Source organism: Sminthopsis crassicaudata, chromosome 4, assembly GCF_048593235.1.
Source record: "Sminthopsis crassicaudata isolate SCR6 chromosome 4, ASM4859323v1, whole genome shotgun sequence".
Taxonomy (NCBI): Eukaryota; Metazoa; Chordata; class Mammalia; order Dasyuromorphia; family Dasyuridae; genus Sminthopsis; species Sminthopsis crassicaudata.
The window spans coordinates 220,166,936-220,311,114 of record NC_133620.1 but is presented as its reverse complement, the minus strand read 5'-3'; the positions used below and the strand labels follow the sequence as shown (position 1 = coordinate 220,311,114).

At 34.0% G+C, this 144,179-nt stretch overlaps 1 protein-coding gene across 5 annotated transcripts; it reads right to left on the bottom strand.

Annotated features, from left to right (window-relative positions):
- Positions 1 to 29,725: 29,725 nt before the first annotated feature.
- Positions 29,726 to 105,325, bottom strand: MAP3K7 (mitogen-activated protein kinase kinase kinase 7). Of its 5 annotated transcripts, none has more exons than XM_074310283.1 (17): positions 105,016 to 105,325; positions 81,520 to 81,630; positions 80,542 to 80,607; positions 79,052 to 79,097; positions 77,882 to 78,020; positions 73,171 to 73,295; positions 72,251 to 72,379; positions 69,639 to 69,769; positions 68,080 to 68,161; positions 64,799 to 64,929; positions 63,970 to 64,099; positions 62,110 to 62,190; positions 52,421 to 52,488; positions 43,580 to 43,685; positions 36,354 to 36,415; positions 35,539 to 35,654; positions 29,726 to 33,132 (listed from the first exon to the last, which is right to left on the bottom strand). In XM_074310283.1, exons 1-17 carry the CDS (start codon positions 105,133 to 105,135, stop codon positions 32,952 to 32,954), a joined length of 1,824 nt encoding a protein of 607 aa, XP_074166384.1. In that variant the 5' UTR covers positions 105,136 to 105,325; the 3' UTR covers positions 29,726 to 32,951. The 5 variants fall into 5 exon arrangements, with proteins under 5 accessions (XP_074166384.1, XP_074166385.1, XP_074166386.1 ...); XM_074310284.1 differs by having other exon boundaries at positions 52,421 to 52,485; positions 105,016 to 105,312; XM_074310285.1 differs by lacking the exon at positions 62,110 to 62,190 and having other exon boundaries at positions 105,016 to 105,312.
- Between the last annotated feature and the right edge of the window lie 38,854 nt (positions 105,326 to 144,179).

Below are 144,179 nucleotides of genomic sequence, written 5' to 3'. Positions count from 1 at the left end.
TAATGAATGAATAATAAATTAACTTAATAAAAGAATAAAGCAGAATCTATATGAACCTTATCTTAGTGTATTTCTCCTCCTTTGCCTCTCAGTTTGAACATCAACATTAACACTTCTCCATCGTGGCAGAATTCTTCCTCTTTCTTCTCCTCTTCTTCTTTCTTCTCCTCCTCCTCCTCCTCCTCTCTATCTGGAGTTGGATAGCATGTTTCATTATGAGTTTCATTTAAAGGTCTCATTGTTTCATTTAAAAGGCATTGCTGGAGCAATGTTTTGAAGGAAATAGAATTCTAAGAGATGGAGACAGGGAGAAAAAGAATTCCAGCATGATGGATGGCAAAGGGTTAGGAATACGAGAGAATGTTGTATGTCAAGATTAGCAAGAAGTCCTATTAAGCAAGACTGTAGAGTTGGGAAAATGGGTTAATATAAAATAACACTGGAAAGGTAGGTTGGGATCAGATTATGAATGGCTTTTAAAGCTAGACAGCAGAACTTGCATTTGACTCCACAGATAACAGAGAGCCTTTAGAATTTAATGAACAGGGAAGTGCTATAGTCACTCATTTGTCATATTACAGAGATTTCATTTAAATTCTATGTTCTTAAATCAGGAGCTGGAATTTTTCAGCTCAAAATTTATTCTACTATTATATTCTACTGGATTCTTGGAGATGATAGTCTCATTCAGCCCTGGGACCAAACCATGGATCTTTTTGGCACTTTCTAATCTCTATCTTGTCTCAGTTTCTCCGGCATTACACTCTCTGTTATCACCCTTCCTATATCCCATTCCTCTCCTATTTCCCTGCAGGATGAGATAGATTTCTATATCTATATTTGTGTGTATATTATTTCCTCTTTGAGCCAATTCTGATGAGAGTAAGGTTCATTTATTTATCTTCTTTTCCTCTTCCCTTCTATGGAGAAGCTTTTTCACCTCAGAATCTGTTGCCAGAGAATTTTTCTTCTGGCCTTCTGAGTCCTCTTTGGTGTCTCTGGACTAAGAGATCTGGAAGTTACCTGATTTCAGAGGACTTGCTTTACTGAAGCTGACATCCAAATGGGGCTGGGGCTGTGCTGAGATGACCAGCACTGGGATAGCATGCTGTGCTCCCACCCTGGTTCCACAGAGCTTTTTTGCTGATCTTCTAAGTTGTTTTTGGCTGGCAAATGTTTTACTCTTTCTTTTTGGATGTTTGGATGCTTTATAATTTGTTTAAAGTCACTATTTAAGGGAATTTAGAGGGGTTTGGGGGAGAGGATGGGCAAGTTCTTGACTTTACTCTGCCATCTTGGCACCACCTCTATTCACTTACTTTAAAAAAAAGTATTTTTGTTATTTAGAGAATGTGTAAGTCAATCTGTTCTTATATGTTTTCAAAGGGTACTTCAAATGCCTCTCTTTTCTTGAATATCTATCATTTTTCATGTATGACTTATTTTATGCATGCCACTTTGGATTGCATCTTGAGTTTGTTTTTTAGAATGTATTATTCCATTCCTTACTATGTTTTCTTGCAACTGTTGAACTGTTTTGTAATATTCAAATTTCCTTTCTTTTGCAGATGAAGATATTTTCATGGTGAACTGCAGAATTTGTTTCTTGTCATTGTAAAACTTAAATTCTTGGAGTTTGAAGCATAAGTTTTTGTTTTCAGGGGATCTGTGTACTTTTAATTGGTGCTTTAACTTCTATATTCTCAACTTTTGAATATTTTCCTACATTAGTATGTTTAGGATTACTTTTATATTCTTCTGGAAGGCCTATGATCCTTACATTGTTTTTATAGATCTTGTTTTCAATATCAATTTATTTTGCTTGCAGAGATACATTAAACTCTTTAAATCTTTTAAAACTAATTTTTAGTTCTACTTTTTCTCCCTCCTTTCACTCTTTTTCCTTATTCCTTGAGAAGGCAAGAAATATGATACCCATTATATATATGAAGTTATATAAAACATATAAGCTATTTTAATTATTTCTCCTCTAACAGATTGCCTTTTGCTCCAGTATTTGTATTCCTATATTCTCTTCCCACTGATTCAAGTTTTTCTATTCTGTTATTTATTTCTGCTATTCAGACCATACATTTTGTTATTCTGTTAGTTCTTTTAATTTGTCTTTTTTCCCTGAGGCAACTGAGGTTAAATGACTTGCCAAGGGTCACCCAGCTAGGAAGTGTTAAGTGTCTGAAGTCAAATTTGAACTCAAGTCCTTCTGACTTTAGGAGTAGTGCTCTATCCACTGTGTCACCTAGCTGCCCCTTCTTTTAATGTCTTTCAAAATTCTACTTTCTTGTTGAATTATTATGGAATATACTATTATCTTGGAAATTCAAAGGGTTCTTTGATCAGTCAGGTATTAGTCATTTTTTTTTTGTCTTGTAAAATTTAGAGGCTTTTGTAATCTTCTAAATGCCTTGGTACTCATTGTTGCTTCTGTTTCAGCCTGTACCTTGTTAATTTTTTTTCTTGCCCTCTAAGTTTTTTTTTTAGAATTTTTTTTCCACAGTATATATGCATGAGTAATTTTTTTATAATATTATCCCTTGTATTCATTTTTCCAAATTATCCCCCCTTCCCTCTACTCCCTCCCCCCCCATGACAGGCAATCCCATACATTTTACATGTGTTACAATATAACCTAGATACAATATATGTGTGTAAATACCATTTTCTTGTTACACATTAAGTATTAGATTCTGATGGTATAAGGAACCTGGGTAGATAGAGAGTAGTGCTAACAATTTACATTCACTTCCCAGTGTTCCTTCTGTGGGTGTAGTTGTTTCTGTCCATCATTGATCAACTGGAAGTGAGTTGGATCTTCTTTATGTTGCAGATATCCACTTCCATCAGAATACATCTTCATACAGCATTGAAGTGTACAGAGATCTTCTGGTTCTATTCATTTCACTCAGCAACAGTTGATGTAAGTCTCTCCAAGCCTCTCTGTATTCCTCCTGCTGGTCATTTCTTACAGAGCAATAATATTCCATAACCTTCATATACCATAATTTACCCAACCATTCTCCAATTGATGGGCATCCATTCAACTTCCAGTTTCTAGCTACAGCAAAAAGAGCTGCCACAAACATTTTGGCACATACAGGTCCCTTTCTGCTCTTTAGTATTTCTTTGGGATATAATCCCAATAACAGCAATGCTGGGTCAAAAGGTAATGCACAGTTTGACAACTTTTTGGGCATAGTTCCAAATTGCTCTCCAGAATGGCTGGATTCTTTCACAACTCCACCAACAATGTATCAGTGTCCCAGTTTTCCCACATCCCCTCCAACATTCATCATTATTTGTTCCTGTCATCTTAGCCAATCTGACAGGTGTGTAGTGGTATCTCAGAGTTGTCTTAATTTGCATTTCTCTGATCAGTAGTGATTTGGAACACTCTTTCATATGAGTGGATATAGTTTCAATTTCATCATCTGAGAATTGTCTGTTCATATCCTTTGACCATTTATCAATTGGAGAATGGTTTTATTTCTTATAAATTGCCCTCTAAGTTTTTAAATGTTTTCTTTTTCCTGAGATTTTTGATGATTTTAGTCTTTTTTCCTTATAATTTTATCTGTCACTAACTTTCTGATTCCTTTTCCTTAAATAATGGGTTTATCCTGGGCTGAACTTGAAAGCTGTTTTATCCTCTCATTTTGGGGAATTTACTTTTGACTGAACTTAGTAAAGACACTTTCTATGTACAGGAAGTTTAAAAAAAATCTTATTTTGATTCTGCTACAAATGTATGCTATCTAATCTCAACTGTGACTTCACTGACACAAGGATATCTTTTCACTTTTACTCAATATTAAGCAGTTTCTCAGCAGTACAGAGCTTCCTCCAGCTACATTGTGGCACTCTTTTTTTAAAGCTTTAGTATGATCCTGTATTCTGGCCCTTGGTCCCAATTTCTTTCATTCTATAGTTGTCTGACCAGGCCAAGTTATTTTTTGTAGTTTGGGAAAAGGGTGAAGTGGGTATTTTGTGCAAAATTTCAACTGCCAACTGCCTTTGGGATTCCTATCCTAGAAGTACAGGCTCCCGGTTCCCAAACTCCTTTTTTCTGGGTAGAGTTGCTATCTGCTTCTTATTGTAATAGGATAATTAGGGAAAAGACAAGTAGAGAAACCTGGAAGAAAATGAAAGGAGAAATTCCCAAATCACAAGTCAGTGGGTTGGGCACCCTGGTAAGAGAAAGGCTGCTGAATGAGTTTAAGAGCATTTTCTAGCATCAATTCTTAAGATTGCTAATTTCTTAGGCCTTTTGTCTTCATGGCCTGTGGAAAAAGCTAGAATTTCTCTAGTCTGGTGAATAAGTCCTCTTTGGTAATGATGAAGAGTTTTAAGAATTTGTAAAGGCTGGAGAAAATGCCTTGTCTTTTATCTTGTTAGTCAAATTACCAAGAAATGACAGATTAATTGAATAAACTAATAAAGTAATAAAGATTGTTTAACCCAGAGAAGAGAAGACCTTAGAGATAGTGCATATAAATGGTGCTCTATTATTTAAAGGATTGTTACATGGAAGGGGAATTAGACTTGTTTTATTTGACCCCAAAAGGCAGACCAGAAGGATGCAGTAGTCACAAAATGACACATTTATAGTCGATATCAGCAGAAATTGTCCAACAATTAAAGCTACTTAAAAGTGGAAAATTGGTTACTTTAGGGAAGTTGTGCTCCTCTTCAATGGAGACTGAATGGGACCAGGTGAAGATTTCTCAGAGGCCTAAGTTTCAGGAAGTCAATCTTTATTCTCAGAGGGCTGTAGGGCAGAAAAGGTCAAACTTGGTCTAAGCTTCAGGAAGTCACATGGAAATAGGCAGCATTGCTGACCACTGGTCAATGGTTACTTCCTTTTCAATCCATCCAATAAATTTAAAAATCAAATTGAAGGGAGAGTATACTCCAGTCTTTTCTGCTATATAATCCATTTTCTCTTTCTGCCATGTGCTACTCTATTCAGGCCCGCCCAAATAATATGTTGGCCCACTTCTTGCAAGAACTGAATGAAAACTTTCTGTTTTTATCTGGAGATGCCTCTGAGTAGTCTTGGTAGATATGTTATTGTTGGAATTGCTTTCCTATATGGGTTATCAACATCCCTTTGGACTCAACTTTTATGATTCTTTGTAATGGAGAATTTTAGAAAAGGAGTGGAAGAGGAGAATTAAGGGAGTTTATAGTGGGTGGCTTTAATGTAGTCAGTAAATTCGATCATAAGGTTGTTTTCTATGAAATAAGGGAAAGGGTTGAAATTAAGACTTGAGGGGTGAAGAGAAAGTTTAAAAGTGCTATTGTCGACAGTGATAGTCATTTAATGAACAAAAGAATTGCCATATACTAGGAAGAGGATATTTAAGATTAGATAGCATTAATTTTCATTGAACTAGCAAGGTTTTATTATTTCTCCTAGGAGAGGTTGAATGTCTAAGAGGAGGAGTGGAGGAAAGTTAAAATCAAGGGGGAAGATTGGTTCACAACAGGAACGATGGAAAGCCAGGTGTGTTGGGGGGGTATATCTCTCATCCCAGCGTGGACTGAAGTAGGCAGATCTCTTGGAGTTGAGTTCTGATACTTTAGAATATGCAAACCAAGTATTTGAATAAACTATAGAAGCAATATGGTTAGCTGCTAGGAAATGAGGGACCACCAAGTTGTCTAGGGAGGAGCAAAGTGGACTAACTTGGAATGAAACTTCAGTACAGATCAATAATGGGATTGGACCCAGGAATAGTCCCTGTACTTCCAGCCTGGGAGTGATGGGGAAACTCAAATTTCTTGTAAAAAAAAATCAAGGGAAAAAGATTCAAGGGTGGAGGGGAAACCATTATTGAAATAACTGACTCAACAACACTGGGTAGAGAAATGTGAGGCACCTGCAATACTGAAAGCTAAGTGGGTCAGATTGTTGCTGGACTTAACGAGGTTTAGTCCCTCAGATGAGAGGTTGTTTCTCTTCTCCAATAACTTGTAGTTTGGCCACCATGGGCCCAGCTGTAGAATTACAACCCTTAATGAGCTGACCTAGCAGGTGAAATCTGAGGATCCATGTCAGCATTTCAGGGCTCCTGTGTCCGGTTAAACAGAGCCAAGTACTGAGGAGTTTTAATTAAGCCCCAATTGGGAGTGAAGAAGGAGGAGGGCTTAGGGAAAGAGAAGAAAAACTCATTTCTTATTACCGCATGTGTTACTGCTTACATAGCACAGATCAGGCCTCCTCAGCTGCCACCAGGGAAATTACCATATGTAAATACCAGCCACTGGATCACAAAAGGTCCTCCAACGCTCCAAGTGATTAGTGTTCAACTTAATCTTCAGGGATTAGTATTTATGCCAAGTTAATAACTGAAAGGATATTCAGTAAATGACTCATTTAGCCATAGTGTACATTTATGGTTTTACACAAATAATCACCACAATTTATGGTGATTACAATATTATGTTCCATTTCCACTTGTATTTGGAGGCAGCTGTTTCTCCCTGCTTTTCCTCAGGTTGAATATAATAAGATCCATATCGGGTCATGTGCTGGGTTTGGGACTGGGACTGCTTTTAGAGAAAGACCTTCTTTATTTTGCTGATTGAACAAACATGCCCCTCTCCCCTCAACCCCCAAATGCTGCTCCACTGGCCCAATTTCAGATTATAACTATTCTCCTAGAAGTCATTCATTGGAACTGAAATGACGCATAACTTTCTGTAAATTTGATCAGTGGGAATTTATTATTCCTAAATCAAAGTAAAGTTTTCAAAAGGGTCACAAAATAGTCTGTTTCTCCTTGTGATTTCATCAGTGGAAGGAACCTTACCAAGAAGACTAAAAATCTCTACAACTTTGAGTCTTATTCAGTGCCTGAGACCCAGAGAGTAAGTGATTGCATAGGTCAGAGATGCGACTTGAACTCTGGTCTTCTTAACTCTGGGTCCATTGTTCTATCAATTGTGCAATACTGCCTTTCTTATAGGTATATTTTGAAAAATTTAAGGCAGGAAATAGAGCCTTCTATTGAACTGACATTATAAATTATATTCAATTCCATTTTTATCAGCTATCTTTTAAAATGAATGCTTTCCTGGTCTAGAATTCCAGAAGCACTGGGTTATATAAACTTAATTCTTCTCTTTCTAATTTTACAATCTCTACCAAGTCTGGCAAGAAAAGAATCTTGAGGTGGATCATTGCTTATGCCATAGTTTTATTCTGGATACTTATATAATACATCTATGTCTGTAACATCCTATCCCCTCATAAAGATACAATAACAATAGATAGGTCTATGGGAGAGGTTATTCAATCTACAATTAAACCTACATACTCTTTTTCTTATAGAGATTTCATTTTGGGGTGCAGCCTATAGTTGGCAGGGGCATACATTTGGGCTTATGGTTGTCAGAGAGAGAGTAAAGGATAAAGTTAATATTTAGGAATCATAGCATATTAGAGCTAAGTATCATTCAGCTTATTTCCAAGACCTTTACTTTTCAGAGAAGAAAACTGAGGTTATATGACTTTTTCATTTCACTTTAGTTATACACAGGTATTATTATATTCTTAATTTTAACCTCATGTATAAATGTTCTGCTTTTATATAAAGAAATTTGAAATTCTTTTATCTGGTAAAATGTTTCATCTTTCTATCCTGTACTTATGCCTTAGGACCACTGGCCCTATTTTTGTCCTCACTCTGACCTCCAATTCCTCTTTCTTTCAGTAATTTACAATACTTCTTCCCAGTCTTGAACATTTGGTGAAACAGGTTAAAAACTATGCTGACTTTTTAATCCCTTATTTGCCGGTCCTTTAACTAATCATGTCTTATTATACCTCTGTTTTGGATCATTTCCACCATCTACCTCTTTCAGTTCTACTTATTTATTAATATTTTCTCCAGTGGAAATGGAAGAAGTCACAAAATCCCCATGACAGGGTCCAATATACATTTATTTATTTTTAAATTTTTAAATTAACTGTAGTTTGGCAATTCTAAGAAAAACTGTATTCACCACAGAGGATATTCTAAACCTCTTCTCTTCTCAAGCTTGCCATAATTCTTTCTCCCTTTTCACTCTTTTTTTTGGGGGGGGGTAATTAACAACCAATTTATTAATTAGACAAGCTAATAATCAATAAACTATCATCATTGGTCTCTCTTGATAACCAAAGACCAAACCATGAAGATTCCTGTATGCTTAAATACCTTTAGAAAAGGCACCTTTAGTGCCTCTGACAGATAAAAATCAATCTCTATTTGTAAGCAATTGATAAAGGGGTTAACTTTCTTTTTTTTTTTTTAGAATTTCTTTTTCACAGTATATATGCATGAGTAATTTTCTTTATAATATTATCCCTTGTATTCATTTTTCCAAATTATACCCCTCTCCCTCCACACCCTCCCCCCGATGACAGGCAATCCCATACATTTTACATATGTTACAATATAACCTAGATACAATATATGTGTGTAAATACCATTTTCTTGTTGCACATTAAGTATTAGATTCCGATGGTATAAGTAACCTAGGTAGATAGACAGTAGTGCTAACAATATACATTCACTTCCCAGTGTTCCTTCTCTGGGTGTAGTTATTTCTGTCCATCATTGATCAACTGGAAGTGAGTTGGATCTTCTTTATGTTGAAGAATATATCTTTATACAGCATTGAAGTATACAGCGATCTTCTGGTTCTATTCATTTCACTCAGCATCAGTTGATGTAAGTCTCTCCAAGCCTCCCTGTATTCCTCCTCCTGGTCATTTCTTACAGAGCAATAATATTCCATAACCTTCATATACCATAATTTACCCAACCATTCTCCAATTGATGGGCATCCATTCAACTTCCAGTTTCTAGCTACAACAAAAAGAGCTGCCACAAACATTTTGGCACATACAGGTCCCTTTCCCCTCCTCAGTATTTCTTTGGGATATAATCCCAATAGCAGCAATGCTGGGTCAAAGGGTATGCACAGTTTGATAACTTTTTGGGCATAGTTCCAAATTGCTCTCCAGAATGACTGGATTATTTCACAACTCCACCAACAATGTATTAGTGTCCCAGTTTTCCCACATCCCCTCCAACATTCATCATTATTTGTTCCTGTCATCTTAGCCAATCTGACAGGTGTATAGTGGTATCTCAGAGTTGTCTTAATTTGCATTTCTCTGATCAGTAGTGATTTGGAACACTCTTTCATATGAGTGGATATAGTTTCAATTTCATCATCTGAGAATTGTCTGTTCATATCCTTTGTCCATTTATCAATTGGAGAATGGTTTGATTTCTTATAAATTAGGGTCAGTTCTCTATATATTTTGGAAATGAGACCTTTGTCAGAACCTTTAACTTTAAAAATATTTTCCCAATTTGTTACTTCCCTTCTAATCTTGTTTGCATTAGTATTGTTTGTACAGAAACTTTTTAGTTTGATGTAATGAAAATCTTCCATTTTGTAATCAATAATGATCTCTAGTTCTCCCTTGGACACAAACTCCTTCCTCCTCCACAGGTCTGAGAGGTAGACTATTCTCTGTTCCTCTAATCTATTTATGATGTCATTCTTTATGCCTAAATCATGGACCCAATTTGATCTTATCTTGGTATATGGTGTTAAGTGTGAATCCATATCTAATTTCTGCCATACTAATTTCCAGTTTTCCCAACAGTTTTTTTCAAATAATGAATTTTTATCCCTAATGTTGGTATCTTTGGGTTTATCAAAGATTAGATTGCTATAGATGTACCCTTTTTTGTCCTTTGTACCTAATCTGTTCCACTGATCGACTGGTCTATTTCTTAGCCAATACCAAATGGTTTTGGTGACTGCTGCTATATAATATAGCTTTAGATCAGGTACACCTAGACCACCTTCCTCTGACTTTTTTTTTCATTAGTTCCCTTGAAATTCTTGACCTTTTATTCTTCCATATGAACTTTGTTATTTTTTCTATGTCATTAAAATAGTTTCTTGGGAGTCTGATTGGTATAGCACTAAATAAACAGATTAGTTTGGGGAGTATTGTCATCTTTATTATATTCGCTTGGCCTATCCAAGAGCACTGAATGTCTTTCCAATTATTTAAATCTGACTTTATTTTTGTGGCAAGTGTTTTGTAATTTTTCTCATATAATTCCTGACTATTCTTTGGGAGATATATTCCCAAATACTTTATACTCTCAAGATTTGTTTGGAATGGAATTTGTCTTTATATCTCTTGCTGTTGCATTTTGTTGGTGATATATAAAAAATGCTGAGGATTTATGTGGATTTATTTTGTATCCTGCCACTTTGCTAAAATTCTGAATTATTTCTAATAGCTTTTTAGCAGAGTCTTTGGGGTTCTCTAAGTATACCATCATGTCATCTGCAAAGAGGGATAGTTTGATTTCCTCATTTCCTACTCTAATTCCTTGAATCTCTTTCTCGGCTCTTATTGCCGAGGCTAGCGTTTCTAGTACTATATTGAATAGTAATGGTGATAGTGGGCAACCTTGTTTCGCTCCTGATCTTACTGGGAAAGATTGCAGTTTATTTCTATTGCATATCATGCTTACTGACGGTCGTAAATATATGCTCCTGATTATTCTAAGGAATAGTCCATTTATTCCTATACTCTCAAGAGTTTTTAGTAAGAATGGATGCTTTTTCTGCATCTATTGAGATGATCATATGGTTTTTATTAATTTGATTATTAATATGGTCAATTATACTAATAGTTTTCCTAATATTTTTCCTGGTATAAACCCCACTTGATCATAGTGTATTATCCTGGGGATGATTTTCTGAAGTCTTTTTGCTAATATCTTATTTAAGATTTTAGCATCAATATTCATTAAGGAAATTGGTCTATAATTTTCTCAGTTTTTGATCGACCTGGTTTAGGTATCAGTACCATGTCTGTCATAAAAGGAGTTTGGTAGGACTCCTTCATCCCCTATTTTTTCAAGTAGTTTATATAGCATTGGGGCTAATTGTTCTTTAAATATTTGGTAGAATTCACATGTAAATCCATCTGGTCCTGGGGATTTTTTCCTGGGGAGTTGATTAATAGCTTGTTCTATTTCTTTTTCTGAAATGAGACTTTAAGCAATTTATCTCCTCCTCTGCTAATCTAGGAAGCCTATATTTTTGGAGGAAGTCATCCATTTCATTTGTTATAAAATTTATTGGCATAAAGTTGGGCAAACTAACTCCTTATTATTTCTCTAATTTCCTCTTCATTGGTGGAAAGATCCCCCTTTTCATTTGTAAGACTAACAATTTGATTTTCCTCTTTCTTTTTTCTGATCAGATTTACCAAAGGTTTATCTATTTTATTAGCTTTTTCATAAAACCAACTCTTGGTTTTATTTATTAATTCAATAGTTTTTTTACTTTCAATATTATTGTTTCTCCTTTTAATTTTTGTATTTCAAGTTTAATTTTTGGTTGGGGGGTTTTAATTTGGTCTTTTTCTAGCTTTTTAAGTTGCGGGCCCAATTCGTTAATCTTCTCTTTCTCTATTTTCTTCAAATAAGCCTCTAAAGATATAAAATTTCCCCTTATTACCGCTTTAGCTGCATCCCACAGATTTTGGTATGATGTATCATCATTGTCATTATCTTGGGTGAAATTATTAATTGTTTCTATAATTTGCTCTTTCACCCAGTCATTCTTTAAGATGAGATTATTCAGTTTCCAATTACTTTTTGGTCTATTTACCCCTAACTTCTTACTGAATGTAGCTTTTATTGCATTGTGATTTGAGAAGAAGGCATTTATTATTTCTGCCTTCCTACATTTAATTTTGAGATCTTTATGTCCTAATATATGGTCAATTTTTGTATAGGATCCATGAACTGCTGAGAAGAAAGTATATTCCTTTCTATTGCCATTCAGTTTTCTCCAAAGGTCTATCATACCTAGTTTTTCTAATGTTCTATTTACTTTTTAAATTTCTTTCTTACCGTGTTTCCCCGATAATAAGACCTATCCTGAAAATAAGACACCCACATACTCTTTAATATTCCGCTAAAATAAGCCCTCCCCCGAAAATAAGCCCTATCGAACTTACTATGAAAACAGTCATGATGGTGATCCCCTGCGCTATATGCTGCGTAGCGGTACCTTCAGTAAGCAGCGCCGCCCTCCCCTCCCGGGTGAAACGCACGTCGCGCTCCGAGCTGCATCCAATCAGAGCTGCAGCAGTGAGCGCGTCATCCTCTTCTTCCCTGGTGATTTGCTTGCTGGCGCTACTGAGAGCAGCGCCGCGGAGTAGAGCTGAGACAGGACCATCTAAAAACTCGGTAAGTTCAGTAAGCGATGGAGAATAAAATAAGCACTCAGGGGCATGATGAAGGCTAAAAGGGGCATGATGGAGGCTAAAATGGGCATGATGGAGGATAAAAGGGGCATGATGGAGGATAAAATAAGCCCTCCCCTGAAAATAAGCCCTCTGGTGTTTTTTAGTCCCAAAAAAATAATAAGACAGTGTCTTATTATCGGGGAAACACGGTATTTGTTTTGTGGTTTGATTTGTCTAAATCTGAGAGTGCAAGGTTGAGATCTCCCATTATTATAGTTTTACTGTCTATTTCTTCTTGCAATTCTCTTAACTTTTCCTTTAGAAAGTTAGATGCTATACCACTTGGTGCATATATGTTTAGTATTGATATGGCTTCATTACTTATGCTACCTTTCAGCAGGATGTAGTTTCCTTCCTTATCTCTTTTAACTAGATCAACTTCTGCTTTTGCTAGATCTGAGATAAGGATAGCTACCCCTGCTTTTTTGGCTTTACCTGAAGCATAATAAGTTCTGCTCCAACCTTTTACCTTTACTCTGTATGTATCTCCCTGCTTTATGTGTATTTCCTGTAAACAACATATTGTAGGGTTCTGATTTTTGATCCAGTCTGCTATCCGTCTCCGTTTGATGGGAGCGTTCATCCCATTCACATTTACAGTTAAAATTACTAATTCTGTATTTCCTGCCATCATATTATCCCCAGATTATGCTTTTTCCCTTGACTCCCCTGAACCCCTTCCCCGATATTTAATTTATAGACCCCACTTGTGATGCGCAGCCCTCCCTTTTTTTAAGTATCCCTCCCCCCTCCCTCCAAGTCCCTTCCCTTATTCTCCTTTTCCTTTTCCCTTTTCCTCTCCCCCCTTTTAATGAGGTGAGAGAGAATTCTCTGAAAAACAAATATGTCAATTATTTACTCTTTGAGCCTCTTCTGATGAGAGTAAGATTCACACAATGTTTCTCCCCCTCTCTAAATTCCCTCAGATATGGTGTATTTTCTATGTCTCTTCCTGGGATGTAGTTTCCCTCTTTTTATCACTCCTTCCCCTTTTTCTGATACGACCCCCTTCCCTTTACTACACCCCCCCTTTGTTTCTTTTATATCACTAAAATTGAATTATCCATGCGTACTTTCTATATACCCACAACAGAGATACAGTTCTCAAGGGTTCTGTGTACTTTTTTCTGTTTCTCTTCAGTCTTGTGGATGTAGATCAAAGTCTGGATTTTTTCTTAGAAACATATGAAATTCCTCTATTTCATTGAATGACCATCTTCTTCCATGGAAAAAGATGCTAAACTTAGCTGGGTAGTTTATTCTTGGTTGCAATCCTTGATCTTTTGCCTTATGGAATATCAGGTTCCAGGCCCTTCTATCTTTTAATGTGGAGGCAACCAGATCTTGTGTGACCCTTATTGTGGCACCTTGGTATTTAAATTGTTTTTTTTCTAGCTGCTTGCAAGATTTTCTCCTTTGTGTGGTAATTCTGCAGCTTAGCCACAATATTGCATGGTGTTATTTTTTTAGGGTCTATTTCAGAAGGAGTTCGATGAATTCTTTCAACATCTACTTTCCCTTCTGTTTCTATTATCTCTGGACAGTTCTCTTTGATAATTTCCTGTGAAATAGAGTCTAGGCTCTTTTTTTGGTCATAGTTTTCGGGAAGTCCAATGATCCGCAGATTATCTCTCCTAGATCTATTTTCCAGGTCTATAGATTTTCCCGGTAAGTATTTGATGTTATTCTCCAGCTTTTCATTTTTTTTTTTTTTGTTTGTTTGTTTTGTTTTGTTTGACTGATTCTTGGGTTTTCAATGAATCATTCATTTCTATTTGTTCCATCCTGAATTTTAAGGAGTTATTTTCTTCATTCAGTTTTTAGTTCTTTTTGTAAATGCCCAATTTCGTTTTTAAATGAATTATTTTGCTCTATTGAATTTTTTTCCAGTTCCCTAATTTTTTTTTGAGAATTATTTTCTTTTTCCAATTTAGAAATCTTATTTTCTTGAGACTTTTTTGTCTTTTCCAATTCAGAAATCCTACTTTCCTGTGATTTTTTAACCTTTTCTAATTCACAAATTTTGTTTCCCTTCATCTCCTGTAAATTCTTTATTTTTTCCAACTCCAATTTCATAGCTTCTCTTTCCTTTCCCCATTTTTCTTCAAACTCTCTTAATTTTTTAATAGTCTCTTCTAGGAGAGAGTTATGTGATAGGGGGCAAGTATCGTTCCCCTTTAGGCTGTTATCTGCTGACTCTCTGCTGTTAACTTCCTCGGGGTTGGATACCCGCTCTTTCTCTGTATAGAAGGAATCTATGGTTTTTCTAGCTTTTTTGCTCATACTTAAAAAATCTTTTGGGGGTCTGTCCCTGGGGTAGGAAATTATTTATTTCTTTACCAGCTTCCTCCCAGACTGGATGGATGCAGTGGCTCCTGCGCCTGAGCTAAGAGAGAGCTCTGGGAGAGAGTTCCCCACCCCCTCCCTGGAAGCGCTTCAGAGGTGATCAGCACTGCAGTGCTTTGAGGGTACTGTGTGTCCTAGCGACTTTCCTGAGGTTTAAGACTGAACAGTAAAGGCGATACAAAGCCCAGCCTATGCGTCCCGGTGGGCCGAGGATGTCAGCAGCAGCTGACGTGAAAAGCCACTGAGCTCAAACTGGAAGTGTCTGCCCTGAAACCATGGTCCCTATTTCAAAGGTTTCACTTCTCTGGGACTTCCGGGGCTGAGTTCCACAGCCTCCAGCCAAGCAAGGCACTATGTGCTACCTTGGGCTGTGTCTGCCCGCTTTTCAATCTCTTAACTATCCCCAGGTGAAAGCCCGGACAGCCTAAGTCGGCCACACCCACAGTGCCAAGATCTGCTGAGTCACCCTCAGGATCCCGGTGGATCTAGTATTGGGCTTTAAATTTTAAAGTGGCTTGATTTCTCTTCTGAACTGCTGTTTTATAAGCAGAGAAGAGCTAACAGCCTGTGCCAGATTCTTCTATCTCAGTGGCTTCTCTGATCCCAGAGCCCTCCCCAGCGCAATCGGTGCTGCGTGCAACCACCCAACCGTCTGTGCTGGCCTTTTTTTTTTTTCCTCCCCTGGGAACTAACCTTTTCTGTTGAAACTCCAGATTCTTTTCAGCTGGTAAGTCCTGCTTCCAGTCCTTGTGGTTTCTATCAGTCCAGCGCTATTTTTGAGGCTGATTTAACTAATTCATAGTGAGGGAAGAAGGGTGCTCACAGAGTCGCGTGTATCTTCTCCATCATCTTCCTCTTCACTCTTTCAAATGAGTCAAGAAGCCTCCCCTCCATTTTTCCTCTTCATTTCATGTTCTTCAGGTATCATCTCCCACTATCTCTTCCTTCTTTACAATCTTTAATTATGAAATTACTTTTCTCCTTCCAAAAGCCAACTCCTTTATATGTGCACATTTGATCCTTTTTACTCGTCTTTTCTAGTATTTTACTCCCATTATCAATCCATTCCTTAATCTTCAATCTCTCCCTATTTATATGTTCCTTCTCTGTTGTCTACAGACATACCCTTATTTTCCCTAACCTGAAAAAACCCAAAACAAAAACAACACTCACTTGAGCCTACCATCTCTATTAATTCTGGTACTATATCTCTACTCCCCTTTTGAGTTAATCTTTTTCCCCTCAATAGTATTTTGTTTTTTCCAAATACATGTAATTTTCTACATTCATTTTTATATGATTTTTTTGTTCCAAATACTCTGATATAGGTTAAACATGCATAGCATAAGCCTTTTAAACATATTTCCATGTCATGTTGTGCAAGAAAAATCAGACCAAAAGGGTGAAAAAAAGCAAATAAGAAAAAAAAGAGATAAAAATCTTGTGCTTTGATTTATATTCAGTACCTATAATTCTCTCTCTGGATGTGGATGGCTCTTTCCATCCCAAGTCTATTAGAATTGCCTTGGATCACTGAATTGCTGAGAAGAGCTGTCATAATTAATCATCACATAATGTTGCTGTTGGTATGTACAGTATTCTCTTGGTTCTACTCACTTCACTTAGCACCAGTTCATATAAGTCTTTCCAGACTTTTCTAAAATCAGTCTGCTCATCATTTCTTACAGAACAATAATATTCCATTATTTGCATATACTATAATTAATTCAGCCATTCCCCAACCGATGAGCATCCACTCAAATTCCAATTCCCTGACCTTGTATAAAAAAAGAGCTGCTACATTTTTTTCACATGTGGGTCCTTTTCCCTCTTTTAAGATCTCTTTGAGATATACAGACTCTGTGACACTGCTGGATCAAGGGGATGTACAGTTTGACAGCCCTTTGGGTATAGTTCCAAGTTGCTCTCCAGAATGGCTTGATTGGTTCACAACTTCACCAAACAATGTATTAATCTAAGACAGCCAGTATTATTCCTATGGACCACACTGTCTCATCATCAAATAGAATTTGCTTTCACAGACCCATGTTGCAACTCCCATAAACATTGTAGTATAAAGAAAATCACCAACTTGGTCAGGTCCTATTTGCAACTCAGGTGTCAATCAACATATATGAGCATGTGAGGATATAAAAGAAAAAAAAAAGGCTCCTACTTTCAAGGAGCTTACATTCTAATGGAAGGGATATATATGTGTGTGTAGGAACATACAAGATACATGCCTCAGAAGGGAAGATACTAGCATTGGGGGAGAGAGGGGTAAAGACTGGCAGGAAAAGTTTCCTATAAAATCTGAGTCTTGAAGGAAAAGCTTATTAGGGAGGGCATTACAGACATGGGGTTCAGCCTGTATTGGCTATCTAGTATTCATAATATGTCCTTCTCTTATCCTTCCAGTCCTTATACCTCCTCATTCCTATTTCTCCCTACTCTGTGATCAAGTGACATTGGCCTCTCTGCTGTTCCCTCAACAAAACTGTCCTGATTCTGTGCCTTTTCCTTAGCTGTATCCCATGCTTGGAAAACTGTCTTCTCATCTTCATATCCAGTGTCTTCCTTGTTTTCCTTCAAAGTCTAACTAAAACCCCACTTTTTCTAAAAAGCTTTTTCTGATTCCCTTCAATGCTAGTGGCGTCCTTCTGTAATTAGCTCCAATTTATCCTGTCTTTGCTTTTTTTTTTTTTTTTGCATATAGTTATTTCCATGTTGACTCCCCCATGGGATTGAATTTCTTGAGATCAAGGATTGCATTTTGCTTTTTGTTGTAGTCTTGGCACTTATTACAGTGCCTGGCATGTAGCAGGCACATATTAAGCTTTTTGATTCTGAAGTCACAATATGTTCAAATACCATCTCTGTTGGATATTACATTGGTACATCTTAGGGTAACTTCTCTGGACCTCAATTTTATGAGGATCAGGAATTTCCTGTTTAAACTGTCCTCCAAACTTAGATTGGCTGGTCTTTAGATAAGAGACGCACAATTTATTGCTGGTTCGGTTATCTGAAACTTTTCTGGTTTGGTAAAGCCTGGCAAAGGTATTCCAATGGCCACCACATTCTAGCAGGAAACTTTGGAAGTCAATTTGTTTCACAAACAAAAATAAGGTGGAAAATTTTTCCAGAAGGCTGATTATTTTTGCCAAATCAGTCTACATTTCAGTGTGGGGTTCAGAGCTCCTGTAGCTAATTGAGAAGAAAGTGGCACTTGATTATTCATAGAGCAGTTTACTAAAATAGCTCTTGTCCTAATTCTCATCATCAGGGACTAGATAGGCATTTGTCATTTTGAGGATAGGTTATTATTTACACTATCACGTTATTTGGTTGCTAAATCAAGTTCAAAGGTACAATTATAGCAGTAATATTAGAGCTCTGAAGACTAAAAAACCAGCACAAATACTACCCTATTTTTGAAAATAAGGGAAAAAAAGATTACCTTTTGATTTATGATGTGCCTTAAGTGCCCATAAATCTTGGTGTGAAAATCAAAAGCCTTTAATAAGAAGTGACTGAAATTAGGAAGAACCAATTTTAATTCTGGTTATTAGGAACCTTGACGTCAATCAATGATATGCTGTAGAGAAGATCACTCTTTTGGATTCATCCCAAGCAAAAACTAATTCAATTCACTTTACCTCCTAGTTATCCATTATGGAAGAGAGAGGTTTACCCAATATGTTGGAGAGTTTTTCCTAGTTGTCTTGACATTGCATGGATACAAATGAAGCATATGGTTTATCTATAGGTCATTGTTTGCTCTTACTTGACTAGTCCATTTTTTTCCTGGACATACATTTCTCTGATGATATTCTTTATACTGCTCTTGAAAAATTCCTTATTGTTAATATATTGGAACTAGTTGACAGCCAGCACAGGCTTTATCATTCATATAATCTCCAAATTCTTAAATTTGACTTAAACCCTTCTGCAATATTAAAATCTTTTATCATCTTAGAATGTGGAGTCAACATCCTTTGTGAGGTTGGAGATTTTCACATTCCTTTCCACGCTCATACACTCCCTCCAGGGAAGAATCCTTGTGGTTTGAGACCCAGTGAAATCTGGCAAATGGATGTGACCCACTATAAATCTTTTGGTCGTCTGTCTTTTATCCATGTTGTGGTAGACTCCTTTTCAGGATTCACTTTTGCAGTGCCAACAGCAAAAGAGACAGCCCAAGTGGTCATTGAATTCCTTATCCAAGCATTTGCAATTATGGGTGTGCCACAAGAAATAAAAACAGATAATGGATCTGCATATTCTTCTAAACATTTTGCACACTTTTGTGCGCAGTATAAGCTTTTACATACCACTCGCATAGCTTTTAATCTGCAAGATCAGGCAATAGTAGAAGAAACAGAGACATTAAGACACTCCTCCAAAAACAAAAGAAAGGGGGAGCCAGAGGTAGCCCTAGAGAACTTCTAAATTTAGTTCTCTCTACCATTAATTTTCTAATTTTTGACAAAGATGCACTGGCTCCAGCAGACAGGTTTTATAACCCACCAGAAGGGCAGTGTCCAGTGCGAGCAGCTCCACTGTCCTTAGATAATCACCAGGTGATGTGGAGAAAGCCAGAAAGTGGTGAATGGAAGGGACCAAATAGGTTAACTGCTTGGGGGAGAGGGTTTGCTTGTATTTCTTCAGATGGAGAAGGAATCAGATGGGTGCCAATGAGTCGTATTCACCTTATCCATCAGACAGAGACAGAAAAAGAGAAAGACCTCAAAACAAAGGAGAAAATCTAAGAAACATCTGACACTGAAAGAGCATGGCTAATAAGAAGACTGTTAAAGAACTTTAAAACCAGCAGGAATCATTGGATTTCATAACACAAGATGAGACTAATGGACAATGGACTTTTGGACATTTATAAATTCTCAATTTATGATTATTTAATCATGTTATTTGTTACATACTTCTACCATGTATTATGTTACTATGTGTCTATGTAATTTATGTAATTATGTGTAATACCTCCCATATTGATGGATTTATGTTTCAAGGTCATGACCACCCTATGTTCTAAATCAAAAGAAAGGGGGAGATGTTAGGTTCCTACTAAGTGCTAAGTCAGTACTCAACAATTCTCTAGTTCACACCTTTGGTTCCGGCCTTTAAGGGGAGTTTACCCCTTTGAACTTCTGAGAAGGAGTTTACATATGAAAAGTTTACATAACCTTTAAAAGGAGCAAGTTCATTGGTTGAAGTAATTTTCCCATAAGCCCTTGAGTTCTCACACGTCCCTTCTCTGGGAGGATAAAAGAGACAACATTGGGCCTGGAGAAGTGAGTTTACTCTAGGTCGGAGTTGGGATGGCTCTCTACAGGAAGAAGGGTCTGCATGGGAGATTGAGTTGAGACAGTAGAGCTCCTCTCAGAGAGTGATGAGCAGTTTCTGGAGACAACAGAATATTATACCTAGAAACTATTAATTTATCATTTTTCTCAGGAAAAAAAAATAAATCTTTACTCCTAGGGTATTGCTGTTCTTGCTTGCCTCATATACATGACCTATTATGATCTTATAAAAGGCAATGAAATTGACCTGGAACACTAGTTTTTCACAAATCTATTAATTATAACCTGGCAACCTGTCCTTTTCTAAATGATTATACCTGGATTGGTTGACCTTTCCCTTTTTTCTTCTATTATCTTTGTAAGGATTCAAAGTTTGCAATTACCATAATAACAATTATTTTCCCTGCTCTCCCTCCCTGTTGCCATCCCCTTTAAGGAAATATATTGCTGATGTCCTTAATGATGTCTCTAAAATAATGTCAAGTGCTCAGGTATCCTGGAATTTATAATAGTCTCTGCTTATTTAAATAGATTAGTTTACTTCTTTCCCTGAATGTAATTTTCTATCTTACCATTATTGGTTTTAGTTAAATGATCATAAGTGGGCTTTTTTTTTTGGGGGGGGGGGAATTAAAATAAACCAAAAATTAAAAAGAGGTGATAGCTGTCATCAGTTTTCCCTCCTTATTATATGAGCAAAATTACAAAACACTTGCCACAAAAATAAAGTCAGATTTAAATAATTGGAAAGACATTCAGTGCTCTTGGATAGGCCAAGCGAATATAATAAAGATGACAATACTCCCCAAACTAATCTATTTATTTAGTGCTATACCAATCAGACTCCCAAGAAACTATTTTAATGACCTAGAAAAAATAACAACAAAATTCATGTGGAAAAATAAAAGGTCGAGAATTTCAAGGGAACTAATGAAAAAAAAAGTCAGAGGAAGGTGGTCTAGGTGTACCTGATCTAAAGCTATATTATATAGCAGCAGTCACCAAAACCATTTGGTATTGGCTAAGAAATAGACCAGTCGATCAGTGGAACAGATTAGGTACAAAGGACAAAAAAGGGTACAACTATAGCAATCAAGTGTTTGATAAACCTAAAGATACCAACATTTGGGATAAAAATTCATTATTTGAAAAAAACTGTTGGGAGAACTGGAAATTAGTATGGCAGAAATTAGATATGGATCCACACTTAACACCATATACCAAGATAAGATCAAAATGGGTCCATGATTTAGGCATAAAGAATGAGATCATAAATAGATTAGAGGAACAGAGGATAGTCTACGGAATTTATGACCAAAGGAGAACTAGAGATCATTATTGATCACAAAATAGAAGATTTTGATTACATCAAACTAAAAAGTTTCTGTACAAACAATACTAATGCAAACAAGATTAGAAGGGAAGTAACAAATTGGGAAAATATTTTTTACAATCAAAGGTTCTGATAAAGGTCTCATTTCCAAAATATATAGAGAACTGACCCTAATTTATAAGAAATCAAACCATTCTCCAATTGATAAATGGACAAAGGATATGAACAGACAATTCTCAGATGATGAAATTGAAATTATATCCACTCATATGAAAGTGTTCCAAATCACTACTGATCAGAGAAATGCAAATTAAGACAACTCTGAGATACCACTACACACCTGTCAGATTGGCTAAGATGACAGGAACAAATAATGATGAATATTGGAGGGGATGTGGGAAAACTGGGACACTGATACATTGTTGGTGGAGTTGTGAAAGAATCCAGCCATTCTGGAGAGCAATCTGGAATTATGCCCAAAAAGTTATCAAACTGTGCATATCCTTTGATCCAGCATTGCTGCTACTGGGCTTATATCCCAAAGAAACACTGAGGAGGGGAAAGGGACTTGTATGTGCCAAAATGTTTGTGGCAGCTCTTTTTGTTGTAGCTAGAAACTGGAAGATGAATGGATATCCATCAATTGGAGAATGGTTGGGTAAATTATGGTATATGAAGGTTATGGAATATTATTGCTCTGTAAGAAATGACCAGCAGGAGGAATACAGAGAGGCTTGGAGAGACTTACATCAACTGATTCTGAGTGAAATGAATAGAACCAGAAGATCGCTATACACTTCAATGCTGTATGAAGAGGTATTCTGATGGAAGTGGATATCTTCAACATAAAGAAGATCCAACTCACTTCCAGTTGATCAATGATGAACAGAAACAACTACACCCAGAGAAGGAACACTGGGAAGTGAATGTAAATTGTTAGCACTACTGTCTATCTACCCAGGTTACTTATACCTTTGGAATCTAATACTTAATGTGCAACAAGAAAATTGGATTTACACACATATATTGTATCTAGGTTATATTGTAACACATGTAAAAAATGTATGGGATTGCCTGTCATCTAGGGGAGGGAGTGGAGGGAGGGGGGGGATAATTTGGAAAAATGAATACAAGGCATAATGTTATAAAAAAAATTACTCATGCATATATACTGTCAAAAAAAATTTATAATTATAAAATTAAAAAAAAAAAAGTTTTCCCTCCTTTCAGGCAGGCAGTATTTTCCTTGGTATTATGCAAAGGAAAAGTTAAAATGCTTTTTTCCTTTTTTTTTTTTTGGGGGGGGCGGGAGGCAATTGGATTTAAGTGACTTGCCCAGGGCCACACAGCTAGTATCTATGGTTGCATTTGAAACAAAGTCCTTCCGATTCCAGGATTAATGCACTATCCACTGCATTACTGTGCTGCCTTCTTTTTAGTTCTTCTTGAAAGCATATGTGTTATTTCTTTCCTGGTTTTAGTTTTAGATCTGATCCCTTTAAGACTCTACTATGTCAGTCAACAAGCATTTACTAAATGCCTACAATGTGCCAGAGGCTAGTTACTACTCTTTATTTGCCTGATCTTATTTATGTGGTTTTTCCAATTGGCATTCAGGATTTGGCCAATTTTTTGATTTCCCTGACTTTCCGAGGACTGTAGATTTGGAGTTGTGACATCAGAAGTCTCATCCAATTCTCTCATTTAACAAATGAAGAAATTAAGGCTCAGAAGAGGCTAAATGATTTGATGGAAGACACAAAGGTAACTTACGGTAGAAGCACGGATTCAAATTCAGATGTTCAGACTCCAAACAAATTAACGAATGAATAAAAACCAACACATTTAGTCCTGACTATGTGTAAAACTCTGTGTTAAGCACTGGGAATACCAATCAAGTAAGATAGTCCCTGCACTCAAAAAGCTTATGTCTAAGTTTCAGCTACCAGTCAGATGGAAAGGTCCCGTGATTCTCTGAGTGGACCAGCAAAGCAGATGATAATCTTTTTAATGTTTCTTCACTTAATAAAACCACATCAGCTTCAGATGTCTAACCACTTAACTTCAGTGTGAGAACCTTTCATGACATTATGGATTCTTTTTTGTGTGGCATGGGCTTCTCAAGATAAATGTTTTGTGACTAAGAACCTTTGTACTACACCATATTACCTCTATCATGGTTAATGAAAAAATTTATTGCATAACTGGTAATAAAAGCTGTTCTATCTCTTAAACTAAATTGCTATGTGGGTTTCTATATTGACAATTTTTTTCATCTCCAAAGCAAATTCCATTCAGTAGAGCTTGGTAGAACAAATACTGGTTTTGAAGTCAGAAGTTTATTTTAGACTCCCACCTCTGATGCTCACTTCTTTAACTCTGATTTTGGAGTAATTACAAGCCAGCATCTGCATTTTATTTCTTAGTGTGCCCATTCAATGACATTTCTCACATGAACATCCTGTTTACTAAAATGTCTTCCTGAAGTTCATTTTGCCTTGCCTTTGTCTGTCTTTTAAGAATTATGATGTCTTTATCTTGCGTTCCTTTTCATCAACGAATTTTCAAAAGAAAAGCTTTGTTTTAATTGTCACAATTTTACAGAACTCAACAAAAGTTTGGCAGCTAAAATGTCACTTTTGGCAAGCAGGAAGAGGCAGTAGATATAGCTGAGACTTGCCTTTGTAGACTTGGGTTCAACTCTTGCCTCTAAAAGTCCTCATTTTATAAGCATGTTGTTTCTTAACTTTTCAGTTCCCCAAGTGACTAAGAGCAGACCTATGACTTACTGATATTTACTGGTACAGAGCTTGTGAAATCACAAGTCTGAAGCCAATAAAGACAATAATTTCAATGTTTCAGATTTTATTTAATTTGCTTTCCTTTGGGGTTGGCCCAACTTTCAATTTCTAGAGTCATGGATCTTTATAATATACTCTTAAGTTTTCTCAGAGTGCATCAATTACATGACAAATTCAAGAAGGTGCTTCCCTTCCCCCCCCCCCTTTTCCTCTTCTTTTTGTAACAGACCTATAATTTCACTACTGTAGGGAGCTCTGAGTGAGAAAACTTCCTTTGCCACTATAAATACCTGGTCATTTGCTCTGCAAATTATAGTCTAGGCAGGGGTTCTTGATTTGGAGTCTATGAACTTTAAAACAATTTTTGATAACTATTTCAATATACTCTAATTGATTTCTTTTGTTTGACACATTTAAAAATACTATTTTCAGGCGTGGATAGAAAGATCTAGGAGTGTTGATTATAATGAAAAGATTGGCAAAGAATTTCCCCTTCAGATCCACATATCTTTAGACAATATAACCTAAGAACATTTGAGAAGTACAAAATAGTGATTTGACTACTGTCATGAGCGTCAATTGAAGGAATTTAGGATGTTTAGTCTGCAAAGGACTAGTGGAAGGATGGGGAGATAGAGACAGAGAGCTATTTTCAAGAATTTAAGGGTTTGTCATGTGAAGGAAGAATGGCATTTATTTGGTTTGGCCCCAGAAAACAGAACCAGATGCTATAGGTTGAAGTTGCAGAGGCAAATTTAGATTTGGCATTAGGAAGAAATCTTCTGACAATCAGAGCTGTTCTGTAGTGGGACAGCTAAAGAAGTGGTAGGTAGTTGGAAGACTTAAAGTAGAGGCTGGCTGACCACTTGAACCATATGTTGTAATGGGATTCCTTTTATGTATAGGTTGGACTAGATGGTTTTTGAGATGTTTTCCAATTCTCAAATTCTAATTCTTTATTATCAAGAACTGAATGACAAGCTACTAGATGGCAGGAACCATGTTTTTATTTAAACTAGATATTTATCTTTCCTAGTGCTCTAGACAAAGCAAATGATAATTGAGTCAGTAAGCATTTATTGAATACCTCTATGTCAGGCACAGTATTAAGTTAGGGAATAAAAAGAAAAACAAAAGTCTCTGACCTCAAAGAACTTAGATTCTACTGAAGGAAAACAACATGAAAACAGAATAATAAATACAAAATATACAAAATATACTGTGGGTGTAGGAGAGTATTGGGGATAGTACTAACAATTGGAGGAATCAGGAAAGGCTTCCTGTAGGAAGCGGAGCTTGAGCTTGGCCTTGAAGGAATGAGGGTAGTATGAGGGCAGATGTACAGAAGAATATTCTAGTCATGGTTGATTGTCAGTGTGATTTAATAAAGTGGGATATGAGATATCCTGTTCTAGTACAATCAAGCAAGTTTGGATGGAAAATAGACCAATATGAGCAGGGACTCATTTATTAATCAAGAAACATTTAAGTTCTTGGTACTTCTTAGGCACTGTCCTCAATAGTACTAAGATAAAGTAAAAAACAAAAAAGAAACAACCCTTGCCCTTAAGAAATTTGTTATTTTCAGATAAACGATACATACACATTAAGAAAACATAAAATGCAAAGTAAATATAAGATAATTTGGGGGGAGAGGCATAATTGGAGGAAACAGTAGTTGAGGAGTCAGGAAAAGCTTCACAGAGGAAATGGTGCTTGAAGTGGGCTCTGGAAAAGGCTAGGGATTTAAATAAAGAGGTTGAGGTGATGTGTGCATTAGAGGCAAAGCTTGTGCATAAAGCACAGATGATATAGGAGATGAGATGTAATGTATCAAGAGTAGCAAGAAGATCAGTTTGGCTGGATAATAGTGTGAAAGAAAACGCAATGAGTCTGAGAAGGAAGGCAGGCACTAGATTGTGAAGGGCTTTAAATGTCAAATGAAGATATTTGAATTTGGTGTAAGGGGCAATAGTGAAATGAGTGCATTATAATGATAATAGCTGACTTATTTAGTACTTGGTATGTACCAGACATAGCGCTAAGACTTTTATAATTTTATCATTTGATTCTCACTGTCCTGGGAGGAATATTATTACTGTCTTCATTTTATAGAAGTGGAAGCAGACACAAGTTAAGTGACTTGCCCAGAGTCTTAGTGAACTCAATTCTTCCTGACTCAAGACCCAGCACTTTATCCACTGAACCACATTGCTGAGTGGATTAGTGACTATACATTGGGAATATTACTTTGGCAACTGTGTGGAAGCTCAATTAAACATTTGCTTAATTGAAGTAGGCAAATCAATTAAGAGGCTTTTACAATAGGTGAGAAGCTCTGGAATAGGTTGGTAGTTGTGTGAGATATTGTGGAGATAGAATTGACAAGAGTCAACAACTGATGGGATACAGAGAATGAGGGAGAATAATAAGTTAAGGGATAACTGAAGACACAGAACTGAGTGGGAAAATTAGGAAAAAAAAGGTGAATTACTTGGGGCATGTTTAATAGGGTACACCTATGGAAATATGCAGTTGGAAATCTTTAAAACAGAATTGCTGATGTGAAAGTGAAGCTCAGGAAAAAAAAAGGGTTGGATCTATATCTTTATCTGGAAGTCATCTACATAAAGATAATTGAACCCATGAACACTATTGATTGAGATCACCAACAGAGAGGAATAGAGATAGGCCCAGAAAGAATCTTGAGATGTACTCTATTAGGAGAGTATTATCAATGAAAATAGCTACACAGTCCTGTATATTAAATAGATCATAGCTATTTCCTTCAGGTTTCACTTTCTCCTAATTTTAATCTGGTTCCAATTAAGTCAAGCATTAACTTAGTCATTATTTTAACAACAATGCCTCAGAAATCCACAACTGAGAAAAGCAATTATATCTTGTTAACTTCTTTTGATTTTTGGGAGACAAATGTATAGTACTTAACTTGGTGATTTCATGGTGCTTTCAAAGCAACTATTTTGTCAAAATATGCCATCACTATCATCAACCAAAATTATAGGATAAAGACATTTTATTTGCAAATTTTAAGATATTAGATTCAGTTGTTTAATGAGTTCTCATTTTGTAACATGCTTAAGTGAGAAGTGGCTTACAAAATATCTGAAAGTCCTATATGGCTGGCTGAGACCCAGATAGGCTTGACCTACTTTTACAAGTCTATAAGGTCAGCCTGGGTCTCAGCTCTTCAAGTCTGTAAAGGTCACAAGAAGAGGCTGGCCAGGCTAGAAGATGAGAATAAAAGGATCTGGAGTCCCTTTCTCTTGTGGATGAGCAAAATTGAGAAGCTCAAGAACTACTCCTCTAAATTAAATTACTGCTAGAAAGACATCAAATTTCAGATGTTGGTTTGTAGCATGGGTTGAGGGAGGTTGGAGTGGGGTGAAGAGCCAAATGAACAGATTCAGTCCTGATGCTACAGAATTGCCCTATAACAAATAAGTCCTTGAAAGCAGTAGCTCTCTTTGAACATAAAAATTCTGAATGATGTACCAGTTTTTTTATGCCTAGAATGAAGTGCCAATAGGACAGAATTAAAAAAACTGAAATGGACACTACTAAATTGCACATAAGAATCCTTACACACAATGACTTAGAAAGCCATATATTAACATTGTTTTGTTGTATTTTAATAAATGTTTTCCAATATTTTAATCTGGCTCAGGCTGTACTTGGGAGTGTTATGAGCTCTATATTCGACACATCTAGTTGTAATGATTAGCAAAAGCAATCAAAGTGAAAATCAGTTAATTCTTTCTATTCAACCAGAAGGAGGCCATGGTGTAGAAGTGCTGAATTCAGATTCAGAAAATATAGATTCAAATGAGCTGGTAACTACCATTCTAATCTGCTAGGTTACTCTTTTGGGTCTGCTTTCTTAATTGTGCAATGAAAATTCAAATATCCTTTCTAGCTCTAAGTTCTTATAAATTATTATTTAATACCCTCTATTAATCTTGATAATGCTTTGCCCAGGGGTTCTCAAACTATGGCCCTTGGGCCAGATGCGGCCCACTGGGTTATGGCAAATGGGCTGAGGGGAGACAGAGTGTGAGTTTTTGTTTTTACTATAGTCCAGCCCTCCAACAGTCTGAGGGACAATGAACTGGCCCCCTATTTAAAAAGTTTGAGGACCACTGGCTTTGCCACTCTCTAATAAATGTTAAACATCTATCTATATTTATGTGAATAATATTGCACATCATAATTGTTTTTGCCTACAAGACTGCAGGTTCCATGAGGTCAAGGTTTATCTTATTTGAACTCTGTATCCTTCATACCTAGCACAGGGACTCTGGATAGAATAGACAGGCACTTAGATGCTTGTTGAATTAATTTATTACTCTCTACCAGGAAACTTGCACTGTAGCACAAATTTTACATTTCTGTGGTCAAAAATATGACGTGTACTTACCTTAATATAAGATGGGGTTTAATTAACTTTTGTGTAGCACATCAAAATCAAAAAATATTAAGAACTTATACTTCATTGGGAGTCAGGACACCAGGGTTCTAGTTACAGGTTTGTCATTAACAAACTTACCTGCACAAAATCTCTTTGGACCTCAGTTTCCTCACCTGTAAAATGAAGGAATAAACAAAATGATTTCCAATAAGGAAATGCTCAAAAAATATCCTGTGATTCTATGCTTTACAGAATCAAGGACTAAATTATTTTAAATATCCTCAGATATTTATAAAATACCTAGTTTCCATATGAACTACTAGGTCTTATAAACATGCCTGTATCTTGTGGCAAAATGTCTTTTTTAAGAGACACTAATTATTTTTAAATTATTTTAAAAAATTTTAAATTACTAAAAAGGAAGAATTTCATTTTAAAATCCCTGCCTTTTTTTAAACACAGAATATTTAGAAACTTAAAAGGTGATGTCCCAGTATCTTCTAATTACAGCATTTCATCATCATTTAGTGCAAAAGCTTGTCATTCATAATCAATATATTAATTTAGTAGCAGATCTGCTGTGTGTGTTCACATATGCACACATTCTCATGTATGATACAGGGAGAAGTTTCACCTAAAAGAGTAAAAGTAACTTGAAGTGATTTCTGAAGGGTGCAGCTGTTCAACATTGAAGACCAAGATGTTGTTATCCCAAATAGCCAAGAGGCCACTCTGAAGGGATTTGCTAAAGATGGGAAGTATTGTAAGAATGTATGAGGTAGAGGAAGAAAAAGATACAGATAAAAATGTAAGAAGTGTAAATATATTACAAGGGAAGGACAGGTGAAGGAATTAGGAGAAAATGGGATGAGTGTTATAACTACATTTGTTGAAAAGTTTAGGAAAACATCTGATGACAGAGAAAAGCAGTTTTCCTATTAAGAACATGATCATAAGACAAAACAGTGAATCATTACTCATGATTCACAAAGGGTATTAAAAAGATATAATCCGTTGATTTAAAAGTGTTGAACTAGAACAGGCAATCTAAATAATAGTTTCAAGTCTCTACCCCCAAAAAGAATTTCTCTAAACAATAAATTAGTTAGCATAGGGGTATTACAAAGATACTGAAAATTTTCAGTTTTTATTAGATTTTATGTAAGGTAAATACACTGTTGCAGCAGGAAGCCACACAGCTCATTCCTATATCATATGAAATCAAATACCATTTTATATACAAGTTTTGAATTACAATCTTCAATTTTTCATTAAAAACAAAAATAAATCTAAAAAAAAGCATTTTGGGGAGGTTAGAATCACAAAGAATACAGAAGCATACTGGCATTACACAATATCTTACATAAACATTCTGAATGACAAATAGAATTCATTACCTTTTTAAGGCAAGGCAGAATACAAGAAGTGAAAGTCAGAATTTTAAAAAGGATGTGAGGAAGAGAAAAAAATAGATGCTTTACCTCTATGAATATATGAAGGGATAACTTTAATTAGGAACATAATGGTAACATGAAAAATAATCAGCACGCCAAAATATTTAAACAAAACAAAACAAAAAACAAGTACAACATTTGTAAACAACTGTATAACAAAAGCCTTCTGAACATGCTAATGTTGCTATAAGGAAAATACTGGTGGTTGATTTTTGTTTGACTCAAAAAAGTCATTGCTACTGCATAGATTTTAAAGGAACAAAATATTTTTCTTCACAGGTCTTTTTAAGGTAGGCAAATGTTATATAAATAGAACCAACTTTTAGTAATCAAGAGTTGATTAGTTGGTTACTTTCCTTCCTTTTCAACCCCACCCATCTATGATGGTCAAGGCAAGAAGGTAAAAAGTAGAATTAATTAAGTTTGGCTTCTTGATAAAACTCTGTTTGGGAGTTTGAAGTAAGAGTGTGTTGAAAAAGACTGGTTAACATGAACTTTGGAGACTACCTAGGGATTCAAATGATTCACGCCATCTATCCCTGTCCTCCATTAAGAAGGATAATTAGTCATTGTCTTTACTCCCTTGTTTAAAAAAAAAATAACGAAAAATAAACACACATAACTTTAGACTGGCATTACAAACTACTTAAGAACTAAACAAGTTGAATTTCACTCAATGTATAGGAGAACTACAGTACTTAAAAATGAGTTGACTGTAAACAAAGAAGCAACTGCTCTAAATGGCCATTTGAACTATGTACCATGTCCTCAAACTAGCATGACCTTCATATAAGCTAAAAACCTTCTATTTCCTCTTTATTATGTGGGTAGCACTGAGATACAGCAATAACCAATTGATATCCTGAGATATGATCTGACATGTGCAATTATTAAGGATGCAGGTGAAATCATGCCTTCACATCCATGCTGCTATGCATCATGCTCTGAAACATGTTATGAAAATCACTGATGATGGACTGAGTCCATTTCAGTAGATTGACAGATGCGTGAAAGCAGCAATGCTTTGGATAACTGTGCTATTCATAATTCTACAGTTATTTTCTCTGCCAATTACATTTTGCTATAAATATGTGTGCCCTTAAGTTGATCCCAATATCAGTTTCAGCTAGCTAATCAAATTATTTGAGAATGATAACCCTCCCTTTATTTAAAAAAATGAAAATTAGCTTCCAGAGATCTCCCAATAACAGATTTAAGCTGAAAATTAGTCTTTAATAACAAATCATCCTTCATCTTTATAATATCTATTCTCTCTCTTTCAAACACATACAAATAAATGCCTGTGCATATAAACACACATGTACACACACAAACACATATCATGAAGCTTAATGGAAAGAGAAAATGGAAGAAAAAATGTCCTTTTTATGACTCATTTTAATCAATAGTTCTGATATTCAGACTAAATGATCATCTGAAATACAGCCAAAGTATTAAACACTCCCAATAAAAGTTTCAATCATCTTTTTTGGCATTTTGATGAAACAGCAGCCTGTTCTTTAAAAAAATTTGTCAGAAAATATAAAAAGCTTTCAAAATTTTAGATTATCTTATCCACTGGGACTGATTTTAATGTCAGACAAAAAGACATTATTAGGCTACTGAAATTCTAAGTGCTCCATGATCTTTTATTACTACTTTAAAGTTATTTCTATCCACATGATTGTGGGCAGTCAATGATACACACATTCACACTCACACAATTATTTCATTTGTAGCTGATGAAGTATGGCTGCTCTTCTCTTTAGGCAGGAAGGCGGTGGGCTGGCATTCATTCTAGAAAAGGCTTGCTTGGAGCAAGCCTCACTCATCAGTGGAATATAGAGTGCTTAATGACTTGATGCTGCTTTACTTCCTATCTTGACTCTCTTGATTTTTGAACTTTTATTTCTCATTTAGTGGATTCCTTTTCTCTATCAAGTCCAGATCTTTCAAGTCAGAACAACTCATTGAATCTCTGAGGAATACTGCTTCTTTTTCCACTGTTTTTAAAACATGTAGTATAAAACCAGATAAATATTATGGAAGGAATGATCATTTAAGATCATTTTCTTTAGCTTTTTATAGTTTCACTTAAGAGATATGAGAGGCACAAAAGTTCTACAGTTTCAACCCATACATACACACTATCATACTTAATTAAAAACATTTTAAAAAGAGAGAGACGTCATGCTTACTATATTGCCATCAAATCATAGTTCAGTAAGGCAACGCCAAATTGCTCCTTTGCTAAAATGAAGCAATAGTTGCTTACTTACCTCCAAAAATCTTATGGAAGAAAATCACTAAGGCAAGGGTGTTGGCATCAGATTGCCTTCCCATTTTACAACATGCCTATGGGTCAAATGTCTCTGCAAGGTATCGCCAATTATTTGAAGACAGCACTTTGTCTTTAAACTTGGGACAATGCATCTTTTCATCTAAAAGTGACATTTTAAATTTGCTTGAGATGAAATACAAGAACAAAACTATTCTCTAAAGTTATTGTTTTGTTCATACTGAGGTAACAACCTAATATGAAAATCAAGAAGATCTTGCATATAGCAGCCATTTTAACCCATGTCCTCTTTCTGTCAGGCTAGCCTTGACACAATAAGCATGCATGCACTGTAATGGTTCACTGTATCTGCCTTAATGCTGAGTTCTGCTGCTTATTCAAGTTACAGATGTCCCACGTTGTTCAACAGGACTGTTGAACTGCATGTCCACCAGAAGAATAAGAAAATAAATGATGTAACAAATGCAGCAAATATAGGGAATAGGCATTCAGAACATATCAAGAAGCTAACACTCATGAATTATAAGTATTAATGTTCTCCCTCCCCCACAAAAAATAAAGTCTTTCTGGGCAAGGCTTTCAAATCCAAGATCCCAGGGAATCATGAAGTGCCTTGCCGCTTTTGTTGTTGACTTCTGATGACTTCTAGTTGTTTTTTGCATTGCTGGTAGTATGTAGAAAGACTTTTGTTTTCATCTAAAAGCTTTTTATGTTCTTGTACCAGACGAGATGTATTTTGCTGGTCTTTTTCATCCTGGTCCAATTCTGCTACTAGTTCTTGCCTAAAAATGATACCACATAATAATATAATGTTAATTATGATAGAAGAATTTATATAGTTTTTGCTGCTAACAGGTAGTTCAAGCAATTAAAACTTTAATTTTGGCCTACCATCATGTATGCCAAGAACACTGTTCAATTAATATAACCATAATGTACTGGAATAAAAAGTATCTTCTATATATTTTACCATTTCATAATCCTAAAATAACTACATAAATAACATAATCCTTTTTAAAATAACTTTTTTCCTACAATTAGAGGATTTAGAGATGGTAAAAATGAGCCACAACGGTAAAACATAAACAAAAATAAGAATATTATGTATGATCAATTCTCTTTTTTTTCCAGTCAGGGAAAAACTGGCCAGGGAAAGGTTATTTCTTGAAGCACTGGAGGGGAAAAGGATAAGATGCTTGGTTTTATCATTCAAATTCTACTTTAACATTCATGCTATGATATCACCATCATATTTAACTATATGCAGCTCATCCAAAGATGTAGATAAGACAGTTCCAGCTATTTAATTGAAATAGATACTAACATACTTTCCTGAATTAGAATATACTACTTTGCTGTAAACACTGGGCATGCTCTGGATTATTACATGTAAGCCCTTTATAATAACACATTTGGATTATATTACTTAATTCTGTATATTTTCAGAAAAGACCTAATCATAGACCTTAGCAGAGCTCTACTTAGAGAACTAGTTTTTCAGTTTTTTTTTAAATTGAGAAATTTTAGTGTTAACTTATAAAATGAATATTTCAGAACTGTGTTTTGGCAGAGAGGAGAATAATTATAATAAAATTCTCATGCAAAATAATTTTTTAAAAAAAGAATGAAAAATGAAAACATTAAGTATTTAAGAACTGGTGAAATATTTTGCCTTCCTTGTTTAGAATGTTTTTCAATTTGTTTTCCCTTGAATGCAAAATTTACTTATTTTAGTAACTTAAAAAGTATCAACAAAAATATAAACACTAGCAGTTTCATTATCTTGAATTAAAGTTTCTAGAATGGTTCATCTCATATCTAATCCCACTTTCAACTGGAAATACTTCCTTTAAATATTTTTTCTTATAACAATTCTACCAGTCTAATATGCCACAGGTAATAAATATTTATTATATAATAATAATTTATTAAAATTCAGAGGCCCAAACCTCAAATCAACAAGTTACAAGTAACTAATAACAAATTACTTCATTTCACTAAGATAGTATCCTTCAGTTTTCAATTTATTTCTATGCCAAAATTGAGACAATGAACACTAATTCTGAGCATATTTCTTTGTCTAGGATTTTTTTTTTTTTTAGTGACCATCACCAGCACCAATTTGGTCATGAATAAATATGTATTTCCTAAGAGTCAAATCAAAGACTAAGAGGAATAGAATTGTAAAAATATCTAAAGTGGAAAAGTAGTACAAAAGATAGACTATGCAAACTGAACTTGATTTGGGTTTAACAAGTATACTTAAGGGCAAACTGTAATTTCAGAATATGACTCTCTCATCTTGCTTTTATAAAAACATTTCTGTGAATATTATACTTCTAAAATAACAGAATGAAGGAGAGTCATTGTAGTATAGTGTATAGAGAGATGATAGCTTTGGAATGAGAATACCTGTGTTAAAAAAAAAACTTGTCTCTAACTCATACTAGCTGTGTGATCTGGGGAAGTTATTTAATCTCTCAGTCCAACATGCAGCCAAAAACACTTCTTTAAGAGGTGTAAACCAGATTAAAATATAATTTGGAAATATTTAACACAATAAGTAAAAATACAATAGAACTTAAGATAATATCAAGTTCTTATTTTCTAAGGCAATGTGTACCCTCAGGAATGCTTATGTATAATTCAGTGTCTTCTATTTCTATTTGTGTTTGATAGCGCTGTCTTATGAAATTTTCTAAGACAATAAAGTCACAGTGTAGATACTGATCTGTATTAAAAGAAGTAATTTCTCCCCAGGAGTTCCTTATTATAATAAACTCACAAATCTGGTTCTAAAAATCATGATCCTCATTCTAGTAATAATAATAAAATGATAAGTTTGAGTCATTTGAAATGGTTTATTTACAGAAGGAAACCTTTTTTATGTGATTCTTTCAGTTGCATTTTAACTTTAAAATTTGCAAGTACAGGAAACAAAGTTGTGCCAGCACTGGTATATTTCCCTTAATACTAAAACTGGCATATATGTGTGTGTGTGTGTGTGTGTGTGTGTGTGTGTGTGTGCGCGCGTGCGCGCGCATTAGCACATGTGCACATGCACACACAAGCAAAACAAGGGCTTCATTTTTGCAAAAAATGTAAACCTAAACTTTTAATATATATTAAAAACATGTTAAAAATCTCTCTGCATGAAAATTGACAAGGTTGATAAAGAGTTTACTTACTTTCTCTGCAAGAGTAATGCTATTTCTGTCTGAACTTTCATATATTCTTGAGCCATTTTACAATGCTGTTCAAACACAGCCATGGATTCTTTGGAGTTTGGACAAGGTGCTAGTGGCTGAAAATAAATCAGACATGTTAAAACATAATCAAATGAAATCTCATTATCTAATCTAGCTAGTTGGACTGTGACTGTAATATATTTATCCAGTACCAGGTTGCACAAACCAGTAAGCTTTTAAAAATAAGTGCTAAACCATGTCCTGGAAAATCTCAGTGTACTCTTGCCAGGGTTAACTCAGAACTTAAATTTACACTTGATGTTTTAACACTTTCTTTGTTACACAGAACCATGACTAAAGCTCTCTTAGCGAAGGGTATTAAATTTCAGGTTGCCAAATTACTTGTATTATACAAAAAGATGTTTATAGCTCACATAATCACATGCAGGGGCACTGAACCTTGTTATTATTTATATATTCTGCCACCATTAACATCAAAATAGGTTGCAGAGTGTCAAATAATAAAGTAACTCACATAACTCAAGCTTTAATGTTCTGATCTTAAAGAATAAAAATGTTATGCTAAACAGTTGTGAAAAAAAGACTTAATAGTTCTTTCAAATGAATAATGAAATATAAGAACATATCAATCCTAATATTTCTCATCTGATTACCCAAATTAAAAAGTAATTTGTTGTAACTTTATTCAAAAGCAAAAACAGGTCAATAATATAGTTGTCATCTCTAAAGAGAAATTCTTTTTAGTAAGAGTACAGAATTAAAGCTAAAGAATATTCAGCAAGGAAACATATTACCTGTAATTGGTGATCCAGTGTAAGATAGGCCATTGGGATGGAGTTATCTGATCCATTGGTATCTAGAATTCAAGCATTCACATTAAAAAAAAAAAACAAAACTGTGACAGAGATAATTACACAAGGAAACTGAGAAGCATGCTTTATTTTCCAATGAAATAACGTAATAATATCAAGAATTATCCAAAAAGATTAAATAAAAAATTAGAGTTATTATAGAATGGTCATTCTAGAATGTGGTCTTTATAGAATAACTAATAAGTTGTTTATATAAATGTTAAGTAAAATGAGATGTAGATTTATCAATTTTTTTTTTTTTTTTTAAACCATGCTCTGATACTTTAGCATTAAATTAAATGGCCTGGATGGAACCACTTCACCTAAATGAAACAGAACTTGACACAATTCAAAAGATTCTCTCTTTTGGTAGAGACTTGAAAACTGGATTCTTTAAACTCTGGTACAAACAAGTCTTACCTAGAACAATCTTGTTTGTTTGTTTGTTTGTTTTTAAATTTTTAATATCAAGTTTACTTAAGTCTGTGTCTTACACAGTGACTTAATCTGTGTCTTACACAGTGACCTAATCTGTAGATTTGGCTGCTTTAATCTTTTAGTCAATTCTGCTAAAACAGACAATGTACTGTTGAAAGTATGGTGGAGTGACATTAGACATTATAACAGCATTTTCTATTCTTCTTCCTTACCTGTTATCAGAGAAAAAAAATGATGAGCTGCTAACATTTTACTGATAAGTACTTTCCAAGAAATGCTAGAAATGAAGCCAAGGCCACAAGCATAGCTGAGACATAATATTAAATCTATATAGATAGGTTGATGGCTCAGTGATCTCCTAATTTGCTGCTTCCTGCTATATTCCATCTTGTTTCCCTATTATCTTTAGTTTTTTAGCTGCGATCAATCACTTTATAGGTTTCATGTGCAATCCATTTTTCAATGATCAAATTCAGACTAAATTGGGGGAAGAAGGGAAAGAGAAAAGACTAGGAGAAGGGAAACTGAAGGAAAAGAAAGGCAGTCTGTATTAGCTTAATTTTTTTAGAATCCTTAAAAAAAAGTTATTTAATTCATTTTATGTACATCCAGTCTGTAGAAATGGACTAACAAAGTATTACTGATTTGCAAAGGTCTCCAAGGAGGTTGCTTTAGTAAAAAGATCTGAATAATTAGGCTATGTTTATAAAATGCTTGAGTACTTGAACCAAACAGTTGTTTTGAATATCTACTTAACATATTTAGCCCAGGCATGGGGAACTTGAGACCTAGAGCTCAGTTTCAACTGGCTGATTTGCCTTCCTGTTGGGCAAGAAGTATTTCAATCACGCCTACAGTTGTACAAGCAAAACATTTTTAGTTTTCAATAATACAATAAACAGTCAGAATCAAATAGTGGTGTACCTAGGTAAAGAGTTAGCTTCAATGCCAGGAAACTGAGTTCAAATCCTGCCTGTTAGTCTGGCTGTGTGACCCTGGGCAAGTCACAGTATCTAATTCTCTGGAATAGTGGTATCGAACTCAAACCAAAAATGGTTCCCCCTCCTGATTACATATTGATTTAGGAAACCTTAAATTAACACTGTCATGACATTCCCTGATTACATTTTAATCTGATTTTAATAGCACTGGAAGCTTTATCGGCCTCATAAGTTAATAAGTTTGTTACCTCTTCTCTGGGCAACTAAGCCTCTGAGTTCCCCATCACCATTGATAGAGGCAAGTTTCCTCACTTGGGATCTCCATTACTACTGAAATCACAGTTTCAGTGCCTACTCTAAATAGTCTCAATAATAGTTAAGTTATTTCATGAACGTATTGGTCTCTCTACTGCTTACTATAGCAAGTTCAAATCCTCTGTCTGCTTTTCAAGCCTGTCCACGTATCCAATTTAATTTGTTGTGGCTCTCTAACTGGTACTCTATTCTAGCCAGGCTCTCTTCCACAATCTTTTTCCTTATCTTTAATTTTATTATCTGCCTATCTCCAAGTCACCTTTTCAATTTTCTTATTGACCTCAGTAGTTATTTGATAATCTTTTTCCTCCAACCCATTCATTGTCACTCTCAGGGATTTCAGTATTCATCCTTATGACCCTTCTAATCACATCACAATTCAATCTTTTCAATATCAACAACATTTTCCTACCCTAATTTGGTAACAACTAGTTTGGTTAAATATGAGACCTCAACTCATTAGGTGAATTACTTCCAAACACAATTACAGTAAAATCTAGGTCTTACCAAGCTTTCTGGGATCCTTTTGTCACCTCTCAGTTCACAACTTGGCTTTAATCCATCTGGCCTTGATAACAATCAGTCACTTTAATGTTTTAGTGGTTGTAACCACAAAAATCACCTGTCATGTTGATCTGAAAAACTTGCTCTCTGGGTTACCATCCTTATATAATTTTTTCCCCCTGCTTTGCTTAGGGGCTTATGAACTTTACTGGAGAATTTAAAGTATAGAAATCAGGCTGATTTAAAAATTTATTGGAACATAAACTTCAGTGGGAATCTTTTGTTGTGTCTCCAGATTCCTTCTATCTTTATCTGACTCCTTATACTGACCATTCAAAACCTTTTCTCTTTCTTTTGACTTTCCTTGCCTCCTGCACCCTTAACCCTCCCCCAATTCCACTGAGTCTCCAACTTCCATATTTACAGCAGAAATCAAAACTGTTCAATGAGAATGCTGGAGCAAGCTTAAATAAACTTCCTTGAAATCCTCCATTCCCCAAACCTCAGGCTCTTCGCATCCATTCTTTCCTGTGTTAACAGGATGAGCATCCTTTTTCCTCACTAATACTAATCCCTCAACCCACAACTTGGATCTCATTATTTCCTGACTTTTAAGTATGAAGACCTTCCCTGAATCCTGTTCTCTCATTTCATTCAGATTCAGACCTTCAGGAGTACCTTGTTTTGCTACTAATGCATTTGTTAAATCATATTGTTTACTACAGCTCTCTAAACCTAACATCTCCTTTAGGACAGGATTCTGTATATAGGAGATACTTAAATGAAACCTATCAATTTTGTCTTTGTGCTTTTACTTGATTTCTTCCTCTTAAATTTCTTAAATTTATGTCACAGGACTCTGTATACAGGAGGTTCTTAAATGAAACTTATCATTTTCATTTTTATGCTTTTACTCGATTTCTTTCTTTTCAACTTTCAGTATCTCCTTTCTCTGATCGAATTCCTGTAACACTCACTGTCTATGTCATAACATTAAAACCTGACTGTACAATGACAAACATGATTTGCCTTGGTCCCTCCAAATAAATTTTAACTTAGAGGCTATGTTTTGTCTTTCTGCATTAACTGAATTGCCTAAGGGAGTAATGAACATTTTTTTTTCTTTATATCTCTTCATCTCTGTCTCAGAACTGTCTTTCATTCTTCTTTATATCTTTTGTTTTTTTCAGTTTTTTTCTTCCACTTCCTTCAACTTAATTAGGGGTTAATACAGGGTTCTTTATTTGCTGCATCTATCAAAAAGAACAGCTTATTCTCCCTTCCTAAATGAAAAAGATAATGTTTCTCTCTTGCAAAAATAACCTAATTAATTTTCTTTTTTCCTTCTGTGACCTGACATTTTCCCCTGAAGATCAATGTCCCTCAATTAAAAAATAATAATTAAAAAAAAATCTCATCCTTATGACTTGCCATCCTGCTTATTACTATTGGCTTGCTGTATAAGCCCTATTTTTATAAAGACAAACTTTAACATTGTGACAATTATAAATTCCAACTTAGCATTCTGAATTCACAAGATTTTACAATATTTATTTAATGCTTGGCAATGATCTTGACCAAAATTAAGACTATAATACTACATTTATAAAATATCAATAAGATAATTGCAATCTAGTTGATATTAGTGAAATTTAATTTCTTTTGACCTAAGTCTGATTTTTTATTATCATCAGTTATCTCTGATAGTATAGGCAAGAGAACTGAGGAAAAAAACCCAAATAATAAATAAATTTTGTCTAGCAGAATCCTAATACTTTATTATAAATTTATAATCTGGAACGTGGTTGTCAAGCTGAGTGTTGGTTCAGGCTGGAAAGGGAAACAAGGTTAAGTTGGATGTCAAAATTGGGATCAAAGATCAGTATTGCAGGACAAAGAATTTGTGAGCTCTGGATAAGATATGAAAATTGAATTGCCTACAATATAACAAAAAAACTATAATTATTGTTACCTGCCACTGGAGGAGCTTCTGAAATTCAACTGTAATAAATGTTAACTTACATCATAGAACTTTGTGTGTATTTAGAGATATTTTCTGGTATATACAACAGGCATTTATAAAAAAAAAATTCTATTAAAATTTATCAGGTATTATGTGCCAAATTCTACTCAGAACCTTAATTTGCCTGCTCCTAGGTCTTAGTTCTTATGAGATATACTGATAGTAAGGAGAAAGTTCTTTACCTGAGGTCTGAGGAAGTAGAGTTAGAATTTGTAACCATATGAAACCCATGCTTTCTAGTTTCCCTACCATTGCTGGAAGTTGAGGGAGCATCACTTTGCCACAAGTTGGTGATAAATTTGGCACATCTAGTTAGTGGTAAATGTATTGGACCATCTTGGGCTATATTCCGCTAAGAGTGAAGAAACTGCCACTAAATTTAAACTAACTAAAACAAGTGAGCACGCCCATTGCTAAATATAGTGCTATCCTACATGACACACATGGGAAGAGAAGTGGCCCAGTTTGCTTTTAATTAAATTATAAACATGTCTAAAGCAGGCCAAGTATCTTTTACCATATATGAATAGTGGTTTACTTCTATAAAGATGAATGGAAATGTACTTGTGATTTACCAGCTCCCATTTAACATATACAAAATATGATCTCACATAAATTTTTAAATGGTCTAAATTCTCTAAGGGCACTGAACCTCACAGATTTAAGGCGGGAAGTAACCATAGAGGTCACATGGTTTAATCCTTTTATTTTAAAGGTGAGGAAAATGAAACTCAAAAAAAGGAAAGAAGTCTCCAGAGGTCACCCAGATATAAGAAAATGGCAGATGGAATTCCATTCCAGGTATTCCGACTCCCAAAACCAGTACCATTTCTAGTGCTATGCCACTTAAGCTGTTTATTTCCTTATTAGAAATGACAGGGCTACAAATGTACACCAAACTTCTGAAAACTGTACAACACTCTAGTTAAGGATATTAACATTCTTATTATTGTTCTTCACTTTAAAATGCTTAGGGGGCAGCTAGGTGGCATAGTGGATAGAGCACCAGCCTTGAATTCAGGAGGACTCGAGTTCAAATCTGGTCTCAGACACTTAACACTTCCTAGCTGTGTGACCCTAGGCAAGTCACTTAACCCCAGCCTCCAAAAAAAAAAAAAAAAAAAAGTCTAAAATGCTGATAATGATATTCCAGAACACTCTGAAATACATCTTCTTTGCCTTAGGTCACAGTTAGCTTAGTTATGATTCTCATATGATTTTAGAGGGTTTTTTTTTTTTTTAATGAAGTTACTTCATCATTTTGGAGTCCAATATGACACATTAATTTTTATAGCTTATATTTGTGAATGTGCTCATGGTGGGACAGGATTTCTTGAAGCCTATAAGAGTATATTCTATTAGATATATCTCAAGTTGTACTAAATTAGCTATCCACTTTAGGCTGGATTCAGGATTCATGACCACGAAAGGAAATATCTTTTTTTGGTAGGATTGTAATCATCATATTCTGAGCTAAAAGGTACCTGAAAAAAGCCAACACCCTACCCTCTCTTTACAAATAAGGAAAGCAGGCTCAAGGACGCTAAGAGACTTTTCCCATAGTTACACAGTATCAAGTATCAGAGGCAGAATTTGAATGTAGGTCTTCTTGACTGCAACTTCAGCACTCTACTCATGGCACTATTTAAAGTATAGCCTTGCAGGTAAGAGTCTAGATGATCTTTCTTCTTTTTTTCCTAGACTATATTAGTTTAGCATATAAATTAGCTAATTAAGTGGTCCTGGTTCTTTACTGCCATCAAGGAGAAGTGTGACGAGAAAGGAAAAACCACATATACATATTATCTGAATGATCTTTTTCCCTGGAAACAAAAAAAATAAAAAACAAAACAAAAACAAAAACCAACCCCCCCCCCCAAAAAAAAAACACCCAACCACCACTCAATACTTTTTCCTCAAATTAGATGCCTCTTATCAGGAAAAACAGCCAAACCTCAAAACAAGCCTGCATTCACAAATTCAATTTTTCCATGTAATATTAATGAGGTATATAATCCCACTGGCTACTTTTAACACTTTAAAAATTACCTTGCTTTTGAAAAGATTGTAATAATTGAGATTCATCTTTTCCCCTAAACTTTCCCTAATTCCTAACTTTCTTATTATTGTAGAGAGCAACATCCTCCTTCTTCAAGCTCACAACCTAGAATCATTCTTAACTTCTCACTATCTCTCAACCTCCCACCATCCAATCTGTTGCTAAGGCCTGTTGGTTTCATCTTTGCAACATCTTTCAAATATACTCCTTTGTCACCTCTGATACTGCCACCTAGATACAGGCCCTCATCATCTCAAGCTTGGACTACTGCAATAGCCTGCTAGTGAATCTGTCTATTTTGTCTCTCCCCTTTTAAATTCAGCTTCTGGGCAGCTAAGTACAGGTCCAATCATGTAATATACTCTATTTAATAAATTCCCTTGGCACCCTATTGCTCCACATCAAATACAAAAGGCTCTGTTTGGTATTCAAAGCCCTTTATAATTTAGACTCCTCCTAGCTTTCCAGTCTTCTTACACTTTCTTTACTCCCTATCACGTATTCTTTCATCCAATGTTACTGGCCTTCTTGCCACCTGATAATAAAGGAACTACTTTGGCTCTGAACATTTTTTTTTTCTGAATGACCCCCAGTTCTGGAATGCTCTCCCTGATCATCTGTGCCTACTGGTTTCCTTTAAATCCAGCTTCTACAGAAAGCCTTTCCCAATTCCTCTTAAACTTAATGCATTCTATCTTTCTATTTGTTTTGTTGTAAATATCTGTTTGCTTGTTAGACTGTAAATTTTCTGAATACAGGGACTCTCATTTGATTCTTTTTGTATGCCCACTTCTTAGCAAAGTACTTGGCACAGACACTAAATAAGTGACTAATATAAACGTAAAAGAGGGCCCTTATATAGACAGACTATTAAAAAAAAAAAAATCACCTGTGGAATCATCAGGGGTCCAGGGATGGCTTCTTGCTGGCTTTTCAGATGTTGGTCCTGAGGTAGTGATCATTCTGACACTAGGACTGGATGACCTACTACTCACCTGTATTTGAAGAAATGAAAGATGGGGGGGGGGGGGGGGGGGGGAGAACAACAAACCATCATGATTCTGAAAAAAGGATATTATAACAATTTCATTCAAATTACTATTCAAAGAAATATGATTGAATATTGAGTTTTACAAAAGTGCTAAGAAAAATAAGAGTTATTTCTTTTGCTTGAAGTGTGTACCTGAAATAGTTCAAAACAGGTAGAACAAAAAAGAATGCAGGTAGGTGAAGAAAATATAATGATTTATGAGGTTTTTGGTCCAACACAAATATCGATAGACTGGAAAATCTAAAACAGAAAGGCATATTTTATCTCAACAATAAATTTGTGATGCATTAGCATGTTACATATGGTTTACCTCAAGTTCACAGCAGTCCAGATTCAGGGCTGGAAGAGACCTTAAAGGTCAACTAATCAAACCCCCTTATTTTACAAATGAGAAGATTGAGGCCTAAGAGAGGTTAACTAACTTAACCCAAATCACAAAGGTAATGAATGACAGAGCAAATTTCAGAATCCAATAGCTCCTACTTCAAATCTAATGCTCTTTCCAGTGTACTCTGTTACCTTAAATTAATAAAACATAATAGCTTTAGTTATTTCTGGTAGCATCTCCTAATTTGTTTCCCCTCTCTGAAAAAAATGTTCCTAACAAATCCAAGTCTAAGTATTCTGAAATACATTCCAAGTCTTGCTTAGTTTTAATTACAAGTCTTACTGACTAATAGGGAATGTATCAATTTTTCAATGCTTCTCTGCTTCTCTCTCTCTCTCTCTGTGTCTCTCTCCTTCCTTTTTCTTTCTTTCTATGGTTATTAACTAATTTCATGGTTCTAGAGAAGTCTGGCAACTGCTCAAAAAAGTATTAAGAATGAATCTAATTTACATTATAGAATTTATAAAGAGGAGAAAAAACAGGAATAAATTATTTGTGACCCATGATGAATAAAAATGTACGAGATAGTAAGCTTAATTGAAACAAAGTGAAAAAACCCAAAAGGAGGTTCAGAAAATATTCTGATGAAAATAAGTGAGTGGATGAAAATGTAGAGTACTCTTAAAATGATCAAACCTTGTTGTGTCCTGCTTTCTAGAGCCCCAAGTTGGGGTGACAAAACTTACTATGCTTTCTAGAGCCCCCAAGCCAGGGTGACAAAATGTACCATGCTTTTCTACAGCTCCCATGCCGGGGTGGTTAAAACATACCATCTTAGTGAAGGAGTGATGAGGCGAGACTCCCTGAGGATGATTAAAATATGGAGTCTGTTTATTTCAAGATCTTTCACCCTTATATACCTTTATATATATATATATATATATATATTCAAAGCAATACTGCACATGTGGGACCACAAGCAACTTGCTATTGTATGTAGTTTTGCCACCTGGTATCACTCTGCTTCAATTACAACACTGTCCCCTGACTTCTCAGGAAGGCCAAGAGCCCTTAGGGGAGATGGGGAGCTGAACCAGACATTGTTAGCAGGTTCCCTCTGGGCTGAAGGGTCTTATACCTCACCCAGAGTTCCCCCACTATCTGTGGCCCTCTACAAAATCTAGTAAAGCTAATAATCCTACAATTCAACATTTAACCACTATACTTCTGAAGTTTAACTAGTAAAGCTAATAATGCTACAATTCAACACTTAACCACTATACTTCTGAAGTTTAAGTTCCTTTTGAAAATATACTCCTATTTAGGAATTATTTTAAACTTGTCATTTGCCTCAGGTCCTTTCTCTTTCACATTATCCACACAGTTGTTTTTCAGAGTTCCTTGCATCTATGAAACTAGGGAATGAAGCTGATATTTTTATCACCAGTTTCCAATTTTGTCTTTACTAATTTAAGACCACAGGAAAGGTTATGAAAAGTTAAACCCCCTCCATAAATCACCAAAGTATAGTTTGTATTTGAAAAGATACATTACTCAGTGAATAACATCATGTTGATACAATGTGTTACATATAAAAGCTAACAGTAAACTTTGAATAAAACAAATCAAAACTCAGAATAACTTCCCATTTTAAAAGTGAAAGGCAAGTTTTATAAATGATAAATTTGACATTTATTTAATCTTTAATTTGAAAATCTAATTGGTTTGTTCTTAAATTTGAATAATTTTTAAATGAAACAATTTAAAAAAAACCCACATTAGTTTTCACAATATCAGAAACTTTAAAAATAGTACAAAAAGACTACAAAACATCTAAAATATTTAAAAACCGAGTACTTGACTAACATGGTAGATAATTTAATTTACCATTGGGAATGAACGAGACAAGTATTTAATGGAGCACAGAAACACCACACAGCAGTTTAAGGTGGCAAAAAATACTAAACCAAATTTAAATTGTAGAAATAATTAGCATAGCCAGCTAAATTTTTTTTTTAAACCAGTTACTTTGCCCAGGATCAAATCTCTAGGTGTATAAAAAGAAATTAGGAGTTATTTAAGGATATAAATGATGACTTTTGATTTTTATGTCTCACTTTAAAACTGGAGATATATTTCTCAAGTTACTAAATTTTTCCCAGTGCTACCATTTAAGATGATCCAAACAGCTTGGTCATTTGTTAACTATGTAACCTTGGAAAATTCATTTAACATCTCTAAATCTCAATTTCCTCATCTATAAAATAGAATGGTTTCAATAATATATAAATGCATAAAATATAAAAATAAAAATAGCTATTACTTATATTAGTACCTACTTTTTGCCAGGTATGCTAAGTGTTTTATAAACTTCATCTCACTTGATCCTTACAATCCAGAGAGGTAGATGCTATTGCTACCCCCATTATATAGTAGAGGAAATCTAGATAAATGATGATTTGTTCAAATTCACACAGCTTGTAAATTTATGCAAGGCTGGATTTGAATTTAGTTCTTCCTGATTCCAGGCCTAGTGCTCTAACTACTATGCTATTTAATAGGTTCAGTTGCAGTTCTCTGAATCTAGAAAAACCCTTGAGTTATCTCTTATGATGTAGAAGTATACAAGTAAAAAAAACAAAACAAACAAAAAAAAACAAACCCATGAAATATTAATAAACATTCCAACCACATATAATGTGATTAGAGAAGTGAGGAAGACAATAGTTTCTTTTTTTGTTTGTTTGTTTTTTCCTTTTCTTAAGACAATTGGGGTTAAGTGACTTTCCCAGGATCACAAAGCTAGGAAGTGTTTTAAATGTCTGAGGCCAGATTTGAACTCAGGTAGTTCTGACTTCAGGGCTGGTGCTCTATCTACTGCGCCACCTAGCTGCCCTGAGAACAATAGTTTCATTACAAGTTAACCAAACAGTAAAATTTAGGGATTGGGATGACATGGCCATATTTTCTCCATCTTGTGGGAAAAACAACACACATTATTTGTATAAATTTACACATTTCAACTAAAACATTCTGTCTTCAAGGAAGAGTTTTCTTCACCAATGCAGCTCTACCCCTGTTTGCAATTTAGTGCTGGGAAAGTTGTCTGTGGACCCTGGGACCTTAAGGAACTTACTTACCCAGGGCCAAAGACCTTATGTGTCAGAAGTGAGATTATTAACCCAGAGGTTTAACCTCAAAAGTAATCCTGAGTTTATTGTATAACTTCTTCACATGCTCTGGAAAATTTGAAACTATTCTTAATGTAATCTTTTTATTTTTCAGTAGAACAGGAGAAATGTAGAAAAGATATAGTGATTTTTTTAAAAAATCAAATTATTTGGACCAATTATAGTTGTATTTAGTTTTGGAATATTGGAACATTAACATTGCTCTCATCTCTTTCTGCAATAAACTGCAGCATAGAAATATTCAAGGGCAGATAGGTATGTAGTGGATTGAGAGTTAAGCTTGGAGTCAAGAAGACTCATCTTCCTGAATTAAAATCTGGCCTCAGACACTTACCTGCTGTGTGACTCTAGGAAAGTCACTTAACCCTGTTTGCCTCAGTTTCCTTATCTGTAAAGTGAACTGAAGAAGGGAATAGCAAACCATTCCAGTATCTTTGCCAAGAAAACTCTACACAGGGTTATGAAGAGTTAGGACTGAAAATGACCAAAGGGAATTATTCGTTTATAACAAAAATTGATCCATGTCCCCTATTTATACAGTGCATCTTATGCCTCTTAGCATAACAAGAAAATCTTATAATGTAGGTATTGTTCTTGGTGCCAAACATCAATAAAATCTAATAGATGCTATCTGGGACATTGATCTAAATCAGTGGTCCTCAAACTTTTTAAATAGGGGGCCAGGTCACTGTCCCTCAGACTGTTGGAGGGCCAGACTATAGTAAAAACAAAAACTCACACTCTGTCTCTGCCCCTCAACCCATTTGCCATAACCTGGTGGGCCACATAAACGTCCTCAGTGGGCCACATCTGGCCATAGTTTGAGAACCCCTGATCTAAATGAATCAACTGAGCAATAAGTATTTATTAATCACTACTATATGTCAGTTCCTCTGCTAGTTGCTCAAGATACAAAGATAATAAAGAGAAAATGAAATACATATATAGTATATAAAGACTAAATACAGACCATATTCTGTGCTCCCTTTCCCCACAGTAAATTTGCCTTGTACAAACCTTAAAACAGCCCATTTGGACCAATTTGGCCCAGGTGTATACTTGGACGAATTTAGTATGTACAGTTTATATGCCAGAATAGTGTATTAAAGAGAGTGGTAAAATTGGAATTGACTGTGGGAGATGAGAGGATAGGGGAAGATCTTTATAGAACAGCTGCTCATCAAGAAAAAGGGAAAAAACCAAACAAACCCATGAGGGCATTATATATAGGTCCAAGGAGCAAGACACAAAGTACGAACTTGATGGTGTGGTAGGTTATGTTATTTATAATAGACCTTCCATGACTTAATCCTCTTCTATCTTTGTCTTTTCCTTCACTATAAAAGATAGGTGGTTCACTTGATACTCTATAGAAAGCCAGAACCACTAGTTTTCCAAGCTTACCTAAAGAGTAAGAAGAACTATACAAGATGTGATAAGACCTAGAATTTCTCTCCTAATATAGGATGAGTTGCTTGACTGGCTCTCTGGCAATAAGAATAAAACCGCTGAACAAATAACTTTCATTTTCATTGAAAAATGAAAATGACTCTTAGGAAATCATATCACCATTCTAGAAAGGATGTGGAGGTTGTAACTTTGTATTTCCCAAAGTAACATTTACTACTTAAAAAAAAAAATAAACAGCAGTTATTTATGACCTTTGTCTGAATAAAATTGGCTTTCTGTAAATTTATAGCTGCTAGAAGATCACATCTATACCTTAAATACAATGTTATATTTTTATTATTAGAGGCTAATAATATGTTTTTTCCTTTGTGAATGCAATTTCAAAGCTCAAAAAGATTATTCTTAGATTTACAGAAAACAATTCCCAGTGTAGTTACTGATGGAGATGATTACAAAAGATGAGCTAAGCTTATTTGGTCCATAATGCAACTAAAATACATCACTGTAGAAAGAAGTCTAAATTGTTAATGGGACCAGCCCAGAAAAAACTAGATACTTGTCAGAAAACATAGTTGTGATGGATACTAAAAGAGAAATAGGGATATTTTACTTGTCTTATACCTGTTTTCCGATTACTTTTACATTATTTTCATCTCTTTAACCAGATTATATATATCATACACATATTTCTTTTTTTTGGGGGGAAGATAGATTCATATATTTCTCTTTATTCCTAAAAACATTACCATTATCTATAATGTCAAGCTTGTAAAGTATTCAATAAATAATTACTGAATTAATTTAAAATAACACAAACATTGTAAACACTAAACTCTTTATGTATTTGTTGAGGATATTTTTATGTAAGAGTTTTTAATATCTCTTATTCCACATGAAAGACTTACTGAGATAACTAGTTTTCAGGAAGGGAAATATAGGTTGCATAAAAAGAGTTTAATTAAAGTCACACCTCATGATATTGACTAAACTAGAAATAGAATCTGATTGGTTTCTTTCTCTACACCAGAGCTCCTTAAACTTTTTCCACTTATGGTCTCTTTCTGTCTGAGAAATTTTTATGTAACCCCTGATAGACAGGTGTATAAAACAGGTAAATCAAACATTTACTGAAAATAAATCACAGAGAAATTTATTTTAAAATAATCCTTTGGCATACATCTAATTTGTACCATTTATTAATGGTAACATTAATGTAAACAAAATTTGGGTACTAATGAAATAGATGTGCTTATTTATGTTTACATAAAGAATTAAATCTTGGTGGAATATATATATTTTATTGTTGACAAATTGTTTGTAATTTCCACATTCAGTTACGTGATCCCATGTTGGGTTGTGACATATAGTTTAAGAACCTTCCCTCTAGATAATATTTCCATATTCCATTTCTGGTATCATAGAAAGACAGTATTAGTTATTCCAACACCTACTAAAAGCCTTGCATATAACTGTTAAATGAATATTTGCTGAATCAGTAGTATTACTATGTCAAACTAATTGGTATATCAGATTCCCACATATTTTCCTCCTTTGATAATCATATAGAACCATCTTTTTCTCTCAGTTCTGTGAAAAAGTGAACTAGGAATTCCAACACCAAATCTTACATTGCTAAGTACAAGAACTATCAGTTCTACAGAGCTATATTGTGAAGACATAATACTTTTCTTAAGGAATAAAACTGTGATTCTGTGGATGTGGTGATTCTGTTAAGCTTTTTTGACATTCCAAAGCACATATAATTTGGTAGACATAAGTTTCAGAGAGTTATCTGAAGCTTGTGTAGCCTTTCAGAGCTAGTAAGTATCAGAGGTGGGTTTTGAATCTGGATTTTTCTGATTTTTGTGCAGCAAATATATCCATTATGCTAGAATGCATATATATTATGTACATAAGGATCCAGAATATTTTTCTTGAATCTTGCTTGACATAAAATTATGCAAAGAAAAGGATATTTAGTGCTTGCATTACAAAATGGACAGCCAATAGCTAAAGAATATATGAAAGTTAAGTCTGCTTACAACAAAGTAGGCCAGGTAAACTAGAAGCTATGGGATTTCTACAAGCTACTTTATGTAGCTGATCCTGACAGAATAAAAAACAAATTTTCTGAGTAGTTTATGATGAAGACAGATTATACTTTCTACTCTATATGTTCTGGTTTGTTTATATTATGCTTTCATATTTGAAGGCATTATAAATCAATAAATGAAAAAGCAATCATAAAGTTCACTAAGAAAGAACACACTAGTGGGAAAAGTAATAAGGCTGATAGAAGAGCACTAATTCAAGGCAATACCATTACTCTTTAGTGTAAAGAAAGGAATTATAGTCCCTTGTGCAATGAATGAAAGGAAGCACCACATTCTTAGTATAAGAAGTAACTGTTGGCTAGGAAGAGTATCATAATTGGGATATCAATGACAGTAGTAAAGAAAGTTTCAAAGCATGAGATCATCAAGTCTCTAGGAAGTCGAGTATATGCCAGATGTCCAACTATTTGCTACTAATTGTGAGTAATTAACAAATATAGTATCTGAGATGGGAAAATAGAAGAAAGTTGAAAACTCAGATTCATCATAAAATAAAACATTAACAATATAAAAATCAAAAATGGTAATGAATTACTATCTCAGAATAAAAGGCACTGAAATGTTTTATAATAAGTAAATGCCGAGAAAAAAAAAAAGTAAATGCCTATATTATAATTGGTATCTAATATCTAAGAATACATAAATTAGAAGTATAAAATGGAATTTCTAATATTTCTGATGTATTTTATACAAATACCACCAGATTATTAAAACAAAAAATTAAAAAGCTATCATTTATATAAAGTTATATAAATAACATATTTATATAGAATATGGTATATGGTATAAAATTATATGTAAAGTAACACATAATAAGGGGAAAAGTCAATAATTTAGAGCCATTCATATATACATTAACACCTAATATATAATGAAGCTGCTTCAAATAACTGCAGCCTTTATTTTAGCTGAGATTTCAATACTGACATATGATAAACAATACAACTTCCTGGGTCGGCAAGGAAAGTATAGTGATAAAGTATTAACATAAAAGATAAGAAAAGATGAATTAATGAAAGTTCATTATTAATGTTAATGTATATAAATCATAACCTGGATAAAAACATTTATAGAGTGCTTACTTTTTAAAGTAATATTTTTAGGATTATATCTATATCTCTATGTAGATAAAATTTTGACAAATGAAGCCATATTAGATATGGTAGAATCCTCCAGGCATGCCAATGATTTCCTGGGAATGTCACAGCCTGTTTGATCTATAAGATAGGAATAGTATCATTGGTTCATCTTACAGAGTAAAAGTGAATTTATTAAATTACTATGATGTTTTTTATCAAGATTGTGAGTGAAACTCCTCTATTAGCCGCTATAAAATGCTAAAAACATACTTCAAATATATAGCTTTGTTTATTTTATTTTCAAATAAATTAAGCTTTATTTTCTTTTCTGTGTTTTCTTGGACTTTATCTGTCTGTTTTCGTAAGATATTCTTCAAGTCAAATTATGTTGCAACTATAGCTTTTTTCTATGCATTCTAATTCTATTGATCATAGTTTCATGTCAAAGAACTTATCTGAATTTGCAACACAAGTTGTGCAAAATTTATTAGAAAATAACTTGCATTCTTCTCTCATATATTATTCTTTAGAGAGAGAGAACTTAAGAATTATCTTACCTGACTAGGTTCTGTTCCAGTAACACTCAAGTCTTGAATGGATCTACGTCTTGGCTGTCCGTTGCCTGCTAGAAAGAAAAAAAAAAAAAATAAAACACACATCTATTTTGAAATTTAAAAAAAAAAGAATACAGCAGGAAGATGGACTTTAGATAAATCTAAAGAGAAAAACAAAGTGTGAAAAAAAAAAAGTATGACAGTTTGGGTGCAGAGGAAGAAAAAGGGGGAGAGAGAGAAAGAAGAGGAAAGGAGAAGAGACAGCTGCAATATTTTAACTCAAAAAATGCTGGCCTGCAACAGAAAATATACCCTAATACAATAACCACTCCTACCACATGAATAGCTGCTACTCTCTCTTCCACCATCTTCTGTCATGTGTTTAAATAGGATTAATGCTTGGGGGCTGGGGCTGATGACGGCATCTATTTCAAGGGCCTTACGTTATGCAAGAGAGCTAAGCATGCTGTAAGACACTACTAGCTTTAACCTGTAGCCTTTTTTGTTGGTTTTTTTCCTAAGCCCCACTATCTTTAGGCTACTTTTGCTTGCTTACATTAAGAAGTATCAAAAACATATTTAATTCACTATTAGTATTTATCAGAATTCAGAATGTAGCACCCAGAAGGTATATAATAAATTTGTTAAACTGAATCTAACATTTTAACTGTCTAATTAGGAACAAACTTCTTCTCATTTTCTTATATGGCCAAATGACTGTCTTTCCTTTCCCTATCAAATAAAAATCTTCTTGTTTTTGTTAACAGGCTTTGATTTTTAAAATTATGCAAACAAAAAAATCCTATTAGTCAATGAAAGTAAAGCAAATTGTTAAAAACTGAATGAATTAAGTAATAATTTTACTGGGTACTTTTGTTTTAGGAATAGGATTGTTTATATAGTACCTCCTAAGATGAGAGATCAGCTGTCCAAAAGGAAACACCAAAATGCTCTGAGTAACAGCTGACACAATGCTCTACATTCTTTTGACTTTGAAAGCTGCATTACGTAACTTTCCCTACTAGCGGGCAGCACTCAGAAACATTCATTCTAGCACTTGTAACCCTATGAGCACATACCATTCATACTCGGTATTTTGTAACCTATACATCACATTGATCTCCCAACTTTGCCTCTAATTGGTGGCATAATTCAATGTGCTTATTACTGCTCTCAGCAGCACAAAGTACAAATTTAAGTTAATCTTTAAAAATAACTATATTTTGTGCATAAATATATTTAATTAAAATAACAACTCAAATTCTAGTGTCATGAAGCTGAATTCTTACCTATATTCTTAAGAGAATTATCTTTACATTTATCTGCATTTTCATTCATTCTCAAAGCATTCATTCTTTTTAATGTAAAAAACTAGTCCTAAAAAAAAGTATTTCATAATAAAATTTAGTATGCAATGGAATTAATGATAACACTTGTCTATTCAATGTTTCTTGATGATATGAATGATATCTTCCATTACTAAAAAGAATTTTGGACACATTTAATTCAACAACCCAATTTTAAAATTAGCTTAAATAAAACAGTCCATAAATGTTTCTGGGATTCTCATTTCACATTAGCAAAATTTAAGGAACCTGGTATAAGTGTCTTGAACCATTAGACCATCATTGCAATAAAAAATAAATAAATAAAATATTTAGATTGGGGTGGGAAGAAATAGGGAGTCAAAACTTTTAAGGGACTAGGGAAAAGCAGAACCAAGAGTCAAAGAGTAATTGCCTTTAAATGAGGAATTTTCAAGCTAGTAGGAAGAGCCAAAGCAAGCAGTACTGGGTGATGCATTTCAATTAGCATAACCATGGCAGAAACCATCTGGCAAATAGTTCACACAAAGCAAAAAAGGATTGCAATCAACAAATACTTGTTGCTCCAATATTAAGCTTTAAGCCACAATTTGGAAATGTGAATGTAAAATAATCCATCTCCTGTTATCTCAAATGAAAATTACTAGGTCTGCTTCTAGAAAATTTTGATTGATTCTAATTTTTTTTATCCTATAGAGTACTAATTTGGCGACTCACTAATTTTAAATTTTTTGTACAGTTCCCTGAAAGGCACATACATTGTACTACATTACACATGGTACTGTAAAATAATAAGCAAAAACCTAATGAAATGAGATAGATGGGTTCCTGAAGAACTAAGTGATAATAGGAATACCATGGCTAGTTTCAAAGTCACAATTGAACAGAGCTTTCTAGTTAATCACAAGGATCCAAGAATATAGGCCAAGCATATAGTTTGAAATGAAAGGGAAAATATTTTCATGAACTACTATCTGTCTTACATCATTGAATCCAATTTTTTGGGCAGTAGTATCATTATCAGCTGACTTATCTTTGGACCTACTGAAAATGAACAAGCATATACACGAACCACTGAATCCTTGGTCTAGGAGGAATTGGAACTAATAGTTTCTGAAAAATTGCTGATTTAGATTCCTTACACTCTTCACTCAGTAAAACTTCTTTTCCCTACCTTTCTAAGAGATCATTTTTAACTCTTCCCAAGAAATTTTCTCTCCTCTCTTCCTCTTCGCCCCTCATACTCCATATCTTTCTTCCAAATGACTTCCCTTTCCCCGGAACCCCTCCCTGACCTGCTTTGATATATAGCATATTCTCTCCATTCTCGATAATGCATTCTCAGCTTTGATTTCAAATTTCTGCTTTGTGATAAGACTCTCAGGATAACTTTCTTCACATACTACTTGCACTTCACACTGCTTTATTACATAATTTACTTTTCAAAATTAGTTCAATTTGTGTGCATCTTCAGATTGTCATTTAATGCTTAGGAAATTTTATCTATAAGTGTTGCAGATAAAAGTAACTTTTTATTAGTGGAATATATCACTTTGAACCTTTGCTTTCTAATGGCCTCTAGAAAAGATTAATGATATAATTGTAAAGCATTTAGCACAGTGCTTGGCACACAGTAGGGACTGCACTCAGTAAATTCTTGTTTCCTTCCTCAAAACTCCTCTGTGGCATGTTATGTTTCAGGGATCCAGTTAAGAATAATACCATCAGGCTGTCCTCTACCTTGTGCTCAAACTGTACTAAAACTCCTAGGAAGCAGAAAGTAAGAAAATAAAATAAAGCTTCCTTTTTATTTTATAGGAACCATTCTAGGTGACTTTCTAGTTCCTTTCTAGCATTAGGGATATTTTATACAAAATTTTCTATTAGGTAGTTTGTAAACTCACCCCAAATTTCATCTTAAAAGTATCACCATTTCCCCCCCTTCACCTTATATATATCAGCAGTATTTACAGAATTTTTATATTTTTCTATTAGAATTTTATTTACAAAATATTCCTTAAATGACAGGGCATTTGACTCCATCTCCAATTAACACCGAAAAAGAGAGATTAGTGATCACAGGATTCTTCTTTATCCCAAAGAAACCTGAGTATCATTTAAAAAAATCAGAAAGTCTTTTTGTTGCATCAAATTTTCCAATTTAAAGAGAATGAAAGCATGTACCTTTAGTTGCTATGGAATTTAATTTTTTAAATGTAAAAACATGCATTGTCCTCTTACTAAGTTCTAAAAGTATTTTTCCATGCATAGATAGTTATAATTTAAAGAATATCTTCAAACTCCTAGCAAGTTACGCTTTAAAAAAAAATAACAGGAAGTGGTTAAGTAAAATATCTTACAAAAAGGTTCTTGTATCAATCTGACTAAAATTTATAATTTATTTTATTATTTCTCTGAGAACAAGATATTGAACACATTTCCCATTAGAACATTAAATCACTTGAGTATTTTTACTCAATTATTTTAAACTCAGAAATTACAAAAGAGATAGCAAAGTGTTGCTATAGCACTTAAAATTTTTTTTAAATGAAGCACTTAAAAGCCTTTTATCTATAATACACTTAGTGGAGAATTACTAAGTGCTTATAAAAAGTGGCAGTAAAAGAGGAGAAAAATTGTCTTAGATTAAGTTAATAACTCAACTCTAAGTTATGAATGTCAGGATCTTATAGTAGCATTAACAGAATTGTTTAAATATAAAATTCCCTGTAAAAGTGGCTACATTTTACAATGATAGAAATCAATCTGAATATAAACTCTGAGCTATTAATATTATTACTAGAGTAGTATGGATAGTTGAAAACTCCTGAATCTTAAACAAAACTTTTAGAGATAACTGGCTTTGTTTAAAAAAAAAAAACAAAAAAAAAACCAAACATTTTTCTTCTACAATTTCAAAATGCTTATAAATTCCTGGTAAGTTTTTGTAAAAAGAGAACCAGCACTACATGATTCAAGACAGTGCTAAAAACCTGGCCAAGCCTATGCCTGTCTAGAACATAAGAAACCATGAAAGACATTCTGAGTTTCTCAATGGTTAAGCTGTATTACTGTACATTACTGTCTACTTGGACAAAGTTTCTGCCTTTAATATATACGTTTTTAACTGGTTAGCTTCCTATTGATTGTTTGTGGACTGATACCCCAGAGTCTTCCAAAATCCTTAAATTCTGAACTTTATAAAATCATAAAGCATTCAATCCCTTGTTCTTGAATCACTCCCATATTCCCCCCCAATATTATATAATACCGATATCATATATTGCATATATTTGGGAAAAAATTTTTAAAAAGACAAAGGAAAGTACTATTATCTAGAAAAGAATATATGGCATGGGCAACAAAAGAGTTGTAAAAAAAGAAATGGAAAATGGCATACAAATCAGAAGATAAGTACTTTGTAAGAGAAAGTGAAAATTTTAAAAGGATGGACTAATTTGGAGGCAATAAAGAATTTCCCCTTATAATATAGACCAGGCAGAATCATTTAGTACACATTTTTGTATAAAGACAAACACAACTAAAATTAAAATGGAAACAAAAAACTGGGACAAAACTTTTGCAGCTAGTTGTGCTCATGAGGGTCTCATTTTCAATATATAATTTCCTAAATAGTAAATGATATTAACTTATAGTTAAGAAAGAAATCCAAATTATCAATAGCCATATTAAAAAAAAAAAAATGTAACAGGTCATTAGTAAAGCAAACCTTAGTTTATACCTCCCATTCATTAGATTGATAAAATTTACCAAAAAAGGGGAAAATAAATATTAGAGAGAAATCAAGAATGTTGATATATGCTTATGAAATTATGACTTGGTATAGCCATTTTAGAAAGCAAGTTGGAACTAAGATGTACTAAATTGGTAAATTGGGCATAAATTTTGATCCAGTGATACCATTAGTAGCCCTATAACCTAAAAAGCTCAAAAAAAAAAAGAAAGAAAAAGAAAACAACATAATGTTTATGCAAGAAAATATGACCAAACGAAGAATATGACCAATGGTTATGTAATGCTATTGGGCCAAAAGAAATGAGGAAGGGAATAGCTTCAGAGGGATGTGGAACGATTTGTATATACTGATGCAGAATGAAGTGAGCAGAACCATGACAACAATTTATGAATAGTAACATTGTAAAAATGAACAACTTTGAAAGCATGAGAATTCTTAATTCAACGAATAACCATAATTCCAGAGGACTGAAGATGAAGCATGTTAGCTACTTTTTGACAAAGAAGTAATTCACTCAAGATGCAGAATGAGACATATGTTGCTTGAATATGCATGAAATTAGAAATATTTTGTTTTTCAATGGTGAACATAGATGGGGAGAGAAAATTGATTTTAGTTTATTAAAAAAGCAACAACACTTTAATAAAAACAAATCACTGGGCCCTCCTCAACTATCTATAAAGTTAATTAAGATAAATAATTTAATATGATCCGAGAGCTTTTTCTTTTCTTTTTCTTGTGGAACAAATACAAAAGCTCTGGTTCATTTTTGAAACTCTTTATAGTTTGGATTCTTCTGACTTGCCTATTTTTTTCACTTTCTAGTCTCCTTACATCTTACTTTCCTCCACTGTACTTTGCTTCCCTACCTTTTTTCACAAAAAGATACCCTATTTCTCAAAATCCATGCATTTTCACTGACTGTTACCCATACTTGGAATGCCTTTCCTCTTTTTTCCCCTTCCATTAATAGATACACTATGGACAAGCATATCCTATAAACCTTAGCACCAAACTTTTCTAATAGGAAATTTTCTTATAAGTTTTTGGGCAATTTAAACAAATTTTCAATTAGGATATCTTTATAACCACACCAGAGTTTATTTGACCATTTGGTATCAAATGAGTGATGTAACTAAAAGGAAAACTTTCTCCAAAAGAATTGTGAACAAAATTCTCAATGACGTTTACTTCGTTCTACCTAAATTTCCTTAAAAACCAAATCTTAATTATATGCATCATCAAACAAAGTCAGATATGCTGACAGTCAAAATAAGTTCAAGTAGGATAAAATAGTCATGCCAAGAGGGACTCAAATTAATTTTTAGTATTGAAAAGCTAATTATATAGTAATGATAGATGATAGATATAATTTAATATCATGGTCTCTGAATTAAATGGTTCTCCCCAGAGAAGTGAAGGGAAAAACAATCATTAACTGTCTTCCAGATGAAGAAGAAGCAGAAACACTGCTACTCCTGTTATTCAAATTTCTCAGCAATATTATGCTAATTAGTGGATCCAGTGAAGATGTACAATTCAGAACCCATAGAAGGGGCTGCTGAGTATGTTATTAGTATGCAGCATTGACACATATTCCTTCATTAATTTTCCAATCTGATACTTCACTAGGGTATAGAAAGGACTGGGTTCTTGAAGGCTGTCAGTGAAATAAAAGCTTTTGAAGGTTCAACCAAGGCAGAAAGTCTCTTGGGCTATGAGTCTAGCAACAGATTGCCTGTCTTAAATAAATTCAGAAATGTCACCTTAAGAGTGCTGTCTATATCAATTTATGAAAATGACCGTTAAGGAATAAAGATGCTACAATTCCTTCCACTGGGTAGAATATACACATTGACTAAATACAAATGCTAAGCATACTCTTTGATCTAATTAGGCGAGAACAAGGATATGCAAAAATGCTTTTTTTATATTTATATATTTATATATATAATATATATGAAAAATATATTATATATATAATTATATATATAACATAATTATATAACATATATAATATGTATTATATATATATAATATATATTTATATATTTTTATATTTTATTTTTTTATATTATATACATAGCTATTTTATTGTACAGATCTGAGACTGATTCTCTCACTTTGATTTAAATCTAAGTGTCTAGCCTTATAAAAATTTTACTTTTGCTGAGAGACTAGATTGGAAAAAACAAATTGGAGGTAGGGAGAGGTTGACTCTAAACTTTTGGTTATGGTGTTTATTTGCTAAATCAGGTGTGTCTTATAGACAAATGACATTGAAGAGAGAAAAGAGATAATATTAAGCTCTTTTACATTTGTTTCACCATGCTGTTATATTAAAGGATTTACTATGTAGTCACTGCAAAATGTGATTGAGGTTTTCAGAGTCAAAGTCTGACTTTTGAGGATTCCATGTAAAAATTAAACTAAGAAACATAAAACTTTAAAAAAGGAATACACATTAAATAAACACATCATCCTATATGTAATACAAATAAGCTAATTCTGATTGCCCATGAATTCCAGTGATTGTATTTCATTCTCCATAACGTTTTGTGCCAAAGGAAAAATATTAATTTTGGAAACATTATTTCAGATAATACTGGGACTACTTCAACCTTAATGGAAAATTAGGTGTGTATATGAATTCTCATTTGGATTTCTATGTTTCAAAATTCTATTTTTAATATATCAAAAAGTGTTTTCTTTGACTATACCACATAACTTTCTGGGAAATAAATTAATTTAAACAAAATTTGAATTGGGAACAACTTAGGAAATTCTATGGAATTAAGGATCACTGGACTTCAAATACTATTCTACTTTCATCATTATTAAGGAAATTTGGCCCATTCCTAAAGGGTGGTTTATATTTTTATATTAATTCCTCTATAAAACATTAGAAGACTTCATATATGACATATATCTTTCCCCCCAAAATTGTTTTCAATCCTGGAGGTTGTGTTCTTTTGTCAAAAAGAGTTCGCTTATTCCCACTAATGATTTAATTAGAACATATGGCAAAAATGTTTATAAAAATAAAATGTGGAATGAAATAGCCATTTTATGAATTTATAGTTCAACTGATGGACAAAATCAAATATTAAAAAAAAAAAAAACAATGTCAACTAAAATTGTAAGAGATGAGATTCTTTGATGATTTAAATATATAACTCCATCTGAATTTATAATGGAACAAGTTATTTCCAAGTACAACACTGACCATGCAAAGCATAGCCATGCAGAAAGTCACATGCTCAACATCCATTAACACAGCTGAATAGGTTACTGGTAATACCCCCTCTCTCATTTACAGAATCACACAGTATCTGAACCAAAAGAATCCGGTCATTAAGTCCAAATTATACTTGAATCAGAATGCCTCCTAAAACATATCAATCAAGTGGTCACCCACTTGTTACTTCTGGATATTTCTATTGAGTATAAGTGTTTCCTTTTATCAAGCCTAAATTTTCTTTTTAGTAATTTGTACTCAACTAACTGCTCCTAGTTCTGCCTTCTAGGTTGAGGCAGTACATATTTAACTCCTTTTCCATGATGACATCCCTTTAAATATGTGGAAAGCAACTATTCTGTTTCTCCTAACTCTTCTCTTTTCCACAGAATAAGCAAACTGTTTAATAAATTTCCCCTGTTGAAACATGCAAGTAAACTTCTTTTGCTTTTAATCAAAAGGGTCATTCCTTTCAATTAAATGCTTGGAGTAAGTTCAGAAAGAAGCTCCTTTGATTCTGACAACACAAGAAGAAAATAATGCAGAGGGGGAAAAATTCCTACAACTAATTTCCTTTAGGGCAGGGTTTGAGAGAAAGACAGGCAACTAAATATAGTGAAAGTGAAACAATGTGTTGATTTCATTGAACACTTTGTTTTAGAGTTATCTAACAAATTATAAAATATGAAAACAAAACAAAAATCAGTCTAAGACTGTACAGTACCATGTGTGGATTAGGTGCAAAAAACAAACTATTTTTCTATCTTAAAATAATTATCCTGATAATAGTAAAGATTCAGAACTATCTTCTTGGTATGTAAGATTCCTCTTAAGTAACGTATCTGGCAAAACATTGTGTTTTGGAGTTCTACATTGTTTTTGCTTTCCAAATGAAGCAAAACGGGAATTATGAAATCCCTTTCCCTGCTGTGAATTCTGTATTTCTGCTGCTACTACAGAAAGAGGCAAAATATTAAGCTGCTAGTAAGAGCAAAAAGAAAGAAGACAAGGATCTAGGAATTAAGAGTAAAAGAATTAAGTCATTGCCTCTTTCTGTCAGGAATGGAAGGCAAAGGTCTTTCTAATTTAGCAAACACTTATCCAGTTTCAAGAGGATTTTCTCCCTTCCTAGAAAAATGTTGGCTTTTTCAATTATATTCTGACATTTGAGCCATTTTTCAATTCTAACTCTGATAATTTTTCTGCTGGCCAACTTGATCACTTCATTCAAGGCATCTTTTTCCATTTACACAGTTACTTGCGTGGTCTCTAAAAAGTTGGAGCAAGAAGTATTTATTTTTATTTATTTTAATATGGTAGGTCATTATTCCAGCTTCTTAGTTATTAGACCAACCCAGGTGGTCTGTGATACCTGATATGACGATCTCAGGGACATCCAGAATGTTGCCAAATGAAGCAGTTTTACGATGGCCCCGTTTAGGCTTGGAACAGGCTGCAAAAACACACATATACAATACACATGCAACCACTACAAATAGTAACATATAGAATGATTAACTACTGAAACAGAATACTTTTTACTATAGTTATGTTGACACCATGCAAAACTACATGCAGAACTAACTTTTCATCCATGCTCACAAAAGAAAAGCAGAGATTAAAAGCGAACCACAACTATCAATTACAACATTTCAAACACATTAGTGTGAATTAAGCCAAGATAAAAAACAGACAAAGACAGACAAAGATGGACAAAGCTGCATGGCAATGAGGAGGGAATTATCTAAAAATGTTCGGGGGGGAGTGGGAGAGTAGAGTGGTGGTGTGTGCTTAAATTTGACAATTTAGCATTATATGAGATACTGGAGTGCTGAGGGGGAAGATCAAAGTACATAAGTTATCAATAGTATGTTTCTTACACAATATATGTATATATGTATGTACATATGTATAGGATACTATTCTTTTTTTGAACATGCCTATCAGTCCTATAGAGTAAAACTAAATGTAACTGAAAAACCTTTGTAAAAAAGACAAATTATTTCTAACCTTTCATAAAACTCTTATAAGCACACAAAATTGTTCTTAAATGGATCTTATGAAAACATATCTAGCTAGATTTGTAATACTTTCAAAAGCAAACTAAATTGCAATTCATCTCAAAGACAAAGCACTCCTACCATGTCTTAAGTATATGTAAGCCCATCAACCCTTGATCAACAGGGTCAATTTTGAATATTAAGCAGTTCACTTACTCTAAAAAGTGATTCCAGACTAAAAGCCTCCCACCATCATAGAAATACTATAATATAGGAAACTCCATCCCCCCTTCCCCCCGGGATTTGTGGGTTTTTTTTTTTTTGATTATCTGGTCAATTTTCTATCATGACAAAGGGAAAACCATGTAGTTAGGTAGAATAAAATCAAAGTAACTGAAAATTTGGCTAGGAAAAAAGGTACAGATTTTAATTAACTCCATTATATTAAATAAGCATGTACCTTTTAAGTTCTGATGCTCTATCTTTCATGAAGACATATTTTAAGAATGCGAAAAGATAAAACTATATCAGTATAAATAAAACTATTTTCTTTAAGAATTCTATAAAAAAAAAAAAAAAAACACTCAGTATTTCTCCAAATGAAAAATAACTACAGTTAACTCAATTATCCATGCTCATATGGGTAACAGCAGGCAGGGAGGACTATCTAATCTTGGGTTTCAGAACAAAGTTTTCTGCCAAACTTAAAACAAAATATTTTGTCATTCAGTAGGAAATAACCTACACAAATCACATCACTTACAATCTATTGGCAGAGATATAACAATCTTTGGCAAGAATTTAGGTTTCTTTCAATAATTTTTTTTCAGTTTAGATATGAGCTTAATTATGCTTGACAAAGGCTTTGTTTGATATGAACAACTGCTTTAAAGTAAACTGCAGCATTTCCATTTTTCCTATAAACTTGAAGAAATATGTTTATTTTCAAATTAATTTTTAAAATTTTTTAACAATTGGTAACAAATATATCCTTAAAATGAACCAGCTAAAAACTTAGAAAGTACACTGTCAATTCAATTTCTATTTTGTTTTGTTAAGACAAAAAGGAAAAAACCACAACACCAAGCAACCATCACCAGACACCCACTAGGGAGAAAACACAAATCATTACTACAACAAATATATAACAAATAAGTATATTTGAAAACTTATTCACATGAAAAATACTTGCTATTAATCTCCACCTCAGATACCTGCATTTCCTTTTTTACCTGTGGAAGCAGCTATTCTTGCTTCTATTTCAGACATGTCAGCACTCATCCTCTTGCCCTCTGATGATGGTGGCAAGCTTTCCACACTGCTCCCTCGAGATGCTCCCAAGCTTAAACGCCCAGAATCGCTCTGTTAAAATTTTAGAATTGTTTGAATAACTAATGCTTTGAAAATTTATGGGCAATCTGGAGGGAGGAGAGTGCTAACTGGGGCCTTTTCAAGATTATCTCCTCTAGAAAACCATAGAAGATTGGAAAATTTTAAGACACTGAAAATATTCATAAGTGCAGCCAGTATATTTCTGGGAGATAGCTGTCCTCCATTTGTTAAATGATCTTTGCTAAAATTCCTTAAAGTACAAAAATAAAATTGTTGAAGTAAACTCAAGTGGATAACTTGTAATAAAGCAAAACAAATATTAATATCACTAAAAGCAGGTTTGCTCTTGATTCCTATATATGAGCAGGCCAAAATATAAAACGTGGCTTAAGATTTATACTTACTATCTGGTAACAGGAGATTTTGTTAGCTCTTGACAAGAAAGATGCCATTTAAGATGGGAAAAGACAATGTTAATTATAAGGGAGAATAACAGAATGATGGAATGCAGATTTATGAAAAATTAATTTTATAACTGGGCCTATGCAGGCTGATCTACCTGTTTAAATAATAAGAGGACAGAGAACTATATAAAATAATGGATACTGTACAAAACAACAGGGGCAGACAACATAGAGAAAATAAAGCATTTCAAAAATTAATCAGTTCAATTTAAGTAGAAATGATTATATTACTGACAACATAGAGATAATTTTTCACTCAACAAACCTGTTGTTTAGCTTGATTTTTCAACAATTTTGATTCTAAGCGCTTAATGGTATCATTTGTTGCTGGAATCTGTTCCATATTAGTGTCACTCTTGTTACTGGTATTTGTAGAAGTGATGTCCATGAATGAACCTATGAAAGCAAAATTAATTTGAAATAATATATAATGTTGTGAGGAGTGATATGTAAATCTTATAGCAATATAATGCTATTTTTGGTGGTATTTTGATGGTATAAATTTTTTTTTTGCCTGAGGCAGTTGGGTTTAAGTGACTTGCCCAGGGCCACTTAAGTGAGTGTTAAGTGTCTGAGACTAGATTTGAACTTAGGTCCTCCTGACTTCAGGGGTGGTACTCTATCCACTGTGCCACCTAGCTGTCCCATGGTATAATTTTTTAACAGTAATAACAGTATCAATACACTTTACATATTGCTATCACTTCCAACATGAAATATAAAATCCTTTGGCACTCAGAAGCCTTCACAACCTGCCTTCTCCCTCCAAACTTTTCTAGTCTTCTTATACTTATAACTCTTTTTAATGTGTCCCCATGTACAGTGTAGTCCAATACCACTGTGCTCCTTGCTTTTCCTTGAACAAGACACTCCATCTTCCAACTCTGGACAATTTCACTGGCTGTCCTAAGAATGCAATGCTCTTCCTCCCAATATCTGGCCTCCTGGATTTCCTGCCTTCAAGTCCCAGCTAAAATCCCCTCTTCTATAGGAAACCTTTTCTGAGTCCTCTTAATTCTAGTGCCTTCTTTCTATTGAGGCTTCCCCTCTTGTCTTCTTCCATTAGACTGTAAACTGTTTCAAATTAGGCTTTTCGTGTTCTCATTTGTATCCCTAACACTTAGTATAGTGGTGGGCATATAGATAATGTTTACTGTATTTTATTAGGAAAGTTTATACTCATGTGAATAAATATGAAGAACAAGATGCAGTAGGAGTGGGAAGGGGAATTGTGGATAATGGTAGGAGATCTTTGTTTGTTATAGATTATCTAGAAAGAAATCTTGATCCTCTTCTTTGACCTCTACTGTATCTGAGACTGTTGAACATCTTCTCTCCTGGCTCCTGTTTGTTTACTGTGTGGCAGCTTCTTCTCAGTTTGCTCTGCTTCAATCATCATCCAAGCTCAATTTTGTATGTATATAATAATAAGGTCCTAGGCTCTCTTCTATCTCTACACTTCCCTCAGTCATCTCATCATCTTTAATTAGTCATTTTTATTAAAATCATTCTCAAATCTACATTTGCAGCCCTCACCACAGTCCTGAGAAGTTGGACATTTCTATTTCAATGTGCCACAGGCATTTTAAACTTACCAAATCTAAAACCAAACTCAATTTCCTTATCTCTTTTAAACCTAGTCCTTTTTGTTTCACTATTTCTGTTATGAGATAGCTTTCTAGTAACCCAAGTTTACATCCTTGGTTCACACTCCTCAATTCTATACTTTACTTTGTTCAATGTGGGCCAAGCCTTGCTGATTCTATCTCTACAACATCTCACAGGTCTGCTTTCCTTTTTTCAGTCATATGGTACCTACCTAGCCAGGACCTCATCAATTACCTGCACTATTGCAATGACTGCTTAATTGGCTTCTCTGCTTTTAGTCTTCAACTTCTCATATATCTTTTATAAAGACGTCTCCCCACCCCCAACAAACATTTTTAAAGCTCAAGTCTGACCTGACTCCAACTGCTTCAGTATCTCTCTTCTACATCTGGTTAGAATACAAATTCCTTAGCTCAGCATTTATAACTCTTCACAATCTGGTTCCAACCTTTGCTTTCAGACCACTCCTCACACTTCATATTCTTTCCAAACTGTCTTGCCTGCTGCTCTCTACACACAAAATTTCATTTTTTCTTTTCATGCTTTTATATAGGCTATGCCTGCTATCCTTAGAATGCTTTCCTTTGTTAGGTTTACTAGTATCTGTAAATCCTTTCAAGGTTCAATTCATGGGCCAGGCTTTCTAGATCTGAGTCCATAAAGAAAGATTTCAAAAGGAGATATAAGGAGGCAGCATACTTCAGGTTTTGCAGACTACATATACAAAAGCAAGAAGATGGCAGGGGCAGGACAAGAGTTAGTCAGATTGGGAAAGACCCAACATAGCAGGCTATCAAAACTGGTTTATTTTATGTACAATAGTGAATGAAGATGCTTAAGTAGAGGAAGCTTTTATACATTCTAAAATAATCTGAGTAAGGGAAACACACTAGTACAATAAGATTATGTTGGCAATTAGACCAGACAAAAATGATACTAGAAGTTGGGGAAACACTTCAGGACTCTATTTTATTAGTCCAGGCAAGTGGATGTGAATGAGAGTAATGAAAGGAAAGGAAAAAAAAAAATCTAAATTCATATGACTTTAAGAAATTATAATGCGCTCCCTGAATTTTGGGAACCTTAAACAAATGGTATCAGTAGTTAGGTATCTGAGCTTGGAGAAAGATTCCCAAGGACACCACTAGATAAAGTTTTACACCTGAGAAAAATTATTCCTTGCTATTATTTTGGAAGGCTCTCTTAATATATATGGGCTTTATATCTTTTTTTTCTCATAATCCTGTAGTTGCTGTGTAAGTCCTCATAGTCATAATTGGAAAAAACAAAACAAAACAAAACAAAAAAAAACAGTATAAAGTCAACATTCCCAACAAAGAAAGTTTTCTTAAGTTGTAGTTTGAATTTATATTTGTAACTTCAAATTTTAGAAAGCAAAGCTCCCACATAAATTAAATTAAAAAACAAAATTACATCTGAATTTTAAATTAAAATGATTTAAAACTAAACTTTGTGAAGCATAGTTTTTGTTAGGTTTATGATACTTTTTTTTGATGACCACAAAATTTAGCTACCATCATCATTTATTATAAAACAAGATTTGTGAAATGTAATGAGAAATACTTCAGCTTGTCAACTAAATATTCATAGAAGTGAGTCAAATTTAGTTTTCCTCCTTTATATCCCCTCCATAAAAAGAAAGAAAAAGACAAAAGTCAACACCAAAATGATATCCAACCCATTTACAAATAATCATGCAAGAATTCAGACTTATTAGTCATTCTTTATTGTCTACAATGCCTTTTTTGGTCTGGATATCAGTGACATAGACTGATGCACCTGAAAACTAAAATTGCATTCAATCATATGAAATGAAGAAAAACAAATCCAAATCTAGATGTGATTCTTTGCTTATTGATGATAATTTTGTAGGTTTAGAGAAAATCAAGTTAGTACTATTTTAATTTCTTCACATACCTGTACTTGTGGCAGAGTTACTTTGTCCTTCATCTGAATACTGACAAGGATATTGTAATGGCTCATCTGCTCCTGGAAAGTACTGTATTAAAAAAAATGTAAATTACAATTTAACATGATTTGATATACAAGTCAAATATGCTACAATTCATTCACTTAATAACCAATTATTAAACGTCCACTATGTAATGAGGACTTTGATTATTTTATTGTAGCAAACTCAATGCCAGATTCTCCCAACACATAAAACAGGGTCAGAGCTGGATATTAGATATTTATCATTTTTTATATATCTGGTCTATATCTTAACATGGCTAATACCATAGTAAATATAGCTTCTCAATATTCAGTAATTAAAGGAACTGAAATATATTCTAAAAAAGAAAGATAAATACTTCTTTTGAACCACAGATAAAAACATCTTATAATCACAACATAATGAGTATATTCATTATAAAATTTTCTTAAATTAGACTAAAATGTTCTTTTTCTTTGAACTAAGTTGCCCATTTTGGCACAAGTGTTTTCTGTTGTCCTGGAAATATTAAGAAAATCATAGCATTATGCATGTTTATCTTATTTCGCATCTGCCAACTGGTGATTCTATAAAAAAAAGACTAACAAAAAATATACATTTAGATAGTGGTTTCAAAGTTGCAAAATACTTTCTTCAACAACCTATGTAACATGGTTAGTGCGTGCTTTATTTTCCTCATTTTGCAAATGAGGAAAATGTAGCTCTAAAAGGTTAGATGACTGTCATGGTTATAGAATTATAAAGTATAGAAAAGGGAGAATTCAAACCAAAGTAAGCCAAATCTATCATTCTAGCCACTGCATTATGATACTGATGTCTTTTAAAAGAATGATTTTTTTTTTCCTGAGGCAATTTGGGTTAAGTGACTTTGCCCAGGGTCACACAGCTAGGAAGTGTTAAGTGTCTGAGACTAAATTTGAATTCAGCACCTCCTGACAGGTGCTCCATCCACTGCATCACCTAGCCGTCCCCAAGAGTATGAATTTTTATGACATAGAAGTGAGCTTGATTATGACATAGAAGTGAAGAGCTTGATTTAAAAAAAAAAAAAAAAAAAAAAAAAAATTCACCCCAAACCATAGAGGAACTGCCTAGTAAATGTAATTTTAAAATGAAAGTACTTAAATACAAAGAAATTTTTGTTAAGAATATAAATCTTTTCTTATATGTACAGGACTAATTCCTCATAATAAAATACAAAAAATAATTAGTCAAGGACGTATTACAGTCATAGAAAATTAGAATTAGAAGGACCTCAGATCTTTTAAAAATATAACTTTCAAGTTATGAGGAAATTAAAACCTAGAAAATGACTTGTTCAACATCAAATAGTTCCTTAGTGACAAAGCCAGAAACAGACCTTGGGCCTCCTGATTCTTGATCAAATGAGCATTAACTTACAACTCCCTTAAATTAAATTAAAAAAAAAAAAAAAATATATATATATATATATAAATAATTTCATGTAAATGAAACTTTCCCAAATCTCAAACCCAAATCCCCCTCAAAAGAAGAGTTATACCCGCATCAAGTGAGTCATTATTTTCACAATTTCCTCCATGGAAGGTCTTTGTGAAGGATCCTTTGACCAACACCTAGTCATTAAGCTTTCAATAGGCTTGGGCAAATTTTTGATCAGTGGGGGTCGAGTACCTAAAATTAGAGACAAAATATAAACATTTAGTGTATTTACACTAATGACTTTGTAGGTACAAGCAACTCCCAAGTTACTAAGAATTTGTTCTCCAAAAATTTGCAAATTGGTTCCAACTCTGAATTTTTTAAAGTAATGTTTTAAATGGTTGTTTGGTTCATGGTTATGTGGGGGTGGGGTAGGGGTGGAGAAGGACATTTGTACCTGTTGAATAATTTTATATTTCAAATAATTAATCATTATGTGTGACCATTTTATGGGAAAGTATATTTGAAATTCCAATTCAGAATGTTGAGTACCATTATTCTCTTTAATGATATAGCTTGAGGCAGAGTGGCTAGTAGGAAGGGATAGATTACAAGAGGTATAGAGTGAGAGGGGAGAAGAATGGTAGAGATAAGACATAGGCTGAGACAAGGGGTTTTTTCATTCAGCTTCAATTTGGTTCCCTCTTTATCTCTTTTTGTTCTAAGAATGAAAGGACCAGGATCAAGCTACTTTCCATTCTCTGGTCACTATCTATCTTGTCTCTCCTTCCTTTTTGCTTATTAGAGAATAAACTGTAGTCACATAAGCATCTCAATGGGCAGTTATCTAGAGTTTTTAGTGCTTAAAAACAAAGGGAGTGATAGGAAAGAAGATGTTGCCCTCTTGTGCCATATTTACCTTTTCTTTTCTCCCCAACTTGGACTGTCTTAGAAAAAAATCAAAATCACAAATAGGTATTAACAATGAGTCACTGTCATTAAAAAGAGTGAAGATTCACCTACATTTATTTCACAGGCAAATCAGAATCAGGTTATGCTGAAATTTCATGTGAGAAATGAAATGTTAAGTCTTATTAATGGAGGCTGTAGGAGGAAGCTCTGGAGTCAAAGCATCTTCCCTAATGCTTGCTACTATTCATGTAAGCTCAGGCAAGTCATTGATTCTCTTTGGGCTTGGTTTTTCTCATCTATGAGAAATGAGACAAGGTCTCTTCCAGCTCTAGATTTGAGACTGGGGTGGAGGTAGAGGGGGATGAGACTCTGGCAGTGATGGGGAAGTAGTAGTAGTCAGAAAAGAAGGATAACAGAATTTGATCTTGCCCTGCTACTACCAATTGTACACCAAGAATTCTGCTCTGGGAAAAGATGAGAAACAGGGATAGAATTGCTGGTTGGGAGGTGAAAAACAAAACAAAAACAATTCATGTTGCTAGCTGGAGAGTAGAAAATTAAATGACTGTGAGGAAATAAAAAGAATCCCCAAGGTGTCAACTAGCATCTGTGGTAGATGTCATTTAGTACAAGTAGGTAAAGATCCTTCATTTATTTCAGAAATAATATTTTCTTTTGAATATTATTTTACTAAACTTATTAAAAATCTACAGACAAGAACATTCTCCAACTCCTTGATACTCAAAATAATTTTCTATTAGAAAAATTTTGTTCCTAAAGGATTTATTCTTTTAAAAATGATTTTTATTGTTATCTCTTGTTTTCACATTTTCTAAACTTCTCCCTGTATTCCCCCTCCCAATTTACTCTGAAAGGCATACAACAAAAACATTTTTTTAAAAGAAAAAACAGAAAGAAAAAAAACAATCAGCAATTCTGATCAATATATTAAAAAAGAATTCAGAAAAATCACTGTATGTAATGGACCTTGTACCTCTAAAAAGGAGCCAAGGAGAAGCTATCTCTTTTTGTGGCTACATTTCTACATTTGTTCTTTGTAATTTTGAAAAATCTTCAATTGTTTTCTGACTGTTTTTCCCATTTATATTGTACTCTTTGTATATACTGTTTTCTTATCTCTACTTATTTCATGCTGTATCAGCTTCATTGAAGACTCCTCTGTCACATTTGTTGTTTCTTAAAATATGGCAATCTTCTATTAAATTCATATACTATGTTTTGATTTTTCATTTCCCAACTGATAGACGTCTATTTTTATTTCCAGTTTTTTGATGTCTCAAAAAAATGATATTATAAATATGTTCCAATATGTAGAAACTTTTAAAGTTTTTTAAAAAATATTAATGATCTCCTTGAAGTATATGCCTAGTAATGTTATATCTGGGTCAATGAATACATACATTTTAGTCACTTTATTTTCATAATTCTAAATTGCTTGCAGTAATTCATAGTTCCACTAATTAGTGTGTTTATCTTCTCACATCCATTCCAACATTGACTATTCTGCTCTTTTGTCAGCTTTGTCACATGCCTACATGTGTGAAGTGAAACTCCAGAGATGTTCTGATTCCCATTTCTCTTATTAGTTATTTGAAGGAATCTTTTAAATGACTTAATAGTATGCAATTCTTTTGAGAAATGTTTGTTCAGAAGTCCCAAGGAATCTGTTAAAAAAGAATAAACTACTTTGCAACAAATATTGAAAACTCTTATGAGGGAATTCAAAGTATATTAATATGTTATAGAATATAGAATTATAAATATTAATACATGAATTTACTTTCCTTCCCTTCCACTCACCATTATGAACAGCCCACATTATGCGAAAAGCTGGACCACCAATCTCATCAAAAGGTTTCCGGCGAGTTATCACTTCCCAAAGGATAATACCCCAACTGAAGACATCACATTTTTCACTGTAATTGCTACCTGAAAAAAAAAAAAAATTTAGCATAATCTGATGTCTTTTCTCCATAATATTTAAATAAAATGACTGCTTTTTAAAAAGTTTTAATGTACTACAGACTCTACAACTTAATATGTGGAGATTGAGAAACAATTCTTTATTGGGGTTCCACAATTTTTTCAGGTTGCTAAGGTGATTTCTTTTAAATGTATTAAAGATAATGAAAGCATTTTGTACTCAAATTAAATGGGGAAATGCTGTTTTAGGTTCATCACTGAAAATTAATCTAGTTATAGTTATTTCTTAATGGATTAATGTTTATAGAAAAAAGTCTTCACTGCAATTTATTTCATTTAAAATAGTGCTATCTATACAACTGAAATACAGTGTAGGCTTTATGAAATGCCTGAAATACATAAAACTGGTCATTATCATCAGGAATCTATAGCAAATGGAAATGTAATAGAAAATTAAAAGCAATATAAGCATTATTTGAACTCATTTAAATATTGCCATTTGTAGTTTTTAAAAATATACTTCTGTCCAACTACTTTGAATTTTTTTCTAAAACACATTTACTTAAATTTTTAGAACTAATATAAATTTATTAGGTATACATTTGAATGTATGGAGAAAATGTAAATTATACAAATCTTGTTTTTGGCAAATTAGAATCTAAAGATGGTATTTAAATTTGAGAATTATATATACTTTATTGTCAAGAACACATAAATGACTTATGACTTTAAAAAGTAACAATTTTATTTTACATAAAATAAGAATTAGGTCATCACAAATTAAGAGTAATTTTTACCTTCAAAAACTTCAGGTGCCATCCAAGCAGCACTACCCTTGTTGTTGGTCATGTGTGTTTGAATGTCACAGGCAGTACCAAAATCACAGATTTTTAGAACTGTTCCCCCAGCAACCAGCAGCAAGCTATTAAAACAACAACTATTGTAAAACCAGTACTGTGATTCTAAATAAATGTCTTTGATATAACTTAAAAATCCATACTATTCAACTTCTAAAAGTTTTGTAATTAATCAATTTTATTCTATATGTTATTGGAACTTGATTAAAAGACAATACAAGAGGAACAAAAATTAACTTATTTCCATATTATCTCTATCAGTAGAATTTCCAGACCCACATTTCCTGTAAACCATTCTCTTCGTTGCACCTTTGTCACCATGTGTATCTATCTAGTGAAAAAAAAAATTTGTTTTAGTTCTAGCAAATAAAGGAGGTAATAAACTAAAAGGAAAGCTGAGGGAAGATGGTCAATGGCATCATTTATCTACCTCTTCCTTCTATGCAAGCTATTCTTTCTCATTTTCGAGGTCTCATCAACAGAAAGGACTGACTTTAGTTAAAAATTAGAAAAAACATGACATTCACCTATTTTTTATTATTCTTCTGAATTATGACACTAATGAAAATTTAATTATTTTAAAACAATAAAAGCATTCAAATACAAAGTGTTTCTTTTTGCATTCAATTACAGACTAGAAGTAAACGGTGTATTTATAAAATAAATCACATTTACATCATTATTAGCCAAAGGATTTTGACAAACATGAATGATACTCTCAGCTGAGATACACTACCTCTTTATTCAAATAACATGAAAATATTTATACTATTTTTTTCTTATAACCACTTAAGTTTCTCCAAATTTTATGTATATATCAATGTAAATTAATATAACTGTAACCAAGGAGGCAAAAACTTGGTGTCCATGAAATCAAAGTATTTTAAATAGCTATGGAACTAATTATTCCTTATGAAAAGTTGAGCCCACAGATTAAATCTGAACAGCTTTCTACCATGCTGAAAGCCAGTGATATTTTCTATCTAGTTCCTATACATCAAAGGAAAGAAGCAATTATTTGATTTACTTATAATTAGTAAAAGGAATCTCCTTTTGAATAAATTAATTACATGTCAAAGTTAAAATAACCACAACAAAACATTCCCATTTTACAAAAAAGGATAGAAAGAAAAAAACCTCTCAACAAACTACAGTGAAAAAGATCAAATGAAATGCCACCTGAGTAACTTTCTCACTATTACACCCTAGACTTCATACTTGTTACACTGACAGAACTATTTACTATCAAATAACATTTCCTCACCTAGAAACAATTTTCTGATAATGCTGCCAATTAAAAGGAAAATGTATCAGTAGTAAAATCTGGTTTTGCACAGTTTAGATTTTAACAAGAATGTATCAGGACACTTGCAATTTTAATTAAAGTCAAATGAAATAATGTACTTAATTCAGAAGTAAAGCTGAAACACATTAAAACACGGTTTTTATAAAATCGACAAACAAGACCTTTATTATGAGCATATAGACAAGAATTCATGAATTGAAAAGACTATTATACTGCAATACATTTAGACAGATGTATGAAAATTTGCAAAAGTCAAGATACACACCCGATGATAAAGGTATGGGTAGAAACATTAACAACAGCTGCTTATAAGACAAAGATATGCAACTGAAGAGGTAGAATGTGGAATGGTTTGAAGAGATAATCTAGTCTACTGAGGCATCATAAATGGGGCAGGGCCACACATGGGTCCCCAATACTCCTGAATATGGCCCTAACCAGATGAAAATAAAACCGGAAAATGTTTAACAAAATAAATAAAAGTACAATAAAATACTGATAATACTAATTTGTGCTTAAGTGAGTCAATGAGGCCCACAGAGATCTATTTCTATGTTAAACTGACACGAATGATCTAGTCCACCTCATTTTATAAATGAGAAAAGTACACACAAAATTCACTTGCATGTGAACATGTATAGTTGGCTTCTCTGTGTACATGAATGTATATATAGCTAAGCTGAAAAGTAAAATGACTTGTCTAAGGTCACATAGCTATTAAGGAGCAATCTAGCTCTGCTGCCAGGAATAAATCTGTCCCCCTTCAATTCTTCCCCATGGAACCCCTAGATTTCTGGAAGGTTCAGCTCAAGGGTCACTTATATCAATCATATTTCAATTCTGGGTTTGTAATGTTTACTTCCCTTCTCAAATTACTTAAATCCAATCATTTTGTTGTTGTTTATGCTGTTTCTTCCCAAAAAGAATGTTTTCTGAGAGCAAGGACTGTTTTGTTTATATCCCCAGTGACTAGTATGGTGTGGGCCCATAAATGATTATGTAAACAGGCTAAAAAGTCCTTAAAATTGACAATATGAAGAGCCAGAAACAATAACAACAACGACATTGTCATTTAATAATTAAACCAAATAAAGGAGGTAATAAACTACAAGGAAAGCTGAGGGAAGATGGTCCGTCAATGGCATCATTTGTCTACCTCTTCCTTCTATGCAAGCTATTCTTTCTCTTTTTCGAGGTCTTATCAATAGGAAAGACTGAATTTAGTCAAATATACAATAATATTTGTGCAATAATAACAACACAACCCAGAAGAAAGAAGAAACCGATACATGGTACCATACATGCTTTGGAGCTAGGACATTTAAAGAAAAGCTCCCAAATGCTCAATTCTCCAGAAGTCCATCTATGTATGACATTCTAATTTGAAGAGTGGTTGGAGAATTCATGTCATGGGGCAAAGTAGTGAAATAGGTGGTTGAATTGAAGTTACCTAGGGCATATAGATGGAAAGGCCCCATTCTTCCACAGGCTTTTGTGAACAAGAAGAAAGAGAATTCAATCTAGGCCTGAGCAGAAGCAGGCAGCTTAGCAAAAAGAATGATTGCCCTGCCAAGGAGATCAAGAAGATCCTAAATAGAAGAATCTTTAGACAAGTCAGGAGAATAGCAATTAGGAAAACTTAGGAAGAATATTTTAATACTTTAAATATGTGACTAAAAAAACTTAAGCAAAGTTAGCACATACTTGTGGCATCTCCAAATTCCCTTATCTTACAGAAAAATGCCATTGCATTCTTGATCTGTGTGGGACTATACTGGCAAGTCTATAAAAATTATAAAGGAAGATAAATTCAAAGAAAAATAAGCTTAATGAAGATTCCCTATCCCACCATAAAAATAAAAATTTCCCAAGACATTAATAATTCTGAAATAATATACCTAAAATTCTGAAGTCTTTCACTAATTTCCAAGGTGTAAATTAAAATACAGTATAATTCTTACTTATATCTACTAGGAATTGAATTTACTCCTTTAAATGAAATAAATCTAAAAAGCTAATATTATGTCTACTAGACATAAAATTAGATCCAGTGAGGCTAGAGTTTACTATTTTTGGAGGTCAATGGAATAAATAATAACAATTATGATCATAACAACTGCCATTAACATTACAATAAGGTTTATTAAGTCTTAAGTTGCAAAGCAGGTTTAATTGAACAATAAAAACTTATCTTGTGTCAAGCACTATGCTAAGCTATTATTCTTCAGTTGTTTCAATTATATGTGACTCTTTGTGACATCTTTTGAGGTTTTCTTGACAAGCACTGTGGAGCAGTTTATCATTTTCTTCTCCAACCTATTTTATAGATAAGAAACTAAGGCAAACAGGATTAAGTGACTTGTCCAGGGTCACGGAGCCAGTAAGTGTCTGAGGTTGGATATGAATGCAGGTCTTCCTGATTCCAGGCCCACTACTCTATCCACTGCACCATCTAGCTGCCCAGCAGTAGGGACACAAATACAAGAATCAAAACCTTTGCCTTCAAGAAGCTTACATTCCACTAAGAAAGATAATATGAGCAGATAAGGTATATACATAATATATACTAAATGAATCCAAAGTGATTTTGGGAAGGAGTACATTAGCATCTTTGTGGGAGTGGGGGGTAGGAGAGAGAGGACGTTGGGAACAGATTATCTGGAAAGACTTCAAGAAGGTGAAGCTTGGGTGGGTCTTGAAGGAAGCCAGTGATTCTAAGAGGCAGAGGTAAGGAAAGAGACCATTTCAGACATGAAGACAGCCAGTCCAAAGGCACAAAAACAAGAATTAAGAGTGTAGAAGGAGAGCAATATACATAGTGGTAATAGGGTACATGATAAGCAATGTACAAGAACACTAGAAACATTGTAAGGGGCCAGATAATAAAGAGCCTCATATGCCAAAAAGATAAGTGTACATATATGATCCTAGAGATAATAAGAATCATGGGAGTTTATTGAGTAGAGTGGTCACATGATCAGAATGTGCTTGAGGAGGAGGGAATTTCCTCTGTAAAGGCTCTGTTAAGCCTGTCCTAACCACAGGCTTAGGACAAATTAGGGGGATGGGGATGGAGAGGAGGAAGAAAATTTACAAAGTACTTTTCTCCCAATAACTTTGTTAGACAGATGATACAAATATTACTATCCACTTTGTTTTAGGATATTGAGCTCCAGTGACTTGCAAACAATAATTTCAGAATGGGTTCTTAATATAATTCTGTTGTACCCACTATATCATATTGCTTTATCTAATTAAAATAAAAGTCATTATAAATGACATTTTAAAACAAAAGTTTATATTATAATCAACCTTCTTATAAAAGATCACAAAATGGGAACCTACTTGGGTGGTTTCAAATCCCTGTGAATTAGTGCTTTTGGTTGCATACTGTGAAGATAAGCCACTCCCTGGGAACACTGTAAACACCAGCTCATTGCGTGGGCAGCAGTATAGTATGGCAAAGGCTCGGCACCATGTAGCACTAAGGGAAAAAAAAAAAAAAAAAAAAAAAAGGAAAGAAAAGAAAAAAGGAAAAGAAAAAAAGGCAAAAACTACAAAATAACTTTATTGTACATTATCATATATACAGAGTTAATCACTGCTGCTGTTGCCACTACCATTATTGCCACCAGGGCATCTCAAGGTCAGCTTACTCTTCCCAAATTCCCTTATGAATCCTCTTTTAATTTTTCTTCTCATTAAAAAGGAATATTTTAAAATGCCTCATTTTAAACAGATAATTTACATATAAATTATTTTATCATATAATAATGCTCATATTAAATGCAATTACATTTCATGTAAATGTAATTATGAAATTACCATATTCCCTTTCTATACATTTATTATACATAGATATACAACAAAAACACACAATATTTTACAGAGAAAGATTAAAAAAAAAAAAAAAAAAAACCTGAGACTAAATAGTTGTATCTCAAATTCTAGGACAAAGAAGAAGCAAAAACTAATAGAGCAAAAGTTCTTATGGTTAGAACATGCTGTGCAATATCTTGGTTTCCAGTTCTCTTAAAAAAAAAGGGGGGGGGCAGAAAAAGTAATACCGCAGTTATTGGTAAGACAGGTACAGAAATGAAATGAAAAAGGCCCAAATTTAAGAGGGCACAAAAGGGATAAATAAAAGGTTGAACCATAAAGTTGAACATCTTGAAATAGTTAAAAAAACTAGGAGTTTTGGTTTTCCTCCCCATGTTCTCAAAATAATAAAACTTGTTTTCCAAATTATGAGGAATCCTAACCAAAGGGGGGAAAAATTGATAAATTTGTTGATTAGAATTATTTCATTATCACTTTTTCTTTTTTATATAATACCTAGATTTTACTTGTATTGTTTTTAGAAATTACCACCTTTAATATTCTGATAATATTACTGAATGGCAGTCAAAGTACTTTAGATGTAAATAATTTAGAACCATAAATAAAAGTTTTTTTCTCCTTTTGTATAGAATGCTTTTGCTTAAAGAATGCATTTCTTGCTTTACTAATACTCACCATTATATAAAGAGCCTCCTTCAGCATATTCCATTACAAGGCATACCTATACGGGGAAAAAATGTATATCAGGATAGAAACATAGAAAGAATTCCCAAAGTTACATACTTAAGAGACATATATATTTATTCTAATCCATCTCACAGATAAAGAAACAAGTATATAGAATGGCTTAATTATCTTGCCTAAGGTCTTTGTTAGTTTATGACAGAATTAAAAGTTTAAACCCAGGTTTTCTGAGGTTACCAAAAACATCAGAACACAAAAGGGAAAGCCACAATCAGAATCATCTGAATTGTACTGAGTCCACATAGAGAACTTTAGGAATAGCTAACTTCTGAAAAGAACATAAGCTCCATTTGAACAGGTATCATTTTGTTGTTTGTCTTTGCATTTACAATACTTTGGTACACAAGAGGGGCTTAAGAAATGTGTGGTGGTTGAAATTACTCTAAAGTTAATTTAAAATGGTGAATAAAAACAGAAACAAATTAGGTATTTTTAAATGGGAAATTCAATTCAAGGCAAAAATCATTTTTAAGTGCTAGATTCGAGGAATTATTCTATATACTAAGGATACATCAGAAAAAACTAAACATTGTCTGCCCTCAAGAAGCTATCTTATTGGTCAAGATTAGGGCAAGTAGAATTAATAAGCCTGAAGAAACAGTAAGCTAAAAAAGTATGACCTAATTTAAGGACAAAAATCAAAGAAAATCCAATAATGAAAAATTCTTAAGGCAGTAGGGAAAAAAAGACCTAATTTTATAGGAGAGAAATGACATATGTTTTTGGTTAAGATTAGAAAGAAACATATTCATTTACCCCATTCATGGCTGAAGAAAGGACAATGTGAAATCTGCCTTATAGAATGAAATTGTTTTAGGTAAACTATTGATTTATTTTAAAGTTTGAAAAAAAATAACAACTGTATTTCAACTTCAGTTTACATATATATATATATATATATATATATATATATATGTACATTTGTATAAAGATTCAGTTTCTAACTTGTCAATACAGGATCTACATTTTGGAAATGATTTAATTTTTAAGCACAAACTAAGAAATATTACAATATTTAGGGGGAAAAAGTTTTAAAAGAAATGCAACCATAACTATCAAAGTAGTTTGTAAGGGAAATATAATAAAATTAATTCCTTCTTTTGGGAGAAAAGTAGGAGACCAAGGCAGAACGTTGTAAACATAGTCAGAAATGATAAAAGTTATCAGTTGGTTGTTTCTCATTGTTATAAAAGAGTGTTTGATGCTGGGGTATAGAGAGAAATGGAAGAAGAGATGATCAGAAATGACAGTGATACAAAAATAAAAGACATCAGAAAATCTATTAAAAAAAAAAAAAGTGAGAAAATTTCCAACAAGCATATGCATTAGGAAGATAGAGGTTAAATTAAAATAGTTTTGCAAACATCAAATCCCAACATAACTTGTGGATGATATATCTACTTAGAAAGTTATAAACTTACTGGATTTAAACAGGCTCCATATAACTTCACAATATTTGGATGGTTTACACGAGATAACTGCCGAAGCTGGAACAAATTAAGTAACCCTTTAAAAAAGTATTTATCTTTAATACAGTTTAAAATTGTAGCTTAAATGAAAGTACAAACTAAAATGACCTATCAAAATACTGATACTTTCAAAGGTACAAGTCAATTATCCATTATTAGGTTAAAAAAAGTGATAAATATGTAATTTACTATACAATTATCTCTTTCAATATGATAACAACATATGAAACTGCCTACAAACTCATTTAAAAAGCAAAAACAAATTTTATACATGTAATATCTTTTCACAGTTTCTGAATTCTAGGGATTCGAGTTCAATATTATTTTCTCTCTGAACTGAGAAATTTAAATTTTCACTCTCCAAAGAATATATTTTGAATTTAAAGGAAAAAAATTACTAGTAATTTATGAAAACATTAACATTTCTCAGTTCATTAAGATAAACGGGAGAAAAATTAATTTCTAACTGCTTATATAACAAAGCAATACTATTAACCTTGAGATATCTAAATAGTTTTGGCAAGGTGGTTAATCTTTATATTCAAGAAGATAAATGGAGCAGATAAATGGAGCAGTGGATAGAGCACCAGCCTTGAATTCAGGAAGACCGGAGTTCAAATCTGGTCTCAGACACTTAATACTTCCTAGCTGTGTGACCCTGGGCAAGTCACTTAACCACAGCCTCAGAAAGGAAAAAAAAAAAAAAAAAAAAGAAGATAAATAAGGAAAATCATCTATAATGTCATTTCCAACATTTTAACCAGGTAGGGATCTAATGTTCAAATAGCCAAAGGAATTCCTCGAAAAAATAAATAGATAAATAAATATATATATAAATAGCCGTTTATTGACACAATTAAAATTACCACCCATATGATAAAGAACTATAATAGATTACATTTTTAAGACACAAAAAACTGGGTCACTTACTTCTACAATAAAGGCTTTTCTCTCAGATTCACTTTCTATTTGTTTAATGGCCACATCTTTTGCTCTCCACTTAGCCTTGCATACCACTCCAAAGGCTCCTCTTCCAACAACCTATGATTCAAAAATGTTATAATCAGGTACAAAGCAAGATTCAAAAAATTTATCTATGTCAATATGAAGACAATGGTTTAGAGATAATTTGTATTTGAATGTATAAGACTGGAGCCAACTTTTAAAAAAAGATGAATAGGCATAGAATCAAATGGAGATGTAGTTTGTCTTCAAGAACCTTATAGTTGGAACAAACATGCTGTGAGGGCACTTATAGAATAAGAATGAGAAAATGGTAAGAGAAACTAGATTGGACAAGATTGAAAAATGATATTGAGAGGGGAAAAATTGAAAAGGAAACATTTTATTGGTAAATACAATCAATAAGAAAAATACTAGAAGCTTAAAATAGCTAATTTTTAAAATTAAGGGTTTTTTGAATAAAATATTCAATTATTAGAATTGGGAAGGATCTGAGTGGTTATGTGACCTAATCTTCCACCCAATGAAAAAATCTCTTCTATAATATCTCTGATGGTTAATAGCCCTATTTTTGAACATCTATAGTAAAAGGGACTTTCCCTAATTTTGTAGTTGGTCATTTTATTGAGGAGATTAGGAAAAATTACAAAGTTTTTACATAAAGTGAACTGAAATTTGCTTCCCTGTAATTACTATACAAAAGCACTGGCCCTTATCCTCTGGAATAAGAGATGAAATCTACTTCTCCTTCCATATGACAGCCCTTTAAATATCTCAAAAGAGTTACCATTTCTTCTACAATAGACTCCAACAGGGACTTATTGCTAACAGTAACCGAGTCTTGAAAGCAAAGAGGTATCATTTATAAGGTATATCAAAAAAAGGGAAAATAACCAATGAATATTTATAGTTTGCTGATGACAAAAAAGCACTTGGTTAGGCAAAAAACAAAGCATATTATAAAAGTTCTGTTTCAACAAGAAGTTTTTCATGAACATGTTTAGATCACACAGTTTCTTGATAAATGCTCCAGTAATGTTTAAAAGGCCTCTGATTATTAACTTCAATGGAGGCCTAAGAAAAAGGAATAAATATATAATGGAAGAGAAACTCTTCATAGATGGTCAGGTCTTTTTATCTGTGTAGATTTAGTGCTGAGTTAATTCTATCTTTTCAATAAATCCATAATTACCTAAGTTCTAGCTTAACAATACACAAAGGAAAAACTAACTGGATGAAATGAGTCTTTTTCATAGTACATAACATTCAACATGAATTAAGTACATTAGTACATATATCTAGGGAAGACACTAAAGACATATAATGGGCTGAGCTAAGAACTGAAAAGTAGAAAAAAAGTATAGTGGATTTCATCTGGGAAAGTGGACAGTGCTTTTAACAACCCTAACTTACTTCCTGACACAAAGATACACAAATGTTCTTCCAATAAAGTGGCAGAATTTTAAATCCTGGAACACTAAAACTTCCAAAGAGTCAAAGTTAAGGAGAATACAAAGGCCAATGGAAAATGTATAGTAGGTACAAATGGACTGCATAATATTTCTAATAATGAAGTAACATAAAAGGAAAACATCAGGAAAGTGTATAATAAGAAAAGGAGGTGGGCTAGTCATTGTGAGAGAGGGAGAACAGATGGACAGCTAGAATATTCCATTGGTAATCAAAAAGTATAAAATGAACTGAGGAAAAGGCCCTCCAACATGGTAAGTGAACTGATGCTCTGTGAATGATATTTCTGAAAGAAAATGAAGAATTAGAATTGAAAAGACAAAAACTTCTTCTTTATAATAAAGTTGGCTTACTAAAAACAAAATCACTTTTTAAATACAAAACTGTATTGTACGAGTTGATGGCAGTTTCCCTGATGAGCTGTCAATGTATATAGTCATTTCTGTATCTGCATAACACTTTGCAACGGACAAAAGCTTCATAAGTATTTGGTAAATTGATCAGACAGATCTGAATCTGTGAAAATATGAGAGTTCATTAATCTTTGGTATTATTCTTATTTATTTTCTCTCCTTTTTCATGCTATACAGGTTGCCTTTTACTCTCTAATCCTGGTTTCCTCATTAAATATGTAAAGCAGTGGTCCTCAAACTTTTTAAATAGGGGGCCAGTTCACTGTCCCTCAGACTGTTGGAGGGCTGGACTATAGTAAAAACAAAAACTCACACTGTCTCCACCCCTCAACCCATTTGCTATAACCGGCGGGCTGCACAAACGTCCTCAGCGGTTTGAGAACCCCTGATGTAAAGGAACTAGCATTGACTTTTTATATGTTGAAAAACTGAGCTATAGTTCACTCAATAAGGATTAACCAAGATAATTTAGATAATGAAAGACTATCTCAGTTAAAGATTTATGAATTTCAAGGAAAGAGTATATTAGGGAAAACTCTGAAATTACTATAGGTGGCTCTAAAGTTAATCTAGTTCAGTCCTTTAAATGATCATGGGTACATGTGGAAAAAAGTCAGAAGGGAAGGTCTACTTTAGGCTTTCTATTCCTCCTGGGAAGACAAATGGACCTGGGATAGGCTAAGACTTGTTTCTGAAAATTGCTCAGATCTCTGAACCTTCCTGGCAGGCCTTTTTTCTTTAAATCATCCTCCAAATCTTTCTTTTACTTTCATATCACAGATTTAGACATCTCTCTTTCCTTTGCCAAAAGATTCCTACATATATATTAAATGTTTTCTGGAACTTCTGGTATCATTTTTTTTTAAAGAATTTATTGATATATCTTACAGTAATGTATCTTTTCTAATATCATACTTCTGAATTTATGGCTGTTTCTGGTTCAAGTCTGTGGTATAGAAATTCCCTGCAAGAATGCAAACTACTAATTCATCTGTAATTTATAATCTTAGATAAAGACAAAAAGAAATTAAGTAACATGCCTTAGAAGCTTGAAGATTTGATCCCAGGGCTTCCTGACTCTAAAAGAGCTTTTATTTATTTGTCATTATCAGTTCATGATAAACATCAACCAATTGACATTTACTGCCACTACTAAGTGTAGGTTAGCACAGATAAGGACAAAGAAATAAAGTGACTTAAAAAAAAATAACAAAAAAACCCCACCAACATATCAATTAGCATTTTTAATCAATCAGTTCATTTAATGTGGATTAGAAAAGCCTAAACCTCATTTCTAATTGACTAAATTTTCTCACTCAGAGACAATTAGCAGTCTCTAGCATCTACTGAATAGCACAAAGTATATACTTTAGTCATTATTTCTTCTTATTGATGCTTCTGTGCCATCTAGTGGACAAATAAGTGAAGTTTTTTTTTCTTTTAACAAAAAACAACTGAGAAACCATTAATACAATTTTCATCCTACTTCATTTAAATCAGGGACTATCCTTATTGCACAGTCTTTTCCTCTTTAAGAAGCTTAAATTATAGCCAATTTGGGAGGAAAGATATAAAGGCACGAAAAGTTAATTAACAATATAAGGCAATAAATTACAAAAGGAGGTGGCTATAGTACTGTAGAAAGGACCCTCACTAAGCTTTGAAACTTAACTATATGAACTTAGTCTAGTCATTACAATTCTCTGAGTTTCTGCTTTTATTTCAAAAATATGGATAATGATACATCATAGAACACTTGTGAGGAAAAATTTGTTATTAATTTTAATATATTTGGTAGGAATAATAAATGAATTAAAGGAAAAATAAATTAGGTTGGATTAGGCTTTCTAGAAAGATTTATTATTATTATTATTTATTAAAATTTTGAAAACAATCTAAAGGAAAGTCTGAGAAGAGAATGCACTGAACATAAATCTTATTCAGAAGAGAACAAGTAGATAAGACAGCAGTCTGGCTGGAGTAGAGTTTCAAAATGGAAGTAAAGGGAGAAAAAGACTAAAAAAATATGTTGGAGCTATATAATAGTTGCCAAACTAAGGAGTTTGTACTTTATCCTCTAGGGTAGCAACATCTTGCATTTATATAAAACTTACTAGTATCAGGCACTAGGCTAAATGCTTTACAAATACTACCTCATTTGATCCTCAGAATAACACTGGGAAATAAATCCTATCCTTTTTCCCATTTTACAGATGAGAAAATTGAGTTAAACAAAAGTTAAATGACTTGCTCAAGGTCATAAAGCTACAAACTGTATGACAGTATATTAGGCTAGATTTGAACTCAGATCTGACTTCAAACCCAGCACTATATTCTTTGTGCCATCTCACTGTCTCGTGGAGTGTTACTGAAGATTTTGAACAAAGGAATGACATAATCATAATGGAGCTTCAGAGTTTAATATAGTGGGTTGTGAGCATGGATTGGAACAGGAAGAATAGGAGGTTATTACTATTTCCATGAGGGATAAAACTTTGAAAAAGTGAATCGCAAAATATAAGTTGGAAAGGGTACAAACCATATTTGATGATAATTTCTGTGTCATGTATTTTGCCACTGTGATAAAATCAATGGAATTCTTCTCAAAACATTTTTTAAAAATACATAATTGAAGAAAATGCTAAATTTCAGTAAAATAGTGAAAATAAATATAATTTTATGGACACTCTGAAAACTATATGGAGACTCCATTTACAAACTCTTGCTCTATATCAAAACAGAGAAGCAATCATCTACGCCTGGTCCAAGTCCTCTAAAGAGAGAAGGCAATTATGTCAGAAAGTTTTTTTTCAAATTAATCCTAAATCAGCCTTTCTCAATTCCATGCATTGCTCCTAATTCTTCCATCAGAAGCGAAGAACAAATTTAATACCCTTTCCTTGTACAGCCCTTCAAAGACTTGAAGGCAGTTCTTATGTCTTCTGTTAATAGACTAAATAAGCACCCTTATTTCATGTACCATGAATGGCTTGCTCTAGATGCTCTTCAAAGTTCATGTTAAAATAAGTTAGGAAGAACTAAATTCAAAATTCCAGATGTGGTATGAGCAAGACAGAGTACCCAGAGTATAAAAGATTGTTCACCTTCTTCCTTAGTTATGGACAATATGATTTCAACTATGGTAATATGCATGAAAAGGAAGCAGGTAAATGAGATATTTTTAAATATCTTGTTTTTTTTTCCTATTTACAAGTTAAAAAAAATTGAAAAACATTAAAAAAAAAAAAAAGCTTTGAGTTCCAAGTTTTCTCCCTCCTTCCCCTGAGATAGCAGGCAAATATAGATTATATAGGTGCAATCATGTAAAACATTGTATTTTGTACAAGACTCAAATAAAATAAAAAGAATGAAAAAATGAAAAACATAGGCAAACCTGAGTTCTATGCAGCTTCTGACACTAGCTGTGTGACTCCGGGCAAATCACTTAACCTGTTTGCCTTAATCCACTGAAGAAAAAAATGGTAAATCATTCCAGTTCAGTTTGAATTCAAATAATATAAATTCTTTCTCTAGCAGCAGTTATATACTTTATAATTAGTCCTATGGAACTGTCTTAGATAACTCTAGGGCTAAGAATAGCTCAATCATTTGCAGTTCATCATACAATATTGCAATTATTGTGTTCATTGTTTTCTTGGTTCTGTTCACTTCACTTTGCTAATGCAAAGTTCATACCAGTTTTTCCAGGTTTTTCTGATGATATCCTACTTGTCATTTCTAATAGCACAATAATATCTCATTACAATCACCTACCACAGCTTGTTTAACCATTCCCACATCCCCTCCAATATCAATAATTTTTTTTGGTCATATTAGCTAATCTAATAAATGTGAGATAGTACCTCAGAGTTGTTTTAATTTGTATTTCAATGAGATATTTTAAAGGTAAAATTTATAGGCTTACTGGAAAAAAGAGAATGGGGGAAAGAATGGTATTAAAGATGATTCTGAGATTTTCAATCTGGGATACTTTTGTACTAATGGGAGCTGTTGGAACACACAGGAGCCACCTAACAGTGGCTGCTGGAGATCCAACCCAGATCTGAAGAATGGATCTCCTCTTGTGAGAGGATGATACAAGAAGACTGAGAGGCAGTTGCTGTTCTCTGACCTCTCTGGTATTGTCTGACCTCTTTCCTCTTCCCTCTGCCTCCAATTTATCTCATTCCAAGTTTGCAACACCTGTGTCAGCAAAGGCAGCTTTGCAACTCCTTCAAATGTCATGATTCACAGCTAAGGAGGCTCTCAGAGAATTGACCTGTCCCTTAACAGGATACTAAAAAGATAATGGTACCCTTAACAGGTAACAGAAATAGGGGAGTAATTCAATTGCTTAATTTAAAAATTAGGAACATGTTTTTATTTTTTAATTATGACTTTTTCTTTTCTTTATATTTATTATTTGATTATTATTATTATACCTTTTTATCGACAGAACATATGCCTGAGTAATTTTTTACAACATTATCCCTTGCACTCACTTCTGTTCTGATTTTTCCCTTCCCTCCCTCCACCCCCTCCCCTAGATGGCAAGCAGTCTTATACATGTTAAATATGTTATAGTATATCTTAGATACAATATATGTGTGTAGAACCGAACAGTTCTCTTGTTGCACAGGAAGAATTGGATTCAAAAGGTAAAATAACCTGGGAAAAAAAACAAAAATGCAAACAGTTTATACTCATTCCCAGTGTTCCTTCTCTGGGTGTAGCTGATTCTGTCCACCATTGATCAATTGGAACTGAATTAGATCTTCTCTTTGTCGAAGATAACCACTTCCATCAGAATACATACTCATACAGTATTGTTGTTGAAGTGTATAATGATCTCCTGGTTCTGTTCATTTCACTCAGCATCAGTTCATGTAAGTCTCTCCAAGCCTCTCTGTATTCATCCTGCTGGTCACTTCTTACAGAAAAATAATATTCCATAACATTCATGTACCATAATTTATTCAGCCATTCTCCAATTGATGGCCATCCAATCATTTTCCAGTTTCTAGCCACCACAAAAAGGGCTGCCACATTTTGGCACATACAGGTCCCTTTCCCTTCTTTAGTATCTCTTTGGGATATAAGCCCAGTAATAACACTGTTGGATGAAAGGGTATGCACAGTTTGATAACTTTTTGGGCATAATTCCAGATTGCTTTCCAGAATGGTTGGATTCGTTCACAACTCTACCAACAATGCTTCAGTATCCCAATTTTTCCGCATCCCCTCCAACACTCATCATTATTTTTTCCTGTTATCTGACAGGTGTGCAGTGGTATCTCAGAGTTGTCTTAATTTGCATTTCTCTGATCAATAGTGATTTGGAACACTCTTTCATATGAATGGAAATAGTTTCAATTTCATCATTTGAAAACTGTCTGTTCATATCCCTTGAGGCTTTTTATTTTCAAAATATATACATGAATAATTTTTGACATTCACCCTTACACAACCCTAATTTTTTTCTCTTCCTTCTCTCCCTTTCCCCCTTCCCTAGTTGGCAAGTGATCCAATATATATTAAACATATGCAATTCCTCTATAAATATTTCCATAAATATCATGTTGCACAATAAAAATCAGATCCAAATGGAAAAGGAATGAGAAAGAAATCAAAATGCAAGCAAACAACAACAAAAAGAATGAAAATACTATACTGTGGTTCACATTCAGTTCCCACTGTCCCCTGTCTGGGTGTAGATGGCTTTCTTCATCACAATATCACTGGAACTGTCTGAATCACCTCATTCTTGACAAGAGGCATGTCCATCAAAATTGATCATTGTATAATCTTGATGTTGCTGTATATAATGATCTCCTGGTTCTGCTCATTTCACTTAGCATCAGTTCATGCAAGTCTCTCCAGACCTCTCTCTGAAATCATCCTGCTGATCATTTCTTATAGAACAATAATTTTCTATAACATTCAGCCATTCTCCAACTCATAGATATCCACTCAGTTTCTTGCCACTTTAAAAAGAACTACAATAAACATTTTTTGCACATGTGGGTCCTTTTCCTTGCTCTATGATCTCTTTGGAATACAAGCCCAATAGAAACACTGCTGGATCAAAGGGTATGCACAGTTTGACATTCCTTTGGGCATAAGAAACTTGTTTTTAGAACAAACTCAAAAATATAAAATGAATCCCCTGGCCAAGCAAACAATTCCTCGTCTTGGATAACACTTTCCTATTTTTAAGCACAACTGGAAATTGAGTCTAAATTGTCATTAAAAGCTAGGAATTTGCTTTGTACAAATCAAAATTTTGCTGAAAGTAAGCATATTAGTCTTTATTATACTAGAACTGCTTAGAGTAGGCAGACAAAAATTCTCATAGGCATATACATTTTGAAATCTAATATATAAAGCTTTAATGTGTTTTTATTTAATATCTTTTTTCTTATTGTTTCTTAATTTTTTAAGAAACCAGAATTTCTTAACCTGGAGTCTAAAACTTAAAAACATCAACAACCCAACCATTTTGATAACTGTATTTCAACTAAATTGGTTTTCTTTGTAATCCCATCTTTTAATTTTCTACATTTAAAATATTATTCTAGGAATGAATCCATAAGCTTCCCCAGACTGCCAAAGTCAAACAAGGTGTCAATGACACAATAAATATTAAAAATCTCTTCTGAATGAATCAATTTATAGGAAGAAGCTAAAGAATTCAAATAGGATATATTCTCAGAATTTGGAGATGCCAGAAAATGTGATTACAGAAATGAAAACTATTAAAAAGCAAAAATAAAATGGATAAGAGTAAGTCTATATTCAATATTTCCCCATACTTATTAAATATCCCACCCAGCTACAAAAACAATTAAGGTATCAAATTTCCCCTTAAGGAGATTATAATCAACAAGGAATGAGAAGATTCATTCTAAAGCCAATGTCTAAGTAGTTAAGGTATCAGGAAAAGCTCTGTGAAGGAGATAACATTTTAGTTGGGTTTCAGTGGAGAGAAGTGAATGGCCACTGGGCAAGAATTTATTTCTCTCCACTGAAGCCCAGCTCAAACACTCTCTCTTCCACAGAGCCATCCTGGGTATCTTAACCACTTAGACTGGCATTAAAAACCTTTGTTAAAAATCTCACTAATATATGTATAGATGATATATCATACGTTAAGCATTATTGTTATCATATTGTTTCATAAGACAGTAAGGATCACTTTGAAGGTGATTAATATTTGATGCAAGGCAGGTAGGTGGTTCAGTGGATAGAGTACTGGGTTTCCAGTTAGGTAGACCTGAGTTCTATGCTGCTTCAGACACTAGCTGTGTGACTCTGAATAAGTTATTTAACCTGTTTGCCTTAATCCACAGGAGAAAGAAATGGCAAACCACTCCATTATCTAAATCACATAGACATATAAGAATAAAACCACATGAAGAATCTCTTCTCAGAAATTTTTGGCATTTAAATCACAGCTGTACTGCTTACTTGTAAGATCCTGAGTAAGTCACATAATCTTCCTAGTTTCTCCTTTGCAAAAAAAGGCGGTTGGTGAGGATGACTTCTAAACTCCCTCCCTTAAAAGTCAGGAGCTTATATTTATTTTCTGTTTGCTTCTTTTCTCTGGAAAAACAGAACAAAAATGACTAACCAGGAGTTGATTCTCAAGAGAAGTGAAGAAACAATAAGAGAGCACTTGATAACTCTTGATGAAGTAAAATAACCTGGCATATATGAATTAGGTACTTAAAGAACTTATGGGTGTGATTGCTAAACTGATATGACAACTAAAGGTTTCCGACAATGAGAGAGGACAGGAAAAGGGCAGAATACATGATTTTCAAGTAAAAAAGAAAATGAAATTTGTAAACTATAGCCAGTGACCTTGACTTCTATTATTGGGAAAATTATAGAGAGTACTAAAGAAATGATTAATCAATATGAATATCCAAAACCAAACCAAAACATTGCAAAGAACTGCCATGGCTTCACCAAGATTGCTTCATGGTCTACCATGAAATTGTAATGAAATTGCTTGGAAGGGAAATAAGGAAGGAAACAAAAACTTACTAAGTGCCTATTATATGTACTGAGCATTTCATTCTATCTTTACAACATATATTTCATTCTATCTTCACAACAACTCTGAAAAAAATGGTGTTATATCATCCCTATTTTTACAGTTGAAGAAAATGATTTCCCCCCTTCTCCCCAGGATCACAATGGGACCAGCTTTGGTAAAACAGAGGAAGAGGCAAATGTGGGTCCAATATATGGAAAATAGTCTTAATAATTAAAGCTACTTAAGAGTTAAAGGTACTGCTTTGATAAGTAGGGGAATTCTATGTCATCAGAGGTCATCAAGCAAATGAATAGGTTTTTTTTGTGTATCACAGTGCAGACTGTTCTTTGGATAGAGGTAAGATTAAGTTGACATTAGGATTCCTCCCAAATAGGAAATTCTATGGTTCTATGAAAAAGTCTCCAATAGTAATATGATAGGAAGTATCTTTTACAAGTCCACAAGAAAAAGATCTTCATAACATAAGAGAAGTGGAATTTATTCTGGAATTGAAGTCTTTGGCCTATTTAGGTAAAATGTTTCTAAAACAGACTAATTTCCCAAATGTTTCTATAGATATTTTAATTTTTAAAAGTTACCCATCCAATTGCTACTTTGGTAAAATGTGGGAGGAATGTCACAATTAAGCTTTCTTCATTTTGGTAAAAGTATCTATGGATATTTGGATAAAGGATTTCTGGATCATATTTTTTTGCTTTTGTTTTTAAATTAAATACATTAATAAATTAATTAAATACATGATATACATTCTACTTTTACAGGCATATGTGTTTTAGAAATGTGATACTTAACCCCATGAGTGTCAAGTAGTGAAGAAAAAACAAGCAATTAATTTAAACAGTGATCAAAAACAAAAACAAAAACCACAAACCATTAGGTAATACTTAAAAGTTACATACAATGTACAAATGTGTTTGTGCATGGATAAGAGCTATTTGTAATTATAAACCAGTCATTTGTGTGGCAGAAAGCCAGGTGATAGAAACTAGAAGAGAAACCTGGAAATCACCTAGCTGTATTAACTGAAAACTGTTAAAAAGAGGGAAGAACAAAACAAGAGTGGCATAGAAAGCAAGTAAGCTCTCTCTGACTGAAAGAGAATTACAGTGAATCAACCTGAATATGGTTTCCCCTTTTCCATCTATTTAATCATAAGAAGGCATATTGGAGGTTTTGGTGTTGAATAAGTATTTCAACTAATACAGGAGGAAACTCAGGACAAGCAGTAGAATAGGATGATCTCAGATAAAAAAAGAAGAGTCAGAAGGCACTTAGATTCCTCCCCCCCAAAATGTAAACTGATAGTTAAAGGTAGGTAATACAGCTGTGAATGGGAGACACCACAAAGGGTATCAAAATTTTTCTTCCACAGAAAAGAAAAGTCAATGAAGTAGTATCTGGAAATAGTTTAAGGTCAACAAAAATTGAATGTGTACCTAGGTTTTTATAATTCATCAAATTTTGCTCAATTTCTTAAGAAAGAATATATTAAATTTTAAGGATCCTTTATTTTAATAGAGATATATTAAAATAAAAGCCACTCTCTAATAGCAAAGTGGTCTAAAGATGTTAGTTCTAAAAAAGAAATGAAAACTTAACAATATGAAAGAATCCTTCAAAATTACTAAGAAAGTAAATGAATATGGCTGAAATTTTACTTCACAACTATCAAATGAAAATGAAAATGTTAGAGGGTCTGTGGGAAGACAGACATTAAAGGAGAGTTGATCAATTTATAAACTATCCAACTCTTCTGGAAAACAATTAGGAATTATACTAGAGAAGTTACTGGACTTTTTATACTCAGATTCAGTGACACCACTATTAAGGAAAAACTACAAGGAGACTAAAAATTAAGGGGAAAGTTACATACATACAAAAAGATTTACAGTGGCATCTTTGAGCTGGAAGCAAATTGGCTACCAATCAATTGAGGGATACCTAAAAAAAATGGTGGTTTATGATGAAAAAAAGATAGAGTAAACAGAACTACAACAATTTACAGAACCATAATATCAGGAAATAAAATAACAATGGCAGACATCAATACACTGATCAATGCAGTAACTAATTATCTGACTTCAAAAGACTGACAGAGAAACATACCTCCTTCCTCTTAGCAGAGAAACAATGGATTGTAGGTGAAGAATAAAACATTCACTGTCAATATGGACTATATATTGATTTATTTTGCTTAACTATGCTTCTTTGTTACTGTGGCTTAGTCTATGAGGTGGAGGAAAGGGAAGTCATTGTAATTCACGGTAATAAAGTGGTCTTTATAGATGAAATTATAGTGCTATAAAAGATTGTATGTAAAAAGGTCAATTTTATTTCATTCCATGCATGAAGGGGTTCTTTGAGATTCTGATGCTCACAATTAAGTCATGGAAAGTTTTAAAGATTCTAAAGCTTCCATCCTGTGTACCAAATTACATACAGGAGGAAAGGAGTTAATCACTAGAGAAAATTCCAATTTGGAGATCTTAAAGTTAAATATTTTGTTAGAAGAACAGCTTTCAATTTGATAAAGAAAAAAATAACCTGGTTTTTATAGATGAGATTTTTGTCTTTAAATATTAAAAAAAAATCTGTATAGTAAGGATATCTTGAGTTGAACCTGTTATGCCTCTGTATCTAAGATATATTTGTCAGTTGATAAAGTTCACACCTTGATCAATAACATAAAATTTAAATGTCATATTGTTAAAATCCAAAATAATATTTCCAACTATACCTAAAATAAAATGTTACATAAGAAATAAGAATCTTTTGCTGGCCTTCCTTTCTCCATTTTCCTCCCTTCAGTTCATTTAGCGTATAACTCTGGGATCATCTTTCATAAACTGTTGAATGACATCATTCCCTCTTTCAAGAACATACAGTGGCTCCTGTCTACTGGATCTAATCTAAATTCTTCAACCAAGCATTCAAAGTCCTTCATCAACTAACCAACCCTCTACTCCTCCCCCAATAACATTCCTCTACCTAATCTCTAGTTATTTCCCAGCTAGATGGTTTCCTTTCTGTCTTCCAAGAATCTTTTAGTCCAATTTTCTTGCTGTTTCTCATTCTGATCTCTGGTATCCTTCTCTGTTGGATCATACTTCTTGGGATATAAGACAAAAAAGATCCTTAGTTTTTGTAAAAGCTTCTCTCACTATCATGTTTTATCAGTTACACTCTTAATTTTACAAGTTCATATTTTCTGGATCATATCATCACACATTTGTTATATTACCTACTCAATTTAAGTGGTACACTTGGTTCCCCTAATTAGACTGAATATTCCAAGGAAGGAGATCGATTTCTCTGGTGTTTCTTCCTTACCTGGTGGGTACATACCAGTTACATAGTAACTATACAAATCTAAAGATTTTTCTTTTGTATCCACTTCACAAAATGTTTACTGAAGACTAAATTGCCATTAAATAAGAATTTTAATATTTTTTAGTAATTAAAAATAAGGAAGGATATGTTGAAAAGAATAAAGCATCTTAAATATATGTAACATATTTAATAAGCATATTGAACAATTTTTTCCCCAACCTGAGTCTATACTAAATCACTGAGATAATCTTTCTTAATAGCATTACCAACAAAAAAGTCCTATATATTTTGCTGATTTCTTATCACGGTATATTAATGAACCTAGGTTTTTAAAAGCTATGTCAGAGATGCAAGGTCTGCTAGATTCTATAAAGCTGCAATGGCTTTTGAAAACAAATCTAGATAAATTCAGAGATTAAAAAAAAAAAAAAGGTTGAATCCCCCCTCCCCCAATCAATTTATTAAGGATTTCTGTTAGGGCATGGAGTAGGGTTACTATTTGGTATGCTGGAGGCACTGATCACATCAATTTAAACATATTTATCATAAAACACTGAATTTGATTTAAATACTGGCAGAATTTGTGTGTATGGTTTTGAAGTGGGTTAATTCTGATAACATCAGGAGTAATTATTCTCCCCTCCTACTAGTTAGAAGCTGGTCATACTAGTAAGCTTTAGGAACTTAAAATAATGTGTCAAACAAAGGAAATATATTTAACATATTTAGTTTTCACATCATTTTGAATCTTTCATCAATTTCGAGATAGTGAATTATTAGTGTAAGCAATTACAATAATAGATCTTTTAAAGAATAGTTTATCTGAAGGCCTCATTTCCAAAATTATATATAGAGAATTGACTCTAATTTATAAGAAATCAAGACATTCTCCAATTCATAAATGGTCAAAGGATATGAACAATTTTCAGATGATGAAATTGAAACTATTTCCACTCATGTGAAAGAGTGTTCCAAATCACTATTGATCAGAGAAACGCAAATTAAGACAACTCTGAGATACCACTACACACCTGTCAGATTGGCTAAGATGACAGGAAGAAATAATGATGAATGTTGGAAGGGGATGCGGAAAAACTGGGACACTGATGCATTGTTGCTAGAGTTGTGAATGAATCCAACCATTCTGGAGAGCAATCTGGAATTATGCCCAAAAAGTTACCAAGCCGTGCATACCCTTTGATCCAAGAGTGTTATTACTGGGCTTATATCCCAAAGAGATACTAAAGAAGGGAAAGGAAACTGTATGTGCCAAAATGTTTGTGGCAGCCCTTTTTTGTGGTGGCTAGAAACTGGAAAATGATTGGATGCCCATCAATTGGAGAATGGCTGAATAAATTATGGTACATGAATGTTATGGAATATTATTTTTCTGTAAGAAGTGACCAGCAGGATGAATACAGAGAGGCTTGGAGAGACTTACATGAACTGATGCTGAGTGAAATGAGCAGAACCAGGAGATCATTATACACTTCAACAACAATACTGTATGAGGATGTATCCTGATGGAAGTGGATATCTTCGACAAAGAGAAGATCTAATTCAGTTCCAATTAATCAATGATGGACAGAATCAGCTATACCCAGAAAAGGAACATTGGGAAATGAGTGTGAACTGTTTGCATTCTTGTTTTTTTTTCCCCAGGTTATTTTACCTTCTGAATCCAATTCTTCCTGTGCAACAAAAGAACTGTTCGGTTCTGCACACATATATTATATCTAAGATATACTATAACATATTTATCATGTATTAGACTGCTTGCCATCTAGGGGAGGGGGTGGACGGAGGGAAGGGAAAAGTTGGAATAGAAGTGAGTGCAAGGGATAATGTTGTAAAAAATTACCCAGACATATGTTCTGTCAATAAAAAGTTATAACAACAACAACAACAACAACAACAAGTTTATCTGTCTTATTGATTTAAGTCTAACTGCTTATTTACATGTATGTGAGGATATGCCAAAAGGCAGATTTCATGAATTTTTGAAAATTTCACTTACATGCACAAAAGAAGATAAAGGTAAGTGAATCAATGGCTACATTTATATATACAACTGCCTTTTTTTTTTTTTTTTTGAAAATGGTGAAATCATAAAGACTACTTTAAAAAGTAATCAACACTATACTACCACTAATGTTGATCACAACAGGAAAATTTGAGAAAAAAACTCTAACTTGCTATTTTATCCACCAATAAATATTTATATCCATAAATGAATAAACATATTCACAATGAAAAGTTTTAAATAAAGACATACATTTTGACAAAAATTAACAGAAAAGAAAAGGAATTTTCTAAGACTGTTCATTGGTTAATGAAAATGAATTAAAATGTCTAAGTTTGGTTACTAAGCTGTGCCACTAAAGAAAGTAATATTGTGTTAGGAGGAGAAAAAAGAATTAATTTGAAGTCAGAAGACCCGAGTTTAAAACCTGAATTTTCCTTTTCTCTTCTACCTCTATGACTTTGGGCAAAACAACTGTACCTCTCCCCTATACATTCTCCCAAATTGTCTTGTTTATTCTTAGTTATGTATACATTATCTTCTCCAAAAGAACATAATCTTAAGGCAATGCCTGTTGCAGCTTTGTCTTTGTTTCTCCACTACCTTGTGCAGGGTCCGGTACTTTTTATCCTCCTGATGGATTGAAGAGACTGGATCAGATGATTTTTAAAGAACTTTCTAGATTTAAATTTATAGCCTATTGATGATCCTTGAGAAAAGAGAATTTGTCTTATTTATCTTTGTATCTATCTTCTTTGGTACTCAGCACAGTGACATACATATTCTTCTTCTGTTCTCTTCTCTCTCTCCCTCCTACCCTTTTTTCATATATACATATATTTATTTGTTGAATTCATGAAAAACTTTGTTAAATGGGCAATCTTCTTCCTCTCCTTTCCCCTACTCCCAAAGTAATTAAAAATCACCAAAGTATAAAGAATTCTGATTTTCAAAGAATTAATTTAATTTACCAAGACTTTATTACAGAAGATGTTTCATTCATCATATACTCATGCACATATACACTTAAAGACATTCATAAATATGCAAGCAGTAATTTTTAGATTGATATTAGACAGATAGGCTACTATGGGAATGCTCCTTCTGTTCCTCCTATTTGGTATTACAGATGTACATGTGCACATTAATTCCTGGTCAGGCTGCTGCACCCAGTAGGATAATAAGATACTTAAGGTCAAAGATTGTTTTTCATTTTGTTTTTGTATACTTCTTGCCTTGCATAGTACCTGATAAGAGTATATGCTAAGTAAATGTTGTTGAAATTCTTGTGTTTGTATTGTACCTCTAATGAAGTGTTCTTTGGTATATACTTAGCTTTTAATTTTCTAGTAATTTGTTTTTCAGAAAAGCACTCCACATTCACATCATTCTTCTATTTCTGTTTATTTCAACAGACTGCCAGATTCTAACTTGCTCTTGAAATTGTTCTATTAGTAAGCTACTTACATTATACAGTCATAATTGTCAATTCATTACTAAAATATTGATTTCACTGTAATACTAGCATACTTCAAGAAGTAGTTGTTTATCAGTAAAATACAGCAAATTATTAAGTAGCAAGGCAGCTAGGTGGCACAGTGGGTAGAAGGCTGGCTCCATAATCAGAAAGACCTGAATTCAGATCCAGCCTCAGACACTACTAGATGTGTAAACCTGGGCAAACCACATAATTACTGTACACACTGTGCTAGGTCTAGAAAGACATAAGGTCCTTGCCTACATGGAGCTTACAGAACTGGCAATATTAACAAATTATATTTCTATAAAGCCTAAAAAGTGTAACAGTTCTGAATCAAGCTTCAAATCCAATCTTCTCATTCCAAATATCATTCTTTTCATTATTTCACTCAGCCTCTCCAAAAGTATAAATGCCCTGGAATAATTTCCTTAGCTAGTCTTGAGTACATCACTAGACCAGTCAATCAACAAAGTATGCACCATCATAGCTAATGTGCATGTGCACACACACTTGTGCGCGCAAACACACACACATACATATACAACTTTAAGGTTTGCAAAGCACTTTTAAAAAACTCACTTCATCCTAACAACACGCCTATGAGACAGATGCAATCCATTTTGCAGACAAGGAAACTGAGGCAGTCAGGTTAGGTGACTTGTCCAGGGTCACACAGCTAGTTGATAAATTGATGGAAGATATAAATTCAGTTTTTTCTGTTTCCAGTTTCAGAACTTTATCTACCTTGTCATCTAGCTGCTTTATTAAGCACTTAGTATGTGCTAGACACAATAAGTGCTAAATCGCAAAGATATAAGAAAAACAGTCCCTGCTCAGATCTGGAATTCTGGAAGAAAAAAAAAAAAATTGGGATTATGAGAACAGGATGTTGTAAGTATTATCATATACATATCAATTGTTTTTGCTGAACCATTTTTCTTGTTTAAAGGGAAGAGTATTCAATCTCAAGGGAGAAGAATAATATATCTAAACATAACAGTGATATGAAAACAAAAAGCACCAATAAGTTTTTTTTAAAAAAGATCTAGAGTTTTTATACGTCTGCAAGTTCAGTTGTGCATTACATATGTAGCCTCATTATTAGTAAATGACATGATATTTAATTTCATTAAAAAAAAAAAAAAGGCAAAGTGTCTACAACAGAGAAGGTGATAGTATAGTACTCTATCTTGGGTATCAAATTTTAAAGAGAACACTGAGAGAGGACATAAAAAAGGCATTGACCAGGAAGGTAAAGGCCCAGAGTATTACAGAGTATGAGAATCAACTGAAGGAAATGAGGATGTTTATCCTAGAGAAGAGAGGGACATGGCAGTCATTTTTAAGTTTGTGAAGGACTATCATACAGAAGAAAGAATTTGGTTTGTTTGGCCCCGGAAATCAGAACAAGGAGGAATGGGCACATTGAGAGAATGACCACAGATGACATTTTTATTAGAGATAATGCATAGAAGAAGGTGGAAAGGATATAGCATCTCTGGATAAATCTATTAAAGTATTAGATATGAGTTGATGCAAGACAGCTTTAGTAATGACTCAATTGTGATTTTGCTGGGAGAGTGGAAAAACAACTGAAGAAAATAATTTGTCTTAACATTTTGAATTGCTTTGTCATCAACAAAATCATTGAAAAAAACACTGGCATATTTTCTTGACAACTATCCTATGAAAAATAATACAAGTGTTATATATTATAAATAATGAAACTGAGATTCACAGTAGTTAAGTGATGTGAATCCACAAGCATAAGATTATAAAGTGTTAAGAGTCAGGATTTAGAACTAATTCAAACAGCAATGTAGATGTATGACATGTAATCTAGTAAAAGATGTTGGATTAGTGTAGGAGAAATTAATGCTTCTAGGAAAGTATTTCAAATAGCAATTTGGAGGGAGGGGGAAGAATTAGTATTTTTAGACTCTGGGTGCCATTTATTTCCCGAAAAGACTTAAAAAAGACATGGTACCAGTGTCTTGTAAATAACGCAGCCAAATATAAAACCAGATGACCATACTAGTTTTCTTTCTAATGTGGTAGTCTGTTAGCACATATAGTCTTAAAATGTCAAACTGACACTTTAGTGACAACTGATTAAAATAACAAAAATCTTGCCAAGAGGTAAATGATTACTTTCCAGCCCAAGTATAAATTTGTGTCAAAAAAAGGGATTCTGATTTTCATGCTTAAAGAACTGAGCACATTTGACACACATTACTTTTATAAATAAATCCTCTCTGCAGAAGTTAGTTTCAATGCTTAGTTTGAATATTCAGTCATCATCACCACAAAAATCTGAAATATATTTACTTTCCCCCAAAATATTCCCTCCTCTTTGAGATAAATCAAGTTCTTGATTCACTTTAATTATACATGCTCGAACAAAACAATCCCACAAAATAGTATCACAGATAGCCAGAATGTACATAATTCTGTGTAGATACTAGCATAAACTAAAAGGCACACAAAACAAAATTTGAAATAAATTTACTCTTTCTAGTGTAAAAAACACTCCGGAATAATTTAAAAATATATACCTTGTTAAGTACTTCTTAATTACAGAAAAACAATATGTATTTGGCAGTTAGTGACAAGAGCTTTTAGTTTTGTTTGGTCCAAAACTATTTATACAGTAAATGAATGGGCATACTGGCTATTTGATTATCTTTCTCTATGGCTAGAAATCTGGAATAAGAACCAGCAGCAAAGATCTTACACTTATTAGTTCAAGACTAGGGGCCTCCAACTATTTCAGAACTTCAAAATCTATTAATAAACATATGGCAGAGTGGAACTGCCATCTGCTGACAAGACAGCTCAGATATTACAAATGTGAAACTTTGTACTAATCTTTGAATTTTTTAGTAGAACTTTTATCATATATTTCATTATACATAAGACTTTTGATCCATATGTTATATGTAGTATTTAAATTAGTACAAAGACAAACCTATGTAATCTCTTAAGACTAAGTAGATATTATATAAACACTTGCTTTTTGGGGGGGAGGGGATATAACCTTTTCAAAATTATTTCATAATTTCTTAAAAAAACCAAATTAATATTACTGTCAAGACTATAACCCCACAGGAAATCAACAGTTACCAATTTAAAGTCCCTCTAGCTGTAAATTTAATTTTAATAAATTATAAAATATATAACCAAAAATAATCACTATAAATTATTTTACCCAGAAATTCTTCTACTGACCCTTCCTAAGTATTAAGATACCAATAAGTGTCAGAATTTATAACTTTGGCATGCTATCTTCAGGATATATTCTAGAGCTGCTTTATAAATTGAAATCACTTCAAATACTCACTGTAGTTCAGAAACTAAACTGCTCTAAGAGTATGTAAGGTAGATATGCATTTATAAATTCTACTCAATACTTACGTATCACACTTTGGTTTCAATAGGAAGCTTCAAAAGGCAGAAATTCTAAATTATTAAAGGTTCTCCACCACTTGGCCCAGTCTGTTGATGTCTACTTCGGTTCTAGTTAAATTCATCTACTGTCTTTCAGCATGTTCCCTCAACTGCTTTACACATGGAATGACCTTCATATTCTTTTTCATCACTTTTTTCAAAATCCAATTCAAAACTCTATGCATATAATCTTTGATGATGAATCCACTAAACACAGAAATATTTACATTATATTATGCACTTGCAGCCAATCACTGAGATAAGACAAAGGAAGGTCCTTTCTAAGGACCTGAAAGCTTTTTGGACTGACATGTCACAGATTTGACTCAGGTGATAGGAATTCACAAAGTTTTTGTAGTCTTCAAGCAGACAATGGATGGTTATATGGTATAGGGGATTCCAATCAGTTATAAGTTAAATAGATAATCTCTGATGTCTTCCAAGGCTTTGTTCTGCACAGCTTCAGCAATTGTTCCTCATGTATGTGTTTTATTTCCACATCTAGAATGTAACCTCTTTATCAATAGAAACCAAGTCTTTTAATTCTAATATAATCTTCTGCACACAAAGTAGAAATTGAATAACTCTTAGAAAAAAAACAGTCTGTGAATGATTTCTCTTTCTATGGAAGTCTCATTACAAATTCTGTAATGAGAACAGAATACAAGATTTTATAGTCATAAGATTTAGGTACAAATTCCAGTTCTGCTACTTACTTACTATGACATTTACACAAGCCCTGATCCATAGACATAACACTTCAGTGCTTTTTAAAAAAAGTTAAAATTTTTATATATGATGCACAATCATTTTTCTCAAAAGTGTAAGAATGTGGGCCCCAAAGAGGTAAAAAGATACTGATTTTTTATTTAAAAAAAGAAATTCCTTTAAAATAACAATGAATTGAAAAAAAAAAAAGAAATAACAATGAAATTGCACTATTTCTTCTTAAAGGTTCTCTGAGTTTTACCAATCAACATGAATTATAAAATATTTTTATTATGCTTTGTTCCAAATAAAGATTCTTTCTGGTCTGGCAAATAACAATCTGATCAGTTTTGTTATAGCATGTGAGAGACATGGCGTTATTCACAGGTATAAAATGGAAAAAAACATTCTTTCATATATGATAATATAAACATTGGTATACTGTTGCTAACTACACAGTACTATTACAGAATAAGTATTATAAAGTTAAAAAGTTGAGTATGTAATTTAAGAACTAGAAACATGTTAGCTCTGGAAACATGTGGTTCTTTAAAATACTTCTAATGCAGGAGAATCATATGATCACATACTTAAGAGCTGTAAGGGGACCTTAGAGGTGCTCTACCTCAATACATTTATTTTATAGATAAAGAAACTGGGGTTCAGGGAGGTTAATAGACTTGTCCTAAGTTCACACACATGGAAAAAGGAATTGAAGCCAGGGTAGATTCTCTAACTTAAGAGTTAGTACTCTTTTCAAGAACAGTACTTTGTCTAAAAAAAAAAAAAATTTTGGAGCTGTTGAGTTGACAGATAATGTCGATTTCCTTAAAACTTTCCACAAATTTGTCTTTTAATCTTTTCTTAACACATAATTTGTTGTTTTACTCTGAAACTACTATTTTCAGAACTGTGAGGATCTCTTGGCAAGGGGGGAAAAATCTCTTTAATGAAGATAGGTAGGTAAAATACACATCAGCTTTTACTTCTCTTCTAAGCTGCATTTATTTAACATATATTAAAATTTCAATCACATGTCATTTAGCTAGACAAAAAGTAATAATCAGAAGAAAAAACTTAAGAACTGTGACTAAGAGATGAATTCAGGTTTCCTAATAATTTAGCTTTTTGGGGAGAAAGGGGGATCAAATCTAAATGATGTAGCATCTTTGCATAACTTTGTAATCTTTTCCTTTATATATTCAACCATGAAGCAACAGTTTGATTTAAGAGAACAAAGTCTCACCTTACAGAACGGATTCATTTGTGAAGTGTAGTCAACATGATTCATGTAAAACCAAAGAGCCTCATTCGAGGGATTTTTGAATCTCTATAGTTTAACCTTCTTAGTTTTACAGAGCTGGAAAGAACCTCAGAAAGACTAAATTACCTCTCAGCCAAAAAATGTATAAACACTTCAAATACAGTTGGAGAGTTAATTTAAAAGTTTACTTTGTAATAAATGTAGTTTAAAAATAGTCCAACTCCCAATTTCTCTTCCTCTCCCCTGCAAATTTTTTATCAGAGGCATCACTTTTCTGTTGGTAACCTCACTCATTTTTAAATCTTCCTCGAAGTAAATCAACAGGGGCAGCTAGGTGGCATAGTAGAGAGTGCACCAGCCCTTTAGTCACAAGGACCTGAGTTCAAATCTCACCTCAGGCACTTAACACTTCCTAGCTGTGTGACCCTGGGCAAGTCACTTAACCCCAATTGCCTCAGCCCCCCCCCAAAAAAAGTAAATCAACAATCTGAACCATATTGACTCTACATCTGCATCATCTCCTATCATTCATCTTCTCAGTTCATCATTGCTCAAGTTCTCCCTTGAAATAAGTCCCATAAAACAACAGGCTTAAATGAGATGGGCTTTAAGGTTCCTTCAATCTACAATACTAATTAATAGCTTACTTCCAGACTTTTTTCTCGAATCTTCAGTCAAAGGGCAGTTTGGTGCAAACCCTAGCGTTGCTATTTCTAGATATTGCTAGAATGACTCTGGGAAAGTCATTGATCATTTCTTTGGGCCTCAGTTTCCACATCCTGACAAGTTTGGATTAGATAACCTCAAGGTCCTTTTCAGCTCGAAATCACTGACTTAAATTGGCTCCTATTGCTGTACGAATACTGCCTTAAAAGTTTAAACTGGATCTTTCCTAGAATCGGGCCTGAGGAAACAGCAGCACTGGGAAATGGCCAGAAGCCGCAGGAATCGTCTGACCACCGTCCTAGGAGAAATTCTTGACAGAGAAGAAAAGGAAGTTTGTTCGAGAAAGCCGATTATGGACTAACATTCCCTAGTATCACGACATAAAGCAGTGCGATACTGAGGAAACTTATTCAGGGAACGGAAAAGGGCAGTCTTCCCGCAGAAAGGAGAGCGGCGAAGACCCAAAGGCCGAAAACTCCCCTCCCCGCCCGCCACCTCAGCGGTCCCTCTCCCGCAGCTCAGGTCTCGGACCGCCGAGCCGGCTGATCCAAGGAGTCCCGTCTAGGGCACGCAGGGAAGGACAAAGAGCTCGGCACTCACCTCTTCAACCTCGATCTCCTTATAGTCGATTTCTTCGAAGTTGAGGACCTGAGAGGGGGTCTCGATCATCTCACCCGCCGAGGAGGAGGAGGAGGAGGAGGCAGCCGAGGCTGTAGACATGATCCCTCTCGGCAGCCAGGGGGCCCCGTTAGGAGGCCTCCCCGACACCCCGGAGATCTGCGTCCGCCGTCGTCCGGACCGACCTTCAGCCCGGACAGCGACAGTCCGGGGACCCGGGAGCCCGGGGAGCCGTGGCTGGGGTAGCGGCCGAGGCCGTGTCCCGGCTCAGGCTCTACTGCGTTTTCCGGTCGGAGAAGAGAGGACCCGCCTCCTGCTCTTCCGGTTCCGCTCAGAAACCGGAAGAAGGGGCAGCCGTGGATCGGTTAGACTTTGCTCCTTGGTCCCGGCGCGCTGTGTCCTAGGGGCAATAAAACGAAAAGAAAGTCCCAGACGGGGATAGGCACTTCTAATCTGACCTTCCGAACAGGCGACGCTAGTGTTGGGTCGCAGATCCCCCTCTCTAGTTGGGAGATCCCGCGAGAGCTGGGTTGCCGGTCAGAATAAAAAGCGCGAACCGAGGCGCTGCTCCTGGCTGTCACTTGCCCTGGAGAACCGTCCGGTTGTGTTCCCGGACAAAGCGGAAAGGTCTTGAGTGGCGGAGCCTGACCATTCTGAGTAGAACGTACTACCTCTCTTTTTCGCTCCCTAATTTGGGAAGAAACTTCTTAACCCCGCCCCTTGAGCACCCTGGGTGGGTAGGGGGCGGCGGCGGCGGAGGGTGGGAAGCTGAGCTCCTCGAGGAAGGCATCTTTCCTCCCACTGCGGAGCGCCGCACTCTTCACCATAAACATGCATGTCCCGCTCTGACCTTCCGCCGTAATTCGAGCTGCGGCTCCTGACGGCACAGAAAGTGGCTCCTCCACTTAATGACTGACTTTTTTATTGAGCATCTGTCCCCTGTCTGATGCAGAGTAAGCTTACGCCGGTGCTTCTGTACCCAGGGAGTCAATAAAGGGCTGGTGGAGGGGGGGCTTCAGGCTCCTTCACTGCCCGCAACTCTCTTTCCTCAAATACCTAACCAGTTTTGAGTGATCCTGATTCAAGAGAAACCAGTGAGTCCCCGAACTCATCCGCTGCGCGGTGAAGTGCCTAAAGCCAAGAGCTGCTCACTTGTTTCTGACTCCTCATGACCCCATTTGGGGATTTCTTGGCCAGGATACTTGTGGCTTACCGGTTCCTTCTCCAGTTCATTTTATAGATGAGGAAATAGTTGCCCACACACTAGTCACACAGCTACACGTGTCTGAGAACACAGATCTTTCCTGAATCTGCGTTCTGTGTTGGCTCCTCTGCGCCACTGCCCCAAACCAAGAAAAACCCGAATACAGAACTAAACACGGACATGAGCAGTGTAGTCTTGGGCAAATTATTTTTGTTTGCCTCAGGTAACTCATCTGTAAAATGGAAACAATAGCAATACACCATAGGGATGTAGTGAGTATCAAATGAGAATACAAGGTAAACTAATAAATAGTACCGTGTTTCCCCGATAATAAGACACTGTCTTATTTTTTTTTTTTGGACAGAAAAACACCAGAGGGCTTATTTTCAGGGGAGGGCTTATTTTAATGAACATTGACAGCAATTTTAATAAACAGGTAAATGTGCATAAAAAAATGTACCTTTATTCAATAATGATCGTATCATCTTCTTCAACAACATCATCATAGTGTCCGTACCCTGAATTCAGTCCTGGATGTCTTGCGCCTCCATTTCCTTCAGAAGAAGTGGACCCAATCTGTCATGTCCAGCATATCACTGCTGCAGCTCTGATTGGATGCAGCTCAGAGCGTGGCATGTGCTTCATGTGGAGGGGGGGAGGAACGGGGACGACGGTGCATACAGAGGGTACCATAATGTAGTGTGTAGCGCAGGGGATCACCTTCACTACAGTAGCAATCTCAATAGGGCTTATTTTCGGGGGAGGGCTTATTTTAGAGGAATCTTACACAGTAAGGGGAGGGCTTATTTTCGGGATAAGTCTTATTATCGGGGAAACACGGTATTAGATGTCGGACACTGTGCTAGGAGCTGGGGATGTGAAGTACAGCAAAAACTTCCTGCCCTTAAGCTTACCTTCTAATACAGAGGCATGTAAATAAATAGGGACACACAATATACACAATCAGATTGGAAGGTTAAAAAAAGATCTAGCTACTGACAACCAGAAATGATCCAAAGATGGGGAAGGTTAGTCTGAGGGCTGAAAGAAGCTGGGCGTTTTAGGAGGCAAAGGTGAGGAGAGAAGGTGTTTAGACCCGAGGCACAGATGTGGAGGACTGCAAGTAGGCCGGTATAAGCAGTATCTAAATCAGTGGTCCTCAAACAGTTTAAATAGGGGGCCAGTTCTCTTAAGGAGCTCCTAGTCTTAAGGGATGAAATGAAGAGATTGTTGGATCTGCCCACTCCATCCATGCTCTTTAAGAGAATTTCCAGTGCAACAGTTGGACCACAGCACAATCATAGCCTTGTATTTAACAGTATTTTGTCTTCTTGGAGAACCACTTTCAGTTCGAAGCTGGAAATAGCTTGTTTTCCAATTCCATTTTTTAATTTTCTATTTTGTTATTCTTTAGAGGAACATCAAGAAACCAGCTTTAACAATGACTTTGACTTCAATTTCCTTGATAAAGGCTTTATTGCTAAGGATAATCTTGAACAGAAAATTAGTGGAGTTTCTCCTTATGATCATAAAAATGCCTTTTATGTCACTGATCTTGGTGATGTCCTAAACAAACACTTGAGATGGTACAAAGCTCTTTCTTGAATAATTTTTTTTAATTCTATTAAATGTGGTGACACCAGTAGAGTTCTACTGAAAACACTTGCTCCTCTAAGAGTAGAATTTGACTGTGCTAGCAAGACTGAAATACAGTTAGTTCAGAGTTTCAGGGTGCTCCAGAAAGGATAACTGAAAATCTATGTAAATGTATCACAAATTAAGTATGCTGCCAACAATGAACTACAAATGATAGTAAGGTAGAGCTAATGAAAATTGCCAGAGTTCATCCAAAGGCAAAGTTGGCTTTGAGAATTGTTATTGATGACTTTCTGTCATCTAAACATTAAATTTCTGGCCACTCAAAATATAGGCTACTCCTAGAGCGGGCAAAGGAATTGAATATTGATGTTGTCGGAGTCAGTTTCCACAAAGGATCTGTTCATACGAATCCAGAAAACCTTTGTCCAAGCAATTTCTGATGCTCAATGTATCTTTGACATGGGGGGGGGGTGGAATTTGGTTTCAACATGTATATTCTTGATATTGGTGATGTTTCTTCTGGTTTTAAAGACATAAAGACTGTTTGAAGCTTAAGGAAGTATGTTAAAAGACCAGGAAAAGCTGTAGTGATGAGTAAGATAGTGAATTGATAAGGGACCGCTAAAAGGATTGCTTTGCTTCTATGAGGGCACAAGTGAGATTATGTAACAAAAAGTTGTAGTGGATATAGTCAGCCTGTTTCTTTTTTTTTTTTTTTTTCTCTAGCTCTCTTCAGGAGCATATGAATAGAAACAAAGATATCATAGGGTAAGAGTAATCCAAGATTAGACCTTTCAAAGATATAATTGGTATAGGATAAGAGAGCATGGGACTTGAGTATAGATAGAAGAACTGATACATAGAGGGACTGAATAGATGAAAGGAGGAACCAGCAGGAGTGATAGCTTGGAAAAGAACTTGAAAGGTAGTTCTTTTTGAGGAGTTAGAGGGAAAGGAAGAACAGAATGTTATTCTGAGGACAAAGTAGGAGTCATAAGACAGAGGGAAAAGTAGAACAATAATCAGATCATGTAGATCACCATCAGATAAAAAGAATTCCAGAATTAATTTGTGAATTGCTAATTAATTTATAGAATAAGGTTATAGAGCCACAAGGGTATCTCTTTAGGTCAAGTTGGGGGGAGGACAGATACACCCAATTCTTTGGATGCTCTCTAAGAAATGTTATGTTGGCAGCAAAAATGGAGAGTAATGTTTTTATCACTTTATTAAGGCACAGAGAGCACAGGGGCAAATGGTACAAAAGTACAGAGATTAATGACTTTGTAGGTTTAGTGGCAGATGGTACTGAGGTGGCAGATGGGGAAGAAAATGGAAAGGGGGAGGGTCAGATAATAGTGGATCACAACTGGGAACACTGGATGAGTATAAACCTTTAAGAGATAGAAGAGTTCTTAGGTGTTAATAATCTCATTTTAATAGAATTTTTGTGGGGAGACAGACTATTATCTGTGCCATCTTGGGGTTATTTCATAAACATATACACATAATTTAAAAGTTATTAGCAACATTTGGTGTTCTTTTGGTCTTACTGCAGAGTCTGGAGCTTATCTGAAACTTATAGGCCATGGCAGTTATCAGGACCAATAGGCTCTTTCAGTAAGACATTGATTTCTTGATTTAGCACATAGTCTCAGGATGTGAGTTTTATTTAATTTTTAAGACAATTTGCAAGTAACCATTATGTTCTCCTTGCCTGTAAATGACTTCCAGGTTCCTCCTTTGAAATCTTATTTCCTAATACTGATATTTTTATACTGGCTACTTATAAACTTTCTATACTAACCAGAAGGTTTGAATGCTTGTAAGTAATGGCAAGATCAATGGCATGACCATCTCTGTGTAACTGATATAGGGTAGAAGAGTATGTTATGGGAAATGAGTAAATAGAGGAATTTGGAAAGATAGGTGGTTTGAGGGATTTTCAATATGTATATTGAAGTAACCTAGAATGAGGGCAGGATTTGGGAAAGACACTGAAGTATGGAGCCAAGCACTTGACTCCTTGAAGAAAGAAGAGAGTATCCTAGAATTTTGCTACATAACAGGTATTAGATCATCAGTGATGCTATTGCATTATTGCTATTGCATCTGCCATTGCAGATGTCTAATTAATCATTTACAAAGATATTTTAAATTAAATTTCTGTTCAATATTCCTATCATGAACCAAATTTTCTGATCTGTTTTGAAGATCCTAATCATGACACCATTTTGTATTGGTGAACTGGTCACTTTGGAAAGAATTTAGAAAGTCCTTGATCATTTAAATTCTTTGGAGAGGGTAGCATGAAGGAGTAGGAAGAGTACCATGGGAATGATGTGGGGAACAAAGGAACAGGTCTTGACACCTGGTTTTCTGACTTACTGGGTGATTTTGGATGAGTCACACAATTATTTTGAAACTCAGTTTCCACATATATAAAATGAAGAATCAGACTAGAGACCTCTAGGGTCTCTTATAGTTATAAATATATGAAATTGAAAAAAAAATTGAAAATGCAACTTCCAATGCTGCTTTCTTAGGGTTATCCATGCATGATTGGGATTTGACAGGTTGAGTGCTGTTAGAAAAAAGGGTAAAGAATTTAAATGTTACATAATTTTTTAACATATTTAACATATATTGGATTACTTGCCATTTAGGGGAGGGAGTGGAGGGAAGGAAGGGAAAAATTTGGAACACAAGGTTTTACAAGGATCAATGTTGAAAAATTATCCATGCATATGTTTTGAAAATAAAAAGCTTGTAATAATAAAAAGAATCACTTTGGAGATGTTTGGAAAATGAACTCATTCATTGTAACAAAATAACTTGAGAAGTTCTTAACTGTCTACTTTACCTAAATAAATAGTTGAAAAAAAACCCCAAGAATTTAAATGTTATCTGTCTTTGGCTCTGCTCCCCAAGAAGAAGTTATAAGCAAAATTTGGAGGAGGGGACTGTCTTGTAGGTTAGGATATTTACTCAGTATTCTTAGGTTCTGGATTCTATCCCTGACCTTTAATTGGAAAACTATTTGTGTAAAGAAAAAGAAGAGAAGGATTCTAAGAGACATTAAAAGGAACCACTAGAATTGATTAAAAAAATCAATAATAAGTGATTATTATGCTGTTAGTTCAGTTGTGTTTGATTCTGTGACACACATTGGGATTTTCTTGGCAAAGACATTGGAGTGGTTAGCCATTTCCTTCTCTAACTCATTTTGTAGAAGAGGCAAACGGGGTTGTGACTTGCCCAGGATTACACAGTAAGTACCTGAGGCCAGATTTGAACTGATTGTCCTGACTCCATGTCCTAAGTAAGTCTACTTAGAATAGATAGAAAATAATTAACGAAAGGAAGATACTAGATTTAACTGGAGTTGAGGAAGGCTTCCAGGAAAGCATTTTAATTGGCACTTAAAGGAAGCTAGAGAGAGGTCATTAGGTGGAGCTGAGGAGGAAGAGCATTCTAGACATAGGAGACAGGAAATGCCTGGAGCAGAGAGATGTAGTTTCTTGTTTCTGGAAGGGCTAGTGTCACTGGATTGAAGAGTATATGTTGGGGAGTAAGGTGTAAGAAGATTGGAAAGGTAGGAGGAAGCTAAATTATGAAAGGCTTTAAATGTCAAATAGAACATTTTGTATTTAATCCTGGAGGCAATAGGGAATCTCTGGAGATTAGTGTGTGTGTGTGTGTGTGTGTGTGTGTGTGTGTGTGTGTGTGTGTGTGTGAGAGAGAGAGAGAGACACACACACACACACATACACACGCGCGCGCGCACGCGCACACACACACACACACAGAGACACAAAGAAGGAGGAGAGATCCAAGGTCACAACGCACTTAAAGTTCAAAAGTAATTTTAAGTAACAAAATAACAAAGTTACTTTTGTGTTTGAATCTCTCTCTCTCTCTCTCTCTCTCTCTCTCTCTCTCTCTCTCTCTCTCTCTCACACACACACACACACACACACACACACACACACACACACACACATAAAGAAGGAGGAGGGATCCATGGGCACACCTGCACTTTCTTAAAGTTACAAAAGTAACTTTAAGTAACAAAATAACAAAGTTACTTTTGTGTTTGAATGAAGAATGAATTAGAGTGGGGACAAAGTTGATGCACTATTGGACATTGCATGATGATGAGGGACTGCAATAGATTAATGCCAATATCAGAGGAAAGAAGGGATCTAGGGGATGCTAGCATCAGGAGATGCTGCAAAGATGAAATTGATAGGCCTTGGCCACAAATTGAATATGTGGGTAGATTGGGGTGGTGGTGGTGAAAGATGGTAAGGAGGTAAAGAAACCTCCTATATTGTGAGCATGATAAACTGAAGAAATGCTGTTGCTCTCCACAGTAGTAAGGAAGGGATGGTTAAGGGTAGGGTTAGAAAGAAAGATAATTATTTCAGTTTGGGACATATTGTGGTTAAGATGTCTGCTAGCCATCCAGTTTGAGATGTCTGAAACAGAAGTGTAAGACTGAAAGTCAGCTGGGAGAATGTAGCAAAATAAGTAGATCTGAGAAACATTACCATTCAGATGGTAATTAAATCCATGGCAGGTGATGAGATCATCAAATGAAGTAGTATATAGAGTGAGAAAAGAACTGTCCTGAGGGACACATATGCTCAGAGGACATAATCTGGAAGAGAATCTTACAAAACAGAGAAGTGATCAGATAAGTAGGGAAAAAACCAAGAGAGCGGTGTCCTGAAAATTGAGAGGGAAGAGAATATTAAAGAATAGAAAATGCTCAAAAGTATCAGTGGTTGCAGAGAGGTCAATGAGAAGGAGAACAGAGAACAGACCATTGGATATAACAACCAAGAGACCATTAGTAACTTTGGAGAAAGCAGTTTTGGTGGGATTATAAAGTTGGGAGTCAGATTGCAAGGGCTAGAAGGGAGTAGGAGGAGAGGAAGGGGAGACATCTGTTGTTGACCTTTTAAAGAAATTTGGCTAGAAAGCTAGCAGAGATAGAAGGATCAATTGAGTTTCTTTCAGGATGAGGTATACTTGGGCCTGTTTGTGGACAGTAGGAAATAAGACTGTACCCAAGGAGAGACTAAAATAAATGAAAAACTAAGGGGACAATCTTTTGGAGAAGATGGGATGGAATGTGTTCACTTGAATGAGTAATGGAATTAATCTTGGTAAGAAATAAGACAACTTCATCATGTGAGACAGGGGAGAAGGAGGAGATAGTGGCAGAAGACATCTGAGTGAAAAGAGATGAGGAAGAGGAGAGAAGAGGGAGCTCACAGTAAATGACCTTTTATTTTCCTTTAAAATAATATGTAACATACTCAGCTGAGAGGGTGAAGGAAGGGTACACATGGGAAGTTTGAGGAGGGATCAAAATTTTTGGAAGATAATGGGATAGTGAAATCAGAGGTGTAGAAGAATTGCCTAGCAGTAGTGAAGGCTTAATTGAGGTTATGTATCTGGACCTGCTCACTAGAGGATTTTGGTACCACCCCGAATCCTGATCATGGGTGAGGAGTGAAGGGGCAGAACTCTTGAATGTGGTCAAATAGGAGTCCATTTATTCAAAATTTTCTCAGCCTTATATACCCTAACAAACTTATATAACTATAGCATGGTAAACATTCAGGACCATATAAACAACTTGCTATTGTGTGCAGAGGTTTCTTTGCCACTTTACTATAACTTTGCTTTAATTACAACACAGATTGTCATGTTGCTGACTTCTCAGGAAGGCCAAGACAATTCTAGGAGAGATGGGGAGCCAAACCAGACATGTCAGCAGGGTTCCACTGGACTAAAGAGTCATATCTTGCTCAGGATTCTCCACTATCTGTGACCGTGTACATCTCCTACTTATTTTTGTTTTAACTGAGGCAGGTATACATCAGTGATTAAATCCATAAAACAAGTTTCAGCATGGAAGGAATTGCACAGGCAAATAGTAATATAACAAGCAATATGAATGAACAAGATACTATAAAAGATTTCCATGAGTCCCAGAAGGAAGGGATAGAAAATAACTATTAACTCACAACCATACATACACTTCCTTCAGCAGACAAGAGATAATCCAAAGCCAATCTATTGTCCATCACTTCATGTGTAAGGGAATTCATTGCTTCCTGCAGGTTTAGAAGTCCTGCATCAGTCTCATTAGTAATTATTTTCATGGTCATGGTATTGTTTGTTAGTCAGTTGCCATACACATAGGACTAACAGCCATGATCTTTCAGTGGCAGATGTAGTCAGAAATGGAACCACCTGATGTTTCCTGGGCCTTCTTTGCTTTTAGGGTCTTCTCTTTTTCTGTCTCTCTCAGAGAGACAAAGTGTATTTGGTGTGTTGGCATCCATCAGATTCTTTTTACACCTGTGCAGACACAAGCAAACCCTCTGCCCCAAGTGGTTAATTTATTTGGTCCTTTCCATTCACCACTCTCCAGATCTCTCCCCATCACCTGGTGATTATTTAAAGATACTGGAGCTGCTCATACTGGACACTACCCTTCCAGTGAGTTATAAAACCTGTCTGCTGAAGCTAGTGCATCTTCATCAAAAATAAAAAAATTAATAGTATAAAGGATTAAATTTAGAAGTTCTCTATGATTACCTATGGTTCCCTCTCTCTTTTGTTTTTGGAGGAACATCCTGATACCTCTGCTTCTCCTTTCTATTATTGCCTGCCCTTGAGAATTGAAGGGTATGGTAGTGGAATGTGAAATCTAATTCTGTGCACAAAAGTGTGCAAAATGTTTGGAAGTATATGTAGGTCCATTATTTGTGTGCCATAACTGCAAAGGCCTGTGTAAGGAATTCAATGAGTACTCAGGCCATCTCCTTTTTATATTTATTATTTTTTAAATTATAGCTTTTTATATACAAAACATATGCATGGGTAATTTTTCAACTTTGACCCTTGCAAAAACTTCTACTTCAACTTTTCCCCTCCTTACCTCCACCCCCTCCCCTAGGTGGCAGGTAGTCCCATTCATGTTAAATATGTTAAAGTATATGTCAAATACAATCTATGTATACATACATATATATATGTGTATATATATATATATATATATATATATATATATATATATATATATATACACACAGTTATCTTGTTGCACAAGAAAGATCAGATTTAGAAAGAGGGTAGAAATAATCTGAGAAGAAAAAACAAAAATGCAAGCAAACAATAATAGAAAGAGTAGAAATGTTATGTGATGATCTATACTTATTTCCCAGTGTTCTTTCTCTGGGTGTAGCTGGTTCTGTTCATTACAAATCAATTGGAACTGATTTGGATCCTCTCATTGTTGAAGAGAGCCACATCCATCATAATTGATCATCATATAGTATCGTTGTTGAAGTGTATAATGATCTCCTGGCTCTGCTCTTTTCACTCAGCATCAGTTCATGTATGCCTCTCTAAATCTTTCTGTATTCATCCTGCTATTCATTTCTTATAGAACAATAATATTTCATAACATTCATATACCACAATTTATTCAGCCATTCTCCAATTGATGGCCATCTCTTCAATTTCCAGTTTCTAGCCACTATGAAAAGGGCTGCCTCAAACATTTTTACACATATGGATCCCTTTCCCTTCTTTATTATCTCTTTGGGATATAAGTTCGGCCATCTCTTTTGCTGCTGGTATTGCAAAAATAAATCATGAGGTGTCCACAACAACATAGATAAAAGATGACAAAAGATTTATAATGGGCCACATCCATCTGCCAAATTTCATTGGACTTCAAACCATGAGGATTCTTCCTGGAAGGAACATAGGAGCATGGAAAGGGAGACAAGCTGTACAGGCGTTTTCTAGACTCCTATCTTCCTCTTTTGTTATCCTGAATTGTAAGTGTAAAGCTCATGCAGCCTGATGATATTTAAAATGAGATTCTTGGCAGCCTAAAATAGGGGAGTTTTGGCTAACATGGTGAGAAGGCAATCTGCCTTTGAGTTTCTATGAAAAATAGATCCTGGAAGACCAATATGAGAGGGGACATGGTTTTTCCCTTGCTCCTGAAGTTTCTTAAAAAGCTGAAATATGTTAGAGGCTACAAATTTTATTTGGGCTGTGGCAATTCTTTGTACCACACCTACTGAATAAGCCAAATCAGAGGTTATATTTACATCTCCTGGGTAATAAGTAAGAGCTAACATAATTGCATACTGTTAGGTTCTTACTAAGTGCTAATGAGATAGTGAGATATTAGGTTCTTACTAGGTGCTAAGTCGGTACTTAACAATTCTCTAGTTCTGGCCTTTGGGGGGAGTTTTACCCCTTTGAACTTCTGGGGAGGAGCTTGCATGCTTAGGAGGAGCAAGTTCATTGGTTGAAGTATTTTTTCCCAGAAGCCCCTGAGTTATCCTACGCCCATTCTCTGGGAGGATAAAAGAAGCAACATTGAGCAAGGGAGAGGGGTCTCTACTCTAGGTCAGAGTTGGCAGCTTGATACAGGAAGAAGAATCTGGCCGAGAGATTGAGTTGAGACAGCAGATCTCCTCCCAGAGAGTGATCAACAGTCTCTGGAGACAACGGAACTTTACAGCATACAAATCATTTTGCTGAGTGAACCAAAAGGAAGTTCTGACTACTCTTTTTATAGCTAAGTCAGAAGAATATACAGCACAAATGTTATGTTTGGATGCATCTGTCAAGATGGTCAGTCCTTTAAGAGAGATCTTTAAAGGGATCAATGTGTAAAATTTGGGATTTTGGCCAATAAAATTTGCCACTCTAGGATAGTTTCACAGCATCCATTAATTTGTACATTGGTATAAAAGGTCCTATCCTAGATAATTGTATTCCTTGTTTAATGGCCTTTAACAAGATTCTAAGCACAAGCACTGGATAAAGAATAAGGTTTTGATCTGATTGTGCTTTTTTTGCTATGGATTTTCAATCATTAGGGGTTAGGATTTCATAAGCCAAATTCTCTAATAATATTCTAACATAAAGTGATGTAGACCCATAGCCTTTTTCAGATCTTTGATAACTTCCAGATTAAAAGGAATGTGCTTTCTCCTGATTTGACCTGGAGGCCCATTAGAGTCCAGTTCTTCTCAATCCAAATATATCCTGTCCCTTCCTCCCTTGCTTTAATTAATACCTCTTGAAATGGGGACATAGAAGGAGGGCAAAACTGCTGTGCTGGTGATGCTGATTGTGTCACTATCCTTCCTGTTCCTCCTTCTCCTGACCATGAAGGCAGACTTAAAGGAGGAGGATCAGAAAGTGGAGGATACCCTAAGGGTACATCCATTGGTATAGGTGGAACTGAAGGTGAGCCTGAGAAATGGAGAAGCACCATGCCCCTCAGACTTTCCAGCACAGTCCCCATCTCCTCCCCCACCCCATGCAAGTGGCTTGCTCTGGGCTTTTGGGCACCATCTCCTGATTTGTTCTCCTCATACTTTGGTGTTTGACACCCTATGCTAAAAGCTTTCTTTTTCTTATATGTGAGATTTCTTTCTTTCTTTTTTTAAATTATAGCTTTTTATATACAAAACATATGCATAGGTGGTTTTTCAACCTTGACCCTTGCAAAAACTTCTACTTCAACTTTTCCCCTCCTTACCTCCACCCTCTCCCCTAGATGGGAGATAGTCCCATTCATGTTAAATATGTTAAAGTATATGTTAAATGCAATATATGTGTACATATTTATACAGTTGTCTTGTTGCACAAGAAAATTCGTATATAGAAAGAAGGTAAAAATAACCTGAGAACAAAAAAGAAAAATGCAAGCAAACAATAACAGAAAGAATGGAAATGCTATGTTGTGGTCCATACTCATTTCTTTCTCTGGGTGTAGCTGGTTCTGCTCATTACAGATCAATTGGAACTGATTTGGATACTCTCATTGTTGAAGAGAGCCACGTCCATAATAACTGATCATCATATAGTATCGTTGTTGAAGTGTATAATGATCTCCTGGCTCTGCTCTTTTCACTCAGCATCAGTTCATGTATGCCTCTCCAAGTCTTTCTGTATTCATCCTGCTGGTCATTTCTTACAGAATAATAATATTTCATAACATTCATATATTACAATTTATTCAGCCATTCTCCAATTGATGGGCATCCCTTCAATTTCCAGTTTCTAGCCATTATGAAAAGGGCTGCCACAAATATTTTTGCACATTCAGATCCTTTTCCCTCCTTTACAATCTCTTTGGGATATAAGCCCAGTAGTAACACCACTGGATCAAAGGGTTTGCACAGTTTGATAACTTTTTAAGCATGATTCCAAATTGCTCTCCAGAATGGCTGGATCCATTCACAATTCCACCAACAATGTATCAGTGTCCCAGTTTTCCCACATCCCCTCCAATATTCTGCATTATCTTTCCCTGTCATTCTAGACAATCTGACAGGTGTGTAGTGGTATCTCAGAGCTGTCTTAATTTGCATTTCTCTAATTAACAATGATTTGGAACACCTTTTCATATGACTAGAAATAGTTTCAATTTCTTCATCCAAAAATTGTCTTTTCATAGCCTTTGACCATTTATCAACTGGAGAATTGCTTGATTTCTTATAAATTAGAGTCAATTCTCTATTTATTTTAGAGATGAGGCCTTTATCAGAACCTTTAGTTATAAAAATGTTTTCCCACTTTTATTGCTTCCTTTCTAATCCTGTCCACATTACTTTTATTTGTACAAAAGCTTTTTAACTTAATATAATCAAACTTTTCTATTTTGTGATCAACAATGACCTCTAGTTCTTCTTTGGTCACAATTCTTTTCTCTTCCATAGGTAAATGATCCTATGTTCTTTTAATTTATTTATAATCTCATTCTTTATGCCTAGATCATGAACCCATTTTGATCTTATCTTGGTGCACAATGTTAAGTATGAGTCAATGTCTAGTTTCTGCCATACCAATTTCTAATTCTCCCAGAAATTTTTGTCAAATTCTCAATTCTTATCCCCAAAGCTGGGGTCTTTGGGTTTGTCAAACACTACATTGCTATAGTTATTGACTATTTTGTCCTGTGAACCTAATCTATTCCACTAATAAACTAATCTATTTCTTAGCCAATACCAAATGGTTTTGGTGGCCACTGCTTTATAATATAGTTTTAGATAAGGTACAGCTAGGCCACCTTTATTTGATTTTTTTTTTCATTAGTCCCCTTGAAATTCTTGAGCTTTAGTTCTTCCAGATGAATTTTGTTGTTATTTTTTCTAGGTCATTAGGTCATAGTTTCTTGGAAGTCTGATTGGTATAGCATTAAATAAATAGATTAGTTTAGGTAGTATTGTCATTTTTATCATTAATATTAGTATTATCGACCTATTCAGGAGTTATGTGTGATTTCTTAAAGCCAATTTTATTACATTGTACATAAAGAATGTGTGCTTGCGGGTGGAGCCAGGACCCATAGTATAGCAGTATTCATACCATAGTATGGTAGAGGATTTAATTGCTCTCCCACTACCTTCCACATCTCTGGCTCCAATCTCTTCTCTCCAGAGAGCAATGGAGGTATGCACTCCACAACATCCAAATACTCAGTGATTTGCTTCTGAGTCACTAAAAAACCTTGCTCCTTTATGAGTCTAACTAAGTATTTTTCATACTTCCCTCAAGAGGGAGTTTCTTTTGTCAGCACTTGCCCCATTTAGCCTGAAAAATGAAAGTGACTAGAGTAGCCCTTATTGAATATTCCTACTTGTCTGTTTTTTGTTTTTTTTAAACTTACTCTATTCCTGGATCACAGAAACTTCTCACCCAAACTTACACTGTTCTTGTCAGCCGAGCTGCTGTGTGCCCTGCTTTGCAGGGCTCTGTGTTGAATGCCAATTGTCTGGACCTGTTCACTAAAGGATTTTGGTTCCAGCCAGAATCCTGATCATGGGTGAGGAGTGAAGGGGCAGAACTCATGAAGATGGTCAAACTGCAAAATTTTCTCAGTCTTATATACCCTAATACAGTTAGTTACATAACTATAGCACACTGCACATGTCCTAACTATACATTGTGCATGCAGGACCATATAAACAACTTGCTATTGTGTTTAGATTATCTCCTTGCCACTTTAGTATAATTCTTCTTTAATTACAATACAGGTTGCCATGCTGCCTGATTTCTCAGGAAGGCTGAGATGCCTCTAGGGGGAACATGGAGTCAAATCAGACATGTCAGCAGGGTTCCACTGGACTAAAGGATCTTATACCTTGCTCAGGGTTCCCTGCTATCTGCAACCCTGTACAGTTATGTAACATAAATCTTAGTGGACCCATGTAATGTTCTTGAATTGTGAGGGTCTGGTCATCTGCTCAATTATAATCCTTCTCTGGGAGGAGATCTGTGTGCAGGTTTCTTGGGAGCTCTTAATCTCCTCCAGCTCTTGTCCTTTCTCAAATCAGACTGGTCTCCTTTCAGCCTGCTTGGCCTCACAACTCTATCCCAGAGTCGATTCTCTCAGACCCAATGTTGCCCTTCTTTTATCCTCCCAGAGAATAGGCAGGTGAGAACTCAATGGGGCGTGGGGAAATACTTCCACCAATGAACTTGCTCCTCTTAGAATTCCTAAGGTGTAAACTCCCTTTAAAGGCCCGAACCAAAGGTCTGAGCCAGAGAACTGTCAAGTCAACCTGAGTTCTCACCTGGATTGAAGTAATTTTTCCCAGAAGCCCTTGGATTATCCCACGTCCATTCTCTGGGAGGATAAAAGAGGGCAGCTCTCGAGGAGAGACAGAGTTTTGTCTGGATGAGACTTGAGGCTGCTCTCTGCAGGAAGGGAAGTCAGCTCTCTACAGGAAGAAGAATCTGTCCGAGAGATTTGAGTTGACATAGCAGATCTCCTCCCAGAGAGCGATTGGCAGCTTCTGGAGACAACAGCACGATACATATTGGCGCCCAACGTGGGGCAAGGACTTTTGCTTATCCTGACAAGGACTTATTCTGAGCCCTTCAGAGGAGCTAGCCCAGACCTTTGCATTTAAGGACTTATTCTGAGCCCTTCAGAGGAGCTAGACCGGACCATAACAAAGCCAGTCAGAATAACTACATGACTTTTTTCATCTTCCTTCAGTTGTACACATGTAGGAACAAAGGTAGTGAATGGTGGGAATTATTTAAAGGTGAGGCTTAGGTGAATACAATTGGTGATATGAAAAGGGTATGAGGGACTCAAGAGAGGAGGACGAAGAGTTGAATTGGATTATAAAGGGGTCAACATGGGGAAAAGAGAGTGATTAGTGCAGAAGATATGGCCTAGGAGAGAACTGAGAGGTAAAGTATTTAAAGACCATTATGTGGATAGTCTAGTTTTATAAAGAGGGGTAGATGGAGAGGTGAAAATCCAATAGAATATGATTGAATAAGGGGATTTCAGAATTCTTGAATATAGAGGTGATATATTTGTGGATCATGGCAAGATAAAGGAATTGGAAGAGATTGTGCCAGTGTGACCAGAGAGATGATTTGTCAGGGAATGATGGAGATATTCCAAAAATGCATTATAACTAAATTGAATTTGTATTGCTTACTAAAGCTGATTCGGGGAGGAACAACAGATAATGCCTTTCTCCCCCTAACTTTCTCCCATTCAAGGGAGAAGCTGAATATCCATGTGTGCTATTAATTCCTCAATTTTATTTGACTTCTCTAGGCTGTTTGACAGGCAGCTGAGGTTTGGAAATTTTGTTCTTTCCCCAATAACTTGCTTTCTGCTTTAGTCATTAACTTCTTGTTGTGGTTGTTGTTATTGTTTTTGCTGAGGCAATTGGGGTTAAGTGACTTGCCCAAGGTCACACAGCTAGGAAGTATTAAGTGTCTGAGACCAGATTTGAACTTAGGTCATCCTGACTTCAGGGCTGGTGCTCTATCCACTGTGCCACCTAGCTGCCACCTAACTGCTCTTTAGCTGTCCCCAGTTATTAACTTGTAAAAAAGATGTTGACCTATAAAAGATCTAGGCTTTTGATATTACTTAATGTACAGTTAGCAATAATAAGAAGAAGGATTCCCCTTTTAGAGATGAAAACCATTTTTCCCCTTCCTTCACTAAGGCTGGGCTATAAGTAGAATCAGAATTATTCAATCAACAAACATTTATTAAGCACTTAGTGTGAGCAGGGCTCTGTTTTGAATTTGGAAAATAAAGGTATATCAGATCTTATTCTTAAGGAGCTCATATTCTAAAGAAAGAGACAATATCCAAATAAATATGTACAAGATAGAATTCTTGCAAATGGAAGGTAACCTCATATGGAAAGTAGTAGAGTCTGAGATGAACGGGAAGTGTTCTCATGCATAAGCTTTTTTTTTTTTTTTCTCATCCATGAGCTCCACCCCCTGATAGCCAAGAGAGTTTTTTTAATAGTCATAAAAGAGAAATCTCAAAAGGGCAATGCATAATCTGTAGCAATGTTTAATTGCAATTAATTATTGATTTAATATTGAACTGGGGCAACAGTACCAACTTATATTTCCTTGAATAACTGACCTGAATGTTTCATGGAACTTGTAGACTTATGTGAACTTAAACTCACACAGTGAGGAAGAATAGTAACTTGACTCAGCCTTAATTAAATGAAAGTAATAAATGTCAAATTTTGGTATTCCAATTCCTCCCCTTTGATTCTTTGAAGAGCTGTGCCTCTTCAATGGTCCATTTATATAATGATCATCCAAGATATAAATCAGAATAAAAATCATCAATAGCTAATAAATCCTGTATCATCATTTCATCACATCTTTAAAGGTAAAGTAATAATTACAGAATCAAAAGGATTGAGTTAAATTTCTATTTACAAAGTCACTTATTAATTATCATAATTAATTTTGAGGAAATATTGCTACTGCAAGTGGTTCAACAGTTAATATGATAATTAATACACAGCCAGAAAACAATTATGACGCCTAAAGCAAAGAGTGTATTTAACTAAAATAGCTAGTCTGCTTCCTCTGATCCAGGAAAACATCCAAGAAGAGCAGGAAGAAAGATCCCATCATGATTTGGCTGACAACTGATTTCTGTTACAGTTTGCTGAGTTTCATTCATGATTTATTGGAGCTCCTTTATAACAATTTCACATGATCTAATAATGTAAGAATAACAGCAATGATAATATTTAACACCCAACAGTTTTGTACAATTATTTGTGCTAGAGAATTAATTCCTATCTAGATGTAGGAGATAGCATTGGGTACTTTAGAGTTGGAATCATTATATTTTCACAAGTTAACAAGCATAAGCATAAAAAATCCTGAAGGAATTCAATAATGATCATTATTTAACATCAAGTAATTCCATACCTTAGTATCCCACCCTCAATGTCCATTTAATCAGCATCTTGAATTTCAGAAGTCTTATGTGGTTGTCTTAATTCTGAACATTTCTTCTCTTGAATGTGCTGGAATAAATCCCATTTTCAAAACAGCTCTTAAGAGGAGCTTCTCCTGGTAGATCTCATTCTTTGGTTTCTAGTCACTTGCTTTTGCCAAAATCTAGCAATAGCAAAGTTCAATACAATACAATAATAAAGTTCAGTACAAATTAATATTTTTTCAAAGATAATTATAAGAAATATCAGCAAATTGTGAATCCATAATTTGCTTGACTAGTATATAAAATCTGTAATGCAATTTTAAGAACTTGTAACTATAATATACTCAAAGTTTGTATATCTGAATTAGAAACATTTTTTTCCTAATTCTTAGAGAGGACAGTGTGATCCTGTTGCTTTCTCAAAATTTATTACACTCTTTAATTAAGAAAACTTTCTTGGAAAACTTGAAAACCTCTTGTAAACTTTTATTAATCATTGTAATCTGTTGTTCTGATAACCTTGTCAAATTTCTCCTCAAAAAGAATGAAATACCTAATTTTACATGCCTTCAATTATGATCTTTTATATTTATTAAGCAATAGATTTAGCATTGTGAAATTTCTATTGTTTATTATATTGATAATAGAAAATTTCTATGAAAGAACAAAGGAGGGACATAGTTATAAACAGGGAAAAAAAACAATCAAAATTTATTTGATTACAGGTAAGAATCATAACAGCCAATAGTAAAATTCCAAAGTACTCACAGGGTAACTGAGTCAGAATTAATTAAGTATGAAAATGTTCTGTCTAGAAGGAAAAGAGCACAATGGGGAACCAAGTTAAGAGGACACTACTTTTGCCTTTACAAGGTTGCTCTTCAAAGTTTCCTCATGGACAGATATCCAGTTATAGCAGTTTTCTGACAGGACTCCTTTTGGCAGCACTTTTGAGTTTCCTTTTGAAATCAAACCCAGATAACAATATCAAATTACATTCCTAAGAGTTTTTCCTCAAACAGCAAATTTCACTAATCACAGCTTAGGGCTAAATTGTAATTATTTCTCTCATGTTCCAACAATGGCCAACAATAAACATGAGCAAGGACATTTCAATTATTCTACATTAATACCTAAGAGTTGACTCAAAACTCCTAGAAAAACGCTGACTTTAGAAAGCTACCAATTGGAATTGCCCTTTCATTTCAAAGGCAAGACTGAAAATCTTTGTATCTAAGATCTAAATTGACTCAAAGATATAACTTCAGGACATATTATTTATTAACATTATATTTCACCATTTTCACAAGCGATAGGCAAATAATTCAGATAAGACTCACACTTTATTGTAAGCAAACTAGCAAGTTCCCTCATACACATAGCCTTTCTTGTGTAAATAGAATAAGCAGTGAATTTCCTGCTTTTGTCTAGAAGTTAGTTCTAGTTTCTGAAACTACAATAATTTCAGAATTTTATAATATGCAGTCACCAGAACTGGCAAGATCTCATTACCTTACTGAAGCACTGAGTCCCAAGGTGCTTAATAGATTCCTTTAGCAAAATAAATTCAGATTAAAAAAACACTTAAATACATTCTTTATCAACTGCATTCATAACAACAGGATTATTATTCAATGATGTTGCAAATACAAGAAAAATGTAAAAATCTAGCAATAACATAAACAATATTCTGGGTTAAAGCATGACCTTTTATCCCTCAGTCAAGTTACATCAATGCATTTGAATACATTTCCAAATCTAACAATTTTGTATCACATAGTAATCCCATTAAAAAACCCAATGTAGACTAATTATATTTAATTAAAAAACAATCATTGACATTTCTATAGTGCCTACCATGTGCCAGGCAATTTAAAATTAAACATTAGAAATTTGTGACCCCCACAGTCTCCAACCCTGAGAGATAGGTGCTTTTATTATTTCCTTATTAAGTTTTAATTTGCTCAGTAAGAAAGCATATCTCATTATAAACGAATTTATATAATTTGTTCTCAAATTTCAACTAAAGGAAAGTAGTCACTAAGTTAACAATTCAACAATACAAAATCTTAATTTTCCTAAAAAACTTTAATTTTTTTCCAAGGGCCATATGCTTCAAATTTGACAGCTCACAGTTATCAATTAGCTTATTTTTGAAGATGTGTATTGTCAACTTTTATAAATGTTGACTTTTAAATCACCTAAGAAAGTAAATTCTTTAAAAATTTTTTTCTAACCGACCTGACAGCCTCATCCTACCCAAATAAAGCAGGACATTTTAGATGGGAGAATATTTATTAAACTATAAAGTTCTTTTAAAAATTACTTTTACCAAACTAGAGAAAACATCTAATATATCCTTCCATTAAATTATATCCTTTAAACTGCATGTGACTTTCTTCTTTCATAATCTGCTTTAACAACTCTTATTTTCCTCTATTTAGTTTCTTACATCTCAGAAGTTTTTATATAACTAATTTCCCTCCACTAGATTTTATTACATATATATGTCACCTAATAATTATAATATTAGATTCTTTTGACTTTTCTCTAGTTTACCTAAATAAGAGGTACATAAACATTTTTCTAAATTAAATTTTATCTACTTTTATGGTGTTCCATGGTAAGCTTCTTGAGGAAGTTTTTAAGTCAGAGTAATACATTTCTCCTGCTTCCATTGTATTAAATATGACTCTATGATAAAGAGTGATATGAAGTCTATATTATTTTTTAGGATAAATTGAAATATGTTCTAAATACATTTTTGTTCCCCTCCACTTAATAACTTTTTTCCAGTTACATATCAAGATTGTTTTCACCATTGACTTTTATAAGATTTTGATTTCTAATTTTTTTCCATCTTTCCCTTTTATCCTCTCTCTAGCAATCACATATACCTTATACATGTACAATCATATTAAACATATTTCCATATTATTTATGTTCTGAAAGAAGAATTGAAACAAAAAGGAAAAAATACAAGAAAGAAAAATTAACAAAATATTCTTTCTCTGTATATAGATAATATTTTCCATAATGAATTTTTTGGAACTGTCTTAGATCATTATATTGCTGAGAAAAGCTAAATCTGTTAAAGTTGATTCTGATGCAATGTTACTGAAACTGTGCACAATGTTTTCCTGTTCTCACTTCACTCAGTATCAGTTCATATAAATCTTTCCAAGTTTTTCTAAAATCTGCTTGCTCATCATTTCTTATAGACAATAGTATTGCATCATCTTCTTATACCAGAATTTGTTCAGCCCTTCTCCAATTGATGGACATTCCCTCAATGTCCAATTCTTTGTCACCACAAAAAGAGCTGTATATCTATAAGCATATTTGTAACTGTGGATCCTTTCTCCTCTTATGATCTCTCTGATACACAGACCCTAGTGGTGGTATTTTAAGATCAAAGAGTATGCATAGTTTAGGCATAATTCCAAACTGTTCTCCACAATGGTTAGATCACTTCACAGCTCCACCAACAATGCATCAGTGTTCCTGTTTTCCCACATTCTCTCCAGCATTTATCATTTTCCTTTTCTGTCATGTTAGCTAATCTGATAGGTGTGAGGTGGCACCTCAGAGTTGTTTTAATTTGCAATCTCTAACCAATAGTGTTTGAGATTTATTTTTTATGACTATAGATAGCTTTAATTTTTTCATCTGAAAACTGCCTGTTCATATCCTTTGACAATTTATTAATTGGAGAATGACTCATATTCTTAAATCTTTATCTTTTAGAAATGGGTCCTTTATCAGAAACACTAGCTATAAAAATTCTTTTCTAGCTTTCTGCTTCCCTTCTAATCTTAGTTTTAGTAGTTTTATTTATGCAACTCCTTTTTAATTTAATGTGATTAAAATTGTCAATTTTGAATTTCATAATGTTCTCTATCTCCTGTTTGATCATAAATTCTTCCATTCTCCATAGATCATAGAAACTACTCCTTATTCTCCTAATTTGCTTATAGTATCACACTTTAAATCATGTACCCATTTTGACCTTATTTTGGCATACTGTGTGAGATGTTGGTCAATGACTAGTTTCTGTCACACTATTTTCCAGTTGTCCCAGCAATTTTTGTCAAATAATGAGTACTTCTCTGGGTTTATCAAACAACAGATTACTATAGTCATTGACTACTCTGTCTTTTGTACCTGATCTATTCCACTGATCTCTTTAGAAGCTAACCAAAAAGAGAAAGTTAGGAATATAATAGATTTTGCTTCAAACCTCCCTTCTTCTTTTGAAAACTTATTTTTTTACTTGAAAATTTGGTCAAAAGTTGGTGTGCACATTTTTTTTCTTTTAAAGAATTAATTTCAAAGGCTTACCACCAATTTCCTTCTCTATTTAAGGTGCCAAGGGGATTTTTCCACCTTCAGGAGAGAATGGCCTACTCACACTGGATTTTCTCTTATGTGTGAGAGAGGTAATTCTCGTTCCTCTGCTCTAATCCTTTCCTGGGAGTCCTTGTCTAAGGGGTCACATTGCCCTCTGCCCTAGCTTTCTACTGTGGTTCAGGTATACTGGACAAATAGATATGACTGACTTTGGGAGCCTACTTATAGACCTGGTCCTTGTCTTATGACTTTACAAGAAGCCCAGGGTACACTAACAGGGAGTCCTTCCTGGAAGTTCATAGCATTACACTTGGTAGCATTTGCTATCGAGACTGCCATTACAACACCACACTGAAGATAACCTTGAGGCAGTTGCTACCAATTATAGTGTCAGAACAGGTAGCCAGTTTATTCCTAAGGAAAGGATTACAATGTTGGGGCAGATAATGTTATTTTACCTGTAAAAAGACCTTGAATCTTGTTGGTAGGATCATTTCTTTCAGGTTTACTTCAACTAGAATGAATTAGGATTAAGACCAAGGTTTGAGGTCTCATCACCTGACCTTCTGTGTGGCTTGCCAGCTTTGCTATTGAAGTCTGCAAAGAAGAGAAACTGAGGCAACAAACTTCCAAACACAGTTGATTTATTAGCAAAGCTAGCAATTATAATAAATGGGTTTCAAGGCTCCTCAGTAACTAAGGATCCCTTTCTGACTGTCAAGAATATTCTTTTATAGCCATAAAAGAACCTCAAAAGGGCAAAGAAAGTGATATAATTCCACTACTCAATGGAATATATATTTGAGCTTTATCTTAAATAAACTTTTCCTAAAAGTGAAGGGTGGGTGACTTATAAGAATGAAATAAGAAACTAAAGTTTTAGGCTTATGGAATTTAAAAATCACATAATGAGAGAATAGTAACGTGATTAAGCCTTAATAGAATAGAAAAAAACTCAAAGAAAGTTTGAATACCTTTTAAGGGAGGAATTATGATATTACTTTTATGCATCCTGTAGTCACATAGCTGGTAAATGAACTCAAGAAATACTGATTGAGGTCCAGTTATCTGTCCATTATAATATATTGCCTTAGTACAATACAGAATAGATTCAGTAATATAATGGAAAGAAGTTTAAAAATATAAGAGATTGAGATTAAAGAATTGAATTTCAGTCTCTAATATTAATATTTATCACCATCACTCAAATGGTTAGTTTCTCTATGATTGTATTATTCTCTTGCCATGCTTTGTAGGTCACTATCAATCACTTAAGCATTAAGTTCCTATTGTGCATGCTGTGTGGATAGCATTGTATTAATGGGTATGAACACAAAAATTAGACTCTTCTGCAGTATTTATAATTTTTTTGATGATTTAAGACAATTAGATAAGAAACAATTGATAATATAGAATGGTGAAAAGAGAATTATAATAACAATTAGTAGATATCTTATTTTTAAATACTGATATAACAATTAACTATAGCAATTTATGATCCATGTAAAGTCACTTATTTGTGCTTCATAAGATCATAGATTTGGAGGTAGAAGAAAGATTAGAAGTCATTGAGTTTCTTTTCATTCTCCTCATCCTCAAAACCCTTGGCATTTTATATTTGAGAAACTGAGACTGACAAAGCCTAAGTGATTTGACTAACATTACTAAATGGTAGAATCATGATTAGATCTAGCTTCTTTTAGTCTTAATTCATCACTCTTCTGACTGCACCATATTGTCTCAACTTCCTTATTTATAACAGGAGTAAAAAGTCTGGAATGTTTTTATTCAGCTCTATCATTCTGGCTCATAATAAAGGATGTAATCAAAAAAGTAAAATGCTGATTGCATATAAATGCTGTTGAAGTACATGTATCCTTCCCAGTGTGGAAAATTGTGGTAATTTCTGGAGTGGTCTTGGCTATGTACCCACCTTTAGTCTCCCTATGAATTTTGATGATAATTTTATAGTTTTCTGCAGAAAAACATGTATATAGTTAATTTATTTAATGAATAAGGGACTAAATATTCAAAAGACCCATGATTGACCAAATTAGCTTTTCATAGGAGGTAATGATTTTACTATTTAAGAAAGTTAAGAACCCTACTACAAAACATACTATTTTCTTCTTAGCAAAAATAAATGTAAATATTGAATGCTATGTGCAAAAAATGTGGTAGAATAGAGCTTAATTATTTAATTTGCTATTTTTAGTACATTATAAAACATAACAAAGCTTATGGGGAGATGAAAACAAGAAATTTAAACTTCATTTTTTAAAAAAAATCTTCCCAACTTAAAGGAAAAAATAGGAAGTTTTTTTTTGAAAATTATTTTATATAAAATGGAGTATGTGGGATATTAATTTTGTTCCACTCAGTTTGAATAATCAAATTATAATGAAAGAAGAATAAGACTAGATTGGGTCTCCAGAGAGCATACCTTGCCTTTTTTGTGGCTTTCTCAATTATTCCAAACTAATGAAAATCTATTCTGTTCTTTAGGATATACAGGAAGGGAGAATTCATAGTTTCTGCTTTCCTGCCTTTTCTAGTGCTTAAATAATTTTATGATTTCTTTGTCCATGCAAAGTGAAAAATTAAGGTATTTCATGTGGCTAATTAAAAGAAAAAATGGTTAGAATTATACACAACAGTTAAATTTTTTTTTGCTTTAATTATCTAAGGAATTGAAATAAATTATTTTGTGTGTCACTAAAATAATTGTATAATTTTCTCAAGTCTTTATTTTGCATGTGGAAATATTATTTTATTAAGACTTTTATCCAATTCTTAATCTTAAAGAATTTCTGTTATATTTAATTATATTAATGAACATACTAGGGATAATCCCAGTATTGAAGAAAGAATGTTAGATTATATAGTCAGAATACCTGTGTTTAAACTTTTTCTCTGTCATTATTGGTGTGACCTTAGCAAGTTACAATCTCTATGAGCCTGATTTTCTTTAAATATAAAATGAAGGTGTTGGACTAGATGACCTTTAAAGATCCTTCCAGCTTAAATCTGGTGTTTTAAAAATAGTTCTAATTGAATCTGTTTAAAAAAGCCATTGATGTCAAAAGGTGGGAATAAAGGAAAAGACACTGGTTATCGTTATCATTTCCAGGGTTAAATAATTTAACATATTTTTCTATTATTTTTTAAAGGCAATTATTTTATATGCTTATCAAATTCATTGATGATGTAAAATTAGGAAGTATAGCTGACAATAGATGACATGATCAAAACAAACAAAAATTTGATAGGTAAGAACATTCAACTGAATTTAATAAGATGAAATTTAGTAAGGAAAAATGAGCTATACAAGATTCAGGAGACATGGCTAGATGGAAGGGCAAATGTAAAAAAAAAAGTGAAATTTGAGTAGATGGCAAATTCAATATATATCAACAGTGTGATAGAGCAGCACTTTCCCCTCAATAATACAATCTTAAACTACATTAAAAGAAGCATGGTGGACAGAAAAGAGGAGGAGATAGTTTAATGATATTTCTGGGTCAGACCACATTTGGATGACTATATTAATTTAATAGTGCCATGTGGAAGGATATTGACAAACTGGAAAGAATTCAGAGGAAAGCAACTAGAATGGTGAATAGCCTGGAAATTATTATATGAGAATTGATTGAAGGAATCAGGTATATATAGTCCCTCCTTTTGAATGGAGGGTGGAGAGGTCCTTCTACAGTCTCCATTTAACTTATTTTCTCAAAGCATCTCTTCATTTCTTGAGCATACTCCTCTAGTTTTTTTCCATCATGTGTATTGCCTTCCCCTCTTAGTTTGTAAGTCCCTTGAGGAAGGGACTGTCTTCCCAGCATTTAGCATAGTTCCTGGCATTGGTAGATACTTAAATAAATATTTACTTATTGACTGACTGAAGAAAACTTGAGGAGAAAAATAAGTTATCTTCAAGAATTTAAGGGGTTTACATGTAAAAGAGGGGTAGATCTTGTTACCTTGACCGCAAAAAACGTAATCAGAATGTAAACTCCTTATAAGTAGAGATTATTTCATTCTTAGTTCACACAGTCCCAGCACCAAGCTGCCACATAATAAGTCCTGAATAAATAAAGGAAAGTTATGCCTGAAACATAGTAGGTGCTTAATAAATACTTATTGAATGAAGAAGAATTGTAGAGAAGAAAATTTATTTTTATATAAAGAAACACTTCTTAACAATTAAAGTTATTCAACAATGCAACGAATACCTTAAAGGTAATTTATTCTTCAAAAGATGTCTTCAAACAAAAGCCAGAAAATCATTTGTAAAGTATGTCATGAAGAGGATTCTTGTCCAGGTACAGTTTGGATTATATTGGCTCTGCAGTCCCTTAAAACTCTTAGGTTTCTATGATTCCATGAGTGATATAATCTATAGAAGTTTAACTAATATAATGATCATAATGAGGAAGACAAAGAATCAAGGAATGATTCCAGAAAATATATTTATGACATATTTGCAAAATACAAGGACATGGCAACTTCTCATCTTGAGGTACAAGATTTCCTACAAGATTTCTGTATCCTTTCTGGCTACTCAAGGATTCTAGTTCTTCAAATCCCCAGCTTTCCTATTGAGTTTTATTACCTCATAAATGAGGGCATCCCAAAGGAAGATATAAGTGGATACAGAACATATATTGTTCAGGCTACAGCATATAGTTGTGTATACTGGATAGATAGCTGATGGATAATGAGTTAGTTATAGTAGTGCAGTAGTTTTCAGGAGAAATAAAAAATTTGAAATACTAGTATGTAATTTGGCAACATTGAGCACATTTGTAATACAAACTGAATTTGCATACTGGACTACAAAACAAAAACAAAAAGTGGTTGAGAGAGGATGTCCTTTTCCATGCTATTGTCCTAAGAAATGCTTTTGAAGAGCACTTTGGGGAGTTTCCTTCTTTGGTGGGATCACAAGCACTATTCTTATGATTTGGCATAAACACTTGGTTATTTTTTAGAACACTAAACAAGTAATATACCATAGTGCCTAGTCACCAATCTTGAGTCAGGAATATCCAGGTTCAAATCCCATCTCAGACACTTACTACCAGTCTGAGCCTGTGGCAAATCTGTTAACCCTCCTATTGCCTCATTTTCCTCTTCTATAAAATGAGGGTACTGGATTCACTTACCTCTAAATTCCCTTCTAGCCCTAAATCTGATGCAATTATTTTTGTAAATAGGCTATAATTCATTGTAACAGTATCCTATAGTGTAATTAGATGCAAACTTGTTATAAGATAATCCTTGAAATCTATGAAATAAATTGAAATAAAGTTCCAGTGTTCTTTGTTAAACCAAGGAAATGGAAACAGTATTTGTATATTAGACAAGGCTTGTAATCTATTTATTATTCTTTCTATACTGGCAAAATGTAGTATTTTATTGAAAAAACATCATTTTTTTTCATTATTGTTAGTCAAATTTTCCCCTAAGCTATTGCTGGTTCTCTTTATTCTGATGCATTATATTCATTTATGTATTTATAATACACAAGGGAGTGCTTACCAGAAAATATGTAGCACTTTAAATGCTTTTTCTCCAATGGTGAATGTAGCATAGGTCTTTTTCCAATGCCAAAATATCTGGGAGTGCTGATGATATGCTGACACACAGTGCACCTTTTTTTATTTGTTCTCTCTCTTTCTCTAGCATTTTGTGAGCAAATATGCTCATGTAAAACAAATACTTAATGATTTATTTCATAGTTTTTGATCACATGTTTTTAGCCTCCTTTTCATACCAGGGGATGATGGGAGGGATGATAACGGTTTAGAAAAGTGATATTTCTTTGGCTTCTTCCCCAACATTTAGTAGCAAATACTTTCTAAACAGATGATTATGCTTGATGCCTTGCCACTAAAAAATGGAAAAACCCTAATGCATAATAACTTAGGTAACCAAGTGGAATTCTTTGAAGTATACTGCATAGTTGACAGGGGTTCAAGATGATGGAGTAAGTGTTTAGAACATGATTGCTTTTGTCTTTCTTTCTGTGTTTATTATGAGTCTTCCATGTGTCATTGGCTCCCGTATCTGTGGAAGGAGACCAGCGGTGCACCAGTGTATCTTTAACAATGCTTTTTGATAAGAGTTATAATTTGAGTTTGGATTGTTCTTGTTTATACAAGGTGTTCCACAAGTTTTAGCGTAATTTTAAGCCTAAGCTTTAATAATTTAAAAGTTGCAGGAAGATTTTTTGGTTCACTTTGTATAGAGAGGGGAAAACTAGCTTTTCATGTGGTAATCAGCTAAGTCTCACTTTCTATCTGGCTTTGAAGGCTTGGGAAGTTGATTGGTTAGGGTTGTATTTCTTTCACTGCTATTTCATGTTATATTCTGATTTTAGAGCATTATTAGATGAAATATCAATTCCTTGGGTTGCTGAATTTATTTATTAGTATGAAGAATTTCCTCAAGGGTAACAATGGGTCCTCTTCTAAACACTTGGGCATTTTTCCTTCTCATCAAAAATATTGAAGGTAACTAAGGAAGTTATGTTCCTTAAGAAAGAAGCCAAATTGGGGGCGGAGCCAAGATGGCGGAGAAGATACAAGCAATTTTGTGAGCTCCTTTCTTCCCTCAATACCAATTAGTTAAATCAGCCTCAAAAAAGAGGCATAGAAAACATACCATATCTGAGGGAATTTACAGAGGGGGAGAAACATTGTGTGAATCTTACTCTCATCAGAAGAGGCTCAAAGAGTAAATAATTGACATATTTGTTTTTCAGAGAATTCTCCCTCACCTCATTAAAAGGAGGGAGAGGAAAAGGGAAAAGGAAAAGGAGAATAAGGGAAGGGACTTGGAGGAAGGGGGGAGGGATACTAAAAAAAAAAAGGGAGGGCTGCACGTCACAAGTGGGGTCTATAAATTAAATATCGGGGAAGGGGTTTAGGGGGGGTCAAGGGAAAAAGCATAATCTGGTGATAATATGATGGCAGGAAATACAGAATTGTAAATATGAATAGGATGAACGCTCCCATCAAACGGAGACGGATAGCAGACTGGATCAAAAATCAGAACCCTACAATATGTTGTTTACAGGAAATACACTTAAAGCAGGGAGATACATACAGAATAAAGGTAAAAGGTTGGAGCAGAATCTATTGTGCTTCAGGTAAAGCCAAAAAAGCAGGGGTAGCTATCCTTATCTCAGATCAAGCAAAAGCAGAAGTTGATCTAGTTAAAAGAGATAAGGAAGGAAACTAAATCCTGCTGAAAGGTAGCATAAATAATGAAGCCATATATATGCACCAAGTGGTATAGCATCTAACTTTCTAAAGGAAAAGTTAAGAGAATTGCAAGAAGAAATAGACAGTAAAACTATAATAGTGGGAGATCTCAACCTTGCACTCTCAGATTTAGACAAATCAAACCACAAAACAAATAAGAAAGAAATTAAAAAAGTAAATAGAACATTAGAAAAACTAGGTATGATAGACCTTTGGAGAAAACTGAATGGCAATAGAAAGGAATATACTTTCTTCTCAGCAATTCATGGATCCTATACAAAAATTGACCATATATTAGGACATAAAGATCTCAAAATTAAATGTAGGAAGGCAGAAATAATAAATGCCTTCTTCTCAGATCACAATGCAATAAAAGCTACATTCAGTAAGAAGTTAGGGGTAAATAGGCCAAAAAGTAATTGGAAACTGAATAATCTCATCTTAAAGAATGACTGGGTGAAACAGCAAATTATAGAAACAATTAATAATTTCACCCAAGATAATGACAATGATGAGACATCATACCAAAATCTGTGGGATGCAGCTAAAGTGGCAATAAGGAGAAATTTTATATCTTTAGAGGCTTATTTGAAGAAAATAGAGAAAGAGAAGATTAACGAATTGGGCCTGCAACTTAAAAAGCTAGAAAAAGACCAAATTAAAAACCCCCAACCAAAAATTAAACTTGAAATACAAAAATTAAAAGGAGAAATCAATAATATTGAAAGTAAAAAAACTATTGAATTAATAAATAAAACCAAGAGTTGGTTTTATGAAAAAGCCAATAAAATAGATAAACCTTTGATAAATCTGATCAGAAAAAGAAAGAGGAAAATCAAATTGTTAGTCTTACAAATGAAAAGGGGGATCTTTCCACCAATGAAGAGGAAATTAAAGAAATAATAAGGAGTGACTTTGCCCAACTTTATGCCAATAAATTTGATAACTTAAGTGAAATGGATGACTTTCTCCAAAAATATAGGCTTCCTAGATTAACAGAGGAGGAGACAAATTGCTTAAATAGTCTCATTTCAGAAAAAGAAATAGAACAAGCTATTAATCAACTCCCCAAGAAAAAATCCCCAGGACCAGATGGATTTACATGTGAATTCTACCAAACATTTAAAGAACAATTAGCCCCAATGTTATATAAACTATTTGAAAAAAATAGGGGATGAAGGAGTCCTACCAAACTCCTTTTATGACACAGACATGGTACTGATACCTAAACCAGGTCAATTGAAAACTGAGAAAGAAAACTATAGACCAATTTCCTTAATGAATATTGATGCTAAACTCTTAACTAAGATATTAGCAAAAAGACTTCAGAAAATCATCCCCAGGATAATACACTATGATCAAGTAGGATTTATACCAGGAATGCAGGGCTGGTTTAATATTAGAAAAACTATTAGTATAATTGACCATATTAATAATCAAATTAATAAAAACCATATGATATCTCAATAGATGCAGAAAAAGCATTTGACAAAATCCAACATCCATTCTTACTAAAAACGCTTGAGAGTATAGGAATAAATTGACTATTCCTTAGAATAATCAGGAGCATATATTTACAACTGTCAGTAAGCATAATATGCAATAGAAATAAACTGCAACCTTTCCCAGTAAGATCAGGAGTGAAACAAGGTTGCCCACTATCACCATTACTATTCAATATAGTACTAGAAACGCTAGCCTCGGCAATAAGAGCCGAGAAAGAGATTCAAGGAATTAGAGTAGGAAATGAGGAAATCAAACTATCCCTCTTTGCAGATGACATGATGGTATACTTAGAGAACCCCAAAGACTCTGCTAAAAAGCTATTAGAAATAATTTAGAATTTTAGCAAAGTGGCAGGATACAAAATAAATCCACATAAATCCTCACCTTTTTTATATTTCACCAACAAAATGCAACAGCAAGAGATACAAAGAGAAATTCCATTCCAAACAAATGTTGAGAGTATAAAGTATTTGGGAATCCATCTACCAAAGAATAGTCAGGAATTATATGAGAAAAATTACAAAACACTTGCCACAAAAATAAAGTCAGATTTAAATAATTGGAAAGACATTCAGTGCTCTTGGATAGGCCGAGCGAATATAATAAAGATGACAATACTCCCCAAACTAATCTATTTATTTAGTGCTATACCAATCAGACGCCCAAGAAACTATTTTAATGACCTAGAAAAAATAACTACAAAATTCATATGGAAGAATAAAAGGTCGAGAATTGAAATGGAACTAATGAAAAAAAAGTCAGAGGAAGGTGGTCTAAGTGTACCTGATCTAAAGCTATTATTAATATAGCAGCAGTCACCAAAACCATTTGGTATTGGCTAAGAAATAGACCGGTAGATCAGTGGAACAGATTAGATACAAAGGACAAAAAAGGGTACATCTATAGCTATCTAATCTTTGACAAACCCAAAGATACCAACATTAGGGATAAAAATTCATTATTTGGAAAAAACTGTTGGGAAAACTGGAAATTAGTATGGCAGAAATTAGATATGGATCCACACTTAACACCATATACCAAGATAAGATCAAAATGGGTCCATGATTTAGGCATAAAGAATGAGATCATAAATAGATTAGAGGAACAGAGGATAGTCTACCTCTCAGACCTGTGGAGGAGGAAGGAATTTATGACCAGAGGAGAACTAGAGATCATTATTGATCACAAAATAGAAGATTTTGATTACACCAAACTAAAAAGTTTCTGTACAAATAATGCTAATGCAAACAAGATTAGAAGGGAAGTAACAAATTGGGAAAATATTTTTACAGTTAAAAGTTCTGACAAAGGTCTCATTTCCAAAATATATAGAGAACTGACCCTAATTTATAAGAAATCAAACCATTCTCCAATTGATAAATGGTCAAAGGATATGAACAGACAATTCTCAGATGATGAAATTGAAACTATATCCACTCATATGAAAGAGTGTTCCAAATCACTACTGATCAGAGAAATGCAAATGAAGACAACTCTGAGATACCACTACACACCTGTCAGATTGGCTAAGATGACAGGAACAAATAATGATGAATGTTGGAGGGGATGTGGGAAAACTGGGACACTGATGCATTGTTGGTGGAGTTGTGAAAGAATCCAGCCATTCTGGAGAGTAATTTGGAACTATGCCCCAAAAGTTATAAAACTGTGCATACCCTTTGACTCAGCATTGCTGCTATTGGGCTTATATCCCAAAGAAATACTAAAGAGCGGAAAGGGACCTGTATGTGCCAAAATGTTTGTGACAGCTCTTTTTGTTGTAGCTAGAAACTGGAAGATGAATGGATGCCCATCAATTGGAGAGTGGTTGGGTAAATTATGGTATATGAAGCTTATGGAATATTATTGCTCTGTAAGAAATGACCAGCAGGAGGAATAGAGAGAGGCTTGGAGAGACTTACATGAACTGATGCTGAGTGAAATGAATAGAACCAAAAGATGGCTGTACACTTCAATGCTGTATGAAGATATATTCTGATGGAAGTGGAAATCTTCAACATAAAGAAGATCCAACTCACTTCCAGTTGATCAATGATGGACAGAAATAACTACACCCACAGAAGGAACACTGGGAAGTGAATGTAAATTGTTAGCACTACTGTCTATGTACCCAGGTTACTTATATCTTCGGAATCTAATACTTAATGTGCAACAAGAAAATGGTATTTACACACATATATTGTATCTGGGTTATATTGTAACATATGTAAAATGTATGGGATTACCTGTCATCAGGCGGAGGGAGTGGAGGGAGGGAGGGATAATTTGGAAAAATGAATACAAGGGATAATATTATTTTAAAAAATTTAAAAAAATAATCTTTTTGCCACAAAATAAAAAATACTTAATATTAATAGTAGCTCACTTCTATGTAATAATTTGTAAAACTCATCTTAATTGAATTATATTCATTTATGACTTTTTCATGTATTTGTTTATTTGGCTCATCACATTTTAGGCAGTGCTATTTGAATCCAAGAAACATCTCATAGTGTTTAATCATACTGTGGTTGCTTAACAAAGGATGATCATAACTTAAAATGGTTTAAGCAGCAGAACGCAAGCTATGGCTTTATGAAACTTTAAGATTCCTTACTTTAACTTTTAACTCAGAGAATCTTCAGTGTGGTGGAGAATAAGATTACTGCTATTATGGGTGGTTTAATCAGTAGTAAGATGTTTGTTAGTGATAGACTTCCTTAGATTACATGGTAAGATATAAACTGATCTTTAGAGGATGATAGGAAAGGAACTTTATTGAAAACAGAGTTAAGTGTATGGTTTATTAGAGCTGAGTAAAGCAGGCTAGCTTTGGTTCACAGTCTACAATCCTACCCCACATCTTTTCCCTACTTTCCCTACTTTATGGATAATATCTTATTGGTTGAATTGAACTACAGAACATTGTATAACCTTCCAAAAGAGATTTATAAACATTATAAAAATTATAAAGATCTATAAACATAATAAACCTTCTTGGATCATTCACACAAAAAAGACCAAGTAAATGAAGAATTTCTATTGTCTAATTTATGACATGATTATATGGACAACCTACAGAGCTTTTTCATCAGTGAATATGTATTGGATAAACAATAAAAATGAGCCAGTAGATTGGGTCCAGAATTAAAGAAAAAAAGAGGAAATACAGTTGAATTGTCTTAAGAAAATTACAATTCTCTAATTACTCCAAATTTTGAGTAACTTGATTCCTTCAGGTATTTTGTGGATTGATGCCACAATACCTTCAGAATAGACTTTTCTGTACATTTGGTCCATTTAGACATCTTTCCTAATTTTTGTTCCCTTTAGTGCCATTTCTACTTCTTTATAAAACTGGTATGTTCAAGTCTGAGTGTTGTGTTTCAATTCTTTGGACTCTCCTTCCTTCTTTCTGATCCATATTTCCAACCTATTTCTTGTCATCCTGACATATTCCCATTTTAACATTGAAATCAATAAATATCAAAGTGCATATTGATCTAATTTGGAGAGGTTTTTTTTTTAATTTTCCATGGAATTACTCTATTTCTTCATCTTCTGTATATAAACTACAATTATTTTCAATGTCCTTTTTTAGATACTTATCATGATCAGTTTAGTATAAAATTATGCAATGACTCATCAAACAATGTTTCTTATTGCTTTAGAGAATATGATAAGTAACTGTCAATTTACTGATTTGCTTCTCTAAGGAGTACTTATGGGTCATCCTTCTATTTAACTGTAACTTCTTTTTTTCTGGTTTCATTCATAGCAGGATATTAAATTAAATATTGCTGTGATTCAATTCCTCCAGTATTAAGATAATATTTTAAATATTGTCACCCCACATTTATTCCCCAGTACAATGTATGATGTTTTCAAATGGCAGTGGCAGTTCAATATCTATTATATACAAAGTACTGCGCTTAGATCTGGGGATGTAAAGTTAAAGATTAAAATAGTCTCTGCCTTTAAAGAGGTTACAATAAAAGAAAGCAATAAAAATAATGTAATCAGGTAAGAGTAATACAAAATGATAGATTTTTGGAAGTTCCTGCTATTTGAATAGAATAATCAAGGAATGCATAAGTAAAAGTGGCAATAAATGCATATTTTCTCCATATAATTAGAGGAAAATGTAACCTGCTTTGCTTGTCCTTCATCTTTTGAAATCACAAATTTAATCAGACAATACAGTGCCCTTCATTGTTTAAAAAAAACATTTAATAAACATGATTCTCTGCTTCCACTTCAAACATAAACTAATATATCAGGTGTTCTTGAATGATTTTATTGAAAAGAAAAATCTGAAACTAAAATGCTCCTTTAATGGAAATAAATAAGGGTGTTTCATTTCACATAGCCTCAGGGAAACACAAATGAAACTGTTGCCCCTAAATTGATGCCATCTACTGTTCATTATTTGAGTAAACAAGCCACTCTGCTGAAGTTGTAATCAGAATAAGCTATGTGTACTGTTTGAAGCCTGTAAAGTGAAGTTCTAGTCTGCATTCTTATTTTTATGTAGCCTAATTCTCATCTTCCTCCGAGTTCTTTAGCACCCCACAGAGCTAGACTAAGTGCAAAGCTTCATTAAGTAAATAGAAGCTCTGTATTTAGAATCTGTTTCTGGAAATACGGAGCTATCCCTGGAGGTAAATTGACCCTATAAAGATTAAGATATTAATGACAAGTTCTGCTAAATTTCTGTCGGGATTATAATTAATTTAGGAAAATTATTAACTAATTTAATTATATCATATTTCAACTTTACCACATGGTAGTAAAAAGGTAACGGGGGAAAAAAAAGGTGGCAGGGTTTTTAAATTATTTCCATTGGCATTAAAAAATTTGAAGGAAAATAGTCTAATAGAAAAAAAAACCCTCTAGTAGAAATGTTTTAATTTGACCTTTTATGATTAGGTTTTTATCCTGACTTATGATTTTACTTGTCCAGGAAATTTCTTATGTCAATGCCATCTTCCTACTAGCCACCTCTTCTGTTCCTATGGGCAGACTGCTGAAAGCAGGTATAGGACATCTCACAATTACACTGACTGACTGTGATCCATGGTTGAGATTTGGCTACAGAAGAAACATGACACTCTTTTTTACTTGGGAAAATCTTGGTATGTTTTGTATCAAGTGACAAAAATTATTATTTTAATTACTCCTGGTATATGGATATGTAAAGATTCTGCTTAGGCCTAAGCATAGTTTCTTTTATCAGACCTATTAAGTAAATAATATTTTTTTCCAAGGTTGATTCTTGGAGAGAAGTCTACTATTCTCTTTGTAGACTAATATTATATAAGGCTCATAGTATATGCAGTTTTATTTCAGGGAACAGAGTTTGATCTATGAATATATTGAATCTATGTTATAGATTATGCTATGACTTGTATTCCGTGATAAGTTAAGAGACCTTTGAGATTCAAATGATCTTTGTTCAAGGCTCAGCCACAGTTACTTGTCTCTCCCCAAAAATTACCTTGTGTATAATGTGTTACAAGTCGTATTCTTGACTCAGTAGAATGTAAGCTTTTCTTTTTTTTTTCTTTTCCCTGAGGTAACTGGGGTTAAGTGAATTGCCCAGGGTCACACAACTAAGGAAGTGTTCCGTGTCTGAGGCTAGATTTGAATAGAATGTAAGCTTTTTAAAGACAGTATTTTGCCCTTAGGGTTTAGCTCAGTTTCTTGTATATATAGTATGTGCTCTATAAGTAGTGGTTAAATTAAATTTTGTGTATCACATAAAATGCATACACACACACATATATATACACATACACATACACACACATATATAAAAGGAATAGATTGTAACTTGAATGCAAACTTTGGGATATATTTTGAGCTACAGAATTAGCTATATCCCATGTACATCTAACACTAAAAGGATGCAGTTTTTGGGCAAAATATTTTTTTTAATTCAGTAGCAATTTCAAATCCATACTGTCTTTTTCTCTTGAATCTCCTGATTTCTTGTCCTATCACTATTCTTCTCTTGCCAAATCTCAACCTTGGATCACATGCAGTCAGCATAATTGTGAGATGTCCCATAACTACTTTCAGCAGTCTGCAAATAGAAACAAAAGAGGTGAATAGTGGGAAGATGGCACATATAAAGGAGTATATCCACCACAAAAACCCTATGTGGAGCTTAGAAAATAACCCATCCAATAAAACTAAGTATAATCTTAGGAGGAAAAGGATATTTCATGAAATGCAGAATGTTTAAACATTCTTTATGAAAAGAACAGAAGTGAATAGATATTTTGAAGTGGAATACAGATGCCAAAAGAAATTTAGGAAAGTATATATTTAATTTGAAAGGAATATGAGGGAATTGTTTATATGTCAATAGGGGAATAAGAAATGTGAAAACCTTAATATTTTTATAGTCACAAATAAAGGTAAATATGACAGAGGGACCATGGATGGATTTGTTATGTTTTGAGGATTTGTTGTGTTTTTGAGAATATTAAACTCATGGATGGGAGACTATACTTGGGGGGGGAGTAGGAGAAAAGGGAGGAAACTCATTATAACATAATATAAGTTCACAAGAAGAAGAGTATTATGGGAAAGGGGATGGGGAGGATGAGAATTTCATACACCTCACTTTCACCTGAACAGATAAAGAAAGATTAAACACAACTAATTATCCCCAGATATTTGGCATTAAAATACATTAAACTCAAAAGAAAAAAAAAAGGATGAGAAAAAAGACAAAAAAGGGAGAGTGAGGAATCTAAAAAGGGATGCAGGATAGGTTAAGTACTAGTCATAAGCAAAATAAATTCAAATGTTGAAAGGAAGAATGAGAGATCAAAAAAAGAAAGAAAGAATAAACAACTCGGGATTATATGTAAAGCAAGGGAAAGAAAAGATTTATAATAGCAAGAAAACCAAAGTCACTTCATTTTTCAACCTCAAGTGCTAGTGTCAAACTTTCCATTTTGCCACCTTGTAATTTGTATAGGAGGGGAACTAGGGGCAAAGGGAGGAAAAAAATACAAGATGACAAAGATGAAGTGAAGTTAGTTAAAACTGACTAAATGGTAGGAATTCATTCTTAAAATGGAATGGATTAGAAAACAGAATCTGACTATATATTATTTATAAGAAATACTTTTGAAATAAGAAGATTTGTCTAGATTTAAAAGTCTGTCTGGAATAAAATCTAATATGCTTCAGCTTGAACTTAAAAAAGCAGAGATAGCAATTATGATTTCAGATAATATTGTGATACATATAGATATGATAAAAAGAAATAAACAGGGAAATTACATTATTCTTAATAATGGATGATTCACCATGGATGATGAATTATTTTCCCAGCATCAATATCAATATTTACTATATACACATTTAATAGCAAATCTTCTAAATAATTAAAGAAAAAGTTAAACAAAGGAGAGAAGGAGGAATAATCAACAAAACTATTAGTTGGGGACTATAATATGCTCTTTTCAGATTTAGACATATCTAACCAAAAAAGAAAGATGCTAAGGACAAAAATTGAACTTTAGAAAAATTAAAAGCAATTTATCTCTCAGGATTTCTAAAAGGAAAATAGAAAGAAATCTACACCCATACCTCTAAAAGAACTGGCCATCTACCAGAGCAGAATGACTTTTCAAAAAATGTAGACAGGCAGAAATGCTAAATATATTTATTCATTACTGTGTAATATGTGTCTGATAAAAGGCCCTTAAAAAGGCCTGAAAAGTAATTAGAGACTAAACATTCTACAGAACTGGTAGATTAAATAATAAGTTATAAAAATGATAGAAATTTTGATAAAAATGGTAACAATAAAATACTATACCAAACCATTCTTAGGGGAAAATTGCATTTTTAGAATGCTGCTATTAAATAGAAAAATAACAAATCAATGAGT

What these genes read in the sequence shown, in the direction of transcription:
- MAP3K7 (XM_074310283.1), bottom strand. Translation starts at nt 105,135, where the DNA reads ATGTCTACAGCCTCGGCTGCCTCCTCCTCCTCCTCCTCCTCGGCGGGT. An exon ending in GAAAAGCCTTTATTGTAGAA is followed by an intron (nt 80,608 to 81,519) that starts GTAAGTGACCCA and finishes AATTTGTTCCAG; the next exon opens with CTTCGGCAGTTATCTCGTGT. An exon ending in CCCTGAGATCGTCATATCAG is followed by an intron (nt 52,489 to 62,109) that starts GTATCACAGACC and finishes TTTTCTTTCTAG; the next exon opens with CAGGCAACGGACAGCCAAGA.